This window comes from Ostrinia nubilalis, chromosome 2 (assembly GCF_963855985.1).
Source record: "Ostrinia nubilalis chromosome 2, ilOstNubi1.1, whole genome shotgun sequence".
Classification (NCBI taxonomy): domain Eukaryota; kingdom Metazoa; phylum Arthropoda; class Insecta; order Lepidoptera; family Crambidae; genus Ostrinia; species Ostrinia nubilalis.
The window spans coordinates 12,503,434-12,618,633 of record NC_087089.1 but is presented as its reverse complement, the minus strand read 5'-3'; the positions used below and the strand labels follow the sequence as shown (position 1 = coordinate 12,618,633).

Below are 115,200 nucleotides of genomic sequence, written 5' to 3'. Positions count from 1 at the left end.
TAGTCTGACCTTTCTAAACTTCGTAAGAAACGCATAAACCACTTTATAAATTAGTTTGCAGTGGTATTTGTGTCCAATCCAATAAAATAACTTGAACGTTTCTCGTTCGTTTCAAAAGACAACCGAAAACGATATAAAATCGCAAGTTCTTCTAAATTCGCTTCGTTTGAGCTCAATGCAATGCAGTGAAGCGAGCTCACGTGTAGCGTAGCTATGTTTTGGAATCTTGCTGGACCAATGGATTTGGATTGTATTTTGAAAACATTACAAATAATCATCATCTTCATAAATGGCATATGGTTGTAAATGGCATGTGGATAATCACAAAAATTATGTCAGGACTTTATATGGTTCGTATTTTAAAACTACACACTTAAAAATCTAAACTCAAGAAAACCTACTTACCGTATATAGGTATCCTATTTATTTATTAATTTAAGGTTCAGCCAAACCAACGCGATCAGCCGGCGTGCAGCGATGGCGATCAATGCTTTTAAGTCTGATCGCCATCGCTGCACGCCGGCTGATCGCGTTGGTTTGGCTAACCTTTACTGAAAATTAAGCTTTACCTACCCACAACAATAGTTTATGTATCACAGACTTGAGTTTATACTTGAGTTTGAGACTTCGTTATAATACGAGCTTAGATCTCCATCATGGGATTCATGGGCACCCTAGCGTCGCGTTATCACGTACCATGCATTTATAACCTCTGATATTAATATCGCGCGACCGACGCTCCTTGGGAATGGAAGCTAAGCTTAAGTACATGTTTACATAGAAAACTACACACTTAGACACTCTACATAAAGGATTTTCCTTTATTTTCAAAGCTGGGAGAGCTTTCGTGGAAATCCTTTGACTTTGACCCGCTCTTAATTTCTGGAATACTTGTCCCGGCTAAATAGGATTAGTAGACTTAAGTAGTCTAAATTGTAACGTGGGTTGGATCGATTATGTCTGAGCTCTTTTTACTTTACGTAAATAGACAAATTGATCGTACTGCTTATTAATTAGATACCTTCTAGAAGCGATATGTGGTAGTACGAGTATATCCTACCGGATATATATTTACCCGACTGCGCCAGAAGGGTTATGTTTTTGAATGATACGTCAGTTCACTGATCAGTGATCGTAGATGTCCAGCTTAATAATGTTTACGAATAACATGTATAATGTTCACCGAAAAGTACACGACAGCAACTGTCAAACACTGACGCCCGCCACGGCCACGCGTGTCCACGTTAGTTGAAAGTTGAAATATTTAATTTAAATTACTTTAGGAACATGAAATTGAAATTGCGGCACGTGTCAGTTGCGGGCAAACGGTCGTTATTTATTTAACACGTTCTCGGCCGCGGCGACAATTAGCAACCACAGACCACACGTCACGTAGACCTCCGGCTGGGATGCGAAGATAAGGTTTACTCGTAGAAATTCTACTGCATACATAGGTGAACTATGTAGGTAAGAGAAACCCCTGAAAAATATGATGATCCCTTATATATCAACCGGCAGACAGTGGTGACTAAGTTTGTTGCGGCGCTTTCTCAGCACTTGCCAAATGTCTCGAAGCGCTGGTAGGGTAAAAAGATTATGAGACATGTAGGTATTTGACGATTTTTGACTTTGACCCTAGACCTAAACTCTACATTCAACAATACTTTTTAAAAAACGCCTAATCCAAACACAGACTGAGTCTGAATCGACTTCTAAGGTTCGTTTCAACTTGTCATCTTGCATATTCATGAAGCTTCTAATTTAAGGTGCGTCTATCGCGTGGCCCGCGCGCGACACTGGCCATGGCCGACGTGTGTTCGTCATTTTTCATCTAAAACTTGAGCTTCCGCTGCCCACGCGCACCGGACTCGTTACTGCAGCCCAGCCACCACATTAATAGTAAAACAAGATCTCCAAACTGATTTTAGTTACGCAATGACCATAAATATTGTATTTAATTTAATACTATTTGTTAATGGACCCATGTACCTGTTTCGTCATCTATATTTCATTTTCTATTATCTGTCCGTAACCAACCCACGTACTCACAATACTGCCATATTTGGGTATCTAGTTGCACATCCATGCCCTACCCATTTCACAATCTAGCACCTAATGACCGTTTTCACCATCAATCCCTAATTTTTAAGTGCCCCCTATGGTAACACATAACAAGAACGTTGTTTTCATAGGGGTCACTTAAAAATTAGGGATTAATGGTGAAAACGGGCATAAGTCTTTAGTCTCTCTTGATAAATAGATATTCTCTAAAATATAAAATGTAGGTACGTAAATAGAAAGTCCCTAAGTCATTGTACAGTATACGTTGTATAATAGCTGTATAAAGGCTATATAGTAGCTGTACAGCAGCAGCGTGGATGCAAATCTCTGTGATTAACCAGCTGCCGGTCCCGTAGCTCAGGAAGAAGGATCGCGCGCCCCTTCGTTCCCGTTATTTACTGTTTCAGGACACCGGCACTGGATTCAAATTAGTGTAGGTAACATGTTTAACTGTTATAATCTACAGTCATTAATAAACGTATACAATAAGTCTTGGATGGAATGGACAGGTTGACATAATCTTACAGTGAGTTCGGACTAAGTATGTACAAAAATAGCGAAATCGAAAGCAATGAATGCTCCTTTTAGGTATTCTGAGATTTTTCTATAAATAAACGAGTCTGACTCTGAAAATCATTAAGAAAGAGAGATTTATAAATAGCTATTTACCTTTAAAAGTACTTAAGTACCTAAGTAATTATGTAACATAAACACATATTCAGCAGCAAAGGTGTCTACGTAACGTTCCAGCACCACGCTACGTCACACTGGTCAGTCACATATCCGCTGTTTGTCAAATGCTTACATCTGTCACGGAATATATCCGCTCGATTTTCCAATTCGGTCATCCCAATCAACCAACTGATGCAGCTAACGCGCCTAATCCGCATCGATTTATGTATGTGACGGAGTCAGCAGTTCAGGTCAAAAGGTTTTGTAAATTCAACTGTTTTCGTTTCTCTCACAAACACTGAAATGGAGAGAAGACAGATGAATCGAAATCTTTTGACAGATTTTCAGTTTATCTTACAAAAATGTTCAGAAAATGATCTATCATAAAAGAAGTGAGCGCTTATACATTAGACAAAACTTCTAAGATAAGGTTTGTTAGTCCTGGAGTGGAGTCCTGAGTCTGGAACATCCCAAAACACGATGTCACCTACTAATATGACAGGTGAACGTTACGCACACTACGTAATGTGACTGAAGTTAAAATATTTCCCAATATGAAAGAGCTACAAACTTGTCTCATGCCCATAAAAGGGTGACAGCGTCTATCAACGCGAATAGTATACATATTTCGCCAGTTTTACAGCAGGTACCAACATTATGTGATAATGAAATACATGAGTGACAGAACAGTGCCGAACTGCGCCCGCAGACGTGACTGGCGTGTGTGAATAAGACCCGCCACACTAGGTCACAACTAGACCGACACAAACGAGACCACAAGTGGTTAAGCTAGATGAGTGATCATCAAATGACTCTTAGTAGCATTTGCACTATATCCGTCGTGAAATAAGGGCCCTCGGACACGACACGTGCCACTTGTGATAGACAAAGTGGTCGGTCAAAGCCATTCGCGGTTTCAACTTCAAAGCGACAACCGCGCTACATTCCTGATAGATGGTACTTGGTTCAAATATCTATGTCAGTTTTGAGAAACTGGTGATCGCGAATAATATTAAAGAAGAAGAAGAAGTAACTGCCCGCGACCACTTATGCTCAGCGAGCGTTGATCAATCTTAGAAAAATCTAGACTTGCATCCAATAGCCACGAGTTGTTATGCTGTGGCCACCGCCCAGTGTACGCCGAAGCAAACCAGACTGAGTTAATTAAACGTTGTGGAGGCAATTTCACGGGCCGTCCGAATAGATTGCGAATAAATCGACCTCCCAAACAATCAATGAGACACTTATTAATCCCATCCGGCAAACAATTCTTTAATCAACTTTAAACCAGCAGTGATTACTGTAAGTTTAAATTGATGACTGATGTTGCTGAGTTTCCATTAATCTCGCCCTGAATTCTACAATTACGGGCAAAAACAGCTGGAAGTAAATACCTTACCTTACCTAGCCGTAAATACATGACTCAAACGTCTACGGAAGTGACGGAAGTCTTTACATTGACACTGTACAGTGCAATTTACCTAAGTAGGGTAGACTGCAAATATTTGGCTAAACGCAAACCATGCAATACATTCTCTCAACTTACTTTAATAGGTATAAAGTAGAGATGAAACGGATAGTTGTTTGGCCGGATACCGGATACCGGATATCCGGCGAGCTGCTAGGCCGGATAGCCGGATATCCGGCGGCCGGATAGTTGTCCCATTGTCATGTTGCATGTCGTAACGAGTTTAGCGCTGCACAGGTGCTTCGAACGCGATCAGTAGGTCTAGTAGACTAAACAAGTCACACTTTTCGAAAATCGAATTCGTTCGAATAGAATGTCAGATTTTGCCACTCGTCTAAGGGGCAAATCAATTCGGGCGATTTCGGTTGCCATCGTGAGTATGTGATTGAATAGCGAAAATTCAATTAGTTTACTTGCTGCGTAATCTGAATGAACTGCATTATACAGGGTGACTTTGAAATAGTTGGCATTCTTTTTAAAATAAGACTACTCAAGTCATGATTCCCCAAATATGAATCATATCAAATGAATTAAAATTTCAATATTTGAAATCTTGTACAGACGACAGCACATCAATCTCCATATCAGGGTTCGAAAATATCCGATATTTATTATAAATATCAAAATATCGGATATTTATGATATATATCCGATATATATCAACTTTGATATATATCAAATTTGTATGAAAGCTATACTATTATTTTATTGTATTATTTATGAATACCATTGCAAATGTGTCACATAAACATGTTTTTAATGTTTTTAAAACCTAAAATCAGACAAATAAAGCAAAAACATAAAATCTTCTTGTAAAATCGGCAAAATCAACTAAAAACCAAAAATCTTATGTGAAAAAGTACAAATACAGTTACAAATTTTAAAAATTGATATATATCATCAAAACCGGCTGGATATATATCGGATATATATCCGATATATATCAAGACTAGCTTTCCACCCGCGGCTTCGCCCGCGTGGAATTTTGTCTGTCACAGAAAAACTTTATCGCGCGCGTCCCTGTTTCAAAAACCGGGATAAAAACTATCCTATGTTCTTTCCCGGGACTCAAACTATCTCTATGCCAAATTTCATCAAAATCGGTTGCGAGGTTTAAGCGGGAAAGCGTAACAGACAGACAGACAGACAGACAGACAGACAGAGTTACTTTCGCATTTATAATATTAGTTGGGATTAGTTGGGATATATATCCCTTGATATATATCCTCGAACCCTGCTCCATATTGTGGCATCTTATTTCAATGTATTATGTGTTATTTTGCAACAAAATGTATAGGATGATGTGCTGTTGACTGTACAATAGTTTTAAACTCTTTTTAAGAGCACCATGTATCATGAGTAGTCTTATATTAAAAGGATGCCAACGATTTCAAAGTCATCCTGTATGTCATCAGACCATCAGTCAAAAAAAAGATCGCATATTTTACGAGTATTTGGCAATATTTCGACATTAAAATATATTTACTATTTATGTATTCGTCATTAGAGTGAATAGCCCAGAAAAGAAATTAGTTTTTTGAAAGGCCTTAATATGGCTTTTTTGTAACTTTTTGGACTTTACATAAAAACCGTCATTATTTTAAGCCATTTTATTGATATTTGACTCAAAGATTATTGTTTCATTTTATTATAGGAAATTTTCGTAGTTTTTTTAATATCCGGTATCCGGCCGGATAGTGAGCTACTATCCGGTATCCGGCCGGATAGTAAATTTAGGCCGGATATCCGGCCTACCGGATAGTTGCCGGATATCCGTTTCATCTCTAGTATAAAGTGATTGTGACAACAGATTATGTTAATATAGGTAGGTTGTGAAATCTTCGATATCAAAAGCATTATTCTCATCTGACCTTGGATAAAACATGGCCATGATATTTACTGCCGAACCCCGAAGCGGTGAAAAACTTTTTCTCACCGGCTACAGCAACACAACAATGCCGACAAAACGATAAAACATCCTTCAAGATGCGCAAACGTCGAAATTGTTTCCCACTTTTATAATACAAAAGTGCGAAGGTAATTTTCGTTGGGCCATAAAACCGTATTGACGGAGAGTTGCCGCTCTGGGGCTGTTACTTGCTTTTTTATGGCGACCCTGCAACGTTTGAGTCTTCGTTAGAGGACAAAACTTTGGCGAGATAGGTATAAAACCGGCTGGTGATTTTTGTTATCTGCTAGAATGTGTTCTTTGACCTTTTATAACGACTTAAGCAGCCTTTTGCACTGATTGCTTTGATTTCTGAGATTTTTGTTACGGATATTTCTTTAAAGCCCAGCAGGTAGTAACTTGAATAAAACCAAGATTCCAGGGGCAAGTCTCATTCCGAAACAAGATTGTCTATATTATGTAGGTATGTATGGGCCGTCAAAAACTTACACATCGCGATTCAACCTACACACAGCGCCATCTATAGGTAACTCAAAACATTACATATTATGAAGTTTAACACTGGACATTAGTTAAGTAATCCCAAAAAGCTCTACTACTATGAACTCTACTTTCTTTCTGAGACGATCTGTCTCAAAAAACATTGAATAGTATATCGTATGTGAACTGCGCAGCCCTATATTGTATACCGCAGCGTACCACACATCAATTTAACTAATGCAAGTTTGAGCAGGCATCTGGATTGCTCTTAATCTAAGTTCGGGAGGTGGATTGCATTCGTGCCGATGCGGAAACTCGAATGCCGATGCGGGCGACTTTATCGGCGCTTCGTTCGCAATAACAGATTTCCGGCCCACGATGTGAACGACGGCACATCAAGCTCACACTGAGGCATCTTAATGTAATTGTAATAGATGCTAGTTTGCATCAAAATGTAAGCTACGATTTGCTGTCGATTACAAATGTGTGAACTTTGCGGTTCGCACAACTTCGCAATTGCAAATTGGTACTCAACTTGTACAGGCCGGGGAAACTACTTCAAACGGCTCTTTAAACGAAAATGATTCATCATTTAAATAAACCTAGGTATCTCTGTGATCTTCTAGTAAATTAGAATTGAGCCTCTCAACTTCATTGGCAAAAACACTTCCAATGGTGTTTTCAATTTAATTTCGGGATTAAGGATGTTTTTCTTTTACTCAGACATTAATATCTTTCAAAATTCAACAACAGAGAGACAAGAATTATGAATTTTATTATTTTAATTTAATACCATCTGAAAGATAACTTATTTCGTAACTCTGAAAGCATTTGCTAATCAAATTCCAAGTCTTTTACATTCATTTGAATGTCTGCAACGCTAAACCGAACCTAAGGTCAAAGGGGAGAAAGTAAGGTCGTAGACACTTTTCGTATCGGAGAAACGAAGTTAAGATTAGGGGATTAAGATGTTTATCATTTTAAATAATATAAATTGGTTCATCTAATTATTTTAGGTCTGGGAAAATACATATTTGTAATTATCATAATATTTGCCAAGCTCAAAGTAGTTAATTTTATGGGCAAATTTTGTAAAAGATAGTAGGTAGGTACCTATATTAGTCCTATCTACTGTGTACACATAAGTTTTCACCGCATGCCTTTAGTAAATCGATTGTAAACTTAGTAATAAACAAACCGCAGTGATTTTATAATGGCCGAACATTCAATCGCGATTCACACGCATTCCAATTTGTAAGGAAATATCCCGGTTCAGGAAGCTTAATCACTCAGCCTAGATCTACATCCATTGGGCGGCTCCGCCACGGGGATGGATCGAGAGGATTTACAGTGTCCCAGGGGTGCGGAGTAGATTAAAGATCAAACAAGCTGGGGAACTATTCTGCATTTAGACTTCAGACAGATTATAAAATAAATCTCTACCTATTACTTCACTTCAATGAACTACGAACTACGAGTACCTATGTAGGTAGAGTCATTTAATGCTTATGTTGAATTCTTGAATCCGAACTAATTACTAAGTATTAATTAATTAAAGCTTAGCCTAAGTGTGATAAAAGCATAACAACTACAATTTAATCAAATCTAACTTGTGAGCTACTAACTACGTACTATGATCGAGTTTCCTGACGGAAATTAATAAATAGGATCGACCAACTAAGTCGCGGCCTTAGATTTTGTATTAAACATTGACAATGAGGATCCTCTGCATGACGATTTCATGCTTCAATTAAAATGGATTGTGTACCTACCGATACACATTTAATTTTCCGGTGGAAAACTGCAAATGACAGCGCGTGTGCGGATTGGCGCTGGCAGGATTAAAGCGTCTGTCACGCAGCAGCCTATTATCTACTGAAGCAATGGCGCTTATAATCGCATACAGCTTAAATTTTGGATAGTCTACCTAACTACTTACTACACACAATGATTATTATTTATTAATTAAATTAAATTGTTTCAAAAGATATAATTACAGTGATTTCGTGCGCTGAAAATATTTTTGAGCCGTTTCAGACGCCATAACGACTCATTAAGGTTGTACTTGTAACCCACAAGAAAGTCTGAAAATATGACTATAACTTGCCTTTGACTTGTTAAACACATCTGAATTTATTTTAGCAATCCCATTGCAGCTCACTGAAAGGTCCCAAATCCAAGATACCCAACGCCTTATTTTCACTCGACTCGGCTTGCGATTTATCAAAGGTTTAGTTTGACAGCGAGCGAGTTTATATCACGGTTGAATAATTCGTAATGCCTTGGTGGCTTGACTACGCGAAATGTTATCGAGATAATTGATAAAGCGTTTATTCACCATGTTTAACATCTCAGGGTGAGAAGTGTACCTAATAGATAACTAAGATCTGAACGAACTTTTTCAACTATAGATAGTGTTTTTCAGTCTTCGATGAATTGATGTTTTTCATCGGCATGAGCTTAAAATTATTTTTAATAATAAAACTGAAAGAAATAGTTTCAGAGAAAAACTGAAATTTCAGTTTCAGTTGAATCCTTGCTAGTTATTACATCGAAATTATTTTACAGACGAGTCCCCTGTAATGTAATGAGTTGGAGCGCAGAGATCGCAGATCCAGCTCAAAATCCGCATCGACCGCCCCAGATCTACGTTTGTAATTTAAGTAATGTAATTTATTAAATTAGCTTTACTGTCACAGAATACTGAAATAATATTTATACGTCGCCGAGCAGCCAAACGCCATTAATCCAATCAGAATTATGAAAAGAATTCCTGAAACTTTCTAGGGAATTTAACTTAATTTTATAGAAATCAACCTAGGTATTTAAAGTTTTAAACAGAATGCTATTCTCGTAGAACTAGGTACGTACTTAGTTAGGGTACCTACTCAAACTAAGCACTACGAAGTAATCACAAGACGAATCAAAGTGAGGGCGGTCGCGGCGATATTTACCCATTGAAACTTACATCAGCCGACAGCGCCTGGCAATTAAGACCGCAGATGGTACTTTAACTAGTCTTGTGCATTAACATCTCATCTTACAAACTAGCGACTGCACGCAGGCGTGGTGCTAATGGCGTCAACTTTAAACAAACTTTCAAATTACTTATCGTTTGTTGAGTAAACCTTTGCATTTTCTAATCGGGTATTAAGTTTAGTAATATGTAGTTGGAATGCGCAATGAAACATGTAAGGATATAAAACTAAGATTCGATCTCAGGATTCCCAAGTTCAGATTCATAGCATGACTTATTAATTCGACGAGTTCAAGCAACAAAGACGGGGATTAAGACCTATGGGGCTGTGGGTAAGGCAATACCAAAACTATGAAATGAAACTGTAAAATTAAACGTTGAGTCCAGTTCAAACATTCCCCGAGTAGCTAAATACAAAAAATCCTATTTCGCCAAGAGGATTCAGTCCATCAAAGACGAAACTATGGTCCGATACCGAACCGACAAAATTGTTCGGCTTCTAATTGCAAATTGTAGGAAAGCCTCTTTGTAAACTGAAACTTTATTGGGTCTGTAGCTCCGTAGGTAGTGTAGCGTTGCAGTTTTGGCTGTTTTTTCACAAATTAATATTTCTTCTCGATATTCTGATTTTGGATGCCACTAGCGACATCTATTGGCGTGATTTGGAATTAATTTGCAATAGATGGCGCTTTTTGCTCAGTTAATTGAAATATATTTTGATGAAACATTTCCCAGTGTTTTTATATTGATTATTCTATTTTTCAAATAGAATATTTTCAGTGTTCTGGAGATTGTTTTCATCATGGTTTTATTAGTACAGTATTTACTTTTTCAAGCGGCGAAACGAAACGTATCGCGTTGTCTATGACTAGCGGCTGTCAGTGGAGCTGTCAAATCACTTAGGAATTTGTCGATCGTGCGCAACCGCAATTTGATTATTTTCGGGAATGTATATTCCTTATGTTTCAAATCGTGTGATGCAGAATGCATCCACGATAATTTATTAATATAATTTAAAAATATTCACACATGAGGTAAGTTCCCGTCGGAGAATTTATTTATTTTTCGTGATTGATATTTTTCGTATTCCAGTACGTGGTATTTCATGTGATCGTTTCTTTCAGAAGTTCCCTAAATCCTGTTCGGATGAGGGTGGGTTGCTGAAGGCTGCGAGTGAGTTTCAAATTAGCGAGCAGTTCTTCGTAAGTGTTATTTGTTTCCCATCCCCTTGGAAGCCATGCGGTTATAAGCCGTTACCCTGAACGTTCCTCTCTTCTTCCGGGGTCCAACGGGTCTCGCACACTTTTAGGCTCCAAGCAGCGTCCTCCACGGCCTCAAGCGCGCAGTGCCAGATGAAGCTCTTGCATCTCTTCGACAGGTAAGCGTTCAAACTCTTGCAGAGACAGAGGTTTGATGACAAGGAGGAAATGCGAAGAGATCAGCAGTTTAGAAAGGAGAAACAATTCATACGAAATGAAGAGAAATTAAGATATATGAAATATCATCAAAACATTATGTTTAAATTATAAAATCAATGTAAAATATGAAATTGTAAAATCTGAAATCCCGCATCTGAAACGAAAAATACGAGTGTCAGCATCACATGTGGAACGTGGCATTAGGTTATGAAAAAACCCGCAATGGGAAACAAATAACACTTACGAAGAACTGCTCGCTAATTTGAAACTCACTCGCAGCCTTCAGCAACCCACCCTCATCCGAACAGGATTTAGGGAACTTCTGAAAGAAACGATCACATGAAATACCACGTACTGGAATACGAAAAATATCAATCACGAAAAATAAATAAATTCTCCGACGGGAACTTACCTCATGTGTGAATATTTTTAAATTATATTAATAAATTATCGTGGATGCATTCTGCATCACACGATTTGAAACATAAGGAATATACATTCCCGAAAATAATCAAATTGCGGTTGCGCACGATCGACAAATTCCTAAGTGATTTGACAGCTCCACTGACAGCCGCTAGTCATAGACAACGCGATACGTTTCGTTTCGCCGCTTGAAAAAGTAAATACTGTACTAATAAAACCATGATGAAAACAATCTCCAGAACACTGAAAATATTCTATTTGAAAAATAGAATAATCAATATAAAAACACTGGGAAATGTTTCATCAAAATATATTTCAATTAACTGAGCAAAAAGCGCCATCTATTGCAAATTAATTCCAAATCACGCCAATAGATGTCGCTAGTGGCATCCAAAATCAGAATATCGAGAAGAAATATTAATTTGTGAAAAAACAGCCAAAACTGCAACGCTACAATAGATTGATGTGAGTATGGTGAGCCATCATGCCTCCGAATGTCAGCTTAGCGTGTCTGGTTCTTGAGTCCAAATTGCTGTGAAACGTAAGCGGCTTATTGCCTTACAATAATCAGATTATGCGGTCAGGCAGCGACCTGTGCCCAACGCCCTCGGCCAATTAGTACTTGTCCTGCTTTGTTGCCTTAATTAATCAACATTGTGCGACCAAGAGGTTCTCGAGATTCGCTCGCGCCGAGATCTCTTCACAGAACTTGTTAGCTCACGCGACATTGTATTACGTCAAGAGCCACAAACTAAGTTATCAAAACGCCTTGCAACTTTTACCGTGGTTTGATTAGTGATAAGGAAACTAATCATTACCTTATCCACTTCTACAATATCGCCAACAGTAGTTAATTGGGGAAAATCGATTGATTCAGTGGTTTGCAATTTGGAAGAACCTTTGCCACAAAATAGAAATAGGTAGGTACTTAAAGCTATCCATAACCTTAGTTTTCTATAAACATAAAAAACTAAGTACCTACTTTGGTAGGCACCGATTACGTAATTCGGGATTATCCAGAACATAAAACCTGAAATACTTGCCTTTTCAGACATTTCAGATGAATGATGGTGTGTAATAAAATTCTGGCAAATAAGTAGGTAAATAGCTACGAGTTGCTAGTCGTAAATTGATTTAATGTTAAAGCTACAGTGGTCGTTCATTACCTACTCGATTACGTAACTTGGGACCAAAAAATGTTAACTATTCGTACTACTAAGACAAAATACCCAAGCTGTTAAGGACTTCGTAAAATTATGGCCGAGTTGAACCTTGCGGATTAATTTCGGTCGCTTCGCTTTTGAAAGAGCAGTGTTCTAAGTAAATTTTCCGTTCATTAGATGACTCAACGAAGTGGAAATGTGGGCCCCGAAACCTTTTTAGTAGAAATTCCTCATTAATTATAAGAAGGTTTACGTGCTTGTTGTAGACATATTCTATGTAACTAATAATAGATCTTCTGTGAATTTTCAGCTCAACTTCAAAAAATATTTATATTTTTTCTTCCTAGTTAACACAATTGGTTTACGATTCAAATACAAACTCCATTGCTGTTCGATAAATTAGTGATGAAGCTAACAAAGCCATTGAATCGAATCGACTAAGTATTCACGTACTGTGCTACGAGCTTCTAATTTGGGGCTACTGTTTCGCCGGAGTGGGTTCGTTTGAGTGGCATTATCACCAGCCATAGGCCGCTGCCGACTCGACACTGATTTATTCACACCCTCTGTTCGTTACGTTTTGCTTTCAAACTGCGAATTTTCATCGCCTCCACATTTAAAAGCTTTGAATCCAAGTGCTCCCAAGGAGAATTTCTTTCACAACAAGCGACGCGCACAAATGAAGGGCAGCCCAATTTAAGCTACCTACGTAAAAGGGTGAATACATAATAGATTTCTACTTGCCTTGCAAATGTATCTTTTGGAAATGCTAGAAAAACCATTGGCTACACAACTGTCCTGTTTAATATTTCATGACCAGAAGTGGTAAATTCCCTGATTTCTAAAGAGATCCAAACCTCACAATCTAAGTTACATGGAAAGTCTGCAGACAAGTAGGTCATGTCAGTAAATAGGTCTCGATGAACGGCGGAGTAGTTTAGAACAAAGTGGTCGCCGACCTCCGGCGACTGGGAGGGACAACGCGAACACCACTCCCAACTAAGTAGGTAATAAGCTATTTACTGGTAAATCTCTGTAGGATATTGTAAAGCTCAAACGACATAGTTCTAAAAGAAATTAAGAAAGTTAAAACTGTGACTTAATAAAAACTACTGCACGTGCTCAAATATTGGATTCAGTTGGATGAAAGAGAAAATCGACACTTTCGATACTCATTGCTGGAAGCCTCCCAAAAGGCGTTATGTAACGCAAAGTTCCTCTGTCTGCGCCTACCGCTTTGCAACTGTTGAGTTATAAACAACTTCCAAAACACTTTAAAGGCTACAACTTTTAATTAACGGAAGTTCTACAATCCACAAAAGCATTAGCGTAATGAATTATCTTCCCTTTGAAATCGAAAACTCGAGTTTGAAATCGGGCCTCTTACAAATAAATTGATGGTGAGGAAAAAATCGACGAGCTAATGGAAATCGATAAGCGAGAATTGAAAAGTGGAAGGTTAGAGAGAAGTAATTCAGCAAGCAAGCCGTACGCCTGTTGGGAAATGGGTAGGAAATTAAATTTCACGAGGGCGGCCGGCCGACCGCGCCAACACTTGATTCGCGTTATGTCATTGCGGACTGTTGACATTGTGGATCGGAAACAAATAAGTAAATTCTTTTCCTTGCGAACTCCAGAGGCCTAATTTCAGTTTATTTAACAAGACTGTGTCTGTGTGGAACTATTCCTCCACATCATTTACACTTCGATTAACAACCATGTCGTTCTGTCAGATCTTTTGTAATATGTATTTTAGGAAATTCTGAGGGTTGAGCTTTAGCCACCATAAACTCGTAGGAAGACACAATTAGCACATTAAACCACAATTTTGGAATAAAGTGAGTGGATTTATATCGATGATATTTTCTTTCATGCAACTTATGAGGATGAGCTAGTAGTAGCCAAGCCAGCCGATACTGAGCAGACTTGATTGCGATGAGCGTGAAACGTAACGAGCTGTCGTCGGCATGCTGCTCCTGCTTATCTAAATTGAATCGCCTGGTCCTAGTGCGGAAAACTGCATCAACAGTATATTCGCGGATTTTGTAATTACCTACTTTATTTATAGTCATGAGAAGTAATCTCTGTAATTAATAAGTGGACTTGATTTTAACTTGAAAATTTAATTGATTTAAAATTAAATCGGTGCCGACTTTTACGGTACGGTGTACGGTTTCTATAGATGCGACGATTTAAACAAGTTTCTAAAGGGAAATGAAATGGGATGTGTTGTATATTTTTAACAATAACAATCAAGTAACTGTGATAAGAACTTTTATTTGTTATAAATAAATTGACGATTATAATAAATCTGTTAATAGCATGACACCTACATTAAGTATTTTCATTAGATAGCATTTGCATTGTGCAGTTGTCTTACAGCAAGGCAACTTTATTAGGGCTTATAATTTGATATTTTGATATCACAGCACAGCCAGCACAGTCTAACCTTTATTGTTTCAAGAGTTGTAAATATCAGTAACAAGTCCAGCTGCAATCGTAACTCCAGAAACTCTCAACATTACTCGTCCAAGTTCTTTCACGTCTTTGTAACGCTCTACACATATCGGTCGACAAACTTCGATATCTACGACAGCTACAGAGTTATTCCCTAAACATCTAGGTTTTTTCTTCAGCAGCTCTCCAGTGCTCTTATTTAGCAATGCCTTCAATTTGACTATGTTTGCAGACTCTACTAAGGATTGATGGTGTATCAAAACTGGATAACCCTTTGTAATAGGAACCTTTACATTAAATACCACAAGTCTAGCTTCAAATCGCGATGTTACTGGTACTGGCTGAATGGGGTCACTAAGAATAAATCCAACTGATATATTTTGCATGTCCACTCCTGATAATGTTACACTCACTTGGTCTCCAGCAAAAGCCACATTACTGGACATTTCATTGATGCTTATACCTCGAACTTCTGCCATTTCCTTCATTGGACATACTAACACCTTGTCTCCTTTATTGAGTACTCCATTCTCAATACGCCCAGCAACACAAAATCCGGAGCCAGTGCCTTTAAAAACGTCATTGATGGACATCCTCAGAGGCTTTGACACTGGCCTTTCTGGCACATTAAATTTGTCAACTACATCTAGAAGGTAAGGCCCATTGTACCACTTTACCAGTTCAGGTTCAGTTGCTGGCTTAATTAGGTTCTCTCCTGTTAATCCAGAGCAAGGCACAAATGTGACATCAGAATCCTTATATCCAGCTTGTTTCAAAAATGCTTTGAGCTTTTTGGTGATTTCATTGAACCTCTCTTGAGACCAGTTTGTGGTATCTAATTTGTTCACAGCAACAGCCAGTTGATTGACTCCAAGGGAACGGACAAGAAGCGCATGTTCCCTTGTCTGACCACCGAGTTCAAATCCCGATTCAAACTCACCTCTAGTAGCATCCACCACCAACAAGGCTACATCTGCCTGGCCCGCTCCAGTTATCATGTTTGGGATAAAATCAGCATGCCCAGGGGCATCAAGGATAATGACTTTCTTTGTTTTTGTCTCAAACTGTGCTCTTCCAACATCCATGGTGATCCCCCTAACTCTCTCTTCTCCGGTTTCATCCAAAACCCAAGCATACATGAAACTTTGTTTGCCAATCTTCTTGCTTTCTTGTTCATACTTGTGCAATGTCCTCTGGCTCACCTCACCCAGATCACAAAGCAAGCGCCCCATGAGTGTTGACTTGCCAGCGTCAACATGGCCTATCACTACAATGTACAGATGATCTTTGTCAGAGCCACGTTCTTCTGTGTACTGCTTATTTGGATCAATTTTGTTTTCCTTTACTTTAATATTGGGAGTTTTGTACTCATCGTCCAACTTTGGAGTGGCCACTCTCTCAGGTATTGGTGACTGATCTCTCGGGGACTGGGAACTACTTGAACTTCCATCCTTAGATGAGACCTTAAATCCTTTAACAACACCTATGGCTTTAGGTTCTAAATTAGTTGCAATCACTTTAGGAGCTTTCTGTGCTGTTGATACTATGTCTTTTGCTGCGTCAATAAGAACAGTCGGTATTTGCTTCGCGGGTTCTTCTTTTGGTCGATCGCAGTCTTTACTCTGCTTATTGTTGAGTATTTCATCTAAAGCTTTATTGAAATCGAACTTGTGATTGAGTACAGATTGTATGAGGGTATTATCAGGTATGCTGTCACCTAGAACATTTCGAAGCTCATCTAAGCACGACATCAAGCGAGCCTCGTCTTCCTCGCTAAGGTTGAGACTGCGAAGATCCACCGAGTCGCGGCGCTCCAGCCCCGGGTGTGCTGCATCGAACACCTCGTCCTCGGCCTCCTCTTGAATATCATTGTGGCTGTCTAAGAAAGCAGATATGGCTTGTTGATTCCTAGAACGGTCGTACATCCACTGTTCAGTATCGCTCGGAGACAAACAGCTTTCATCCTCTACGGAATGCCCGTAGAGATCGTCATAATCGTAATCGTCGGAATAACTTCTATTACGCACATTGCGATGGCGTGCCATTTTTGTTAGTTACTTTAACCACTATTTAATCGGACGCATTTTTTCAGTAGTAATCACACGTTTTACGTTTTCCAAATTTCGTCGTACGTTTTTGACGTTTTTAATGACAAACAACACGATGACAGTTATTTACTTAATTCGTTTAGGAACAAAACAGCGGACCGGTTTGTTTTGTAACTCTATCAGATTTTTAAAAGCTGTTTTAATTAAATAATTAGCAAATAAAAGAAAGCGTGAAAATTATGTGAAGATAAAAGTAAAAATAGTAACGAATTTGGTTTTCTCAATTCAATTACTTTTTTTTTTCTAAACGATTTTGAGCTGACATTTCCAAAGATATTACAAACATAGATTATGCAACATATCAAAATAAAAAATAAAAGTTTACAAGCATTTTTGAATGTTGAGATCTTTTTTTGTGTAGAGCAAATCACGTGCTGGAGACCCGGCTTTAGCTTATCAAGAACATCAGTGCAGGCAGCGTATACAGACATACAATTCTTTGCTTGTGCTCTTCAATCTCGTTGCGCGACACAATCTGATTTCTATTGTTAACATGCGCTGCGCTATCTCCTAAGTTTAATATCTCGGCTACACTGAGAGCCAAACGTCAAAATCAGTGAAATGTCAAAATATCTTTGTGTGAGGTGAGGTGAGACATGGATTTACGCCTACATTTCTCTTTTATTTTGAATTTAATACTACGAACAACTTTTAAAGTGTTACAAGTTACCTACTATTGTTACAGATTAATAAGTGCTCTGCAAGTACCTTTAAAAACTGTGCCAATAAATCTAAACAAAGTGAAACATCTTGAAGTTATAAACCCTTGACCCAGTACAACTTTGTCAACATGAAGAAGAAGGTACGTATTTTAGATAAACAGGCATTTGCAATATGTTTTGTCATTATTTAATTGTATTAAATTAAAGAAAAACAGAAGAAAAGATATGAAAGAAGCTCAAACATTTTGTGTATTTTAGGTGCTGTTGATGGGGAAAAGTGGGTCTGGAAAAACCAGTATGAGGTCCATAATATTTGCAAATTATATTGCAAGAGATACCAGACGATTGGGAGCGACAAGTGAGTATATTCAGGTTATTATTGGCCTCCATTTTGGCTGCAATTGTTTTTCAAAATGTCTTTCAACCAATCTTATTATTTGCAGTTGATGTAGAGCATTCACATGTGAGGTTCCTTGGAAACCTTGTCCTGAACCTTTGGGACTGCGGAGGGCAAGAGGCATTCATGGAGAACTACTTTGCGTCACAAAGAGACAACATCTTCCGAAATGTAGAAGTATTAATATATGTATTTGATGTTGAAAGTAGGGAGATGGAGAAAGATATGCACTATTACCAGTCATGTTTAGAAGCTATACTACAGGTATGTTATGTTCTAGCTATATGAAAAAGTTTTTTGTGTATTATGAAATATGTTGTAAAATCTAAGTAATGAAAATACCTACTTTCCTTTTTTTTACTTCCTAACTCAATTCAATATATTTCTTCCCAATGTAAGTTCTATTGCTTGATTTTTCAGAACTCCCCAGAAGCCAGAATATTCTGTCTGGTGCACAAAATGGATTTGGTGTCTGAGGAGCAACGAGATGAGATATTCAGAGAGAGGGAAGAGGAACTTAAGATGCTGTCCAAGCCTTTAGAGTGCACATGCTTTAGAACTAGTATATGGGATGAGACTTTATACAAGTGAGTAGTCTAAGTTAGTCAAGTTAAGCGCTAACTAAGTTCATCATTTCAGCCATAGGACGTCCACTGCTGAACATAGGCCTCCCCCAATGCTTTCCATGTTGATCGATTGGCAGCGGTCTGCGTCCAGCGCTTCCCTGCTACCTTTACGATGTCGTCGGTCCACCTTGTAGGTGGACGTCCCACGCTGCTAAGTTAACTGAGTCTAATACTAAGTCTGAAGTGTCTGAGGTATAGGAGCGGCATGGGAGCATGGTTTTTTGTTACATCAAATGTCAGTAACACTTCAGATGCTCTGTCACGTCATAATATGTCATAATCGCCCCACCCGTGGCGCTCCCATACCTGTCATTGACTCAGTAAGGTGCAAGACCTTTAGTTAATATTGTTATACAATAAAAAGATGCACTATCTACAGACAGACACTGGCACATCAAACTATAGACTGGCATGTTATGTAGATAAAATAGATGCTATGTTGCAACAAAAAAAAAATCAAAAAATATTTATTACCCTTCTCAATTCAGGTACACAAATACAATAGATATTAAGCCAAAGATTTCTAACCTAAAGTGCGAGGGGCTAGTGCCTGAAATAGGTTTCAAAAGAGAAACCTGTGCTAGGGGTCAAAAGTGTATACTCTGATGCACTTTTAACTGTATGAAGTTTCATTCATTCTCTGACATTCATTATCAAAGTATTCCATGATTCAAACATGACTCACATCTGTTGTGTCTGCTCTCTGAACAGGAAAGTTATAAGTGCAAACAGTTTTGAATAACAATAACACAATCAGCTACATTCAACTTACTCTCTTTTATTATACTGTACAATGTTCATGAATATGTCCATTCAACATTTAAACTTGGTAAATAAGTCTTGCAACTAGACAGTGACTTGCATTTTCTGATTTATTTTCAAAAAGACCAGTATTATGCAGATAACAAAACTCAAGCAACCATTAACCATCCAATCTTGAAGTATTTTAATTAAAGAAAGTTAATTATCATAATGAGCTGCAAGCTATCAGTTTATTTACTGTTAGATGAAACGGTTGCATACATTGTATACTCAAGTTCACATTCCAGTGAGTGATTCCACAAACCTATTTATAAATATGGTCCGATAGTCTCTTTATATCACTGTGCATACAATAAACTATATTATGTCATTTTAATATTTAAATTATTGTTTCCAGGGCGTGGTCGAGTATAGTGTATAAGTTAATACCTAATGTTAAGGCTCTAGAATCTTCACTGAAACAGTTTGCTGCAATTGTGGATGCAGATGAGGTTAGTTATATTATGTACATATTAATTGATTATTTGCTGTTAGTTTAAATAGTCTAATACATTACTGTCATTACAAGACTGACAAATTAAAGCTATATTATTTCTGAGCGTCATGTAATAATTATTTTCATTAAATTCTCAAACAATAATTCTTGAGACTAATGAGTGATTCGTCAAATTATTGTGAATGCACATTGCACACACGTTAGTTAATGAAATAGTCATATTAACACTTAGCAATGATATGAAAGAACAACCAGTAGCCAAGCATTTGTAATAATAAAGCAATAAAATTAGTTATGAATATTCTTATTGGAATAATAGCGCTGATTTACAGCCTTATGCAGGAATAATTCTCAAAAATGGTTCTGATAACTCCAATACCAAAGCAGTCATAGATTGATAATTTTATTCCAATTTACTATGAGTAGGCAGCATGTTTTTTGACCTTAGCCTGTACAGTATGAACGAATAAAAAAAATACGTTCCAAATTCAAATCATATCATTGGCCACATTTGAAAAAGAAAAAAATTACGTTCGAAATTCAAATACTTTATCATTGGCCTCATAGAAAAGAAAAAAATTATCGTTCCAAATTCAAATCACATTCCAATCTGACAGGTGCTGCTGTTCGAGCGCGCGACTTTCCTCGTGGTGTCGCACTGCCAGCGGCGGCCGCACCGCGACGCGCACCGCTTCGAGAAGGTGTCCAACATCGTCAAACAGTTCAAGCTGTCCTGCTCCAAGCTCGCCGCGCAGTTCCAGAGCATGGAGGTGACGTCACGATCTAATAAACTTATTAAACTCCCGAATGAAAGTTGACTTGAGTTGGCCCATTTCAATGATTCTACAATGTGTGTGACAGAAAAAAAGAGCAGAGATTCTTGAAGAAATAATACGAACTAACATACTTGAACTGTATGTATTAATGCTAGGTGATAGGTTTTTGTTTTTGGTCATAAATGTAGGTAGGTATACACCCTGATGAATGGAAATTAGACTGAAACTACGCACGACGATGTTCTAATTCAGATGGGATTTAAGCCTGTGATTGGTCTAAATATCTAAATGTGTTTTGAATAGTTCTAATTACGTATCAAACTGTGCTTCAGAAGGCATTGTATATCATCCAATCATAAGTATATTGCATACGTCTTTGGCGATTATTCTTATGAACTACATATCTGAATATCAGTCTAATGTGGACGTTTTGTAAAACTGTGTTCAACGCGTAAAAAAACTGTGTAACTATTTATATGTAGAGGCATAATATTTGTATATTATGCCTGAAATATTCGAAAAAAAACATGTTTTACTCATTTATAGAGATAGGCAACATAATAGGCTCTGATAACAGAGGCAGATAAGTGCGGCGTATCACGCCCCCGATCTATTTTTTACTATCGTTGCGTCAATACCAAAAGTCGAAAACGACGTAATGATTATTTAATGCCTTTGCTGTAGGTAGTTAAAATAGATAACGTTAAGTATGATTTACGCATTGGAATTAATTAAAAATGGACCACCCTCCGGGTTGTAGAATTTACAAAGAATGCCAGAAGCGAAATATTTCAATAAGTCTGCATTAAACTAAGGAAAAACGCCTTTGTAAGACGGCATTCTCATTAGGGCGTCAGAAGCGCGGCAGCAGCGTTTTTATAATGTAAAGCTGACGAAAATGTAATGCTGTCATATAGTATGAAATTATCGACAGTGCAACTGTCTAGTGTTTGTCGCGCTGCTGAAGTCGCCTAAATGTGAAAGCGCTCTAAAGAATCGCTCCGGCTTTGTATATGTTTTTCAAAACTAAACCGGTCACTTATATCACTTTGTCTAAGCCCACTGGACCTAAAGAAAGCTATATCTCTTCCAGGTCCGCAACAGCGTGTTCGCAGCGTTCATAGACGGGTTCACGAGCAACACCTACGTCATGGTGGAGATGTCTGACCCCAAGATCCCATCCGAAGCCACACTCATCAACATCAGAAACGCGCGCAAACACTTCGAGAAACTCGAGAAGGTATCCAGCGCGCCGCAGTATCAATGAAGCAATAGCAACTACTTCGGAATAGCTAATGGTACTCGCTATAATCGTTAGGCCACTTGCATTTTGAGTTCTGCCTGTATACCATTATAAAAGGACTTGATACTTGTTGGCGACAAATCAGTGCCCTGATTGCTAATTTTTAACGTCTCCAATTCATTGGCGCTTCTACACTAGTTGCGCTCCGTTTTTCATTCCAGCTGAGGTGCAAATTCGGTATCGCGGTAAAGTTCACACTTCACGCGCAAACAAAGACGAAAACGGATTTTATCACTTTCCAATAAAAGTCCAAACATCTTATTTTTTCACTAAAACACAGCGAATATTCGTGAAGGCGTTTGACTTGAATTTGAGAAAAAGTAGCTTTCTTTTAGCTTTTACACAAAGAAGCAGTTGCGTTTTGTTTTCGTTTGAACTAGCTGTCATAGTGACACTTCGATACGAATTTGTGATTTTCGTTCGTCGTCTAGTCACGTTGTAGTTGAAAATATTTAGCACAATCGGGGCCCTGGTAACACCGGTTCTAGGACTAACCTAGCGCCGGTGATACCAGATTTGTCGCCAAAAATACTATATCCAAAACACATTTAGGTACAAAATTAGGTATGTAACTATGTACCAAAAAGTGAATTACAGGTTCTGATTTAACCTGTTAGTTGTTGGACCATGTGACTGTATGAAACAACTGTAATATATGTATTTTAAACTTGTGAGATATCTAATTTATGTTGTTCATTATATGGAAATAAAATGCATATTTTACAGTCCCTTTCATATAGACTCAGTGGCTCAGTCTCTTTGTTTTTATAAACCATAGATATGAAGATATATCAACCGAAAGTTATTTTTAATTTAACGATTTGTAATTTTAATTCGTTTCATGTTATAGAGTAAGAAACGGCATAAAATTCACGAATAATAGAGACAGATCAATTTACTGTTTTTAACTTAAAAATCAGAGGAATAAACATAATATAAATAACTCCATCATAAAAGGTGGCATAACGATTAAAAGCGACGATGTTACATCGGAACGTGCTAAGCACAATACTTGCCAAAGCAAGACTTTTGAGCCCACTTGAATACAGATTAACGGATCATGCGCAGACACGCACAACACAAGGTGAACTGTTTCGGCATATTCTTCAAAGTCAAAATCAAAACACTAACCTTACCTAAATCTTGTAAAATTGTTTCATTTAGAAATAACAAAACATAATCACAAACTAAGCAATACTTGTACAAAAAGAAAAATAACAACATGCTTAATAAATAATGCTATAAAAGATGAACACATCAACTAGTGGATTTTAATGTGGCTGAGAATATAATTACAGTGATATAACCACATTATTCAACTGATTATGATTGTACACGTAAATATGTGATTGTTAAGCTAATAAATGTTTTATTTATTTCTACATGTACGCTTAGAATGCCGAATATTGTTAGAAAATCATGGATATGCAGGAGATTCTAAGCAATAAATACCACAGTTGCCTTAATCATCCTTTTCACATTCCAAGTACTTATTTCACGTTTCAATCGAAACTTTCGAATCTGTATTCAATGTCGTGGTTATTCTTAAATTTACGCTCATAGTAGTTAAAGTCTATTATTTGTTCATTAAAATAAAAAAAAGTTTTCTTATGTTTTCTGTTGGTTTGATTATTTCTAAATTTTATAGAGTTTATACTACTATGACATAATAATAGTTAATGACAATTTATGCGGGCTTTAATATAAATAATATGTATATGTCACCGGTTAAATCCGATCTTTGGATTACTTTAACTACTAAAGTAAATTCAAAATTAATTGCTGTAATCCTGAAAATGTCTACTACTCTTAGCTTGCTACTCGCTGGTTGATCCAATTACAAATTCTAGTTACTTAAACAAAACTTCCTTTTGTCCTGAAATCGGGTATAGCCGGTATTTTATGTACCTATAGACGATATCACAGGTGATGTTATAAAATAAGTGTCATCTTTTTATTTACTCAAGGCTCTTAACTCTCAGAGTTACATATTTGTTTCAATATAATCGCAATAACCCTCCTTCTGGCGCAGTCGGGTAAAAATACGCCTTTTGTTGTTAATGTCCATAATACTCCTAATATTTATATTCATTATTGTATTTCACAATTCAAATTTGTTTATGCTGAAACATATTTCTCACGAATTCTTTCTCAGAAAATAAATGTTTTAATTTTAGTTAATGGTGATTATTTATTTCGGATTATTGTTTTGGAGTGGGACCCAGAGTTACTTTTCATAATATTATCTTATCTTGTTAATAAGTAAGTTCATAGGAACTCTAGACTTCGATCGTAGTCGGGTGCTCTTAATTTAAGCAGTTAAAAATATTCAGGTTTATTAGTTTGTCACATCTATAAATATGATCGCTGAGCAATGTCACGGGTTGCTCAATCTTCTACGTAATAGCAGTCTGCCGCACGTGATAATGAGTTCAAGGACCAACATTATTTTGAAGTCGATTAGCATTAGACTTATTTACCGAAAGTAGGTACATATTATACATTTCACAATAAATAATGTCTGTATTTTGAACTTTAAAAAAAAAATATTAGCAATTTGTATTGCCCAAATTACTAATAGTCCCGTTAGCCCCTCGTGTTAAGCTAAATGAGCTTGTGTTACGAGTGGGCTCACCACAATAGTCGAGCGGCGGTGTGATTCGAACCCGCGTTCCTCGGACCTCGAGTCGGCTACTCCGACCCCTTCACCGTTCGGCTATGGTGGCTATTGTCTATGTGGAACTGTCTATCGTACTCGCATGCTGAGAGATAGGTAGGTACTTACTCAGCGTTAGCAACAGGTAGATGCACAGTCTCTATGGTTTACTAAATAGAACGTTTATGTGTACGACCTGCGAACATTCCGTGCTAGGGACGAGTATGGTATGCCTCGTAAATAGAAAATGCCCTTGCAGTTCCATTCAGGGGAGTGGTCACATTCGAGTAGGTACTAAACTACGTCATGTCATCAATGTAAAGCACTATCAATTTTATTATACTGTATTGTTGATTGTTATGAGTGACGGTGACGAATAACTGCGAGGAATGGTGCAACACGTTGATTTATCTATCACTCGGACAGACTTGATACTTGCCCACTTCATAAGCGGTAAATCCTGGCGTTTCTTTGCACACGTCCACACAGAGCACGTAATAATAGCACACGTTTTATAGTGCTTGTATAAAATAGTTTGGTACGACGAGATCAGTGCTTTGAGTTAATTGAGCAGTAAGCAAGATCCATATCTACCGGAGACTAACAAAATTGGTGAGTTAATAACTAACTAAAATTATTTGATTGTATTTTGCTGCGCGTTGGTAGCTAATATCATAGAAGTAATTGATTTATTGTTCGATAATAACTTACAAGAGATTGTTGTGATACAAAGTGCAAAATATTAGCTACTTTGGTAGGGACGTTCTCATCTTATAAAATGTGCGGTTGTATTATTTACTTATGTAGTAAAATACCTATACTAGATTTGTATTTTTATTAAGCATATCATCGAATTAACCAGCACTGCAGTACAGGCGCGTATCTGTTAATGGCGAGGCTAAGTTGCAACGTCCGAATTGAATTTAAGTAACCTATGGTTACTCAGGTTACTGATAGCATTCAATTTAGATATCTCTGTCTGATGATAACGGATGAAACTCGATGTATGTTGATAATATTAGTCAGTAGTTACTGATAAACCACTGAAACAGTTTGAACGTGATAATTTACAGAACTCGAAGATGGCCGGTGAAAAACCCACATTTGACTACCATGAAGAATCTCATTCTGAAAAATTGGCACGGAAAACAAAGGAATCTCCATTCATGGTCATCGGTAAGTTTGATTTCTTATCTATTACGATAATGTATAACTATATAGCACTCATACCAATCCGAAAGGAATCTTTAGACTTATTTATAAGGCAAATATCTCAGAAACTATAACACCTACAACTTGAAATTTGGCAGGTACATAGGTCCCTATAGGGTGTAAGCATCCGCTTAGAACTAATTTTACGAAAATTCACCCCTAAGGGGGTAAAACGGCGTCCACGCGTCTACCTACGAAGTTGCGGGCGGCGCCGCGGCGGGCGGCCGCTATTTGATAAAATTAAATAATGTTAAATAATACCTAGACTAGTCTGTGGGCTAGACTCAAGCCTCTAGAGCCTATCATAATTACCTACCTATACGGAATTTCACTGTAAAACCAGTCCCTAAATAACTGATCGAACCCAAAACCTGCATTTAATTTTGTGGTCTAAGTAAATCTAACCACTAATCCATGGAGGTAAAAATATTTGAACTTGGAACAAAAAGGAAATGACAACGCAATTATTTACAGAATCATCGGCGATAGACAAATTATCTATACTAGCCGATAATGATTACGTTAAAATTCACAATAAGCGTGATTTTTACAGGAATAGCTGGCCTTGCTACATCCGTCGGATACGGCATCTACAAGTTCAAGCACCGGGGTCAAATGAGCACAAGCGTTTTCCTCATGCAGTTCAGAGTGATCGCTCAGGGGACGGCCGTTGGCGCCCTCACAGCAGGCATGATATACACGCTCTACAATAACCACTTCAATAAGAAGCCAGCCATCTCGGATAAAGTATTACCTACGGCAAATTAATTCTTCTGTGCCTCTGATAGCAAATGCTTCCTAATAATGATAATGTAATATCAAATGAAAATGGTTCCTTGCTGTGCTGCTCTCTACTCCCTACAGCTGTGGTTGTATGCAGGTAGTGACGACAGCACATCGAGTAAAATGTGGGTTGTGTGCGTCCAAGTGTACAAAAACGTAGTTACGAGTAAATAGTAACCGCTATATTCTAGGAAGCATTTGGCACGTTCTGTAAACCCCACACATTTGGGGTCTCTTGAGTACTGCCTACCAATTATGTATTCTGACATTCTGTGGTACTAACTAGTACCTAAGTATTATTATTATTTTTAATTAACGAGACGAGGGAAGAGATCTTCTATGATGATAAATGATATATGTGTATTAAGCCAATTAAAACAATGATGTGTCAATTACTTATTTTTATTTTATTGCACTTTCTTTGAAAGCTTAAATTAAAAATGCTAACATTAAATGAAATAATTCTCAATAAATTGCATGTTTGTGATAAAATGTATATCTTCATAGACATTAGGATATCATATCATGGTGTTAAAATACTATAGTGCTAGGTATAGCGAAGTGACTAAAGTAAATAAGTACTTCAAACTTTTTTATTCAATAATTTAAGTTTTCTTTGTTCAAACCTTTAATAATTTATAAATTTTTAGTATCACAATATTTGGGCAATATATAAATCAGTTCATAATGAAATATATTTATTCATTCATATTGCCTTACAGCCTTTTGCGACATTATGGCGCGTGTAGTCATTCATTGTAACTGTGACTTTAATAACATCTATCTTAGCTATTTTTCTAATGGCTATGACATAGACGCGCTATAAGACGCAACATGGGCTGTGATATTACAACGCTACTGCAATTCCTTTACAAATTGCACATTTAATACTGGTTTATACAGATTCATGTTAATACACACTTGTAAAATTATGAGACAATATACAGGATGTGTGTGAATAAACACAACAAAAATTCAATTTCTTAGTGACTGATGGGGAATCTACGGATTGGCAGTAAGGACCCAAAAAGGACATGCTGAATGACTGGAAACTTTGCCAATACTTCTTTTTTGTACATTTTAATAAGGCCCTGATTTATTTTCAGCCATGAACCAACTGCACTTATGCTCCATAACTGATTAGAATGCTCAGCAAATGGACCAGTTTTAACTTCTTTTATATACTTGATGCATGACAGGAACATATACTCATCAGCATATTTGTCAATAATATCTTCCTCAAGGAACTTCACAGGTGGATAAATTTTTGGCTGGTCGACTAGTTGTGAACTACCCCAAATAAAAGGTATAAATTGATAATCATCCAAACTCCAAACACCATGGCTCCCAGCAGGCTCCATTCTGTATGTTTTCTGTAGTTTCCTTGCTATCTTTATGTATTTGTTGAAAATCATAAAGACTGTTGCTACATTATCATCAGCTTGCAGAGCCCCAATCTTGTACAGACAACATAAAAACATAACAAATGACATCTCATGTCCTGTTCCATAGTCAATTCTAGTTGCATTACCGAAACTTTCTTCTAAGTACACTTTAATTTCTGGGATTGCTAAATGAAGTTTGAGATCTAACATTTCTTGAAGGATCATAGTTGTGTTGCTTTTTATTTTTGCAAGCCATTCTCTAAATGCTGTGTTGCCAAACCTCTGAGGCTGCTCTACAGGAGGAAACTCCGCTATCATCTGTTCAATTTTGTCAAGCATGTCCATAACTTTGTTCACATTTTCAGATACTTTACAATCTACTGATAGGGGTTTTCCTTTTACAGCTTCATTGAGAGTGGCAATAAAGCCAGTATACTCCATGTAAGCTTCGGACTTTTCCCAAATGGCCATGTCTGTGATGGTCTTGACAGCCTTCTCTGGCTCCACGAAGCGGTGGTTGACTGGGAGCGTGGTGGGCACCGGGCCCGCCTCTCTCTGTGTCCCATCTCCTATTACACTCTCAGCATTCATCTAAAACAAAGTGCAAATGTTAATGATTTAATAAGTCTTCTTACAAGTATTTATGATAGTTTTTTGACTTTGTATTCATAGAAATGCATGCAGAAACTAGTAAAAATTTTATTCATAAATTGACAATACTTATTTTTACATTAATTAGGTAGTAGGTAACGTAATTAACGCAAGAATTTTATCATAAACGCTGGTATTTCTAATCCATATCAAATTTTATGATAAATTATTTTATCATTATCTTGTTCCTTGCGCGTTATTTACGTACGATGACCCTATTCTTTCGTCCGCACTAAGGTAGTCGTGCTTACGATAAGCTTTGCTAACTGAAGGTCAGAGATGTCAATCTCGAGCCGAGTGCCCTACTATAGACGTGTTTTTCAGTCTTTAGAATCGTGATACCAAAATTGTATTTTATTGATGAAAACATAACTTTTAATCAAATATGGAAAAGATACTACGAGGAATCATGAGATATCGAGTTTTAGACCGAGCAAGCATGGTGAAACAATTTCAAGAAGTTAAAGATAACCCGACGGTAAGAAGATTGTGTTCGGCCTTCCTTGCTTTTATTTTCCTTGGATACTGAGTGTGTTTAGCTTTCGGTCAAGAAATATTCTTTCGACTGATTCTTCTACAATTTATAAATTTCTCACCATTTATCAGTAGGTAGTTATATAAACGTTTTAATTAATTTGAACGTAATTTGAAACGCAAAAACACAAAATTATTATTTGGATTGACGATGACACTTCGTATTTTTGACAACTGGCATTTTTTTTTTTAAACAGATTTAACGGCTTCGGATAGTATCCTTACGGCCAAATCTTTAGTGAGATATTTCTTTCTTTGTATTTTCATTCATGAGTAGGTACTTTCTGAGTGTTTTCAATGGATTTCTGTTCTTCTGTATCTTAGTTGAAATGTCTTCATAAATTTATATGTGTATTTACAATGTACTGGTAAATATGTGGGTACGTCTTTTCATTCGCTAGTATGGATGGCAAGAGGCGGGGAATATTTTCATCTTCTTGATAGATCTTCAGTAAGCCATCCACTAGCAGAAGCCTTTCCAAATTAAAGGCTGGGCACTGAAGAATAAGATGGTCTAAGTCTGCCGCATCTGCCTGGCAAAATTCACATTTATCTGTAGTGACCATTTTAATCCGTTTAAGGTGGGTTGGAAATTTTGCGTGTCCAAGTCGTAAGCGATTCATTGTAGTGATGAAACTTCTTGAGGTAGAACTTTGCGACTTGCAGTACCATGGTTTTCTTGGAAGTTTCTGTTGTATTTGTCCATACCATTTTCCTTTGGTTAATTTAGTGATATTCCACTCTTCGTGCCAATTATCGAACATACGGGTTTTCAAGATGGAGTCATAGTCTGAGATGGGTACAGGGGGCGCTGGATACCGTGAATCGCCACTATATGGACTTTCTATCTTCATCAATCTGTCCACTATTTCATTGCCAGTAATCCCAGAATGCGAGGGGACCCACATAAACTCTATTTGCTTGCAATCATTATTCAATAATATTTCTCTTATTTTCGTTATGTAGATGTTGGTCTTGTAATGAATATGAGTGTTTTGAAGACAAGTGAGGACACTCAAGGAGTCGGTAACAATCAAGAAAATATTCTCATCTCTTATTCCTCCAATATATTGCAATGCAGTATATATTGCATAGGCTTCCGCTGTGAAAATTGATGCGTTCTTATCAAGTATAAAACATCTCCCAAACTTAACTCTTGAATCATAATACGCTGCTTTAGTGTTTTCCTCAGTTTTAGAACCGTCTGTGTATATCTTCCGATGCCGAACCTTTTCGCTATTTACAAATTGGACAAACTCATAGTTGTTATTAACTTTCTTCAAGCAAACCATTGGTATCTTAGTCTGAATTTCTAATGTACTTAGATCCCAATTTACCCTATGGTCTATGCATTTACAAATTTCTTTTAGTTCATTTAAATGCTCACATTGCAAAAGACAATTGTTGTAATACAAATTAAAGTACATTTTTTTACTTAAAATCTTAACATAAAACTTTTCTGTTAAATATCTAAGTCTAACTAAGATTGGTGGAATCCCGGACTCTATTTCTAAGGAATTTATTGGAGTTGAACAAAAAGCTCCAGTTATAATTCTTAATCCCTTGTTTTGAATGACTTCTAGCTTACGATACAAAAAATTACTTAGATATCTCCCATAAACAATAAGTCCATAGTCATAATGAGATCTAACTATTGCCTTAAAGACCATATTGACAACTGGCATTATCGTATTAGTGACAATATTTTTTTTAATAAGAGGGAGGTTGCACCGATTTGGCTGTTATCAGCAACTGTTTGCCGTTTCATAATTAACGACTCGTTAGTTTTCATTTAACCAACTGTCTGCGCCTAGTTCCCAAAATTCACCTTGAGATGATTATTACATTACGTATTTTCAGTTGATTAATATAATCATTTTCTTCTGTTAACATGTTTCATTTAGCCAAAAGCTGTCTTCTACACATGCATGGATAGCCGAATGATACCAACACGATTTACAGAAACTAGTGTGGGAGATATGTTCGTTGGTTCGTGTAATTTTATATTAATTTAATTACTTATGTATTAGTTAGTTACTTCAATAACAATCTTTTAAATATCGTTTTTTGTTATTTCAGTTCGAAATGCGGGAAATGTTATACCCCATTCCCAATATTTTGTCGATGAAATGACTAGTTGCGAACCTGCAGCATTGGAACTTGGTTGTATAGTAAATAATATAAGACATATAATTGTATGTGGACATAGTGACTGTAAGGCTATGAATCTATTATACAAATTAAAGAGTAGAGAAGAATCGAGCAAGGCAAGTGTCAATCTCACAAAAACTTTTTTGTTGGGTATACTTAGTTAATCTACCTACGCGGCTTGCCTACCTACAACATTTATTTTATGTAAGTTAATATCATTTTCAGGAACAACGAAGGATATCTCCGCTAAAGTCATGGCTATGTTCACATGCAGAATCCAGTCTAAAAAAGTTTCTGGATATGAAAGGTGACTTCTCCAAACCCATGTTATTCACTTCCGAAACCCCTCAGAGGAAGTTTGTTGCATATATTGACCCTGATAACAAATTCAATATAGAAGATAAACTATCTCAGGTAATTTTGTGTGCTATAAATAATATGAAGTACCTACCTACCTATAGCAAGTCCATAATGACTTAGCTACTATTATTTTCTGTTTTGCTCTATTAGTCAAAATCATGTCGGCAATTTATTCCAGGTTAACACACTGCAACAACTACAAAATGTGGCTTCGTATGGGATGCTGAAGAAACGTTTAGAAAAACACGATTTACACATACATGCGTTATGGTTTGATATTTATACTGGCGATATTTACTATTTCAGCAGACGCGCAAAACGCTTTATAATAATCGATGAAAGTTCATACGAATCTATACTAGCTGAAGTAAGGCGATATTATTCCTAGACATAAATCTACTATAGGCGTACGTAACTTTTTATATTTGTTTTCGATTTTTTTACTTTTATAATCGTACCTATAAATAGTCAAAATGTGAGTTCGTAACATAGCTTCTTGTCATAATAATACCATTATTAACTGCTTCATGTGGTTGAAATGAATCTCATCGACCAAAGCTGTTAAAATTGAGGCAGGCCGTTAGTTTTTGCTAAGGAACTCGGAAACCAGGGAAATGTACATAAAATTAATCAAATATCAATGATTATCAATATTATATTTAATCTCAAGAACAAAAAAAGTTTACCAAACTTAAAAGTCAGTAGAAATCAGTTAGTTAAGTAAGTAGGTAGGTAGTTTTTATCATTTTACATACAGTAAATAAGTTATGAACTTCGAATAGTTATAGCCATAGGTATATTATTGGTACTTAAAGTATTCATTTACGTAATTTATCTAAATATTTGTACAATACAATAAATAAATCCAGAGACGATAGATAGATAGCTAAATACATTTGGATTCAGAATTTTCTTCGGATATCAATTAAGTACTAAATCATTGTCTTAACGCACTGACTTTTGTAGGTACCTACAAGCACACTTTTAAGCTCAACTCTAATTTTAAGGCCATGCTTTATTGTTTTTTTATGTATCCTACCCTCAATATTGTATAAAATTGGGTTGAATGAATGTCATAAAGCCATGAAGTGGCTCTATCTATCTCTCTCGAGAGTTTCTATTGGGTGAAGCGAGAAATGTTATTTGTTGAGAAATATTATTACGGTAATTATGGGACCAATAAATATTAATCATCATGCTATTTTTTTTTTTATTTATTCTGTAGATAGGTACCAAACCACTATTAATGATCTGGATATTTATATTTTATATATATTTTTTTTAACATAATTGTAAATAAATAATTCACTGTGGAAAACCTTGGGGGAGGCCTTTGTCCAGCTGTGGACGTCATTTGGCTGAAACTAAGGCTGAAACGAACGAAATAAATAATTCATGAAAACTCTTCTTTGTTATAAATTACACTGGTCAACAAAATTTTAACTTTATCGTGCCACACGGACTTTTGTGATATTTTTTACTTTAATTGGTGATTGTAAGAAAAAATAAACAGTTAAAAAAAATTTGCTAGACAAGGATTTTATTATATTGAATAATTTAAAATATTAAGAAAAAACACAGATCTCGTATATCAAAAGCTTATTTTTTTATAAATGACTTAATAATCTAAGATTTTCTTGATATATTTAGCTTCTGGTTGGTCCCTTTTAATTGTCCAGCAGTAATCTGCGAACATAATTGGGCTCCATATGCCCTGGTACCGCTTTTCCATATTAGAAATGACCTGATGAACCTCTCACCGTGCTCGTCGCTGACAGCCCCTAAATTGTCAGAAAAATATCCAGGTGCGAGTCTAAAAAATGGATCTGAAGTGACATGTTGCAATCCAACGCTTGATATGACAATACTAGCTCGCTAACCAACTCTCTGTAGCTGTCACTCTTGTGGTTACCCAAAAAATTTACAACAACATTTTTAAAAGCCTTCCCTATGCAGATTTTTCTAAATCTCTTAATTTTTCTTCAAATCTTGAATCATTCATATTAACTCCCTAATTTGAGGGCCAACAAAATTACCCTCTTTTATCTTTGCATCAATTTTTAGGGACAACAGATTGACCTGAAGTGGACGGTTGTGAATTGTCGTTCTCAACAGAGACGTAGTTGCAACTGGTATTAGTTCAGGCAATTTTTTACAATGAGAGACTGGTCTTAAAGCCGAAGATAAGTTAGGGTAAATAACTGTGTTTTTTTCCTTGTAATTTATACCTTTTATGTCAGTGAGACAAAAATAGCAATCAGAAACGTGATCTCGCTGTTCAGTCCATATCATAAGTCAGCAAACGGCATAGATCGTGCACCTTTGTTCAAGACATCATGAGGGGATATTATGCAACAGACATTATGAGGGGCCCAGGATTTGTCTTGATAACTACAGAAAAACCAAAACATTGGTGATAACACTCCAAGACAAGATTCGTAAAATTTCGTCTTTGTTTTTTGAATGTAAGTTCTCCGCAAACATAACAAAAAGAGTTAGGATCATTATTACACTTCCTCGACATGTTCACAGGGTTAATAAATCCAAAAAAGTGTTCAAATTCAACGACAATTTTTTTTATAACGATTTACTTGTATAGATGACCCACGCTGAACTGTCCCGCCAAACTCAATGACAGGGGGGCGCTACCATCGTTCAACTATATGGTTTCCAACATGGCAAAAATCTGAACCAGCGATCCGGTATTGACAGTGGCGCCCCACTGTCAATGTCATCGACAGGACAGTCCAGTATTTTGGAACTATGTATAAGCGTTTCTGTTAATTTACTGCCGTAGTGCTAGTTATAGTTCCAAAATACTGAACTGTCCTATCGATGACATTGACAGCGGGGCGCCACCGTCAATACCGAATCGCTGGTTCCGATTTTTGCCATGTTGGAAACCATATAGTTGAACGATGGTAGCGCCCCCCTGTCATTGAGTTTGGTGTGACAGTTCAGCGTGGGTCATCTATATGAGTATTACCGTATCACAACAAAGATGAGGCTAATTGACATATGACAACTGTGTTTTAATAATGAGGGTAGATTGATAAAACAAAATTAGCTATCAAAGTTCGTGTGGCAAAACCAGTGTTGACCAGTGTTATTTTTGAAAACCCAAATATTTCTTTGGTATTTTTTTTTAAACTAAAGTCCCAGTTTTTTTTAACCGTTATTACATTAACAAATTGTCGAATTATGCAACCAACAATTTGAATTACACATCAAACACTGGGCCTATGTTAAAAAAAACTAATCTATACGTTAACTATGCCTTAACAACCTGTTAAGTGGTATACCACCTAACCGGCTATCAAGCGTATTGTATATTATAGCCGTTGCATTAATTCTAGTATTTTTGAACGAAACGTTTTCAAGGTTATGTCAATACTGTCAATTTGACGTTTTCATCCAAGGTTAAGTGATGAAGGTTGAGGTTAGGAAAAACTTCCATTTGTGATGCAATGTTATAAAAATTATTTCTTACATAATTTTATGAGTTTACCAATCGAAATATTTAATACAGTAAGTAATTAATCACATTAAATTAAATATAGTGTTTAAGATGTTAGCAGCCTTGAGATCTAATTTTGTTCTTGAAAAGCCTAGCAAAGTAATTTAAAATATTTTTGTGCCTTGGTAAATTACTTTAAGCCAATTTACACTTGGAGAAGGGTTTCAGATTGCACTTAAAGGCTCAAAGAACTTAATAAAATTTCATCATTATAACAGGAGCAATGGCGAACTCTCAACCAATCTACGAATACAAGGATGAATCTCAAGCTGACAGATTAGCAAGGAAATCTAAGGATTCACCATTTATGATAATGGGTAAGTAATTGTTTTTTACTATTATAGTAAACTGTAATCCTGGAGAATGTACAGGTGACAACAACACATCAAGTGACTGAGCATCCTAAGTACAAAGTTCTAATAAATGTGATTTCACATTACAAAAGAATATGATGATGTGCTTGCTTATTGTAATTAATTGTAGTATATTTTTTTTTATGTAAAATATATTTATGTCCTGAATTCATACATTGCATAACATTTAGATTTTTTTCTTATGAATTTTGGAAATAACATATCATCAAAAGTTACGGTTTAATCTAATATAATTGTACATCCAACCCATTATATATCCCATATGGGCATGGTAAGAAGTCACGTCGATTCATAATCACGGCGTGCATGCGTCAGACGCGGCGATCACGCGGCGTTCACGTAGCGAGCATGCGGCGCTCACGTAGGGATCACGCGGTATACACGTCAAGAAAACGCAGAAAAAATGATGATGTTACAGCACTAATCAAACATTTTTTTTTCAGGCATAATGGGGTTAATTGGTGTGTGCGGCTGGGGAGCTTACTCATTCAAGAAAAAAGGGAAAATGAGCACCAGTGTCTTTCTAATGCAGTTGAGAGTAGCTGCTCAAGGCACAGTGGTGTCCTGCCTCACAATTGGGCTCGCTTACACTCTGGCCAAAAATCATCTTTTTAAAGATGATAAAAAAGAATAATGACCATACCACCACACCTTTAGGCAAATTTTATGAAAGCAAGTGTAAAGGGTACATGTTTAACATCTTACTGTGTTAAATGTACTGTTTAATAACTTGTACTGAACATAGGACTTGTTTAAAAACATTCTGTCAATGTTATCTTGTGCATTGTCTTTGTATATTATAGTTGTTATTAACACTGAAATGGTAAATATTTCACAGGTAGATAGATAGATAGATAGATATTTATTTGCATAAAATGTAGAAATTATTTCTCACTCATGTTGGAGTCTATGTTATGAAGGATGTTATTTACAATGATTTCATGGTATTTTATAAGCTTAAAATTATTAGGTAGGTATTTATTTTATTTTCTGTGATGTTCATTTATTTCATGAATCAATTTTCCATGCCATGAGTAGGTAAAATTTTAAAACAAGAATCTATTCAAATCTCAAGCTAGATTTAAAAACCTGCCCATTGTTTAAACATTTTAAACAACCCATTTTTATAAAAATAGTAATTAAAAATCTCATAATATATCAATATTACAAAAGATAAGCACAAGATCTGAATATCATTAACAAGTAGACTATAAGTTGATGTCTTGTATTATGTTGTGATAATGTGTACATTCATTTGTATTTAAGTTATAGCTAATTTATTGTTTTTAAAAAGAAAAATAATAAATGTTGAAAGAGAAAAGAAAATTTAATTTGACTCATATCATACTTCTATTTATTTATATTTTAAGATTTACGATTATTAGGAGCTTCTTCAGCAATCCACTATGATAAATCCCTTAAGTCGACTCTCTACCTACATGAACCATAGGTTGATTGGTGGATAATGCTTTTATTTAGCAGTGAGATACTCTGCATACTCTCTTTTATGTAATTTATTTAAAACTATTGAACAAATAAAATACAAAGGATGGACATAACGCTCAAAGCATTCTCCACCAGTCGACCCAAGGGCCGTGCATCTCTATTCTATTTAAATAATGTCAGTGCAAGCCTCTTGACGGTACCTACCGAATACCGATGCAAACCAGGTACGATCTAATCAGCAGAATCGGTACATTCAGCAGGACCTATCACAACAGGAGAGTAACTTTTAATAGGAGAGCTTCTTTCCATCTGAAGTATGGTACACTTACTCATATAACGAAAAAAGTGACGCATCACTGAGGAAGGTGACATTGTACACGTGTTCCTCTGCTCCCGTGATTAATTTTACCTGAGCGGACCATCTGTTCTATCCTACTAATAATATTAAAAATACGAAAGCTTGTCTGGATGTTTGTTACTCTTTCACGCAAAAACTACTGAACGGATTTTGATGATACGACAAACTAAATTTCACGCGTGTGAAGCCGCGGGCAAAAGCAAGTTATAAATATTTATGAAAGTTGGAAAATAAAAGAATTTAAATAAAAAGGACATTGATTTTATTAAACACAAATATACAAAAAAAAAGTCAACTTCTCAATCTTCACAAATATAAAAATAAATAATTTGACAAAAACAAATCACTCGCTTTTGCTACAATCCGAGGCACCTTTCCTCTTTAGACTACAATTAGGAATGGTCAAGTCGTCCTTATCTGAAGTGGAATGATTACGTATGGAGTTGGAAGTTACTTTCACCGAAGACAGGTCGTCTGCGTTACTGAATAGACCATTCGACATGTTAGAGCTGGAGCTCGAATGGTAAGTCATAGATTTAAATAGCTGCACTGGCGTGGAAGTTCGCGCGCGGTTATGCCCACTTGGCAAACTATCCATTGAACGCTCTTCGCGTATAGTTTGAGACAAATGCTTCATTTCTTCAGGCATCTTTGTCTCGAACAGAGACACAAATTCCTCCTCAGTGTCGTTTCTGTGCGACTTATTTGTAAACGTAATTTTTTTGGCAAGTTCATTCGTCAAGAATTCTTTGACGGTCATCGAATTCATGAAGGATGTTTGCTGTTCAGCATTCTTAGAAATTTCAGATGTATGCTTATCTTGCTGTGGCCTTTTTGAGATTTTAGTCGCCGATGACATGGAATCAGTAACCAATGCTGGAATGTCTTGATTGTTCAACCCTTTCAATTTGAACTGCGATAAACTCGAGCTTGACGTATTTGAAGAAGAGGACAAAGCTAAACGCTCCTTGGTTTTCTTTAGCGTCGAAGACGCCCAGCCCATACCCAGTTTTTTAAAAGCATTTTCCAGATCGGGATTCGAAGATATACTTAACGAATCAGATGTTTCAGATACATTTTCTTTATTTTGAAATACTACACTCGATTTTTTTTTTTCTTTTCGGACTTTTGACAGTGCCAAGACCGACAGTGTAGACTCTGAAGAAACAGTAGTTGAGTTTACAGTATCAAATTTAAATGGTTCAGTAATTATATTTCGTTTTAACAACTCTGCAATTACATCTGGCAAACTTCCATCAGAATGCAATGAACTCATTTCGTCATTTATCAAATCATCTTTTGGATTGTCTTCCAGATTGGACCCGTCATCTAACGCCCCGATATCACATTGTTTTGCAAATTCTTGAATACTTATAAATGGCTTAAGCATTAATTCATTAAACTGTTTCAAATCCATCATTTGTGCCTTGGAATCATCCGAAGAATCAGTCGATGATATTCTTTTGATGGATTGTTTAGGAACATTTACGTTCATGTTATTGCTTTGTAATAAATCAGGATTAACTTGATATTCTGTATCAATGGGAATCGTCACCAGTTCCTCATTTTCCTTCTGGCTCTTGCTGACATTGTTATTAAATGACGAATCTGGCACGTCATAATTAGTATTATTACGTGATGATTGGTTCTTCAGTTTTACACTCATAGGAGAATCAACTTCGACCACTGTCGAAAGCTCATGAGGAACGATGTCTTGTCCGTTTTTTAAATGAATTCGAGATAGTGCAGGAGGCGGCTTTCCTCTATTTTTCCCAACCAAATTATCTATTTTCGAATTTCCCAACGGCTTAGGTTTTATATTGGTATGGTTTTCAGGGATTGGTTGAGCAGGGTATTTAAATTCAGTAGGTTTAGGAATATTTGTCAAAAAAGGTATATATTCAGATGTGTCTGACAGATCTTTGCTATCATGGTTCTCAGAGGATAGACTCGAAAACTTCGGATCAATTTTATCAGGCAATTCAGGTTTTGAATCAAATTGTTTGGAATCGTAACTACTTTTGGCGGGTTTTTGTTCAGAGTCAGATGCAGTATCCGATGTTGATATTTGACTGTAAGCTAATGATTTGTTTCTTCGGACTTCTTCCAATACTTTGGCAAGGTTGGATAATCTTTTTGTGCATTTTTCCGTCAAATCAGCAATTTTTTCCATATTTTGTAACTTGTCTTCTGCTAATTTCATAAGATTTATTTCTCCATCAAGATCTTGACTGGTTTGTGTGGATATATTTGCAGCAACTTCATCTGATTTAGGGCGTTTCCGCATATTCGTCTCCGATTCTGGAGAAGTGGTGGAAGATTTGTTAAAAGGCAAAATTAATTCGCTTGATTTTGACTGATTTCGATTAATATGCTGCACTTTATTTCTATTGCCGCTACGATTCGTTTCAACAGCGATATCAGTTGGCGTCGAATCCTGCGAGTCTACTTTAGAACTTTTCTGTGGAAATTCAAAATTTGGATACTGCCTAGGAGTAGGTGAACTTTTGCTGCGTGACTTCGTTTTATTAGGTAAAGAGTCCGGTTTTTTAAACACTTCTCTAGCAGATGACGGAGACGAAGTGCTAGGATTTGATTTCATATTTCTGGTTGCAGAGCACTTAGTCTTGCTTTCATTCGATTTTTTTGTGTTTATAAGTCTTTTCGATATATTTAAGGACTTCACTTTATGAACTGATCTCTTTTTTGGCAATTTATACAAACTCGACCTCGGCTTCAGGTTACTGCCTAAAGTTTGTACAGAATTGTTACATGTACTTTCTTTAACATATTCCTCCAATATTTTCTGTTTCAGATCATTCTTTATCTGTTCTAAAGATATTTTATGTTGTATATCTAATTTTTTATCGTTGATATTGGTTGGCACTTCTACAATGGAACTTCCTGGAGTAGTCACTGAACTACATTCTTGATTGGCGACTTCAATTGCTTTAATTCCATCTCTATTTAGTTCTAGTAATCTGTTGATATATTTTTTTATGACAGGATTCAAATCAGATTTATGGATTTTGCTATTTTTGTTTCTGAATGTCGATGCAGTGCTTGAGGTAACACGCATTACTACATTGTGTGATGAATGTTTGGGTATAGGCACATTAATCTTAGTTTTACTATGACCCTGACGGTTATTTGTGTCGAACTTATGGCATTTCCTGCTATGGATTCTTTGCACTGGGGGGTCAAGTTCATGGACCCATATATCACTGCTATCGTCTTCGTATCTAGCGGTGTTAGGAGGAGTGGTCAAGATCTTATGAGCGCTTCCCGTTTTTCTGCATGGAGCTGATGTTTTATGACATTTGCATCGTTTACTCCTACAATTTTCGTTCTTGCAATTTTCATTCTTTCCTTGCAATTTTTCAGCGCGGGTATTGTAGCCTTGCTTCAGGTATTTCGGCAAGATCATCTCAGGGGGACTCATATACGCTGTCGAAGTAGAAGAACTCATGTGCATGAACACCGGCCTCTGATTTGGAGACTCAATCGAAGTTTGCGTGTACGTTGACGTAGCAGGTCTAGAGATAGGATCTGTTTTAGGCACATGACTAGGGATAGCATATGAAAGTTGAGATGTTGTGTAGACACCTTTATCTACATACTTTTTAGAATTGGCTGTTTTATCAACAGGCTCACTAGTTGATTCTGAAGAAACGTGTTCATTGTCATTTACATCTACTTGAGTTACTGTATTTTTGGGGGCACCATCATTGGTTTTTTTGCTAGAAGGAGTTGGTAAGGGTGATATTTTATCAGTCTGTTTGCCTTGACCTATAATTTCATCATTTGGATTTATTTCTATCAATTCTGGTATTTCATTTACTGAACAAGTTTCTTTACTTTGTGAAGATACTAGATCTTGATCTTTTGTTTCTTCAACCTTCTCTAGAACGTCTTGTGGATTTTTGCTGGTTTCTTTTTCATTATCTTTTTTTGCTGACTCCTTTTTCCGAAGTTGTATTATGACTTCATACGCGTCATCCCTGAGGAAGCCACTGGCTCCAATGTAGAACTTTCCAGCTTCTTGGCCGTCGTCGTCAACAAGTTTAATGTAACCGCCATCGGGCAGAGCACCTAGTGCTTTGTCATTTTTAGCTGTCTTGAACGAGGAAGTCGAGGTAGCAGCCGAAGGTTGGATCTCTGAAGTGTTGTGGTCTCTTGGCTTAACACCAGCGTTGTCAGCATTACAGCCGCATTTGCAGCCCAGGCAATTTGGGTTTCTGAATGTGAAAGAAAATAACCATTTTAATATCTTACTTTTACGTGGGAAAACTGCCGCAGAATCAACGCATTGGAAATGCCTTACTTATTCTGATCTTACGTAAGATACATAGGTTCCAATCTATATACAGGGTGTCCCGTAATGTAACGTCAAGCCGGAACTGGGTGTTGAGGCAAGTTGTGCTGGTTATCAGAAAAATATAAAAAAAAATCTATGTGGCATATTTTAAAAATAATAGGCATTTAAAAAAAATCAAAAAATTCTACTCCAGGTGACGGTCCTTTTACTCGTGTTGCCACAAATCTTCACTTTTTCCAAATTTTTTTTTTGTTATGTAACCCTGAATAATGCTTCTCTAAATTGTTATCAAAATTACAAAACCAGCTGCTCCAACTTGGATGAAAAAAATACATTATTCCCAAAAAAAATATCAAAATAAAAATTTTGCTTAGTTTAATAAACTGACTGTACTGAAAAAAAATTGTACTACGCGAGTGTGGCAAGTGACGTCATAATTTGGCGCATTTAGTAAGGATTCCAAAATGGTATAACACTTTGTAAAATCTTGCTGTAATTGTCGACAATTTTTGTTTATTGGAAATAATCCCGTTTTTAACCTTTATCTACCTTGGTTAAAAATATTATTCTAATGTGCCCAAAATTCAAGTTTCTGGCTTAAGTGAGGTGGAGAAGCCATTTTAAAAGGTATGAGCGGGACGGAGAGGGCCATCTTACCAAGCAGGGATGTTATGGATATCCGTAACCGTAACCGAAACTATCGGATATCCGAAATAAAAAAATGTCCATAACCGTAACCGAAACTGATTCAAAAGTTACGGATAGTTTCGGATAAAGGCCAAACTGCAAAACTCTATGAAATCTGCAGTATACACGCCGCAGCTGCAATGCCGCGCAGCCGATTTCATAGTTTTGCAGTTTGCGGTTGCAGTTTGCGGTCTGCGGCCCGTCTTGGAATTGTACCTTAAATCTTAATATTTGTTACCAACTTGTCTGGCATTCGCTGGCACCATCTAATATGCCAGCCTGTTTTACCTTTATCATGCATAGGTGTCGTCTTAGTTGGTACATAAAGTAGCTATGTGGGTCACGCTCACGCAGCATCTTGCTATTTGTATTATACCTACATTTTTGAAATTCTAATAATTCCGTAACCGAAATTATCCGAGACTTTCGGATAATCTGAAATGATTTCATATCCGTGACCGTAACCGAAACCGGTATAATATTATTCTAATATCCGTAACCGTATCCATAACCGAAACTTCATATCCTTATTATCCCTGTTACCAAGTACAAGTGCAGGCAGAGCAGGTAGTAAAGGCGCGCGCGCACGGGTGACTTTTGTCACAGTATGTCAACTACTAATTACTGTCATGGTGAAAAAAGTTTCTGTGACTGACTGTACGGTAGTCAGTCACAGAAACTTGAATTTTGGGCACATTAGAATAATAATTTTTAACCAAGGTAGATAAAGTTAAAAACGGGACTATTTCGAAAAAACCAAAAATTGTCGACAATTACAGCAAAAATTTACCAAGTGTTATACCATTTTGGAATCCTTACTAAATGCGCCAAATTATGACGTCACTTGCCACACTCGCGTAGTACATTTTTTTTTCAGTACAGTCAGTTTAAACTAGGCAAAATTTTTATTTTGAAATTTTTTTTGGGAATAATGTATTTTTTTCATCCAAGCTGGAGCAGCTGGTTTTGTAATTTTGATAACAATTTAGAGAAGCATTATTCAGGGTTACATAACAAAAAAAAAATTTGGAAAAAGTGAAGATTTGTGGCAACACGAGCAAAAGGACCGTCACCTGGAGTAAAATTTTTTGATTTTTTTTAAATGCCTATTATTTTTAAAATATGCCACATAGATTTTTTTTTATATTTTTCTGATAACCAGCACAACTTGCCTCAACACCCAGTTCCGGCTTGACGTTACATTACGGGACACCCTGTATATAAAAGAAAGTCGTGTTAGTTACTCCACTTATAACTCAAGAACGGCTGAACCGATTTAGCTGAAAATTGTCAGGGAGGTAGTTTAGAGCCAGGAGAAGGACATAGGATACTTTTTATCCCGTTCGAAATTAAAAAAAGTCTGCTTATTTATTGCCATTAAGGCGGAACAAAGTTCGCCGGGTCAGCTAGTAAATAAATAAAATTAAGTTGTGCATACCTTTTTGCCGTTAAATCGCCATTCCCGCAGTGAAGATTTGTACCTGAAAAAAAAAGCGCTGCTATAATATGGGTACTGTTTTAGCCGAGTTTGTAGCCCGTATCATATGTAGAGTAGTAATTATAATATTCATGTTATTCAAAATAATAAATTAAAATAAACATACCCTTGTCACTCTGCTGGTCGGTTCTGACTTTTTTGCAGCAGCAAGGCCGGCCGTGCTTGAGGTCATCGTCAGTCAACAGTAATTTGCGAGTCTGCTGCGGTTTATCCGAGAAGTATAATGATGTTATGTTGTCCCTGTAAAATTAATTTACAATAAATATTGGGGAGCTTACAAATTGTTGCTTTTTGCAGCGATACAACGTGTGTTTTAGAGCCGCGCGACTGCATCGCGATTGGAGCGCTGCATTAAGTAAGTATCGCGTGTGTACAGGTATGCCGCATCGCGACTGAATCGCGTTTGTATCGCTACAAAAAGTCGCAATTCAAAGGGCCCTTGCGGATATTTACTACATTTATCACAGTACTAACTATAATATACATCCTAACAAACAGGAGGAAATGACAATTTGGAATTGCGGTCTCATAGCTGGGAAGCATTTATAATACTACTACATTTCACAAGAAAGGAAGCTAAACTAATTAACACAAACATCTCTGTGATCCCTACATCAGCAACAAGATTAATGAACGAAGATATGGTCATCGATAGGGTTTCACGGCGGAGGCAAACTACCTGTCAGTACTTAATAAAAACAATAGTCACCACCACGGCTTGTGCTCGGCTGTAGATTGCCACATCTCTACATTTGCGGTATAACAGCTCGTGACGTTATAAGACAGTCTGCGGGCCGACATGGAATTAGGATTAAGGAAGGGCAAGGAATTGGTTTTTGTTTACTAAAAACATAAACACTTACCCTTTTTCATTAACCACCTTATAGACACCTGAAATTATGAAAAAAGTCTATTAATTGACTATTCATTCGTACATACTGAAGTTTTCACTATAATTGAAATATCCTGCCTACCTTCATTAACTTGCTCAAGGGAAACAGTGTTTTGAACACCTATTTCCACCTGTCTGTCATCACAATTGCTAAGTTTTTCTTCTTCATTGTTATTATCATCATTTTCGGTTTTCTTTAATTTATCTTTATTCATTGACCTTAAAACTTTAGATACATCATTTATTAATTTTTGCTTCTTCTTCTTTTTCTCGCTCTTGTCTAATTTCGATTCCAAAATTTTGTAAATAATTATTCTATCTGCTTCCGACATTGTTTCGTCTGGCTGTTTCTCTCTCTTTCTCTCGAGATTTAAATTTTGTACAGAGCTAGTGTCCGATGAAATGGATGAGCAATCTGTGGAATCATCGTCATCTTTTTGAATCAAAACAGTTTCAACAACCCTCTTGGATGGTCTTTCTGGGTTTGTATCTTTAGTAGGAGGAGTGTGTTTGTGCCGAGATCTATATTCGTGGTAACTGTCTACTTTGCTGAATTTAACTGTATTGCCAGATTTGGCTTCCTTCAATGAAGTGGGTATTGTATGAATGGCCAGATTCCCGTCGCTCTCTGGGACAGGCATCCAGGAGTACTGTAGATCTCTGGAGTCAAAGTCGTCATCAAAATCGTTTTTTGCCGGAGATTTTGACTTGTGTCTTGACTTTTCTGGTGTAGTCTGTCTAGCTTTTGCATTCTGAAAAAAAGAAGATTATAATTTTTATCCACATCTAGTACAAAAAAAGAGCTGAGAAATAATGCCATCAATGTATTTACCTGTGCACAATTCCTTCTGCACTCTTTCTCTATTTTGTTGAACTCATGTTGAAGTTTTTGTTGGCGGCTCACTTTCAAAATATGCTGACGCCTTTCATCCATATGAGCATTGTTCTAAAACAAAAATCTGTTTCAAAACGCGGTTCAGTTACAATCCAACAAACTACAGGCACTGTTCAACAGTCCATAACCATATCCAGTTTAAAATGTAATAAATTACTAAATCTTTTGACTAACTCATCATCTCTAAAGTCTACCATAAGTCTAATCTAAGTCATACCACATGCTTGCTGCACTTTTCTTTAGGCAAAGTCTTCAAAAACGACATTGTGTCATTGTATTCTTTTTCAACAGTTTGTTTGGTCATGGCCACTTTGCTTCTCATTTCTTGTAATTTCTTTTGATGTTCCTTCTCTTTAGAATTGTCAATTTTTGTTTCCTTGAGAGCTTGTGAGTAGGCATCGTCATAATGTTGGTCATCTCTTACTACAAGCCCAGGATCTTCGCAAGGCATCTCTCTGGAGTCTCTAGTGGAGTGGTTGTACATTGTGACTGAATTCTTCTTAGTTAAAATACTGTCAACACCACTTGATGCAGTAGATTTCTCAGTATTTCCTTTTCCTGGAATTATAAATACATGACACTTTCAAAATTTGTTATTGAAGTAGGAATATGGTAAAACAAAGTTATTGAAGTATGTACATATATGGTAAGCAGGTATGCATGTATACTGAACTATAAAAAGGTGAAATCATAAGTACACATTTCTAATCTGTATGGAACAAAAAATCTATTTTATCTCAAAAATAACCATGGTTTCCTAATTTCCTTCCATGGCAATAAGAGAAATAGTTCTATCCACCAAAGCTTACATACAATAAATGGAAAATAATATCTTAGCAAAAGAATGATGAAGTTTTGAAGAGCTAAAGTAATCTAGTATGTTAGTTAGCATGGAAATAAATGTTATCTTATCATGATTACAATATTTATGTAATGTTATGCAAATTAATAACTATGAATGTTCCAAAGCAGTGATTGTAAAAGTTTACATAGTACTTTGACACCAATGAGGAATGTTTGATTTTACATTACACAGTCACCTGTATGTTTACAATTTCTCAGGCAAACTTTATTTCTTCTAAATGGGCTACTGCCACGTAATACTGGGCTGGGCTGTAGCTCACGACGGACAGGTCTAATGGAGCTAAAAATCTCATTAATTTGGGAGTTAGTGACTGTAAATTGGCTACACTTATGAGGTGGTTTATGGTGCACAATGCTATGAGAGCAAAATTCACAATTGTCCTCAGCTTGCCAAGCTGGCACAGGGATCACTTGCTCATCCAAAACATGGCAAATATTACTACAAGGCAAAGTACCTTCAATCTTCGAAGATCTGGAACGTAATATTGTTTGCTTCAAGTTCTGTAAGTCATCAGGCTGCTTTTTGCTGGAGCCTGTTGTATCAGTTTCTCGCAGTCTCAGGGCCCTGCTTTGCAAATATTCAGAGACCAAAGTTAGAGAAGGTCTAACTGAAGGTCTTTCTGCTGCTACATGAGTGGCACCACCTCGTAAGCTCGATGGCATTTCTGCACTCAAAGCGAAGAGATCAAGCTTTTTACTTTTATCAGACTTGCTTTCGGCTGCATTCGCCGAATCTTTTAGGCTTTCTTTGTCATCTTTTGGCAAGGAAAGGGCTGGAATTATGGGCTCCCACTCGTTGGGCATTTCTTCGAAGTCCCATTGAGTTGCCATGTCATTCTTGGTCACTTCAGAGTGCTCTGCAATCACACTTTCTTTTGCATTACTTTCTACATCAGCATGGTTAGTTTCTCCTGTAACTTTGCTTGTAGACGGTTTTGACAACAATTTGTTTGCTACACTGGTTGATTTTTCCCTACTAATTTCATTAGCAGCTTCTCTGAAAATTAATTTTTTTTATGTAAATATGCAAAATAAGACGTTTTTTAATAAATAAATAATATTTTTAGAGGTAGGTAAATATTTACTAATTGTGCATACCTTGCCAATAGTTTCCTGTCTAGCAGTTTCTTTTGTTCATCTAGTTTGTCCTGCCTCCTTTTCCTTAATTCTGCTGCTGCTTCTTTGCCTCGTACCCTTGACAAGTCTCTTTTGTCTGGTGAAACTTCTACAAAAATAAAAATAAAGCGAAATTAAGACAACTTTAAAAGTGGAAATTAGGTTCTTACAAACATTTTTTATTCTCCAATAAAATTAAACATATTTTTAATACACACAACCTAATATTACTTAGTAATTTTATCTATTTTGACGATAATTTATTCTACATTTAGCTACATACAGGATATTATCTTAACTCACCATTTTTGTTGACTTCTGAAGCTTTTTTGTGACCTTCTCCCACACTTTTCACACCTTGTGCATACAAGTGCTCTAATCGTTTTACCAACTTTTCTTGATGTAGTAAATATTCCTTCTCCTTTTTTGAGTCAAGCTCTTGCCGGAATTTGTCTACTTTAGCGCGCTGTCTAAGTTTCTTTGCTATATCTTTCGATTGTTCTCGGACCTAAAAAACACTCAATAGAGCTTTATATAACTCGTGAAATTTTATTTGTCTCTATTTATTTTAAAATAAAACCAAACCTGCTGAAGTCTGAGTTTACGTCGGCGTAAAAATTCATTTGTTTTCAAAGACTCAATTTCAGAAGTCATGATGACATGTACACAACACGAACAAAGAGTTTATAACTGTAAATTTCATAGAGATATTTTTTCTACTTATCAATTATATTAAATAACTATGAATATACTATAAAATACAACTTATTTAATAAAAACAATAAACTAAAAATGCATTGCGATACGACAAACAATTTCAAGTTCTCAACGACTTTTGTTGTCATGTCTCACTCACGACATTGACAGCAGCTGTCAAAGAACATGCGTCATCGTTTTTTTATGCAAGGGAATTAAGACCATTCCTGACTGCGGCGCTGGGGGTGAAGTATTTTTTATTTTGTAAATAGTTTTTATCATTAGTAATTTTTAAATAGTTTTTAAGTCATTTTAAGTTAATGTAATAAAAAAAAAATAAAAAAAAAAAATATACAGTTTATTGTTTGTTTTTTATTAATACCTTCTAATTATTGAAAAAAAATTGAAATAACATTCAAGTAGGAAAAAAATAGTGGCCATGACCATAAGAATCGTATCAAACATCAGTCGTCAATAATTCGTCATTGCATAAATTGCATTGCCTAGTTATAAGTCTAACCAAATCTTATTCTAACCATATTTTTAATCCTTTTTTATTTTGAATCCTTTTTTGCATGAGGGTCATGAGGACATGCATGGAGCATGACGTGATGTGAACCCGGTGACATGCCTATTGTATTGTGCCTCAGTAGGTAATAACTAAAAGGCGAAAATAAAACCACGCATCTTCATATGACCATTTATTAATATAGATCTTTTACTTTACCTATAGTAAGTCATCCACTAATTGAGTGACAGCGCCACCTCCTTGACCCACATCCAAATTCAGCAATTTCTGGCCAGCAATAATTAGGCTGAGCAAGTCATCACCGGTCAGTAAACCTAAATCAATCAAAGCGGGTTCTTGGTTGGGATTAGGTGTAGGCCTTGGATTAGGTTTGGGAATGGTAATTACTCCACCACTTCCACCAGAACCCCCGGCTCCACCCGCTCCTCCCGAGCCGCCAGCCCCGCCAGCCCCGCCAGACCCGCCGGCACCAGCATTCGCCGTCGCCGCCAGCGCATTAGCTAAAGTTTTAATTGTGTCCGCCGAAGTGGAATCGTCGCAAGGAGCGACTGCCCTCGCGAGAAGTAGCAAGGCACTCAGGTCGTCAGGCCCGTAGCAAGGCGCAGTCAATGGATAAGGCGGAACTCCTCTGATGGGAGCGACGCGCCCGTAGTATTGAGCTTGGGATACCTAAGAAAATAAACATTTTGTTCAAATATTTCAACTATGTTTGTCTTTTGTGTCGCATTACTCGTATATTACTTAGATCTTTGAACTGAACCTCTACTGTTTTCTGTTCCTTGCTTATATTTAATAAAATACATAAATAGATTCTTTCTTATCAGATTCACTTACCCCAAGAAGGGCTAAAACAGCAAAAGAAATCAGTTGTAGCGCAGACATCTTTATGAAAGCGACAATAGTATTCGCGTTTATTTATAGGGTATAGGGTGGAAGATAGAACCCATTGCATCACAGCAGTACAGTAAGTACTTAGTTTGTTGATATTTTGTAAAACCCCTGTATCTTTTAAGGTACAATCACGTACAAACGGTCTCATAGAATTTTAATGGAAGAGATAGGTAATATTATCAGGAAAAAGGTAAGTTGTACCTAATATTATACTACCTACTCTGTTAAATTCAGGCATTAATTAATAGGTGATTAACCTTAACGTATTTAATAGTTTATTGGAGAACTTGCTCCATATTTTCCTTGACTTCGAAAAATATTGTAGGCGTTCTACTTTTCTAAGCGATTGTACGTGAGAAAAGAAGTCACGTACTTATTTAGAAGCACATGGCTGAATGTGTGTCAATGTGTTTAATTGCGACACAAAAACTATCTATCATTTAATGCATTGTTTATTGAAAATAGTTTATCTTTAAATGCTCGATAACCACTAGTTCATGTTTCCTTGTTTTAAAGAGTCGTACTAACTAGGCACTCAGGTAGGTTTAATAAAATAAAAGTCATGGCTGTATGGATTTCCAATTCAAGTCCTCACAAGAGAAAAGTTAAAGTTCAAAATGGATACTGGACCAAAACAAACGCGTCAGTTGAATCCACGCTATAAAGCAAACATCTTTTCCATCCTAACATTTGGGTAGGCATACTTTTTCTTCGATTTAATTGACCAAAGTCCTCATTTCTACAATGATGCTTGTTGTACGCAGATGGACATTGGAAACATTCAAACTCGGTTACACTCGCGACATCAAGGATGCTGATCTATATGGCCCTTTGCCGGAACATCGCTCTGATGTTCTAGGTACTACTTTTTATCTTTTCTGATGGGGTTGTGAGGTACGTGATGTCTCATAGATATAGGTATCTTTAGGTGATGCTGTACAAAAGGCGTGGGACTATGAGGTTGAAAACGTCAATGATAGCGATGGAAATGCCAAGCCAAGTTTATGGAAGGCGCTTATCAAAGTATTTGGACCGGAGCTCTTATTGTACGGGCTTATTCTGGCTGCAATGGAGTTCGTCATAAGGTTACGTTTTCAACCGATTTCAAAAAATACGAAGCTCTTTTGTTTCTCTTAAATACTTTAACTACGATTTTTGTTTCAAAAAGGCTGCAACAACCACTATTTTTGGGCTTGATGTTGCGATACTTCAGTCCTATTCAGGAGCTGCGTAATACAACGTAAGTTTTTAAAATCACGAGACATTTGACTGCATTTCTTGTACCCAAATAATTATCCAATTTATTGTAGAGCAAACTTAACATACGTTGATCGGCTGTTCAACTATTACAACTCAGATGGCAGCGTCTCTTGGGGTGAAGCAGTATTCTTCGCTTTTGGTATTGTTTTCTGCAGCGCTGTCAATGTCATGGTTCAACACCCTTTCATGATGGGGGTGATGCACATTGGTATGAAGATGCGAGTAGGAGTGTGTAGTCTCATTTACAGAAAGGTAAACATACCTACTTATTTCATTCAATAAATGACTCATTACACCATGAAGTTAATGAATGATTGTTAAAACTTTCTCCAGGCTCTAAAGGTCAGCTTGCAAGCGCTTTCCGAAAGCAGTGCCGGCTTGGTGGTAAACCTAATGGCAAATGACGTTAACCGGTTTGATACAGGACCTTTATTTGCCCATTATCTCTGGATTGGGCCTCTGGAAACCATGGCAAGTCGTTAAGTCCATACTATGTTCCCTTAATTATCATAACAGCTACGAGTAGGAATTTATTAATATCTGCGATTTTCAGCTTATGACCGCTTACCTGTATCGTGAAATGGGCATGCCCGCAGTGTATGGTAGTTTGACGATCATTGCTGTTGTACCTTTTCAAAGTAAGCAAATGCAGATAGATTTTAAATTACATCCATGGACAATGGACATGTTGCTTAATTAATTTAATTGATTTAGTTTTCTTGGGGACAAGAACTGCACACTACAGGAAAGGCACAGCCATTAAATCAGACGAGCGAGTCAGGTTAATGAAGGAAATAGTAATGGGAATAGAAGTGATCAAAATGTACACTTGGGAGCAACCATTTCGAAAAATTATTGATTCTGTGCGAAGGTATAACGCTATTGTTAAGTATTTTATTTAACGCTAGATGTGTTTGAACACTTTCATTTGTTTCTTATTGCATTTCAGAAGTGAAATATACAATATCAAGATGACGTCTTACATCCGCGGAGTCATCATGTCCTTCATAATGTTCTCATCGCGGTTTGGCATCTTCATCACCGTCCTCTTTTACGTTACCTACATAAACCGCATCACCGTGGAAAATGTCTTTTTCCTCACTTGCTACTATAACATCATGAAGCAAACCATGACTTTATACTTTCCCCAGGCCGTTGGACAAGTAAGTAGATTGTAGATGAACCTCCATTTCTAGGCATCCGAGTGACTCGATTTCGCAAATTAATTACACCTGTAAAGCTTTTAGATTACCTATAATAAGTAACGTAAGTGCGCCTATTAACGACCCCCCAAAATTTGTATTCTATTACCGCCCTATTTTTCTTTCTTTCATAAAAGACATAATAACAGGTTCCAGAAAACACGTTACCTAAAAAATATCTAGATATGTTTATTGACTATCAAAACGATTAAAGCTTGTGTTCGTAAATAACCAGTAAACGGAGTATTTTGACTTTAAATGGGACGCGCCCGCAACGGACGCACTTTTCATACTGACGCGCTCCCAGCTACTTAAGGTGCACCTTGTTATTAATTAGCGATTTTAACACATTTAAAATGAGTATACCAACATGTTTTTGCATAAAAATATTAATTCGTACTTTAGTTTCCTTAATAAACCCTCAATATAGCCCTCTCGCTGTATTTTGTGGCTTAAATACAATTTTAAATAAGGGCGGTAATAGAAACACTTTTCATAATTTGGTGCCTAATAACGACCCATGGCGTTGTTAGAATTTTGATAAAGTTTTTTATTTTGGTATTTATATCTTTAATTACGCATTTAAACTCAATTTTGTTGTCTTGATCGATTCATAAGAATATTTCACATAGTTAAATCAATTAACGCCATACGTTAATTGTCATAGGTTTGGCATAAAACTGCAATTAAAATTAAAGAATATCTCTAATAATGTATGACAATAGATTTTATAAAAACCTGTTAAATTCTAATTAGTACCTATTTGATATAAAATAAAACCTAATAAAAATGATACTTCACTGATCACGTCTTCATTTAAGTAGATATTTTAGCTGGTTGCTGTTTTTTTTTACGGTCGGTAATAGAATAAAGTAATATTCATACTTAATTCTATTACCGCCTCATAACTGTAACGCCACCTGTGAAGACTTATAAGCCTGTATTTTGTAAATAACTAACATTTATGACATGACACCAAACCAATCATGCGTTATCACAACTACTATGTAACTTTTTAAGATTTTTTGAATAATAAAAAAATAATTAAAAATAATATTTAATACAGACAGTGTCCAATTGTCCATAGTTTAAATTAAAATACACAGTCACACACAATTAAAATCAAAAACATAAGTCAAAAACTAATTAAAAAGTATAGTCAAATTAAAAATAAAATTAAAATTATTTTTTATTAAAACTTAAATATCATTTAAATAATGACCCCCATTACTCACTAGAACACCGGGTACCGCGTAATCAAGTATAATAGAGGAATTTATTATTCTACTATTTCTGCTTGATTATTTATTTATTTTCGAGAAGCGTGCCTTTTCTCTTTTAATAATAAAAAAAATACTTGAAAAAAAAAAACAAATTTAACTAAAACTAAAAGCAAAACAAATTTAACTTGAAAAAATCAAGTGGTTCCCGAGTCTCTGAGTGGAATCGAACCCGTCCCTCTTGGAATATACCCAATTGAAGAGCAATATTCTTAGCGGTCGGTAATAGAAACAGAAAAAACGTTAATAGAAACACACCTCGTCTATAGGTCGGTAATAGAAACAACTGCTTTTTCAGATTAAATTGCTATTTATTAATTATTGTGTGATTGAATACTCATTGTTACTACTTGATTTCAAAGATTACTTCATCATTGTTATAAATAAATTAAAGTGTCTTTTCTATCACCACGTCTTATATCTAATTTTCTAACGTTTATCCGAAGTCAGCGTAAACTGGCGGTAATAGGCGCATTTACGTTAATAATAACACGATCTAATATTTTAGATCGCAGAAATGAATGTAGCTATTCAAAGAATACGGGACTATTTATTGACTGAGGAGTGTCAGTTATCTCCTCGAGAACTAATGGAACCCGGACAAAATGCTTTTAATATTCCTAAAAAACGGGTGACTATTCGAGGTAGCAATCATTTAATATTATTGAAGTAGGTACAATATGATGTTTAAGATTTACGTAGAAAAATCTATTTTCCAGTTGATCCGGTCGAAACTCTGACACCTCGATCTGAAATAGCCGTACCAGCAACCTCCAAGGGCAAAGCAAAAGGTAAAGAAGCTTTTTAAGCATTTTGTACTCCACGTATGGAATTGAAGATTAAAATGTCTGTTTTGTATTAGAACCCCGCAAAAACGAGATCGCAATCCAATTTGAAGAGGCCTGCAGTCGCTGGATTAAATCTTCTAGCAAAAACGACGTCGAAGACATAACTCTAAAGGTAATTTCAATAATTTCGAGAAAGGGAACAACTTCTTCTTTTAGGTCAACAACAATATTAATGTAAAATATATTTAGATCAAATCTGGTTCATTAACTACGATAATTGGAGCGGTTGGGTCTGGGAAATCGACCATACTCCACATGATCCTTGGTGAATTGCCGTGCTCGAGAGGAACGATGGAAGTTAAGGGAAGTATTAGTTACGCAAGTCAGGATCCATGGCTCTTTGTTGGTAAGCTATGTTTTTAATTTTGAAGAAGTATTAGTAACCTAAGAATTGCCATCAACCATCAAGTGCTTACACTGCCTTATTGCAGGTTCCGTTCGCCAGAATATTCTTTTTGGGCAGCCTTTCATAAGATCTCGGTACATAGAAGTATGTAAAGTGTGCGCCTTGGAACGAGATATATCTCTGTTTCCTCATGGAGACAAAACAGTAGTTGGTGAAAGAGGAGTGTCTCTTAGCGGAGGACAACGCGCAAGAATCAACTTGGCGAGAGCCGTTTATAAAGAAGTAACTTAACGTAAAATTATGAGTTGAATAAGGCATAGCTTTTTTAGTTGAGGATTTTGCTGAGTACGGCAGGTTTATGTTACAGGCAGACATCTACTTGTTGGACGACCCACTTTCAGCAGTTGACACGCAAGTGGCTAAACACATATTCGAAAGATGTATCAAAAGGTATTTAAAAGCAAATCTATTTTAAAGGATTATAAAATAATTAGTCAGCGAACAATGATATTTATTCAGCTCATTGTTTGAATAGATATTTGGAAGATAAAACAGTGGTATTGGTTACACACCAGTTACAATTCATCAAATCCGTTGAGCACATTGTTATAATGGACAAAGGCAAAATACTCGCCGAAGGTGGATTCCAGGAATTGAATGTAATAATTTCTACTATTACCTACTTGCGATAAGTTCGAATGTGAAACAAAATATAGACTTTGCGGTTACACAATCAATGCTATTGCCTATTACAATGGAAGGTTGATTTGCCTCTAGGAAAAACAGTTGAAGATAATACAACTAATGGTGAGCAACATCCGAGAAGTGCACGAAGATGATGCTACGCCCGGATTGCAAAGCACGTCAATGGTGCAGCCAAGCACAGTCAGCTTGCATCGACGACATTTCTCCTTGGTGTTCAACACCAGTTTTACCGTAAGTCTTTTTAAATTTGATATCCGTTAAAAATGCAATAAGATCAGAGTAGCCTGCTTATGGTACTTATAATGGAAGATGAGTAAACAGATCGAAATTCCACCAAACCAAATCTTACGAGCTTACGACCACTACATCTGTTTTTTTGCTCATCATTCTTCTAGGTTACTCCCAATAGCTTTGTATTCCTCCACAAAGTAAAATTCCAACTTTCTTCAGGATCAAAAGCCAGAAGCAGAAATGCAAACGATTGGTCGCGTGGACAGCACGGTATACCGCGACTATTTCATGGCGGGAGCAGCCTGCCCCTACGTCAGTTTGGTGGGCTTCTTGTTCCTGCTGGCACAGTTCTGTGCTAGCGCTTGCGATTATTGGATAAGTCGCTGGTAAAGTATGAAGAAAAGTTCTTTGACTACGTCATGATGAACAAGGATAAAGGAAAATAAACTTCCGTTATCCAAAGTTAATCGGTTGGTGTGGCTCGATAACTCGAATTCACGACCACAAGCAACAATACCAGAATTACTCTTAGGTCTTTTGGTCGCATAGTTTGGCCCAAATATACTGCTATCCCCGCTAAAACTAGTCGACGAACTCGCAAATATGCTCGGTACGCCCCAGCGTCGAACAACTCAATGTTTGAATGTTTTTCAAACATACCCGCATTTAAAATGGCACATATAAATGTATTTAACCATAAATATGAGATTCTGACTAACTTCCTGGTCATAATTGCATTTCCAGCAATTAAATTGAAGATGCGTACACCAAAGCAGAGAACAAGAGATTCTTGTAATTGATATGAGTTCTGTAAAATATCTTTGTACTTTTTGCAGGAGTCACGCCGAAGACCGGCTGACAGGAGATCCCACTATGGACAACATCCTCTGGCAAGAACAAGGCTTGTACCGCGAGGACTTTGTGCTCATCTTCGGACTCATCACACTGGCCACGATCATCGTTGCTCTTATAAGAGCTTTTTCCTTTTTCTCTTTGTGCATGAAGTCATCAATAAAGTAAGAATTTGGATTTGCTGTTTTAGCTAAACGTTTTAAAAATAATATATGCAAAGATACACTACATGCTGGTATTGCTGTCATGGGCAATGTTTGCTGTCGCTAGGTACCAGCCAGCATTTGCTAACCCGATAAGGACATCCGATCAATATTTACCTACTTGACTTCCGAATGAAGCACTTGACCTTTGCTCGCAAAACGCTACATACATTTCATTATTGGATTGTATATTGTTCTCAGATTACACGACAAAATGTTCGAATACGTATCTGGATCTCCAATGAGTTTCTTCCATACTAATCCTTCTGGTAGAATTCTTAACCGATTCAGCAAAGACATGGGCTCCGTGGATGAATTACTACCCCAGGCCATGATTGACTGTTTCCAGGTACACAGATCGTTGATTGGCGTTAAATATTGTTCATATCGACAAATCTAATTGAATGGTTATTTCAGATTTTGTTGAATTTACTTGGAGTCATCATTGTAATTTTAATGACGGACATCACTTTACTGATTCCGATAGCTGCAGCACTTATAATTTTCTACATCTTCCGCGTTGTTTACATAAGAACAACGGGTGCTGTGAAACGTTTGGAAGGAATCAGTAAGTTCCACAAAATAACATTAAAGAGCTCTTGAAAATTGGGAACTAGGACACTTCAATGGAATTAACAAATAATTCCATTGAAGGCAGCGTGAGAAATGTAGGCCAATTTGATTCTGGTAAATTAGAGACGATTATAGTCAGGGCCGGATTAACCATCTCGGGGCCCCTAGGCACAGCTCGTTTCGGGCCCCCCCTCTTTCATACCACAAAATCGCCTTAGGAAATTTTTACCGTCTACATTACGAAATAGAATGAAGGTCATTAACATCAACAACAGACGATGAGTGCCATATCTGTGATAGTACTAAATGTATGGAAGATGGAAACATTGATTTTTTAGATAAATTCCGTTTAATCTGTAACCTGTTATTGGTACCGTTTGAAAGAGCTCGTGAAGCACTTTCAGGATCAGTAATTAGTTTTTTGATATCTTGTATCGTTTCGAAATAATCGAGTGAGATCACTTATCGTTTCCACCCTATACAGGGTGACAGGAAAAGCGATACATTCCTTGATAGGGGTTAAAGTAGAGCTTATTTGCAGTCATTTAAGTCATATGACACCATGTCCGAAACTTGTTCATTTCCAAGTTATTCAAGATTTAAATATTTTTAAAAAGAACTCCAGTTTTTATGTTAAAATGTACCCTTGTAATGAAGAATACGGAATAATGTTAACTTTTTTGTTGTATTCGTATAGCTAAATAATAAGATTGACATTTTAAATTAAAATTTGCAAGAAAGAATCGTCATTACTCAAGTAAAAGCTAAAAAACCATGTATCATTTTGCAAAAAAATTATGTTTTAGGTAATTAAACGAAGAATTTCCAAGAAAAAATGTATGGAATGTTGTGTACAAATTACAGAATTTAGTTCCTTGATTCATTAGCTACTTATTCAAAAAGGTACAGGTGTTTAACAAACACTACATAATTATTTTTTTTATTTGAATTTAAACGTTTAGTAAGATACTTTCATAAAAAAATAAATAAATAAAAAAGTCACACTAACAACCATTCTTGGGTCTCAATAAATGAAAAACTTAGTATTTTAATAATAATTGTATCACCTAATTTTATCTAGGTACATTATTTTAAGTCCTGCTCAAACTGTGAGCCCCGTCTTCTAATACAAGCTCGTAGTCTGTTTCTCACTTCTGTTTTTGTGACTCTTGTTGTCTTGGCTTCATTTGTTGCTCTTTAAGACTATCCTTGGTTTTCGACTTCGACGGAGTTGTGCTTAAGTGATGTAGCCCCCCGAAAGGGGCATTTCTGCGGTTTTACGGTTATACCGTGTAAAGGACTTGCACTATCGAAAACTGATCCTCATGACGATTGAAGGGCATTTAATCCTGCATTGAATAAGACCAAATTCATATATTTTGGACAAACCGTTCTCGTGCCTATCTTCGACAAAGTAGAAAATATAGGTACGTATAATTAATGACCCTCTCTACGTACGTAATGGCTCGTCACCCGCAAGCTCCAAAGCCTTGAAAAGGGCCACCTTAACCAGCATATTCCTGTTAAGCCTCGCGGGTTGGATTCATCTATCCTTATTCATCCCAGCCGTTCCTTTACTACGGTTGCTGCACCTCTTCCTTGCACTCTCTTGAACGACTCTGTGTTATCTACTGTGGCTGCCCCTCTTCCTTGCACCCTCCTGCACGACTGCGTTGCCAAGTCTTACAGCTGGTCCAAGGTTCGACTCAAAAATCAACAACAACAGGTTCATATTAAAACGCTGAAGAGTTTGTTTGAACGCGCTAATCACAGAAACTACTGGTTTGATTTAAATAATTATTTTTGTGTGGGATAGCTCGTAAATTGAGGAAGGCTATAGATTAATAGGGACGAAGCAGTAAAGAAAAATGTTGCAAGCACGGGAAATACACTGGTCATCACAAAAATCGACCCTCCCGCGACAAGCACTTTCAAACGTATGCATCCCCACTTCCCACCAATATTGGCACCATTTAAAAGCCTAGTTCTAAACTTCATTTCATTAAAGGAAAGGTTTTTACCCCAAAAATGTGTCTGTAGAAGAATCCAAAGTCACTTCTTAAAAAAATAGGTAGTTACGCTTGAGCCAACTTTTATGGCTTTAAAACTGTTAAGTTGGGATTAATCGCTATCCATCTGTTAAAGAGGACACGTGAGATAATTATTTGGTTTTATAACCATAAAAATTGGTCTAATTGATCCCAGAGGTGAGCCCAAAGTGAGGTCTTTTTTCAAGTCACATTTATTGTACATCGCGTTTATGTTAATCGTTTATTATGAAATTAAATGTGTTTTTCTTTAAGGATATTTATTGGGTTTTCAAATAACACCAATATTGTTGGGGCACCATGATTGTGTCAGTAGAAACGAGTTTTCCTGTAAAACGTAGGTGGGCCGATTTTTGTGATGACCAGTATAGTATTCAAACTATTTTCACGCGTACGAAGTTGATTTTGTGGCGTCGAACCTTGGACCAGGCGTACGGCTAGGCAACGCAGTCGTGCAGTAGGGTACAAGGAAGAGGGGCAGCCATAGTAGATAACACAGAGTCGTTCAGGAGAGTGCAGAGAAGAGGTGCAGCAACCGTAGTTAAGGATGAAGAAGGAGGAACAAGGAGGTAAATCCAACTCGTGAGGCTTGACAGGGATACGCTGGTTAAGGCGGCCCTTTTCAAGGTTTGGGATCCTGCGGGTGACGAGCCATTGGACGTAGAGAGGGTCATTAATTATACGTACATTTTCTACTTTGTCGAAGATAAGCACGAGAACGGTTTGTCCAAAACATATGAATTTGGTCTTATTAAATGCAGGATTGAATGTCCTTCAACCGTCATAAAGATCAGTTTTCGATGCAGTAAGTCCTTTACGCGGTATAACAGTAAAACCGCAAAAATGGCCCTTTCGGGGGGCCCCACCACTTAAGCATAACTCCGCCGACGTCGAAAACCTAGGATAGTATTCATGGGCAACAAATGAAGCCATTAAAACAATAAAATGTTTTGTAGGAATTATTTCCGATTTAAAATCTAATTCTACTGACCTAAACGTTACGAAAATGAATTAAGTTCCACAATATCGAAATGACGTTTAAATGTGTAAATCAAAATAAGGCGAAGTTTTGAGGTGGTTTGAGTTTTGTTGCATAAAAATAATATAATAACATAATATTATCTTTTTTTTTTCATTTTTTAATCGGGAGTGCTGGGCCCCTGGTCATAGTGGGCCCCTAGGCACTGGCCTAAAGTGCCTTATGGATAATACGGCACTGATTATAGTAACTAGAAAATGATGACTCACTTGTTCATGTGCTAGTAGGTAGGTCACCTGAACGCGAGCATACGCTTGTATAAGGCAGCCCTATTAGGGCAAATTCACGCAACGAAACTGCAGGAAGAATAAAAATAAAAATGTTCTTAGCTTTGAAATCAAACTCACTCATCCACCTTCACAGCGCGCAGTCCAGTGTTCGGTCACCTAAACGCGAGCGTTCTCGGTCTGGCCACGGTGCGCTCATTCGGTGCCGAGCTTCTCCTGGCTGCGGAGTTCGACCGGCACCAGGACCTGCACAGCGCGGCCTGGTACCTCTTCATCACGTGCAGCCGCGCCTTCGGCTACTTCCTCGACGTCATCTGCCTGCTGTTCATCGTCTGCGTCACTTTCAGCTGCCTTATGAAGACTGGTTAGACATTTTGGGATTAAAGGAATAAGCTAATAAGGATCACCAACCCCGTTTGGTTTGGAAACTGGGGAATGTTAGCACAATTCTCCATTTCAATCTTCATTTCAAAAACCTATTAATACTTAAATTAGACAGGGTCGTTATCCTCCAGTAAAGACTAAATGACCTAATGACGAAGAGCAATCGATAAAGTTGGTTTTAATGCGGGTATTGTAAACTATACGTTGTCTAGAAATAACCAATATTAAACCACAGGTTAAACTCTCTTCGTTGTATCTCAATACGTTAGATATAGGCATCAGCTGCTGTTTTGAGAACAAGAGATGGAAATACTTAATTGTTAGGAATACTATGTTCATCAGATATGGACGGCAGCCACGTAGGCCTGGCTATTACCCAGTCGATATCGTTGACCGGCATCTTCCAATGGGGCATGCGGCAGTCGGCCGAGATGGAGAATCAGATGACCAGCGTGGAACGAGTTCTAGAATACACCAAACTGAAGCAAGAGCCTGCGATGAGGGGTGTAAGTAGTAAAGGTGCAATTACAGTTTAACTTTCCCCCGGGACAAACTTGGCCTTCACTGGTTGGGTTTTTATTGGCGGCCATGCTGTAGATCTTGGCTACACAAGAGTTGCAGCGGTGGGTACTGGTCCCGTAGTGAAGTGTCTAGAATTCTCTTACAATGTTTTCCGTTATTTTGTTTCAGTCACCAGAGAATCGACCACCACCTGAATGGCCAACAGAAGGCGCTATAATGTTCGATAATATGAGTCTGAAGTACTCACCAGAGGGAAATTATGTATTGCACAAACTGCAGCTAAATATTAGGCCGCAAGAGAAGGTACACTACCACCGTACTGTAATCGCACATTGAAAAACTACTTTAATTTTATTACTCTAAAATATATATAATTTTTTAGATTGGTATCGTAGGCAGAACTGGGGCTGGAAAATCATCAGTCATACAAGCTCTGTTTAGATTGGCGTATATCGAAGGCACGATATTGATCGACGGCATCGACATTTCAATTATTGGGTTGCAAGATTTGAGAGAAAAGATCTCTATTATTCCACAGGTAACTGTAAATAACTAAAGTTTAGTCAAAATAGTATGCAGTTTGTCAAGACTTTTTTATAAGTTTATGCGGTTTAAAGAACCGAAATTGTATTGAATATGGGATGGTTCTAGGAACCGGTATTGTTCAGCGGCACGATGAGAAAGAACTTGGACCCTTTCGATGAGTACCCTGACGAAACGCTTCTACGAGCTTTACAAAACGTAGAACTACAATCTGATGATGGAAGCGCAGGTAATTATGTCAAAAATGTTATAATAAATAACACATTTGGAGTTTTGAAAGATACTGAATGTATTGTGGAATTTGATGAAGATGACAGCAAAAGGGTACAGCCGTAAATTTTTTCTCGAAGCTATTCAGGGCATATTCTTGTATTGAGTGCATTACCGCAGCAAAATTTTTATAAATGTTGTGCTTTAGAGAGTCGAGAGTATAGCAGATAATTAGTCCATCGTGAGCAGAAATTTGTCCACTAATAGCAAAATTCGTTCAAATTATACTTTTAAAGTTATTAGGAAAAAACAGATTTTGCTGGGGTAATGTTTGAAACGTTACCCCAGCAAAATTTTTTTTTGAAAGTCGTTCTATCCCGGAACCAAATACATGGATAGATAGCTTTTGTTGCGTAGGTAAACCTGTATGCCTGAATTTACAATCATCAAGAGTGCATAACTCAACTTAATTCGTGAATCGGTATCAATTTGGACCTATAGTTTGAGAAGAGTTCTACAACAAAGTGGATCAGAGTTCCTAAGATTGTTGGTGCTAAATATTCCAGATGACTTGTACAAGATAGTGTCCGAAGGCGGTTCAAACTTTAGTGTCGGCGAGCGACAGCTAGTGTGCCTAGCGCGGGCCATCGTCCACAACAATCGTATCCTGGTCCTGGACGAAGCTACCGCTAATGTGGATGCAGAGACCGACGCGCTCATTCAGACGGCCATCAGGGAACACTTTAGCAACTGTACTGTGCTTACTATTGCGCATCGGTTGAACACTGTTATTGACTCGGATAAGGTAATCAAATAATATATTAGGTTAGATTCTAGCTAGATGCCCTAATAATAAAATAATGAAACCGTAACTAAAGCGACTAGCTATGAAACGAAAACAGAAAACTATTACAATACAAAATTACTAAAGTACTCGTACAGTATGAAGATCAAAATAACTTCCCCTTCTATAACGGATCATTGCTCCACCAAGCTTCAGAGGCCTTTTACCTCTGGTTCTGTTCCTGCAGTGGAGGCTAAATTATCTGATAATGAGATAATCACTATTCAAATAAGGACCGACAAAATAGAGTAGGGATACATTTGCCCCTGTGAATACGAGGCTTAACAATCTTATTTTTCTGGCAGATCCTTGTGCTAGATGCAGGAAGACTGATGGAGTTCGCTCACCCTCACATCCTACTCCAAAACAAGAAGGGCTACTTCCGCAAGATGGTGGCCGAGACCGGGCCCGCCATGGCTCCTATACTGCACAAAATGGCCGCTGATGTACTTACCTCTTTATACTACAGAAATTATTTTAATGTTATAACTAAGCCATAGCCGTACAACCTATGGTATAACCGAGAAGGTTGAATGTGGTTAAGCAATAAACGATTGAGTATTGAGGCTCCTGCTTTAGTAAAGTGGTGCTAGAGGGGTAACATGAGTGACGTGTGAAATTTCGCAGTATGTATTATGTAACAAAATACCTCTCCTTTGCCGTAGGAACCTACTTCGCAGTAATAATGCACTATGCCTGTAATCCATAATACCTAACTGACCCTCCATTTACATAAATTCAAATTCAAATGTAGTACATTGGATGTTAAATTGTATGATATAATTTACGTTTCTGTGACACTAAGGTTACATTTTTAATTCTTATGTTTTTTTATTTTCAGAGCTACAAGAACTTACAAGAAAGTTAATGAAAACCAGCGAGTTATTTAAAATATTTTATATTGAGTATATTTTTATAAATAGATTTCTTAAATATAATACTTTCAACAATAATAATAAGTTTTTTAACTTAAAGTATCGAATATACAAAATAAGCAATTTCCCGATTGCCAGCACCATTTTACGCCTTAAATTAAAACCGTTTTAATTTATACCGTTTCCATGTTGCAGTTCAAACTGGCTAGCTGTAGTTCCATCCTCTTTTTGAATCCGTGTATCAGTTCGTCCATCCGCCTAATAAACAATAATCAACATGTGAGACGTCATGAATTTAATAGCTTAATAATTTTTTTATACGAAAACGTAAATAAAATACTCACTTTTTATCCTCTTCAGTCTCTAAGGGCGGGATTCCAGCCAACGCCTCCATCAGATAATTTCTGAAACAAAATTAAAGAGATATAATTAATTATGTGTAGATTCATACATTATCTACATCCATGCAAAACCGGTGGCAAAATATTATGCCAATAGCCACCGCGCAATCACGTATGCGCTCTAGCATTGATTAGATATTAATAAATTACCCCATCGCGTTTCCCAGTCAGAGAGTGCTGGCCACTAACAAAAATAAAATAAAAACCTCCTTCCTTGCTCATAGCAAGAATAATGCTATAAAAACAACTTGTTTTGCTTTTGATTTCATAGTCTGGATTTTACAAAATGAGTGTAGTTAAAATCAGTCTGGCAAACAGTAGTGTCCCGCTATAGGCAAAGGTAGAGTCCCGCTATGGGTACACGGTTGTCTACTGTGCTGTGTGCATATTTTATGGTAGTGTCCCGCCGTGCGCATACGATAGTGTCCCAATGTGAGCACACAGTAGCGTCCCGTTGTGCACGTGCTAGTTTTACTACAGTAGTTGTTGCATTTCACGAAGGCGAGTGAGTTTTACATGTGTGGTGACTCGCTACTAGGCATGGAAATGATTGCTATTTTTCATTCATTTTCATTATATGAAATGATGATTCTTTTTCATATGATTTCACATGCGAACTTTCACAGGCAATGATTTTTATTCGCAGTGTTATAATGTAGCTCTTTCATATAATGTGCTACTTTTAATTAAGTATGAATTATGATGAACGATTGCTAATTAGCTAAAATATGAAATGTAACAATATCTGTTTCATTTTATGTCACACAACAAAAAACAAACAGTTTCACAGAACAGTATGTATGCAACAATCAATAACCGCGCGACTAGTGAAAAATCATTCATTTCATCTGTCTGCTATCTAATGAAATCATACGAACCACGACAAGGAAATCTAAACCTTACACCTTTGAGTTTAAAGTTCATATTTAAAATGCTCAGTTTCGTCCGTCATCACATCTCTTGTCCTTTTCTAACACGCACATGATCAAATCATTTTTCCTTCTTACTCGCTCGGTCGCTTCGCAGAGCTGCGCTCACGGACTTCGCTCGAATGAATGAATGAAATTCATTTCACATGATTTTTCACCTGCTATTCATGAAATGTTCCATGCCTACTCGCTACTGTTCGTTTTTCAAAAGTTTTGATAGACACTATCGTTATGTGCATGTACACGTACACACACAAGTAAAGCTCACTCGCCTTCGTGAGTTGCAAGAACTATACTCACTCGGCCTTCCGCGTGAGGTGCTCGGCGGCGGCGGCCTGCAGCAGCGAGTACTCGAGGCGCGCCTGGAAGGCGGCGGCGCGGGACAGCGGCGCGGGCGCGCACGCCGCCAGCCGCGCCAGCTCCTCGCACACCGTCTCGCAGATGTCCCGCACGTAGCGGGACGACGCAGCTCCACAGACGCTGTCCACCTGCGAAAATGTTGCTTTGTCATCATCAATTCATTTAAGTTTCCGAACACGACTTTTCATGTTACCAGCATATCTGTGTCTAAGGCCACCTCTTACGATATGTACAGGATTAAATAAAGCCTTCTCGATCCTAAATAAGCCGTCACGATGCCATGGGTTGGGACATGGTGGGACCAAGTTCTGTGGTAGTGACGGCTTTGTCCAGGATCCCACAGTTCCTTCCCACTTAAATGACGGAGCACCGGTCTTTTTAGTGGCTTTGCCTTGTCCTTCTGTTCGGACTTGGTGAGCCCCACATAACCTACTCTGTCCCCGCATAAGTATTCAATTTAATTCATTTTTCACAAAAAAAATGGTGGGACCAAGTTTATGAAATGAAACTTACCATTCGTTTTCCTTCCTTGACAAAGATTTTTTATTTTCAAGTTTCTTAGGCCTTTACGGCCGTTCAAAAATTGCCATAGCGGACGGTATTTCACGTCCACACGGCGGGGTATTGGTAAAGTTTTCAACTAGCAATAATCGCACCTCGGATTAACCTCATTGGTTACGATATTGCCTCTGCGCAAAGTTAACTATCAAAATCATACCGGGGATCTTAAAGAATCGGAAAAAAACAAATCAAACCGCGATCTAAAGTCGTACAGCGCCATCTGTTGACATTTTGGCAAATTAAAAAACGAAGTGTCAACAGATGGCGCTGTACGATAGTTCCCCGCATTTAGGTATTGTAGCAAAGATGATAACCTCGTAAATATTTATTTTTAAATTAATTTGAATTAAATCGTATATAAATAAATATGCACTTATATAAAACTTTCTTTTTTTTTTTCAGATGTATCAATGCATTTTAAAAAAGTTCTCAATAATGGTCAAATAAAAAGTAGTGTAAGTGGCTCTGTTGACAAACTGATTTGAATTTAGAATGTTCTTAAAATACTTCAGCCTGCACAGCAATACCAGTGCGTCGGAGTGCATTTTATGGCGGTCCATTGTTCCAAATGTCAAATTGATTTGAATTTCGAATGTATTCATTTAAATGAGGAATAAAACATAAGCAAAACATACCTCAGCGTGCACAGCAATGAGGTTGTTGATGATCTCGTAGACGTAGGGCCTTGCGTCGTCAACCATTGCATCAGGGTCCAGCTTGTGGCGGCCCATATACATGCTGGGCTCGATGGTGCCCACTAGTGGGTCGCCCTTGTGCTCGAGGTACGTCTCTGCGATGTTCGCTTCCAGACTGGTGAGCGCGTCCTTGGTAGCCTGTATCGCTTGCACTGGTTTCGGGAAGCCGTAGCTGTGGAATAAGTTATTTTTATTAGAAAATGTACATTTATTTAATTTTTAGCGTTAAGATTCGCATCTCAAACTAATTTGAAAATTATAAATAACTTGAAAAAATCATTTGTTATTTATAATGTTCAAAATGTACATTTTAAAAAAAATCATGTATGTTCAATTTTGTGATCTGTTTTGTGACCAACAGGACAAATGAGGCTATTGATTACAATGTGGTATTTTTTTAGTAGAATTTGTGTGTTCTATTTTTAGGCATAAATGCTAAACATTTTATGTCTACGAAATATTAAGTAAAGTCAAGCAGGCCAGTGCCGTTTATGTATTTTATCAATCAATAAATGCTCGAGCTGGCCGTTTAAGTTGGCCAATCACTAAGCTCGTGTGCTCTGTGTAAATTGACAAATTACAAAATTTCCAAGTTTTCCATGTTCACTGTCAGTTGTAAGCGTCACTGTCCACGGCGGCGTTATTATTGTACGGTTGGTGTAAACAGCAGCTAACAAAACAAAATTTTGTTTTGTAATTATGTTGCTGTCGCGCTTGCACACTCACTGCGGGCGCCCGTCCCACAGTCGCGACAGCAATATAATTACGCGCGAGCAATAAGGATGGGTAGCTTGGGGTCATTGGACAAAATTCTACGTGCTCCCGGACCAGACTATAGTTGTGTACTCACTCCACGAAGGCCTGCGCGAGGCGCGGCAGCTGGGCGCGGCGCGTGTAGTGCGCGTTGGCGCCGGCGATGAGCAGGCGCTGCTGCCACGTGCGCCCGCCCGCCGTCGCCGTCGCGCCCGCCGCTGCTCGGCTTTCATCCAATGGCTGGTCTAGTGCCACAGACAGGCTCGTGTTGTTGAAGTCCTGGAATGGGGACACAGTTGGTTAGCCTCAGGCTGGTTTTAGTGTCACGCGGGCTGTCAGTGCGGATCGCTCCGCACAGCCGATCTGTATGAACTGCTAGGGAGCGGAGCGGTTCCTCCGGACCGCATTACTCTAAAACGCTCCCTAGAAGTTCATACTGATTGGCCGTGCGGAGCGGGTCCGCACCGGACGGTCCGCGTGACACTAAAACCAGCCTAAGACAAGTGCAGTACCGGACGAGCTGTAAAAGCTACCGGAAAAAAAAGAGCGCAGGCGTGCGCCAGTTACTTAAAATAAAATCAAATCTAGGTCAAACGAATAAGCTGCTAATCTTATCGGAGTAGTGGTTCAGGGCTTAATAGCAGAGCAATTATTCTCGGAGTAGTGGCTCAATTTCTCAGAGTAGTGGCTCAATGTTTATTTTAGCTGAGCGTCTGTTCTAATTTGTGGTCTTCTACTCGTACCTGGTCGGCGTCGTGGTTGAGCGCCAGTTCGCGCAGCACGGCCACGAAGGCCAGCAGTATGTTCTGCGCGTGTCGCTGCGCCAGCGCCGCCGGTTCAGCGCTCAGCAGCGCCGCCTCGCGCCGTCCGCTGGTCAACACGCACTTGTTGATCGACGCCAGCGCCTCTGTCATATAGGTTTCGAGTAGGTGAGGCTGCAAGGAAGGTCATTAAACTTTTAACCCACCCTCTCATGTTGCCACCTTATTCACATGTGTAAAAGCGCTTTTGAAAACAATTGTTATTACATAAATTTATTTTTATGACTTATTTATCGACAACCATGATTTTTAACATGTTGTACTGATTTCCTGTTATTTTCACTAATCATTACTTTGTATGAATTTTGACTAATTGGTAAATTTTTAAATCAAGTGAAACTGTTACAGACTTTTGCAGTCAAAAGTGGATTTGACCGATTATGAGTTTTGACTGCATCATATTTAACGCAAACCTTTAAAATATAGACCAATAATAATGTACGTTAACTAATTAAATTTAAAAAAATAATGTGTAACGCCACTCCATTGTTTCCTTGTTCGTTTGCATGGACCCTGCGATGAACCCAAACGCGTGTATGGCGCGAATTTCATTTTTTACGGAGCGCGTGACTCGTCGCGACGATTGACGCTTTGGGGGTGCGGAGGGAATGGGCGGAGCTTGTTTAAAACTTTCACGAGGTAGCGCTTTAAGAGTCGTTTTTTCTGGAATTAAAAACTTGTCCGAACATTGCAAATCATACTTACAAGGTTGGTGATAGCGCCATAATCGGAGAACTCCTCGATCTTCCAGGTTTCTTTCTCCGCCAGCCCCTTGACGCGCTTGTGCGCGCGGGTCAGGAACACCGTCATGCCGTGCACGCGGTAGTCGAAGATCACCTTCTCCACAATGCTGAGCGGCTGGAAGTACAGTTTAGGCTTGATTTCCTCCTACGCTGACGTCGGTCGCGTACATCGGTCGAGCGTACGAATAAACACAATGTTCTATGAAGCACCACACTGCAACGCCGTCGCCAGCGGCAAATGATTATATAAAAATAGTGTGTAATCGTGCGCGCCGCTGACATCGGTCACCGATGTCAGCCTAAAAGGAAATCAAGCCTTAAGGCTTAGGCCGTTTGTACATGCTAAGAAAAGTCGCCGCGACTGCGCAAGAGTTACACACGAACCATGTATAGTTCTTGCAACTCACGAAGGCGAGTGAGCTTTACTTGTGTGTGCGCGTACGTGCACATTACGGTAGTGTTATGTCTATCATAATTAAAAACCAACAGTAGTAAGCCACCACACATGTAAAGCTCACTCGCCTTCGTAAATTGCAAACTATACATATATTTCGCTTGCCGGGCGACTGCTCTTCCAACTGAGCTACTTAGACATTGGATGAACCCGTCGAAATTTTCAAGTGTAATAAATACGTTGTTATGGCCGAGTTTTATTTCATCAATGTTGAGTAGTACTACCTTTAAACATCCAACAGAAAAATTGTTACAAATGTTACTTTGACGGTCAATTAACACGAAAAATACATTGCTCCGGCGCTGACCAGGAAATAATTCTTGTCTGCGCTAGATATGACACGCGGCGGACGCGGTTCTTTCTGTAGTGTTCATTGAAGACTGTCACTTCTTGGCAGAAAACTGCGCAGCCAACTAGGCCGCCGATGACGAAAAGACAAAATGGTAAGAGGCTTTTCGTCATATCGGTGGCAGAGTTAACAGGCACGATTTTTACTCCAATACACCGGTAACATTTTCATACGTGTCCTTCCTGTCGTGTTCATTGAAGACTGTCACTTCTTGGCAGAAAACTGCGCAGCCAACTAGGCCGCCGATGACGAAAAGACAAAATGGTAAGAGGCTTTTCGTCATATCGGTGGCAGAGTTAACAGGCACGATTTTTACTCCAATACACCGGTAACATTTTCATACGTGTCCTTCCTGTCGTGTTCATTGAAGACTGTCACTTCTTGGCAGAAAACTGCGCAGCCAACTAGGCCGCCGATGACGAAAAGACAAAATGGTAAGAGGCTTTTCGTCATATCGGTGGCAGAGTTAACAGGCACGATTTTTACTCCAATACACCGGTAACATTTTCATACGTGTCCTTCCTGTCGTGTTCATTGAAGACTGTCACTTCTTGGCAGAAAACTGCGCAGCCAACTAGGCCGCCGATGACGGGAGGACAAAATGGATGTGCATGTGGATTGAGTGATCCTTGCTTCAATCTTAACAAAAATCGAGGAAGTTTTACTTAAAATATGTTAAAACATTGCGATGAAGTTTAAAAATTTGTTAAACCTAAGATAAAAATGTTATGGCCAATAAATAGGAGCACTCATACCGCACGCTTTAAGAAAACGTCAACATGTTTATTTCAGAAAATAAAGCCTTTACACTTCTTTTTATAGTATTGAAAAATTGTTAAGAATATGTTAAAACTATTAACAAATTCAGAAATTCCTTGCACGTCCCGTTCCAAAGTTATGACGATTATTTAGGATCACTCACACCGCACACGGGCCGTATGAGTGCTCTTCAAAATAATGACTTTTTATTAATAAATACGTTTTATTTCTGTTGGGAAATTTGTGCAAACTGACGAGCAAATTTGTTAAAGAATAAGTGTGACAAAACTTAAAAGCTGAAGGAAGAAATTAACCTTTATTCTTTCCTCCAATATGCCGTGTGAGTGATCCTTACTTTTACCTCTATCTGCTCATATGTAGTTCGTAGGCAGACTGAGATAGTATCTAAAATTGTTAATTGTTTTTAACAATTATTTGGCATATATTTTGCTTTTATTAAGGTCATAATTTAAGAAATATCAGGCTTAGATGATTCCTAAAGGAAAATGTTGATTAGGGTACATATGATTTTTTATTTTGTGAGACTGTTCCGATTCGTCAGACGTGACAATGCAAAACCAATGCAATCTAATATGTAGTAGGTTTAGGGGCCTCCGCTAAAACTCGCGGGGGGCGTCCGTCGCCGCGGTCGGCAGTAGCGCGAGTTTTAGTGGTTTACCCCTACATCTTGAATGATAGAAATAAAGAAACATTACAATTGTTTATAGGATTGAATTAAAATTTGACTTGTAATATGAATTGAGAAAGATACCTACTCACGGTTTTATTTAAATAAATTACAAATTTCTCAACAAAACTGTTTTTTTTTGGTTGGACTATAAAATACGATAAAATAATATTATTAAATCTCACATGTAAACTTCTGATGAATCGAAACAGTCTCTCAAAATAAAAAATCATACGTACCCTAATCAACATTTTCCTTTAGGAATCATCTAAGCCTGATATTTCTTAAATTATGACCTTAATAAAAGCAAAATATATGCCAAATAATTGTTAAAAACAATTAACAATTTTAGATACTATCTCAGTCTGCCTACGAACTACATATGAGCAGATAGAGGTAAAAGTAAGGATCACTCACACGGCATATTGGAGGAAAGAATAAAGGTTAATTTCTTCCTTCAGCTTTTAAGTTTTGTCACACTTATTCTTTAACAAATTCGCTCGTCAGTTTGCACACATTTCCCAACAGAAATAAAACGTATTTATTAATAAAAAGTCATTATTTTGAAGAGCACTCATACGGCCCGTGTGCGGTGTGAGTGATCCTAAATAATCGTCATAACTTTGGAACGGGACGTGCAAGGAATTTCTGAATTTGTTAATAGTTTTAACATATTCTTAACAATTTTTCAATACTATAAAAAGAAGTGGAAAGGCTTTATTTTCTGAAATAAACATGTTGACGTTTTCTTAAAGCGTGCGGTATGAGTGCTCCTATTTATTGGCCATAACATTTTTATCTTAGGTTTAACAAATTTTTAAACTTCATCGCAATGTTTTAACATATTTTAAGTAAAACTTCCTCGATTTTTGTTAAGATTGAAGCAAGGATCACTCAATCCACATGCACATCAAAATGGTAAGAGGCTTCCCGTCATATCGGTGGCAGAGTTAACTGGCACGATTTTTACTCCAACACACCGGTAACATATACGTGTCCTTCCTGTCGTGTTCATTGCAGACTGTCACTTCTTGGCAGAAAACTGCGCAGCCGACTGGGCCACCATGTTTAAATTTAAACCAGCATATTACGTGACTGTAACAAAGCAAAAAAAAAAACCGTATATTCACCTGGGAAGGCAGGTCAAGCTTGAGCAGCGAGTCGTAAGTCTCTCTCAGGTGTCGCAAGTTGGCCGTGAGACGCGCGTCGGGCGCCGCCCCGCTCCCGCCGCCGCTCAGCAGACAGGCCCGCATATGCTCCGAAAACAACTCCACCGCCGCTATTATCATCTCCTGCAATAAAAAGAGACATGTTGTAAGTCATAATGACTATTGTCACCACTCGTGCAACACACGATTTATTACGTTGTAACTTTTGTAAAAACTTAAAGCAATAAAGAACATTTGACGTGAAACACATTCAAACGAATTAGCTTTGGCAGAATACACACAATAAGATACAGAACACAGTAAATAATTCCATTGGTACATAAGAGAGCAATAAATTGTACAAGTTAATCTGAAAAACACATACAATAAGATACAAAACACAGTATACAGTTCCATTGATACATAAGAGAGCAATAAATTGTACAAGTAAATCTGGAAAACATATACAATAAGATACAGAACACAGTATACAATTACATTTATACATAAGAGAGCAATAAATTGTACAAGTAATTCTGGAAAACACATACAATAAGATACAAAACACAATTCCATTGATACATAAGAGTGCAATAAATTGTACAAGTAAAAATCTGGAAAACACATACAATAAGATACAGAACACAGTATACAATTCCATTTATACATAAGAAAGCAATAAATTGTACAAGTAAATCTGGAAAACACATACAATAAGATACAAAACACAATTGCATTGATACATAAGAGGGTACAAGTAAGTAAATCTAGAAAACACATACATTAAGATACGGAACACAGTATACAATTCAATTGATACATAAGAGAGCAATAAATTATATTAATTGTAAATAGCTTTGGAAGAACACATACAATAGATACAAGACACAAGATAATTTATTCTTTAGAGTCATTAAAGAGCGTTAAATATCTTGGCAGAAAGCTGCGCAGACTAGGCCACCATGTACCGGGAAGACAAAATGAGAGAGCCTTAGCAGACTTTTTTAAACTCCAAATCACCACAAGTGTTCCTTCTGTGTACCCCGTAAGGGCTACCTAATATTTTTGACGTTCACAAGTACCAAAATACTGCTCAAAACTGAATAAAATATTCTTGATTTTTTGCTGGTGTTGCCGTCGTGCTCATTGAACACGGTCACTGCGAATGTAACTTCTTGACCGCTCAGCCATCAGCTGCTCAGCCGACTATGCGGCCATGTACCGCCAAGACAAAATAGTAATAGCCTTCGAGGTACATGGCCGCAGAGTTAACTGGCACAAGTTGTACTCCAATGCACCGGTTACATTTTCATACATGTCCTTTCTCGCCGTGCTCGTTGAAGACTGTCACTTCTTGGCAGAAAACTGCGCAGCTGACTCACCCACCATGTGTCGGGAGGACAAAGTGGTAACAGTCTTCCCGACACATGGTGGCAGAGTTAACTGGCATGATTTTTACTCCAATACAGCGGTTACATTTTCATACGTAAGTAAGTAAACATTGTTTTTCTGCACACAGTTACATACACTTTAAACGAAATTACATTTTACAATATTTGGCATGCACCTTCAATATAACGATAATAATTAGAAACAGAAATAATGCGAGCAGAGTTGCGGCAGCAAAAGGTCTCCGTCTCAGCATGTATCATCACAAGCAAGCATGTATCATGACAGGCATTAAGAATAAGAATAAATTTCTTATTCTTATTCTTAATGCCTGTACGCTGATTTTCAGACGGCAGCCGACGAAAGTGGAGCGCGGCGGTGATATACGTGTCCTTTCTGTGGTGTTCATTGAAGACTGTCACTTCTTGGCAGAAACTGCGCAGCCGACTGGCCTACCATGTGTCGGGAGGACAAAGTGGTAACAGTCTTCCCGACACATGGTGGCAGAGTTAACTGGCACGATTTTTACTCCAATACACCGGCTATATTTTCATACGTCTCTTTTCTGTCGTTTTCTTTGTAGACTGTCACTTCTTGGCAGAAAACTGAAAGAGTTAACTGGCACGATTTTTACTCCAATACACCGGTTACATTTTCATACGTGTCCTTTCTGTCGTGTTCATTGAAGACTGTCACTTCTTGGCAGAAAACTGCGCAGCCGACTCACCCACCATGTGTCGGGAGGACAAAGTGGTAACAGTCTTCCCGACACATGGTGGCAGAGTCAACTGGCACGATTTTTACTCCAATACACCGGTTACATTTTCATACGTAAGTAAATAAACATTGTTTTTCTGCACAAAGTTACATACACTTTAAACGAAATTACATTATACAATATTTTTCATGCACATTCAATATAATAATAATAATTAGAAACAAAAATAATGCGAGCAGAGTTGCGGCAGCAAAAGGTCTCCGTCTCAGCATGTATCACAAGCTAATGCACGAATAAATTTCTTATTCTTATTCTTAATGCCTGTACGCTGATTTTCAGACGGCAGCCGACGAAAGTGGAGCGCGGCGGTGATATACGTGTCCTTTCTGTCGTGTTCATTGAAGACTGTCACTTCTTGGCAGAAACTGCGCAGCCGACTGGCCTACCATGTGTCGGGAGGACAAAGTGGTAACAGTCTTCCCGACACATGGTGGCAGAGTTAACTGGCACGATTTTTACTCCAATACACCGGCTATATTTTCATACGTCTCTTTTCTGTCGTTTTCTTTGTAGACTGTCACTTCTTGGCAGAAAACTGCGCAGCCAACTAGGCCGCCGATGACGGGAAGACAAAATGGTAAGAGGCTTCCCGTCATATCGGTGGCAGAGTTAACTGGCACGATTTTTACTCCAATACACCGGTTACATTTTCATACGTGACCTTTCTGTCGTGTTCATTGAAGACTGTCACTTCTTGGTAGAAAACTGCGCAGCCAACTAGGCCGCCGATGACGGGAAGACAAAATGGTAAGAGGCTTCCCGTCATATCGGTGGCAGAGTTAACTGGCACGATTTTTACTCCAATACACCGGTTACATTTTCATACGTGTCCTTTCTGTCGTGTTCATTGAAGACTGTCACTTCTTGGCAGAAAACTGGGCAGCCGACTCACCCACCATGTGTCGGGAGGACAAAGTGGTAACAGTCTTCCCGACACATGGTGGCAGAGTAAACTGGCACGATTTTTACTCCAATACACTGGTTACATTTTCATACGTAAGTAAGTAAACATTGTTTTTCTGCACACAGTTACATACTTTAAACGAAATTACATTATACAACATTCATGCACATTATTGCACATTCAATATAACGATAATAATTAGAAACAGAAATAATGCGAGCAGAGTTGCGGCAGCAAAAGGTCTCCGTCTCAGCATGTATGCACCGGTTACATTTTCATACGTATCTTTTCTGTAATGCGCATTGCGCATTATTGAAGACTGTTACCGCGAATGTCACTCCTTGGCAAAAAGCTACTCAGCCGTGCCATGCCATGTGCCTCGAAGAGAAAATGGTAAGTAACAGAATTCGAGATACATGGCCGCAGAGTTGACTAAGACAAAAAAGCTCGCTCTAAAACTCAGCTAGAGTGAACGTGTCTATCTGTAGTGTCCACGATCATCTTGAATCTGAAACACTTGATTTATGGTGGGAACAATGATGGTTGTCGCTTACCTTGAGGCTGTCGTGTCGCTCGGTGGCCGAGGGCTGGCCGGCGAGCTCCCCGGCGAAGTAGCGGCGCGCCAGCGGCCACAGCGCGTTGAGCTCCGAGCTCAGGGCGCCGCACGCCGCAGCGCACCACTCCGCGCGAGTGTTGCTCCATGATCCTTCGCTTTCACCGTCTTTAGATTTGCGCTTGCCTGTTAAAAAAAAAGGTATTGTTGTAACACTTGTAACACGCTATTCTGAATTCAGATTAGTTCATCCTAAAGATACCACATATCAAGCCGTGAGTACATCGTTAGTTTCAGCCGAAAGACGTCCACTGCTGGACAAAGGCCTCCCCCAAGGATTTCCACAAAGACCGGTCCTGCGCCGCTCGCATCCAGGCACCTCCCGCGACCTTCACCATATCGTCGGTCGGCAACTGCACCTGAGCAAGTCTACGTCTGCGCGGGGAGTGGCTGATTTCATATTGATTATTAAATTCATTGGTTCCCAAAGTGGGAGGCGCGCCCCCCAGGGGAGGCGCAGAAACATTTAAAGGGGAGCGCGGGCCATCTATGTACATAAGTATAAAAAACCAGCGCCCGCTGAGAGAATGCATTCCAGACTGCTCGATACAACCAATAAATAATCTTATCTGGAGGAGGGGGGCGCGCGTTTCAAATAAGTTTGGGAACCAACGGATTATTTGAAAATAAAATATTCACTGGTGACTTACATGGGACACTAAAGTACCTACGTTCGCACAGCCTCTAACAACGTTTATTATTCTTTCAAAGATTCACAATCACTTACAATATAATATATTCCACCGACTTAATGGCGTTTATTGAGGGTTTTCGCGATTGAAAAATCCGCCAGATGGCAATACGTAGACGCGAGGTCCAAATGCTGCATTATTGGTGGATTTTGACATATCTGTCAATGTCATGTCAAAAATAATGGCGGATTTTTCAATCGCGAAAACCCTCATAGCTAACTACGCAGCCAGACGACGTTACTGTTCGGCCGATCGATCGGGACTGACCCACCCCACTAACTGTCGCATCGATCGGCCGCCCAGACACCCCCACTCTTCTCCGCTTCAGTGTTGCCAGCAAATAGTTTAAAATTTGTACACTCAAAAGAAAAGATTTATTGCCATATTTAAAAAAAATCGTAATAACTAGCAGTAATCCTTAGAGTATTTGTGTTGCCTCTCTGTCTTTGAAGATCCTCATTTTAATTACTTCATCCTGAAGATACCACATATTAAGCCGTAAGTACATCGTTCGTTTCAGCAGAAAGATGTCCACTGCTTGACAAAGGCCTCCCCCAAGGATTTCCACAAAGACCGGTCCTGCGCCGCTCGTATCCAGGCACCTCCCGCGACCTTCACCATATTGTCGGTCCACCTAGTGGGAGGCCTGCCCACGCTGTCTTTCGGCGCGTGGTCGCCACTCAAGAACTTTCCTGCCCCAGCAGCCATCATATAGTGCCCCGCCCATAATGTAACTCAATCATAAATGTCGCGTTAAGACCCGTGTCTATTTTAGTCGAAATGGAACGCGAAAGTTTAAAATCTTATAAGATACCACATATTTCACGACACATAATCTCAGGCAATCGAATCTTTGTGTTCAGCAATAGCGACCAAACCCTTTGTTCCCGACACAGTACCTATACCGAGCAGGAGTTCCCGGCAGGCTATGCGCAGCGCTGTACAACTGTGAGAAAATTATTCTGAATTCTAAGGACGACTTTTAGTTTCTGGTTGCGAGTTAACAAGAGACAAATATGTACAAGTGAACTGCACAAAACTGCAACTGCACCTGAGCAAGTCTACGTCTGCGCGGGGAGTGGCTGATTTCATATTGATTTATTAAATTCATTGGTTCCCAAAGTGGGGGCGCGCCCCCCAGGGGAGGCGCAAAAACATTTAAAGGGGAGCGCGGGCCATCTATGTACTTAAGTATAAAAAACAAGCGTCCGCTGAGAGAACGCATTCCAGACTGCTCGATACAACCAATAAATAATCTTATCTGGAGGAGGGGGGAGCGGATTTTTTTTGTATGGTAGTAAGGGTGCGCGTCTCAAATAAGTTTGGGAACCAATGGAATATGCATTGGTTTCCAAAGTGGGGGGCGCGCCCCCCAGGGGAGGCGCAGACATTTAAAGGGGGGCGCGGGCCATCTATGTACTTAAGTATAAAAAATCAGCACCTGCTGAGAGAACGCATTCCAGACTGCTCGATACAACCAATAAATAATCTTATCTGTCGCGTTAAGACCCGTGTCTATTTTAGTCGAAATGAATTTTAGTTTAAAATCTTATAAGATACCACATATTTCACAACACAAAACCACAGGCAGGCAATCGAATCTTTCGTGTTCGGTAATGGCGATCAAACCCTTTGTTCCCGACACAGTACCTATACCGAGCAAGAGTTCCCGGCAGGCTATGCGCAGCGGTGTACAACTGTGAGAAAATTATTCTGAATTCTAATGACGACTATTCTTTTAGTTTCTGGTTGCGAGTTAATCAGTGACGAGTATAGACTTTTAGTTCCTGGTTACGAGTTAACAAGAGACAAATTATGTACAAGTGGACTACACAAAACTGCACCTACACCTGAGCAAGTCTACGTCTGCGCGGGGAGTGGCTGATATCATATTGATTATTAAATGCATTGGTTCCCAAAGTGGGGGGCGCGCCCCCCAGGGGAGGCGCAAAGACATTTAAAGGGGGGCGCGGGCCATCTATGTACTCAAGTATAAAAAATCAGCGCCCGCTGAGAGAACGCATTCCAGACTGCTCGATACAACCAATAAATAATCTTGTTTGGAGGAGGGGGGCGCAGAATTTTTTTTATGGTCGAAAGGGGACGCGTCTCAAATAAGTTGGGAACCAATGGATTATTTGAAAATAAAATATTCACTGGTGACTTACATGGGACACTGAATATCTACGTTCGCACAGCCTCAAACACCGTTTATTATTCTTTCAAAGATTCACAATCACTTGCAATATATTCCACCGACTTCATGGCGTTTAATTGCTAACTACGCAGCCTGACGACTTTACTGTTCGGCCGATCGATCGGGACTGACCCACCCCACTAACTGTCGCATCGATCGGTCGCCCAGACACCCCCACTCTTCTCCGCTTCAGTGTTGCCAGCAAATAGTTTAAAATTTGTACACTCAAAAGAAAAGATTTATTGCCATATTTAAAAAAAGTCGTAATAACTAGCAGTAGTCCTTAGAGTATTTGTGTTGCCTCTATGTCTTTGAAGATCCTCATTTTAATTACTTCATCCTGAAGATACCACATATCAAGCCGTAAGTACATCGTTCGTTTCAGCAGAAAGATGTCCACTGCTTGACAAAGGCCTCCCCCAAGGATTTCCACAAAGACCGGTCCTGCGCCGCTCGTATCCAGGCACCTCCTGCGACCTTCACCATATCGTCGGTCCACCTAGTGGGAGGCCTGCCCACGCTGTCTTTCGGCGCGTGGTCGCCACTCAAGAACTTTCCTGCCCCAGCAGCCATCATATAGTGCCCCGCCCATGATGTAACTCAATCATAAATGTCGCGTTAAGACCCGTGTCTATTTTAGTCGAAATGGAACGCGAAAGTTTAAAATCTTATAAGATACCACATATTTCACGACATATAATCACAGGCAATCGAATCTTTGTGTTCGGCAATAGCGACCAAACCCTTTGTTCCCGACACAGTACCTATACCGGGCAGAGGCAGGCTATGCGCAGCGCTGTACAACTGTGAGAAAATTATTCTGAATTCTAATGACGACTTTTAGTTTCTGGTTGCGAGTTAACAAGAGACAAATATGTGCAAGTGAACTGCACAAAACTGCAACTGCACCTGAGCAAGTCTACGTCTGCGCGGGGAGTGGCTGATTTCATACTGATTTATTAAATTCATTGGTTCCCAAAGTGGGGGCGCGCCCCCCAGGGAAGGCGCAAAAACATTTAAAGGGGAGCGCGGGCCATCTATGTACTCGAGTATAAAAAACCAGCGCCCGCTGAGAGAATGCATTCCAGACTGCTCGATTCAACCAATAAATAATCTTGTTTGGAGGAGAGGGGTGCGCAATTTTTTGTATGGTCGAAAGGGGGCGCGTCTCAAATAAGTTTGGGAACCAATGGATTATTTGAAAACAAAATATCCACTGGTGACTTACATGGGACACTGAATATCTACGTTCGCACAGCCTCTAACACCGTTTATTGTTCTTTAAAAGATTCACAATCACTTACACTATATTCCACCGACTTAATGGCGCTTAATTGCTAACTACGCAGCCAGACGATGTTCACTATTCGGCCGATCGATCGGAACTGACTGTCACAACGATCGGCCGCCCAGACACCCCCACTATTCTCCGCTTCAGTGTTGCCAGCATATAGTTTTGTTATAACACGCTATTCTGAAGAGAATGCGCAACACAAAACCGCAGGTAATCGAATCTTTCGTGTTCGGTAATGGCGATCAAACCCTTTGTTCCCGACACAGTACCTATACCGAGCAGGAGTTCCCGGCAGGCTATGCGCAGCGGTGTACAACTGTGAGAAAATTATTCTGAATTCTAATGACGACTATTCTTTTAGTTTCTGGTTGCGAGTTAATCAGAGACGAGTATAGACTTTTAGTTCCTGGTTACGAGTTAACAAGAGACAAATATGTACAAGTGGACTGCACAAAACTGCAACTGCACCTGAGCAAGTCTACGTCTGCGCGGGGAGTGGCTGATGTAGTATGTGCGTCACTAAGCACACACTCGCGTCCCATAGGTAGTATATAAGGTTATACACTCATAATAAACGAGCTCTTAATACGCAGTCAGTCTACTTATTTAATCGTCCCAACGCCCAACGTTACATGGCGACCCTGCCAGTGCTGCTCACGCAGCGCTGAGCATATGGTTTAGGAAAATAAAGTACTCGTATTAATTTATAATACAATGTGAAACTTATAGTGTAAAATGAAGTGAGCTATCATAAATGGACTAAGTAGTTAAATCAGGACTTAAAACAAATCTTCAATAAAAATAACGAACTACAAATATGTACGCAAAATAGTAATATCAAGTGCCAAAAATCAAGAAATTCCTGATGAAGACGTTAGAAGACAACGGACCGAGGTGATGAAGAACTGAATGAGCTGGGTGCCGGGCGATGATGGAGCCAGATGAGGTCAACAGCAGTTAGCAGGGTGCCGGGAGTGTTCGAGTCGGAAGTGGTTGCAGCCGGGAGAACCCTACACTCGACGCATACCACTTATTACAAATCAGCAAAACGTGATTTAACATCACACACGTTATGACAAGGTATTTTCTAGCGTATCGACACAATACTTCGTTGTAATTAAGATCTTTACATTTTAAACAATAATTGTATTTGGTATGCAAGTAAATATTTTAAATTTGTGTCATATTTGTAGACTTTAAAGACCACCAAGATCACATCTCTAATATGGGTCTTAAACAAAATCATTAATTAGCATTAACATAACACAACTAATTAAAATATTTATGTAATGACGAAATAATAAAGTAATTTATATCATTTAAAACGTAATACTTATAGATTTTGATGATTGATATGATGAAAAATATTTTGCAGTGTAGGTAAAATATCACTTGGCTGACTTATAGATTGCTGATTTATTTGGGTCAACAAACAATAGATATTGCACAATGATTAACTGTAATTGAAAGTTTTTGACTATGAACGTAAATTATTTTACACAAATTCTATTTGTTTTGTTTTAATTATGATTTTATTACAGTATATTCAGTACTTATGTAACTTTAGAAATTATTTAGAAAAATGACTTTGAAATTATGTAGGTATATTATGAAAAATATGATTACACGGATAAGACGATAATAGGAATAATTTTGATTTTATGACAGAATATAATTTATACATTGTATAAGTAAAGAAAATTATAAGGAGGAATATTGTGAGTTAGAAAACTGTAGGCATAGGAATGTACGTTAATGTTATTAAATGATGAAGGCTATGAGATAAACGTTTGTTGTAATAAGGCAGGTTTTGGTTTGAAATTCAGATAGGGAAAGTTATAAATAGGTTGATATTGTCTGGAAAGATGAGTTAAAAGTTAGGCATGCATTAATTACACAGGATACTTTTAATTATTTTGGACTGATCACCCAAAAGTTTTAAGATATTCTTGTGCATTGATTGCGTAGGTTTGTGAGATTGTAAAGTATTTTGTTAGATATTGAATGAATATTGAAATATTATATGAATATTACGTAAACATGGTACTAAAATAAATAATATTAAGGGGAATTATCCTTCGTTCGATCATGGTGCATACTAGATATCTCTGTGAGAATAGTTGGAGAAATTATAAGTCTTAAAATTATCCCTTAATTTAAATGATTATTATAAATAAATAAATATTATTATAAGTGCGCGCACATTTTATAAAAGTACCATGATGAAATGATAAAATGTATTAAGTCGACTATAAATAAATAAATAATGACTTGTAAGTGTAGTAGATCTACTAACTATTAAAACATGAGGGTGGCCACCTCATAAGAATTGTTGATGTACTTATCTCGGAAATGGAAACTTTAATGGATATGACTTGTGTACTAGTACGAAATACTTGGATGTGACTTTATTTGTATTACATAAAATTTATATTTTTAAAACATATTAAGTACTTAGTCGTCAACAACACGTTTAGATTAAGATTTTTTTTTTCAATTCTTATTGTTATGGTTATTTGACACCACAAATTTACATCTTTTTGTTTGTCGTATTTTACTCGATCTTACGAATTATTGGAGAATGGTGTCAAGTACCCAATTTTGTAGTCTTATTTTTTTTTTCATTATATTTCTCGTATGTAAAAAAAAAAACAAAAAAAACGGGGGAGGTGTAGTATGTGCGTCACTAAGCACACACTCGCGTCCCATAGGTAGTATATAAGGTTATACACTCATAATAAACGAGCTCTTAATACGCAGTCAGTCTACTTATTTAATCGTCCCAACGCCCAACGTTGCACTGATTTTATATTGATTATTAAATTCATTGGTTCCCAAAGCGCGCCCCCCAGGGGAGGCTCAAAGACATTTAAAGGGGGGCGCGGGCCATCTATGTACTTAAGTATAAAAAATCAGCGCCCACTGAGAGAACGCATTCCAGACTGCTCGATACAACCAATAAATAATCTTGTTTGGAGGAGGGGGGGCGCAGAATTTTTTGTATGGTCGAAAGGGGGCGCGTCTCAAATAAGTTTGGGAACCAATGGATTATTTGAGAATAAAATATTCACTGGTGACTTACATGGGACACTGAATATCTACGTTCGCACAGCCTCTAACACCGTTTATTATTCTTTCAAAGATTCACAATCACTTGCAATATATTCCACCGACTTCATGGCGTTTAATTGCTAACTACGCAGCCAGACGACTTTACTGTTCGGCCGATCGATCGGGACTGACCCACCCCACTAACTGTCGCATCGATCGGTCGCCCAGACACCCCCACTCTTCTCCGCTTCAGTGTTGCCAGCAAATAGTTTAAAATTTGTACACTCAAAAGAAAAGATTTATTGCCATATTTAAAAAAAATCGTAATAACTAGCAGTAATCCTTACAGTAGTAGAGAAAACGAACTGAACTTTTATGCCCGTATTCTCAAACGATGCTTGCTAAGTGAAGCAGCAAATCGAACGCACAGCGTTGAATAAAACTCTGTCACCCTCACCCTCTGTGAGACCTCATAGTAATGTTTGTGAATATGAGCGTACAACTCTTTTGGTATACAGGGTGGAATTTTGTAATGCCACCTGAAAGGAAAGTACTCTTAATACTGTAGATGGTAAATTTTACTCAAAGAAAACATTCCCTTACTCAAAAGAAAGAGAACTGCAATCAAAGATATCCGAAAATTCGCTTGCCACATCCGGGAATCGAAACGACTAAAATCTGTTAAAAATAAGATCCTGTATTTTTATTGCATCTATTATTAGGGTTAAATATAAGGATGAAATCTCTCTAACAAACTTGATAAATGAAATGAAATCATGAAATATTAAATGATTTACAAAAAATGGTATGGTATGGTAGTGAATTATCAGTTTTAGGAAATCTTTGATTGCAGTTCTCTTTATATTAAGAAATAAAGGAATGTTCTCTTTGAGTGAAATTTTCTAAATACAGTATTAAGAGTACTTTCCCTTCAGGTGGCATTACAAAATTCCATCCTGTTTATCTACAATTGACAAAAAAGAACACTTTTTAAGCATCAAATTCGTTTAAATTTTCATCTATTATAAAAGAAAAGATTTGATCGATGGTTCATTTGTAGGCTCTGAAACTATATTGGGCCGATTTGAAAGAATATTTCACCGTTAGAATCCTACATTATTTCTGATGAACATAGACGGTACGAAATTCGCCAGGGCAGCTTGTGCAGACAACAGTACACTGTGGTATCTCATGTAATCGTTATTGGTTCCTTGATGTGCTATCCACTATTCATTCATAATCATAAAAAGTAAAATTATATGGGGAATCAAAGTCAAGCCTCAGATATATTTTTTGGCCACGGTGTCTAACCTCTGATTTTATAACTATAAGCCACGTGAATATTAAAAGGCTTCCAATATACTAATTAGCCTTCTATTATATGCCAGCTAAATATTCCAAAGAAAGCGTCAAATAAAGAGTAACAATTATTCTGACTTGTCCAACTCAACATTTTTCGTTTTACAGCTTCAACATATTATGTTCCTCAAAAAATACAATTCAAGCTTGAATTAGAGAACATAAAATCTTATAATTCAGCTTCCAAAATAATAAAATATAGAACGTGTCATTGATTTTGGTGTTTCACTAATTTTTAAAGATGCTGAGTTGCAAAACAAGATGGCGATACAGTTATTTAATTGGTGCGATATATTTTAGAAGTTTACTGCTTTCAGTTCAAATTTTAGGTTCGAGTCTTTGGTCGTGTTTTATACTTTTGTAAAACTTTAGGATCTACATTTTTTTCCATTAGACCAAAGACATATTCGAGACTAAAGAGAGAGAAAAAAATTGAAGCAGTTTTTAGGTCAAATTTGGGAAAAAAAAACAAAACAAAAAACCAATTAAAAAAAAAACTGCTGACTTAGGGTCAAATGGGTGAATTTGTATTCTCAAAATGACCCACGAAGTTTGTCTAACCTTCCCCCAAACACCCTGTATAATGGCTGAGATAGTATTTTTTAGATGCGCATTGATGGAGGCTGACTTAGTAATTCAGAGGACAACATAAAAATTATATTAGTAGTAAAACATTATGCGAATGAAAGGGATCTCCATTACAGGTACATGGCTTACCTTTCTCATTATTCTCTTGCTCTTCTTTTTGTTTGAAATGGTCTTTAACTTTATTCATAAGCGTCATCAGATAGTCCTTGCGGCTGGTGATCGCGGTCCACGCTGCGTCACCTTCCCAGTTGAGACTTATCAACAACCTGGAAAAAAATATAATTATAAAAAATAAAATAAAATTTATTTATTTCAAGGCCAGGGCCCATAAAATTTCAATAATAATTAGATTAAATCAATTAAATAATTAAAATCATACGAAATCAAACAAAATAAGAAGATACAGAAATAGATTAAATTAAATTAAAACATCCAATCAATCAATATCAAATTAAGAAATTAAATTAAATAAAAAAAAATTATGAATATTACGAGGCTTTAAAAATGTATCGTACCTTATGTAATTGGTTTGTTCTTGAACATTTATGGGCATAGTCTTCATTCTGGTATGAAGTTTTTCTTTTAAGTCTTCTATTTTCTTGTCGATTTCAGCAAGGATTTTCTGGAACAGCTGTGGGGAAAAATAAACAAGTTTTAATTACATTACGACATAAACAACTAGACGGTTGAAAGGACAGTAATTAGGCATTTTCTGGGCAGGTATGTACCACAACGCGTTTATTGGCTTTATTGGGAGCCCGTAACATGATAAATAAATATAAGTTAGATTAAAAGACAATTTGAGTTAAATAATTATTTATTGAATTTATAGCGAGAGATCCCAGGTGTAGGTAATTGCTAAATATCGTAACGCACGCGCTTATTACGTCACCAGCGATGGTATAGTCAAACCACTGTCCTCGCTGGCGGTGATGTAGTTGTTTCTTGAACGTAGTCGTCCTGTAGAGGAGGAGCAGGCCATGCATGGCGGCTATGAAATAAAATAATGGTGGTAGAAACCCGGTGGTCGCAACCCACGGTAGAAGACCGAAGGTAGAACCCTGCGAATCAAACGGGACATTCTTGCCTCAGTTGCCTGGCCTTGTTCTGAATAAAAACCCACCTGAATCTCAGTGTTCCCGAACAAGTTCTTGACCCTGGTGTAGTCATTGACGACCAAGTCGTACTCTTTCTTGCGTATGTTCCTGTCTATCGAGGAGGGCAGCTGAAAGAGGAACTTGTGTCGTGTGAGCAGGGATAGTGCTTCCCGCGTCTTATCCGCGTTCTCTTTGCGCGAGAGAATCTCCGAGAATAAGGAGTCGGCGAGGGTAATCGAGTCTGGAATCAGAATGCAACTTTTATAATCTATTTAAACACAACAAAACTGTCAATCTAGACTAGATGTATGTTGAATGAATAATTAATTCAACAAACAGACAATAAGTTACATAATGAATTTTATCATACATCAGCATTTTCAGTGTATCCCTTTTTTGTACCCAGTATTTTTAAATTATGTTTTCATGTCTTTTAGGAGATTCCATGTCTAGGTTTATATTTTTTATTTCTTTATTAAGTCTGCAAAACTGATTTTACAATTTACAAATTAAAATACAAGTTTGTAAGTATGTTCATAGATTTGAAGGAAATCAAAGTAAGAGATTTTCTTACATAGGTTTAGTGGTAGAATACTGCAAATGCCTACCACTAAATAAATGTACCTTCAATAGCAGCCTGTAGGCTAGGCAATGGTTCCTTGCCGCTTTTCCTTTGGTCCTCCTCATACATGTTCTTGAGCAGAACAAGGCGATCCAACTGGTCCATCACAGCTCCAGTGTTTGCTTTTAGGAAGCTGAGTTGCCCTTCTTTTTGGCCTTCAACCTGTAACAAAATACAAAATTGGCACATATATTACAAGTAAAGCCAGTTAGGCTTATTTCAACTTAGTTATTTTAACTTTCCCAGAAAAGACAATTGGCGGACTATATTTTTAGATGTTTTTATTATTATTAGATTAGAAAACTGGATTACTTATTTATTTAGATCTTATATGCAGGTAAATCATAGTACATAAGTCGAACTTAATGCCATTCGGTATTCTCCTCTAGTCAACCTTAGGGCCAAACTGAGAATAAAGTAGGTGGTACAAAATTTCATCAATTTAGATTACCTTTCTCTGCAAGAACACCATGCCAGCTTTCAAATCTTCATAGGAAGTGTTGCTGTGATGTTCCAAGAGGTACCATCCTGGTTGAAAGTTTTCATCAGAGAGCTTGCCTGACCTGAAATGTATGGTTTTCATTAAATATTGATTTCATTCATTGTTTTATTAGTAACACAGCTTGTTTTATTAGTAACCAGGCTTTAGTGGTTTACCCAGTTATTTCAGATTTTTCTTATTTTACTTCTATTAAATGATATTTGCCTTTAGCAGAAGGTAAAATCTGATAAGTTTAGGAGCTAGGACTGAAATAAATGTAGAATATAACTGATTTTATTCTGTGATGATCTGTACTAAATAAAAAAAGTTTTAACCTAAAGCTGTTAATAGTTTTAAAAGTAGTTTTTAAGCAAGATCTAAATCAAATTTGAATTTGACCTATCTTAGGAAAAATACTTGTTTTATTATTACCCATCAGGAAACAGCTCATGCAGTTCTTCTTCAGGAAACTTGCAGTCATCGCCCTCAGTGGAGAGCCCTAACGGGTCCGGGGGCGTGTAGGTGGTGGGCGACATGGGCCGGCGGCCCCACGGCAGCGACGGAGGCACCGACTCCTCAACCCATACTGCACTCTCCTTTACGGGACCGATGGATTCATGGTACCCTAGAAAAACAAAGATTTTTTTTTCTTATCGTGTCAACAACAAACCTACAGTGTAAGCCCAAAACTCCGCCACAAGAGTGGCATTGTCAGTAGCCTTAATTAAATCTTCCTGTGTGCAGTTGTTTGGGAGCGCAGGTCATGACATCATGTGCTTATTTATTTATTTTTATTGGTGTTTTATTAAAAGGAGAGACTTTTGCAGATGGAAAAGTCATGTAAACAATCTCATTATTTTCTCTGTACTTTTAATATGCAACTGTTTAAAGCCAATAGAAATATTACAGAAGCTTCTCTTTAGTTTTGTTATGCCTGTTGGTGGGCTTCAGTAAACATACATTTGTATTAGTTTTGTGGTTAATGGTTAAAGATATTTATTTTCTCAAAACGATTTAAGTGAAATCACTTAAATCGTTTTGAGAAAATAAATATCTTAAAATAAACTTACAATAATGAGTAACAGTTGTATTATGATTGATTTGATATTTTACCTCGGAATTGAACAGTAGAAGTTCCTTCTCCACCAGACTTAGTGGTGACTATGATGTCACCACGCCCTTTGCATGGACCAGATCGAGCAACTATTTTGTTTTTACTTTTCCACTCAGCTGAGAGTAAGCAATCACACCCACATATTTTCAAACCTGAAAATTGAAATATTAATAGTACAAAGACCCATGCAAAATTAGATGATAAATATTTTTATTGATGTAAGTATCACAAACATACCAATCAAATCTATTGCACTTGTTCCTAGAAATTCTCCTCTAATAGTGACTCTAGTTCCCGGTGGTCCCTCTTTGGGTGAAATACCAGTTACAACTGGGGGTGGACCCATATTCTTGGACTTCTCCTAAAATATTGGTAAAATGTGACTAACTGCACAAGTATCTATTATATATTTTACACCCTATCTCCTGTTGCCTTGAAATTCTTGAAATAAGTAGGTAATACTGAAAAACTACACTGAAAAACTGAAGATGTGAGTATGATCGCAAACACAGATGAGATTCGCGATTTATTGACTTTTTGATTTGACATTTCATTTTTTTTTCACATAAACTTCTATAAAAATACAGCTATGGGTAAAATAAAATCGGCCAAATCATCCGTGGTTTTTATTCTTTGAAAAACCGGACAAAGCTTACCGATTCGATTATGTTCAAATTACTTCACTACCTATAGATAAACTCTATGGTTTTGCTATCATTCATTCATTCATTTCACACACAGATATAGATAGATGCAGCATGTGTCAAAAATTGTATGAAGCCGAGCGTGCCACTTTTTAAACGTCATTAGTGTCATTTTAGCGAAAGTTAGTGATTGCCGCAACGTAAAAGTAATCGTATCATCGTACTGCATTCGCAAAGTCATCGAAAGATATCGTGTGACTCGGTTCGAAAATTAATTAATTCCGATAAAACTGATAATTTGTTAAATACAAAACCAAAAACATCTTTATTTACCTTTTTAAAATAAAGTAATTCTTACAATTCGTCAAATCTCGTTATTTTTTTTACCCTACCAGCGTTTCAAGACATAAATTTGTCAAGTGCATGAATACATGGATCAGTGTGTGTCTTATTGTTATGAGTAAGTACGGTTCCTTGGGATCGGTATGAGTGCACCACATAATTACAGGGACCATGGTTTTAACTCTTAAGAGTACATAGCAGGATATGTATTAAAAACAATGCTACTTTATACTTCTTCTACTGCTACTTTATTCTAATTAATTATTTGCTACTTGTGCTGTTAATTACAATTCTCAATCCGTAAATAATATCTTCATTCTACCGTGTTCGTACTACTGTTCTCGTAAAATCATCGTAACCGATTGTTGTAATCGGATTACATGAACATCACTCGACCATGTATGTCCATTTGGACATATCGGAATGGCACGCTTTGACGATCAACTTGCTGTATCTACTCTAATCCATATCTGTGATTTCACAGATCAATCATTCGTCGATCTTTAACTCATTAATTGATCATTCACTCATTTTACTGTCAAAGTGGGGATGACCAAAATTTGGGAGACAGGGTTTATTTTGGGGGCGTAAAAATAAATTTAAACACATATTTTATGAGATTATGTATGCAATTGAATAATTATTGCATATTTACACATTTTTCGACATGGCGCAGTCCCAATTCAGGTATGTTATTATCAAGCTTTGATCAAAATAATGGTAGCATGTCGTGGTATTATTTTGATTTTATTTAATTTTAAAACTTTTAGCTCTGTTGATGAATATGGTTTTGAGCGGCACGATGATTTCGACTTCGAAACCTACGAAGATTTCATGTCAGTGTACCTGAAAGTTCTCGCTACGCGAGCACAAAAATGGGCTGTGCTGCTTGGGGAAGGAAAGTCGGTCAAACGCACAAACACCGTCAAAAGATATGTTCGCAAAGGTGTTCCCAGTAAGTACATAGAGCCATATCAAATTTATAGTTATTAGTCATCACAGTTAATTGAATTTGGTGTCAATTTCTTACATTCAATAGTGACTGATGTAATGTTTCAATGTTTTGTAGGTGAACATCGTCCTTCAGTGTGGATGGCCATATCAGAGGCTGAAAAGATGAGGGAACAACACCCTGACTTATACCAAAAGATATTGGATGGCCCATTCGAGAAAGAGCTGGTAGACCTGGTTAAAACTGATTTGCCACGCACTTTCCCTGATAACATTTTTTTTACAAAGGAAGCTAACCACCAAACACATCTATTCAATGTTTTGATTGCATATGCACACAATAACAGAGTGGTCGGTTATTGTCAAGGGCTGAATTACATTGCAGGTAATAAATTAATTAAAACATAAGATTTTTGTTAAGAAATCTAAGTTCTTAATATCTTTTTAATTACAATTAAGTTTAATGTATTGTATTAATGTTTATTGAGCTTAATGACACACCTAACTACACAAAGTAATTAATTTTAAGTTTGTCCATGTGTGTGTGAATGTTCAACATCAATCTTTTTTCTTCCCATTTAGGTTTACTTCTGCTGTCTACAAAAAGCGAGGAGATTTCATTCTGGCTTCTCAAAGTGCTAGTTGAAAAAATTCTGCCTGACTATTACACCAAAACTATGGATGGGCTTATTGTGGACATTGAAGTGTTATCAGAGCTAGTCAAATCTAAAGTACCTGATGTTCACCAGCATGTGATAAACCTAGGTATGTTCACTTTGATAAACACAGCCAACTTGATAACACTAGATTGTTTTGATTAATGGCTCAATTAGTTCAATTTATTTTTAATCATACATTGTGCTAACATGCCAGTGCTATTCTTTTGTATAATTTTTAATGTACTTATATTTCAGGTTTACCTTGGGCTGTCATTACCACAAAATGGTTCGTGTGTTTATTTGCCGAGGTCCTGCCCATAGAAACAGTTCTAAGAATATGGGATTGCCTCTTCTACGAAGGATCAAAAATCCTATTCCGAGTTTGCATAACTCTGATCAAAGCAAACCGAGCTGAGATTATGGCTTGCAATGATTTTACATCACTGGCAGAATGCTTCAAAGCTATTGTTAAGAATGCCAGTGCCCTGCACTGCCATGAATTTATGCAGGTAAGACACAAATGATTATATTTAATTCAATTTTAAAATGCCCTCCTTATAGTGTCTGTACTGACTTGGTTGAACCACTCATAATTAAATGTCAATTTAATTGACCCTTGTTTCTTTGCTCCCAATTAGAGTGAATCTGTATAATGCATCTATACTAATATATTTTTAATTTCTTTTTTAGTCAATTTTCAAAGTACCTGGGACCTTGTCCAACACTACAATTACTAAGTTGAGAGCGCGCTTCGCGAAGCAGCGCCGCGAACAGCAACAGAAAGAGCCTCCTCGATGAACTAACTAAAGCATTTTGAAGATTTGATCTCATTCTTACTACCAAACAAGCATAATTATTACTACTTATTTTGTTACACTCTGTTAAAACTCCATCTTGCAAACATTAATACAAATTTACTGAAAAGAACAAAATATGAACAAAATGAAACCAAATATAAATAAAAGTTCTCAACACAACCACTACTAGTTTTAACATTCCTTTCGCAGGGATTTGATTGACTAATAGTAGAGTCAATAATTTGTAAAGATAATAGTTTTAATATTAATCTTATTGAAAAATACCTACCTTGTATTTGGATTTTTTCTGTGAGCTTATATTAGAAAAAATACTATAATGAAAATCTTCAATGTTTGATTTAGTGAAAAAGTGTTCAAGTCTAATATAGACCTTGATTTTTCATAACATCTTTTTGAAACTATGTACGTACTTTCTACTACTATATTTATATACTATCTAAAGTAGGTATACAAAGAGTGCTGAGCTTGCATGTCTATACAGATTTTATGAAAATTTGTGTAACAATTTGTTATTTTTTTAAAAATAATATACCTACACAAAAATAAAACAATCATCAAATCATAAAATGTTGTTAGTTATTAATATTATTATTGAATTATTTAGGGATCAGTATACGTTAGTTTCTGCGTAGCATTCAAGTATTAATTTAATGTATTAATTAGATTTTTATTTTTCGATTTACAATAATAGTTTATTATTTCTATGCAAATTGAGATAAACAGTTTTCCTGTAAAATTCAATTACTTATAGAGAAGGGTAATGTTTATTGTTACATTGATCTATCTTTTTAAATCATAATCTTATAGGTACTTGCATGTTTGTTAAAAAATGACATTAATTTTAATAAAATCCTCACAGTATCTAATTGTAATAAGTATGTAATTTTAGCAGAGACTAATATTATGTGGCAAGTGAGAAAAAAATAGTACATATATTTTCCTTTTTTCTGTGACCTAGCCTTTGACAATAAACCTTGCATATCTGTATGTTAGCATCATAGCATGGTCCTAAGATACATATTTATTGTTAGGCATAGTTATTAATTGTTGCTCAATGTAATTTTTTGCTATATAAAATTTGTTATTTTTACTATTTAAAATATTTTTCGCTTCTTGTTGGCCAGGTAGGAGAAACTATGTCTGGTTGGTCAATGTGTAGGTTTAGGGACTTCATGTGTAAGGTCTGTCTGTTACTCTACAATAGCCCTCAGCACATTAAAACTTTAAGATAGCTTTACATTATGTAATATTATTTTTGTAATTTTCATTCTTTGAAGTTGGTGTGTATAAGATTAAGAATTTTGTATGCTGCTGCCCAAGTTGATTCACTGTGCTAAGAGTAATGTAATGCCATAATATCTGTTTAAATGTGCGTAAATGAAAATAGACTATTGAGATGTTAATGAATTTTATTTATTCTACCTTTTTTGTATTTACAGATGATTGCTGGGGATCTATTCAATCACTAAATTAACAGCTACAAATTATGTCTATGCAATATGTTTTATGATTTTCCACTTTCTAGAACATCCTTGGCCTCATTGATTTTTGCAGCAATTAAGGGTGATCCCCCTCTATCTGGATGATTCAATAACATAACTTTTCTGTGGGCATCTCTTATCTGCAACAAACATCAAATAAGTTTAAAACAAGGTATTTAAAACTAATATGCACATAAAACAATACTAAAACTGCCACTGAATAAAAATGTAATTTTGTTTTTTACTCCAAAATCCATAATAATTATTACAAACCTTTGCTTTGTTTGCAGTAGGACTAACTCCTAATATTAACGCAGCTTCTCTTTTAGTCATTTTGGATTCGAAACCACCTTTGTAGTATTTAGAGGTAGCTAATGATTCAGCATCAAATTTTGGTAAATTTTTGACGGCTTCTGCAAACTTTGTTGAAGCATTGGGCACCTGCCTGATTATGTATCGACCGGCAAATCCGACTGCAGCCATTCCCAGACCGGCTAAAATGATTGAGCTAGCCTGTAATCAGCAACATTTTATGAGTAAAATTTAAATAAAGTGGTGTAAGAATAAATAAGGTTATGAGTGGTACAAACCATGTTTACTTATTTTTTTAATATTGTATCAGATGTGCATTAAATCTGAATAAATAAATCCTTCATATTTTTAATAAAAACCAATTGAAGACGTAACTTATTTGGATAAAATTAGTTTTACTGTGTTCCAAAATTTCACTGACAACTATTGCGCCATGGTGTTGTTTTTGATTTTGACAGATAGTTGACAGGTTTACGCAGTATAGCCATTGTATTTAAAATTAGTTCCCAAAAAAAAAATTACGTCGAATTCACTTCCATTCCACTCTACCACATTACACGTGGTAAAAGCTAGCTGATTCTAGCCAAAGTTTATGTTACTTTGCATATTAAGGACTTACATTGACTGTCGTTAAACTACACAACAATCCTTACATTACGTTACATTTTTTAACACCAGACTGCTTTTCAATAAAAGAAAGATCCGAAATTATGTAGATTCATACTGAGTAGTTATTGTAGCACTCAATTAAAGAGAAGACCAAAATAATATCTAGAAAAATTATATTCAATCAGTTCAATTACATTTAAGAAAAATTCTCCACGTTAATTAATTTCTCCCCGCTTCACGGGGAATTTCCTTAACAGGTCAACCCTAAGTTTTTTTTTTAATAAAAATAAACTTTGGGTAAATGGAATTTGGTCCTTTCAAAAAACCGGTACTGTAGTTTATTATCAACTAAATCGATTATATCTAGAACATCACTATGGCCGTTACGCACAAAATGATACTGGCAACCCGTAAAATGCAAGCAGCCAACCAAATAAAGTTACGAGAAAAAAAATTATGCCTTTTCGAAGTGGTTCAACATGGCAGGAGATCAGGCGCAATTTTACCAGTTACTAAATAGCTTATTATCGGCAGATAATGACATCCGATCGCAAGCAGAAGTGAGTACTAATATATTATAATTAAATTCCTAAATTTTTGTTGTAAAAATTGTCTTCAGAGTAGTATTATTTGACAAAAACTTTTGTGGTGGCCTCGTGTCAAAACGTGGTCATGGAGGAGGCGCTCCGATTTATGTATTTAGAAGTAATAGTAAAGTAGTATCCCATAAAAATACCAGATGCAACCTTTTTTATTTCTATTTTTGTTAAAATTAACTGATAAAAGTATATAGAGTGAAGGTTCCCACAGATTGCTCAGTTCTGTTGGTACGAGGTTTGCATGTGGTTCGCCGGGATTTCAGTACATATTTCAAATTGTAATATCTAGTAGCATTTTTTATCTTAGTAATATGTACTAAAATGATTATAATTTTAGACCTAGGTATCAGAAAGGTACTTATCAATCTAGAGATAGAGATGACAATCACGATAATATCGAACAAGTACATACCAACCTCGATTTGTATTTAGCATTCAAGGTCAAGTTCATCATTACTGACTGATTTATAAATATGTGCTATGTATGTGGTCGAATTTAAAAAAAAAGACATAATTATGCTAAGTTATTTGTTAATATCCAATGAATGTACCTAATAACCTATAGCATCTCATCTCATCATCAGTTTCTAATTTATAAATCCTTAGGGGGTTATATTACAGGACTGATTTATACCTTACAACTGAGGAATTATGATTAGCTTTCACAGTACCTCTGTCCCATACAGTGTTGTGCATTCAACATAGTGGCACAATTTAAAATTTATAAATAATATCTCATGCACTATTTTAAATTAGAATAATAGTGCACTCAAAGTACAATGTGTTGCACTAGTTACACAAGGTTCTAAGTAAATATGTAACTTAGAATGGTTTTACCCTTTGACCATTTGATTAAATAAAATCACTTGCGGTACCATACTTAAACTACCTTGTGGTTGCAGTTGAAGGTTAGGCACTAGGCTAGTCCAATTAACTATTCAATCAATATAAACTCTATTTTGAACTTGTAATTTTATGTATAAGAAATGTGAACAATGTGTATTTTTTAATAGTGGTATACATGTACTGTTGGTGTACCTTTCTAAATAAATAAATAATTTGTTGTCCAGGAAACATACAACAACATCCCCACCGAGACAAAGGTGTTGCACCTAGTGGGAGCAATCCAGAATGTGGAGCTCGGCGATGATGGCCGCCAGTCGGCCGCGGTGTTCCTGCGACGGCTGCTCAGCACAGAGTTCTTCGAGTTCTTCCCGAAGCTGCCGGTGGAACAGCAGGCCATGCTGCGGGAACAGCTCCTGCTCACACTGCAAATGGATGTCAGCCAGCAGTTGAGACGCAAGGTTTGTATTTTAATTCAGAAACTAAAATAGAGCATTGAGTAGTCACTGGTGGCTGGTCCAATACCCTCATATTATGTTCAGTTGGTATTCTCAGATTCTTATAAATATTTTGATTAATTCTGCTTGCAAATTGACCTAACTTCATGTACTTGTTTTCATTAAACATCAACTGTCATAATCATAAACTGCATGCTTTCACAACATTTTTGTTTAGTGGTTAAAAAGGTGATGGGCTTTTGGAAAGTATAAATGGTTTTCTAGTCGGCCCGTGTGTTCCTACGGCGGCTTATGCTGCACAGCGCGAAGACGTTAGGGTTGTTCCCAAAATTACCGCTTGTGCAGCAGAAAATGATCACTGAACGAATGCTCCATACAATGCAGACTGATGTCAGCCAGAACCTTAGAATTGAGGTTTGTCGGTTGTCTGTGTGTGCATGAAGATGATTGCAGTTTTATTGCACAATATACTAATACAATTTTGCATTATTGTGTAACAGCTGGGTTTTTTAACATGTGTGTTTATTCTTTAACTCGAATCAAATTATACAATTGTATTAAGCCAAATGATTCAGTAATAAATTGTTTATGATAGAGTTCAACCCTGTAAAAAGTTTAGTTGAAACTAGTAATATAAATAAACACAGTAGCACTAGTGATTCTAATTTGGTATTCTGACTCACAGAGTGATTCAGGCAAAGGCTCTCAAATTTTGTTAGATTGTGAGATAATTACATGATTCATCCATTATGAATGTGAATAATCCAGTACAACTAGGCAATGTTTGTACAAGGCAATCCAGTAAAAAACTGGCTGAATGTTTTTTCTTTTTTTTATCTTTATAGGTCAATATTTTTTTTCCCATCTTTTGCACCATACCCATGTGCTAAGCTAATAAAAAAACGCACTCAATAGGAGCAGAAAGTAAAACCTTGGGGTTGTTTCTTACAATTTACGAATCTATTGTTAAATTCTTAGGGAGTCACATCCATTGTAAAGTTCTTTAGAAAGAAGATGAATAACTTATACAATATTGTGTGTTGGAGCTACTGGCAGCTGAAGGATGTCCTCATAAAAATAATCAATATTGTTGAATAGTTTAATGGTCTCTTCTATTAATACATTGTCTGTGCCTCTACTGATCAATAAGCTAACTAACCTTGATTGAAAGCTTTTAAACTAACTATAGGAGTTAATAACATCATTGTTCCTAATAAAACGTTTTTTTCTTGTTTTAGATTTCTGATGTAGTATCAGAGTTAGCCAGAAACCACATTGACGACGATGGTGTCAACCAATGGCCCGAATTTCTACAGTTCATGTTCAACTGCGCTGCTTCACAAGACTCCAACATGAAAGAGGCTGGCATTCGGATGTTTACGTAAGTTAATATAGGTTTAAATGCTCAAGCCAATTTATTATCTGAATGTTTATACATGATAGCTACTAATCACTCAAAAGTGTCATGGTACTGGCTATCAATTTACTCATTTTAATTGCACATGAACTGTGATAGACTAGATAAACTCATGATGTCAGATCAACATTGGGTGTTTATTTTGGGAATGCTGAAATAGTTACAATCAGTAAGCCGCTTCTCCATAGATTAAATAATTATCACTGTATTCTCAATTTTTTTCTGACATGAAACCCAAAAACGAACTTATAAAATGTCAAATAGAAATCATTCTTATACCTTAATAACCCAGCCGCTTCTCCATAGATTAAATAATTATCACTGTATTCTCAATTTTTTTCTGACATGAAACCCAAAAACGAACTTATAAAATGTCAAATAGAAATCATTCTTATACCTTAATAACCCAATTACATAATTATTCTTGTTTCCAAGTTACAAGAAACGTTTTATTTCCATAGGTCTGTGCCAGGTGTGTTTGGAAACCGTCAAAATGAGAACTTGGACGTTATCAAGCGTATGTTGCTCTCGGCGCTGCAGCCGACCGAATCCGACGCTCTGCGCATCCAGGCCGTCAAAGCCGTGGGCGCGTTCATCCTGCTACACGACAAAGAACCCGCCATCCAGAAACACTTTAGCGATATCCTGCTGCCATTGATGCAGGTGTGTCTCAAATTTAAACTTTAGTTCATGCAAATAGCACACAAATTACGTGCGCATCTGTCTATGAGATGTGTTACTGCCAGATTGTGCAATAGTAACTTGAGATTTTCGCTAACACCACTCTTTTTATAAGATGGAGTTTGATAGTACCTCTCAATACACTGTTTCAAAAGTTACTAATGTAATTCATTACTTACAACAAAGTATTACAATGCATTTGTTTTCATACCAGGTCGTGGTGCAGTCCATTGAGAAGTGTGAAGATGACTCAGCCCTCAAGGTGCTCATTGAATTGGCAGAATCTGCACCAAAGTTCTTGAGGCCACAGCTCGAAACCATTTTCCAAGTCTGCATAAAGGTAAATATTTTGAACATCTATGTATAGCCTAGCTTACCAGTATCAAGACAGAATATTGGTCATGTTCAATCAAATGTGGAGCAGTATTTTTCGGCAGCGATCTTGAGCGCCAAAAACGTTCATGTTATTTTAACAAAAATGTATTCTGTAAACCTTTATCGCGGAAAATATCCAAATATTGCAGAAACGACGTGTGAATTATTCAATAGCTCGTGCATGCGCCAGCCGCCTCTGTAAATGTAAACTATGTTATTCAATAACGTTTATCCAGTCGAAAAAATGTGTGATATACTGCCATGTGAGCAGAACCTAATACCTAGAGTGCTCTGATCTTTACCAGCTATTTTAGGCTTCTATGTTATAACTACGCTCTTTTACAGGTTGTTGGCGAGACCGACGCCGAGGACACATGGCGGCAGCTGGCCCTAGAAGCGATGGTGACGTTGTGCGAGACAGCACCGGCGATGGTGCGCAAGCAAGTACCCAACGCGGTGTGCCTGCTCACGCCGCTCGTGTTAGAGATGATGTGCGAGCTGGACGACGAGCCCGACTGGGCGCTGCAGGATGACGTCGCAGATGACGACAACGAGAAGTGAATACTTTTGTTTTTATGGCTAGTCGTCTTTTATTTTTAGGCAGGTTGCAGGTTCTTCTTGCTATTAGTCTTTTGATTATCTCGCCGTGGCGCAGCAGGATCACGTCGCCGATGACGACAACGAAAAGTAAATACCTACTAACGAAAAGTCTTTTGCTTACGATTTATTTTTTTAATAAATTGGTGGTCGTCTTTTGTTTACGGATCTGGGACGCGTTTGAAGTAGTTTTTAGCTATATTCCAGATTTTAGTTTTGTATTTAATTAGAAAAACAAGTTATTTAAAATGTGTATGATGAATGAGTTTTGTTAGAAATATTTTGACTGTGCGTACATGCACTGCTAAGTTACGTCATAGTCATTGGCCTTTTTAAGGCAGGAAGTACGTGTTTAGAATTCGCAAATAATTTATAATGGTTTGATTAACTAAACGCCGATATTCGATATTAAAATTACATTCCATTTGAGTTGCACTGTTTAAAATGTTTGTAATATTAGTGAAATAAACAATGGCCATCCATTTCCGTCTTAAGTTTATGCAAATGCAATCATTAGCCGCCTTGTAGTAAGGTTCTGTTTTTTGGCTTCATTTACCATAGTGAAGGCGTAGAGAATCTTACAAAATTAATAACGAGTTAATTAACATCCTTGCTGTTCTATACATAAGGATGTCAGTCCCTCGCTAACATTAACTTTGTTTACAAGTCCCTATTGTTTTATACCGTGAGAGCTATTTTTAACGTCGGGTCTTATTTCAGCAACTACGTAGCAGCGGAGTCGGCGCTTGACCGTATGTGCTGCGGACTAGGCGGCAAGATCATGTTGGGGCTCATCGTAGGCCAAGTTCCCGAGATGCTGAACTCCGAGGACTGGCGACGGCGCCACGCCGCACTCATGGCTGTCTCCTCAGCCGGCGAGGGGTGCCACAAGCAGATGGAACAGATGCTCGACCAAGTCGTCTCTGCTGTGCTGAAGTACCTGGGCGACCCTGTAAGTAGACTTGATAAAATGCTAAACTAGTAATGGTATAGTGGTTGTGCAGGACGACTACTAATCGGCCGAGCGGAACCCTAAAAATATCAATAGAAACCGCAGGAAATAAATATACGTACCTATAGGTATGTAATAAATCATTGGCGCTCGGCAAGTACCAATAAAGACAGAGACAGCGCGAGCGCGCAAAGGACAGCGATAGTACGCGCGCCCGCGACAACCGCCCTTACGATCTACGAAATAAGGCTCATATCCGGACGCCTTATAGCTTGTTTACGACTCCCGCGAGTTCGAGTAAGTACTTGCGTATTCCTGAATACGGGCGGACCGCGGGATATTCTAGAATATAGGCGGAGTTAATCGGTATTTTAGCAGGCTGCCGGGCCACACCAAGTATAGTCTTCTGAAGTAAACCGAAGAGAATAGTCTCCGATAGTACAGCGAAGAACAGTCTACGCAAGAGTCTCAAGAGCGCATAGTGAAGATAGTAAATAGAAGAACGACTACAGCATAGACCTCGGACACCGTTATAGCATAGCGACTTCGGATACCGTATTGACCGGACTCCTACAGCGTGTGACATCGACCGCACCGTGTTCACCGTATAGAACGTCACACCGCACATAGTATAGAAGCCACGAGGTACGAAGACGTGGCAACGATCCACCACCGATTATAGTATAGTAGTGCAGCGATTGGAGACACCGTCAGCGGAGCTTCTACAGTCTACAGTCCACCGCTCTCCGTTCACCGCATTCGACAGCCCACTCCGCTCATTCACTCCAGTCATCAGTTATCTGGCCTCCGACAGTTCCGTACAGTTTTTAGCCGGATAATAAACAGTCCTGCACAGTGGTACTTGGTATAGTGCTGGAAACTAGGAAAAACTAACTTTTGATTGGCAAAATTTAAAAAAGCTTCATCACCATTTAGGTCTATTATACATTTTTTTGTCTCTGAACTACACGAATTCAAAAATAGTATGTTTAACAGATTTCTTTTTGTCCCTAGCATCCCCGAGTTCGCTACGCAGCGTGTAACGCGATCGGACAGATGTCGACCGACTTCGCTCCCATTTTTGAGAAGAAATTCCACGACAAAGTTGTGCCTGGGCTTCTTATGGTGCTCGACGACAATGCTAACCCGCGTGTGCAGGTAATTAACGGCTTTTATCCTTTAGTATGACAACGATATAATATCTTTTCTGCATATTTATAAATACTTGTCTGTCGTCACAGGCGCACGCGGCTGCTGCTTTAGTAAACTTCAGTGAAGACTGTCCAAAGCCAATTTTGACCCAGTACCTTGACCCACTGATGAACAAGCTGGAAGTTATCCTTACTGCCAAATTCAAAGAGGTGAGTTCGAAACATAAGTTCAGTAAGTTTCCCCAATGTTCGTTAGTGATACTACTTTATTATGGTTATGTCACTTCCATAACATTGGAATAGCGAGTGTGTCATTTGCTCCCTTACTTTCCCTTTTTATGGAAAGTCAGGGATCTCAGATCACGCACATATTATTATGTTTAAAACTAATTGATTTTAGCTTTTCAAAGTAAAAGATGGTAGAGAAGTTAAATAATACGCACCTATATTACAGCTTCAAATAAAATGCATGAAAACACACTAACACCCCTATTCTATGAGGTCTCACGGTGCGCGTTGACGCACAGGTTGATACATGAACCTATTACAGAGCTCTATTCAACGCTGTGCGTTCGATTTGCTGCTTCACTTAAGCAAGCATTGTGAATACGGGCGTTATTTCATAGTTGAAACGAATTAGATTCAAAGTAGCGTGTCATGTTGTAATATAAAGGTGAGGATTATTTTGTAGAGCGATATACATGAGTATACTCGTTGTGCAGCTGGTGGAGCGCGGCACCAAGCTGGTGCTGGAGCAAATCGTGACCACCATCGCGTCGGTGGCCGACACCGTGGAGAAGGACTTCGTCGTGTACTACGACCGCCTCATGCCCTGCCTCAAGTACATCATCGCCAACGCCACTACGGACGAGCTGAAGCTGCTGCGAGGGAAGACCATCGAGTGCGTCAGTCTTATTGGTGAGTTGCTTGTAGTAGTGGCCATGTGGTTTCAATGTAACAATGAAAATACATGTGTGTCTCTTGAATCGATCCTTTGCGCCTTAAGAGTACTTTCACATTTAGCAACTGACGCGCTGCCGAAAATTTCAGACTATGTGACAGCGGATGCATGCCTTCACATAATAAAAACGCCGCTGCCGCGCTGCAGTCGCGCTACTAACACCCTAATGTGAAAGCGCTCTAAGTTATTCACATATCCAAACATCTATTGCCTTTTTAAAAAGTTTTGTGAGTAATTTTTGTAAGTTGTCTATTCATGTTTTCTTTTCCCAATGTTCGTTAGCGATGAACTTTTCCTATGGGTACATCACTTCCATAACATTGGAATAATAAATGTGGCATTTGCTCCCTTTCTTGCCTAGCTATGGGAAGTCAGGGATCTCAGTTCACATACAAAAGCATATTTTATCTAATAAATCTGATGCTTCTTTTTACATACAGTTGAAATTGCATCTATGATTGTAAATGTTTCCTAATCGCTCAATAAATCACAGTCGACGATGTTAAAACTGCTAAAAATACCGGCGAATCTATAAACATGATTACACGTGTCGAATTGCGATGTTCCTATTGTGACACGTGAATGTTATCATTACTGCAGCAAACTTGATATTTCCATCCATTCCATTCCATCCACTCTACATTGTTGGATGTAGGCTCAGAATACGGAACAAACCAGAAACCGTCAACGGGCGTAAATGTGTATTCATATAAAGTACTCCAAATCGCACTACTTTGACTTTAGAGCAATCAGTCAATGGCCGGCGCGCGCATTGTTTACATATCCGTCAGATTGACACTTTATAATTAAATTATGCCGTCTTGTGCCGTTCCAACATGTAAGAATGCTACTGGAATTACGAAGAAAGTGCATGGGATCATGTTTTATCCGTAAGTAGCACATTTCCAATTCATTTTAATTAAATAATAATTTTCAAAAAAAATCACGGTTGTATTTTGTAAGTGTTGCCACAGGTCAACGGAATATTTTACCCTACTTTTTTATATTGAATTACATTTGTCTACTTATAAAAAATTCACGCGTTAATTTTGTTAGCGTTACCACAGAATAATGGAATATTTTCCCCATCCTTTTTGTTTTAATTAGTTTTTAGTGTAATTTCATCCATGACATGACAACCTGATTAATTAAATTATAAGTGCCACTTGTGGTCTAAACTGAATAAATATTTTTGATTTTGATTTGATTTCAATATATTGAATTAATTTATAATATTACTCCCTAATAATGAGGAGATAATAAATTACTATCGTGAATTTCATACTTTCCCATTTATTCAAAAGTAAGGCATTGGTATCAACAGATCAGCAGCAGCAATATTTGTATATTTAATAATAATTTTAAGTAATTAATTATTGCTTACATACTTACTCTGATTTTTTTTCAGGATACACAGCCAGAGTTGCCTCGCAATCAAATTTAAGTATTGGTGATGTTTTTGATTTGGATTCTGTTTTTGACTCCAAGAAAAGTTAAACTAAAAGCACTACTGCGCCGTAAACAAATGTTTTGTTGTCGATATGTTTACATAATAAAGAACCTTAAGTTTCTTTTTTGTTTTACTTGGCATTCTAAAATTTATATTCGACTTTTGTAATTGACTTTTAAATAACATATTATACCTACATAAAATATAGTACATATATTACACTATTTAATAGAAATAAATAATCATCTTACACTTAGTTACTTCGGAGTAAAAATTAAATTCATAGGTAGGTAGGTACTATCTATGCCTATGGCCAGTCATGTCGTCTCGTTCTATCGCAAAGAATCACCATTTGATAAGAGCGAGAGCAAAAACGGAAATGGATAGTTAACACTGGCCGTGTGTACTTATTTCACTTACTTATTTTTTACTTGTTTAACATCTCTTTAAAAAATTACATAATTTTACCCCAAAAATGGGGGTGTCACACGGCGCTAGTAACACTAAAGGGGGTAGAGGGGCGCGGGAGGGGAAGTATTTTGGACACAAGTTGCCGCGTAGAAATGTTATCGAACACTCCTTCTGGTTTGTTCTGTATTCTGAGGATGTAGGTAAAATTATACTGGGTCATCAGTATTGACATTTCTGACGCATTAACGCATATGAGTATGACGCCCGGTTGGTATAGTGGTTCTCGTACGGAACTACTAAGCCAGAACTCGCGGGTGCGATTCCCGCACAATGTAAACATGAACCTGTTTGGGTCAAAATCACTTGACTGCAAAAATCAGTCAAGAGGTTTTGACTGATGCCCTTGGTCAATATCACTTTTGACTGATTTTTCCAATCAGAAGTGGTTTTGATCAAGAGCATCAGTCAAAACCACTTAACTGCAAAAAAAAACAGATTGTGAGTTTTGACTGCAACATATTATGTATTTGCAAAAAAAAGTACTAATTAGTTATTTATATCTTTTACTTTGCAGGCTTGGCCGTGGGCGAAGAGAAATTCATGTCCGACGCGTCCGAAGTTATGGACTTGCTGCTGAAGACTCACACGGAAGGCGAACAACTGCCCGTGGAGGACCCACAGACCTCATACCTCATCTCGGCGTGGTCTCGCATCTGCCGCATCATGGGCAAGAAGTTCGCGCAATACTTGCCGATGGTGATGGAGCCGGTTATGCGAACGGCCGCCATGAAGCCCGAGGTGGCGCTGCTCGATAATGAGGACCTGGAGTCCATCGAGGGCGACCTCGACTGGCACTTCGTCACGCTCGGCGAACAACAGAACTTCGGCATCAAGACTGCCGGTAATTTTCTCTTTTATATTGCAGTCTTATGTTATTTTAGTAGTCGCATACTAAATCATTATTATACTTTAGGCCCGGTTTCACCAAGGCGGTGTGTAGCGGTGAAAACATGGAAACCGGACCTTAACCTTTTTAACGCTTGGTTTGTCGTCACTGTTGCTAATAGCACACAAATTACGTGCACATCTGTCTATGAGATGTGTTACTGCCAGATTGTGCAATAGCAACTTGAGATTTTCGCTAACACCACCTTTTTATAAGATGGAGTTTGATAGTACCTCTCAATACAAATTTTATGCCAATTAACCTTTTTAGAGAGCAAATTCCAAAGCCACATATCAAGTGCGAATGAATTGGAATTGCTTCTCACATCACACAACCATCGCCTCCTAGCGATGAGAATGAGATTGTGAAAATTGTGATTTTTCGATTATGTATTGCTCATCAGTAAACTTATTTTGTGTGGTGTGCAATAAACAATCTTCTATCTTTCTCCCCCAGGCTTGGAAGACAAAGCATCCGCCTGCGACATGCTGGTATGCTACGCTCGCGAACTCAAAGAAGCATTCGCGGAATACGCCGAAGACGTAGTACGACTAATGGTGCCGATGCTGAAGTTTTACTTCCACGACAACGTGCGCACCGCCGCCGCCGAGTCGCTGCCCTACTTACTAGAATGCGCGCGCATCCGCGGCCCGCAGTACATCCAGGGCATGTGGGCCTACATCCTGCCCGAGCTGCTCAAGGCTATCGACGCGGAGCCCGAGCAGGACGTGCAGGTGGAGCTGCTGAACAGCCTCGCCAAGGTAACTTGATCTCTATGGCTCACGTGTTAACGTGCGCCCGCGCCGCGAGTCGCTGCCCTACTTACTGGAATGCGCGCGCATCCGCGGCCCGCAGTACATCCAGGGCATGTGGGCCTACATCCTGCCCGAGCTGCTCAAGGCCATCGACGCGGAGCCCGAGCAGGACGTGCAGGTGGAGCTGCTGAACAGCCTGGCCAAGGTAACTTGATCTCTATGGCTCACGTGTTAAGGTGCGCACGCGCCGCGAGTCGCTGCCCTACTTACTGGAGTGCGCGCGCATCCGCGGCCCGCAGTACATCCAGGGCATGTGGGCCTACATCCTGCCCGAGCTGCTCAAGGCCATCGACGCGGAGCCCGAGCAGGACGTGCAGGTGGAGCTGCTGAACAGCCTGGCCAAGGTAACTTGATCTCTATGGCTCACGTGTTAAGGTGCGCACGCGCCGCGAGTCGCTGCCCTACTTACTGGAGTGCGCGCGCATCCGCGGCCCGCAGTACATCCAGGGCATGTGGGCCTACATCCTGCCCGAGCTGCTCAAGGCCATCGACGCGGAGCCCGAGCAGGACGTGCAGGTGGAGCTGCTGAACAGCCTCGCCAAGGTAACTTGATCTTAAGGCTCACGTGTTAACGTGCGCCCGCGCCGCGAGTCGCTGCCCTACTTACTGGAGTGCGCGCGCATCCGCGGCCCGCAGTACATCCAGGGCATGTGGGCCTACATCCTGCCCGAGCTGCTCAAGGCCATCGACGCGGAGCCCGAGCAGGACGTGCAGGTGGAGCTGCTGAACAGCCTGGCCAAGGTAACTTGATCTTAAGGCTCACGTGTTAACGTGCGCCCGCGCCGCGAGTCGCTGCCCTACTTACTGGAGTGCGCGCGCATCCGCGGCCCGCAGTACATCCAGGGCATGTGGGCCTACATCCTGCCCGAGCTGCTCAAGGCCATCGACGCGGAGCCCGAGCAGGACGTGCAGGTGGAGCTGCTGAACAGCCTCGCCAAGGTTCGTTTGGAATCGCTCTTCTTTTGTCTTATAATCGTATCGTTCGTTCGTTTCAGCCGAAAGACGTCCACTGCTGAACAACGGCCTCTCAAGGATTTCCACAAAGACCGGTCCTGCGCCGCTCGCATCCAGGCACCTCCCGCGACCCTCACCAAATCCTCGGTCCACCTAGTGGGAGGCCTGCCCACGCTACGTCTTCCGGCTCGTGATCGCCACTTAAGAACTTTCCTGCCCCAGCGGCCATCAGCTCTAAGAGCTATGTGCCCCGCCCACTACCACTTGATTTTAGCGATTCTGCGGGCTATGTCAGTCACTCTGGTTCTCCTACGTATAATCGTATGATTGAAGCAATTTTTCACGCGTAATCACTGAACAGATTTTAATGGAATTCGGTGTAGATATCTTCAGACCCAGGCAAAACAGAAGGGGGACACGCTCTTCTTTCTGTGACAAGGAAATTCACACGAGTGAAGCTGGGATCAAAGACTAGATGTGTCGCTCTTCTCTCTGTTCCTGCTGCTGTGATATAAAAATAAGACACGTTTTGTTTTATTGTTAAAGATGATAAAGCGAAAACGTCCTGATCGTTGTTTATTTGCAGTGCATCGAGCTGCTGGGCGCGGGCTGCCTGTCGGAGGAGATGATGGCGGAGGTGCTGCGCATCCTCAACAAGCTGCTCACCGAGCACTTCGAGCGCGCCACCGAGCGCCGCCAGAAGCGCGCCGACGAGGACTACGACGAGGTAACATACTTCTCAACTCATACCCATAGCCATCGGCATAAGAGTAAGCGCACGCCGTTTTCGTCGGCAGATAGTTTAGTCGGGCAGTTGATCAGTATGGGCATGTATGGGAGTGCGCACACTACGCCGATTCTTCATACAATTTAAAATCGGGCACAACTATCGGTCAACTAAAAATCAACGGTGTGCGCCTACTCTAAGGTGTATAGCATAGTGAGACTGAGTTTGGATTATCTAGAATGGAGTTATCTTCGATAAACGAATTTTCACGTCATTTGTTCGTACCTTATCCAGTGTTTGCTCTACTCTACTTAGCTTACAAGGATATTCATTACAACTGTATTTTGATTATTTGATTTATTTGAAACTGTACACCTTTTTTTTTTTTTTTTTTTTTATCCACAATGAGGAAGCTCTTGGCCTGTATCTCACCTGATGGTAAGTGATGATCAGGCCGAAGGTGGAAGCGAGCTTCACCCGAAATCCTCAACCACGGAGGAACTGGCTATCTTACCTCTAACTGCCGGAACACAACAATGCTGTTAACATTGTTGTTATGGCGACAGACTTAGGTAAGATGGTGGTAGCTAGCCAGGCGGACTTAGAACAAGCCCTACCACCAACCAAACCGAACAGAAAAATCTGCCCCCACTGGGAATCGAACCCGGGACCTCTGCGTCTGAAGCAGGTGGTCTTACCACTAGACCACAGAGGCGGTTAAACCTGCTTTGTGTACAGTTTCAAATAAGTGAAGTTTCCGACTAGTTGTCCATTGTCTAGTATTCTTACTGCATTACAATCTGGACCATAATTAAATATTAATTTTTGTTCTTGAATAAAAAGCAGTTGTGGACAATAGACGCGTGCAATATTCATTGTCGCGTGCAAATATGTCGTCACAGACATTCATAAATGCGTAATGTATGCACTGCACGTTTGTTGTATTAATTCTGAACTAAGGACTTGTACAGACGTCACAAGCAATTGGAATAAGAGCGATTTTGTTACAAAAATGTATGATTTGCTGTCGTTGTTTCCAAGGTCTACGTTTCTCAGACTGCTTCCATTATGGACTTGAAAACAAACACATTATGGGCCATGTAGACTAGACCTCGGCAATCGAGTAAGCAAGGATCATTTTGAATTTGCGGAAAGACCCAACTGTTTTCGTCGAAGAATATATTCACAAATGGACAATTTGACACCATTCTCGAATAATTTGAAATCACAACTTTTCTAAAAAGACACTTAATTCTGGTCTTAAAAATTTAATTAATTTTAAATTACCTGTAAATTACGATTTTTGGTCGCATCGTAATTGAAAAAAGTAATTTATTTGAGTTGACAAAATAGTGACGTCACTTGCTTGTAGTGCCATACAAAATCTATGGGAGTTTCGTTTTGACAGTTTTAAAAAGTATAGATGACCCACGCTGACCTGTCCCACCTAACTCAATGATCAACCATCGTTCAACTATAAGGTTTCCAACATGGCAAAAATCGGAACCAGCGATCCGGTGTTGATGGTGGCGCCACGCTGTCAATGTATAGATAGGACAGTTCAGTATTTAGGAACTATACGTCAGTTGATTGGTGGTGTCAACACTTCTATTGTAATGTTTCCCAGGTGGTAGAAGAGCAACTAGCCGACGAGGACAACGAAGACGTGTACGGGCTGTCGCGCGTGGCGGACGTGCTGCACGCGCTGCTGTCGGCGTACCGCGAGGCCTTCTTCCCGCACCTGGACGCGCTGCTGCCGCACCTCGTGCAGCTGCTGGCGCCCGGCCGGCCCTACGCCGACCGCCAGTGGGCCATCTGCATCTTCGACGACGTCATCGAGTTCGGAGGTGGGTGCACGTGGCTCGCGTCATGCACGCGTGCTGTCGGCGTACCGCGAGGCCTTCTTCCCGCACCTGGACGCGCTGCTGCCGCACCTCGTGCAGCTGCTGGCGCCCGGCCGGCCCTACGCCGACCGCCAGTGGGCCATCTGCATCTTCGACGACGTCATCGAGTTCGGAGGTGGGTGCACGTGGCTCGCGTCATGCACGCGTGCTGTCGGCGTACCGCGAGGCCTTCTTCCCGCACCTGGACGCGCTGCTGCCGCACCTCGTGCAGCTGCTGGCGCCCGGCCGGCCCTACGCCGACCGCCAGTGGGCCATCTGCATCTTCGACGACGTCATCGAGTTCGGAGGTGGGTGCACGTGGCTCGCGTCATGCACGCGTGCTGTCGGCGTACCGCGAGGCCTTCTTCCCGCACCTGGACGCGCTGCTGCCGCACCTCGTGCAGCTGCTGGCGCCCGGCCGGCCCTACGCCGACCGCCAGTGGGCCATCTGCATCTTCGACGACGTCATCGAGTTCGGAGGTGGGTGCACGTGGCTCGCGTCATGCACGCGTGCTGTCGGCGTACCGCGAGGCCTTCTTCCCGCACCTGGACGCGCTGCTGCCGCACCTCGTGCAGCTGCTGGCGCCCGGCCGGCCCTACGCCGACCGCCAGTGGGCCATCTGCATCTTCGACGACGTCATCGAGTTCGGAGGTGCTTAAACTGACTACCAGGCTACTGCTGGATATGCCATCCTAACGTTTAGCGTCACTCCATCTAACTGGAGTGCTATTCTATTGCTCAAGTTGTGGTCTGCACAATTCAATTTCTCGTGTAGCCTTAGCAAGCTAGCTTCTTTCCTATATTTGTTACAGTCAAAACTCATAATCAGCCTGGAAAAATCAGTCAAAGGTAGTTTTGATTGATGCTCTTGGTGCAATCTCCAAGGTCAATCTAGTCGCATTATGCTCGAATAGTATCAAGTTCTCAAGTTTATCCCTCATTTTAATTACAGTTCTTATAAACATATGACTATCGTGTTAATAACGCGCACCCGTTTGCGTTCCCAGGACCCGCATGCGTGAAATACCAAGACATATTCCTCGAGCCGATGCTGGCGGGGCTGTCGAGCCCCGAGGTGGAGGTGCAGCAGGCGGCGGCGTACGGCTGCGGCGTGCTCGCGCAGTTCGGCGGCGGCGCCTTCGCGGCCGCCTGCGCGCGCGCCGTGCCGCTGCTCGCCGCGCTCGTGCAGGCGCCCGCCGCGCGCTCCGTCGAGAACCTCAACGCGACTGAGAACGCCATCTCTGCTGTCTCCAAGATCATCAAATACAACCACTCGCAGATCAACAGGGACGAGATCATAAGGCATTGGTGAGTTTCTGTTGTTAGCGACTCCGAGTACAGTAGAATCCCGATTATCGCGGCCGCCTGCGCGCGCGCCGTGCCGCTGCTCGCCGCGCTCGTGCAGGCGCCCGGCGCGCGCTCCGTCAAGAACCTCAAAGCCACCGAGAACGCCATCTCCGCCGTCTCCAAGATCATCAAATACAACCACTCGTAGATCAACAGGGACGAGATCATAAGGCATTGGTGAGTGTCTGTTGTTAGCGACTCCGAGTACAGTAGGATCCCGATTATCGCGGCCGCCTGCTCACGCGCCGTGCCGCTGCTCGCCGCGCTCGTGCAGGCGCCCGCCGCGCGCTCCGTCGAGAACCTCAACGCCACCGAGAACGCCGTCTCCGCCGTCTCCAAGATCATCAAGTACAACCACTCGCAGATCAACAGGGACGAGATCATAAGGCATTGGTGAGTGTCTGTTGTTGGCAACTCCGAGTACAGTAGAATCCTGCGCGCGCGCCGTGCCGCTGCTCGCCGCGCTCGTGCAGGCGCCCGGCGCGCGCTCCGTCGAGAACCTCAACGCCACCGAGAACGCCGTCTCCGCCGTCTCCAAGATCATCAAGTACAACCACTCGCAGATCAACAGGGACGAGATCATAAGGCATTGGTGAGTTTCTGTTGTTAGCGACTCCGAGTACAGTAATACTGCGCGCGCGCCGTGCCGCTGCTCGCCGCGCTCGTGCAGGCGCCCGGCGCGCGCTCCGTCGAGAACCTCAACGCCACCGAGAACGCCGTCTCCGCCGTCTCCAAGATCATCAAGTACAACCACTCGCAGATCAACAGGGACGAGATCATAAGGCATTGGTGAGTTTCTGTTGTTAGCGACTCCGAGTACAGTAATACTGCGCGCGCGCCGTGCCGCTGCTCGCCGCGCTCGTGCAGGCGCCCGGCGCGCGCTCCGTCGAGAACCTCAACGCCACCGAGAACGCCGTCTCCGCCGTCTCCAAGATCATCAAGTACAACCACTCGCAGATCAACAGGGACGAGATCATAAGGCATTGGTGAGTTTCTGTTGTTAGCAAATCCGAGTACAGTAGGATCCCGATTATCGCGGCCGCCTGCGCGCGCGCCGTGCCGCTGCTCGTTGCAATATTCAGCAATTTTCTGTACTGTGTTTTTTGCTTTTTATGAAGTCTGACGTCAAGGCACAAGTCTACTTTATAAATTTTAGTACTACAAGGAACTGATTGAAGAAAGTCTTCATGTAAACGTTTTTTCTTCACACAGCATCATCCAGCTAGTCCTAAAATAAACATAGCTTCTATGGGTATCAGACAGAATAAAAAATGAGACCTACACCAAATTGGTCATCTAACAGCGTCATTGTAGTATGAGACTCCTTATTTACCGTCGGGAAATGCTTTACGCACCCACTGACCTAGGGTGCGATCAGTGAGTGATGGAATCCAGAAGGGCGGGACTAATTTACCAAAAAAAGGACTGAGGCCTTCCTGCTCCTACATGGCCATACTCTTGTACCCTATTTATTCATCATTACGTTCCTTCCAGGCTGACATGGCTGCCGGTGGTGGAGGACACGGAGGAGGCGCCGCACGTGTACGGGCTGCTGTGCGAGCTGGCGGCGGGCGCGCACGCGGCGCTGGCCACGCCCGACGCGCCCGCGCACGTCATCGCCGTGCTGGCCGAGGCCTTCCTGCGCGACGCCGTGCCGCCCGACCACGCCGTCTACGCGCAGATGGTGCAGCTGGTGCGCCAGATACAGGTGCGTGGACACTGTTTACATTGCTATTGTGTTGTCGTGACGGGCTGCACGCGGCGCTGGCCACGCCCGACGCGCCCGCGCACGTCATCGCCGTGCTGGCCGAGGCCTTCCTGCGCGACGCCGTGCCGCCCGACCACGCCGTCTACGCGCAGATGGTGCAGCTCGTGCGCCAGATACAGGTGCGTGGAGTTTCTGTTGTATTGTCAAGAACTTTTTCGGCATCACGTGTTTTTAGGCTCGGTTTTCAACAAGGCGGAGCGGAGAAATGTTTTGAACAGCCAATCAAATGTCATTCAGATTGAATAAAATATGATTGGTGATTCAAAACATTTCTTCGCTCTGCTTCGCCTTGGTGGAAGCCTGGCGTTACGTTTTGATGTCTAAATTAAACTCTTGTATAGCTCGCGCAACGAATTTTGAGGCAAACACATACAAAAGTTAGACAAAATACGCAAGACGTCAACGCGACTAGCACAAGACTGATACCGCTTGATCGTTTCAAATATTGCTGCACGACCAATAAAATGAATTGATTTTATCTGATCACAAGTCCTTGAATTCAGACCGATTTTCCGACGTCACTTGTTATAGATTGTGTCATGTGACGTCGCGCTACGTCATCATCAAACTTATACGACTCCCAATCACTGAGTGGCATCATCAACCTTCAAAAAAATTAATCGTTACTTTTTCTTTACAGGGCAATGCAGAACTCTTCAACTCGTGCCTCATGCAGCTAAGCAACGAACACAAAGAGGCGCTACAGTTGGCCCTGTCCACATAGTGGCCGCGCCGCGCTCCTCGTATTTATTGTCGCCACCCGACACTGCACCGCCTCACCCGCACCCACCACCCGTCGCCCTCCGCCCCGGCCGCCCCCCGACATCGCTCGCCTCAGGCCCCGCCGACGCCGCGACGAGTCTCCGTAGTGACATACAACACTACGCTTGCTGGATAGCATTGAAGATTCGCCACGAACGCGGAACGGAAGCCGTTAACGTCGCGTATCGCCACAAATCACTCACGCCTCCGGCCTTCGACTTCACTTCTAATTGTGTGCATTAAGTTTGACACAGTGTATCGCGTTGTAATGATATTATTGCTCTATTTAAATGTTTCTATGTGGTTGGTAGATACCCGACTGATATATCTATCCGATTAAATTGTTGTAATTGTAATGGACTGAAGGCATTTTCTCCTTATCTTGGATTTATTTGATCTCCTCTTGTAATGATGTAACTGTTGGGCTAATTAAAATTGCTGTGATATATTTTTATAATGATTTATGAGATCATTTCATTCAAGCTTCAGCCTACGTATGGCGCCTCTTCGACCACATTTGAAGGTTTCGAAACGTTTTGATGTTTTTCCTTACAAACAAAGTTTTATAAGGAAATGCGATTATGATGGTCCAATTTTTACTTTCAAACATGATTATATTTCGGTTGCTGCATGCTCTATACTTCTCCGCCTATTCATTGTCTGTTCACAGGCCAATATAGAAGGTTTTGAACATTAAAGGCTAGTAGATAATACAAAATTATGCAAATTGGGCCATCCGCATTCTTTTTTGTTATAATTTGCCATATTTCAGCTACGATGGGAACTTGGTGGCTGTCTCTCGCTATGATCGAGATGTCTGTTTATAAGAAATAATTTTATTCAATTATAAATATATATAATATTATATTATATATACATTTCTTTGTTTAACTAAAATAAAAGTTATTGACATTTAATTGATTCCTTTTTTTTTCCAACTCCTACCACCGAGAAAGTATTTTTTGGTGTAGGGGATAACTTATCCTTTTCAGAATTGTTATCTAGGTGGCAGCCTAGGCATCCTACAACGTGCAAATCTATACTTATATTATAAATGCGAAAGTAACCTTGTCTTGCTTTTACACCTAAATCACTGAACCGATTTTGATGAAATTTAGCGAAAGGGAAAGGACAGGACAGTTTTGAAATATAGGAACGCGCGCGTGAAAGCTAGTTATAATGGTGCGTCCAGACTGGGCGAATGGGCTCGCGCGGCAAACTCAAGAGCAGGAGGAGCAGGACGACCAACGTGCCGCGCGAGCACGTTCGCCCAGTGTGGAGTG

At 38.7% G+C, this 115,200-nt stretch overlaps 13 protein-coding genes, 1 long non-coding RNA gene and 1 other non-coding gene across 18 annotated transcripts; 8 read left to right on the top strand and 7 right to left on the bottom strand.

Moving 5' to 3' along the window:
* Window positions 1–14,828: 14,828 nt before the first annotated feature.
* LOC135084261 (protein HBS1) lies at window positions 14,829–17,186 on the bottom strand. The gene has a single exon (XM_063979047.1). It carries the CDS (start codon window positions 17,071–17,073, stop codon window positions 15,031–15,033), a length of 2,043 nt encoding a protein of 680 aa, XP_063835117.1. The 5' UTR covers window positions 17,074–17,186; the 3' UTR covers window positions 14,829–15,030.
* A 457-nt stretch (window positions 17,187–17,643) lies between these two features.
* Window positions 17,644–24,339, top strand: LOC135084269 (ras-related GTP-binding protein A). Of its 2 annotated transcripts, XM_063979067.1 has the most exons (8): window positions 17,644–17,720; window positions 17,822–17,938; window positions 18,057–18,156; window positions 18,242–18,459; window positions 18,616–18,782; window positions 19,981–20,074; window positions 20,697–20,849; window positions 21,949–24,339. In XM_063979067.1, the coding sequence occupies exons 2-8, from the start codon at window positions 17,927–17,929 to the stop codon at window positions 22,120–22,122; spliced, it is 918 nt and encodes a 305-aa protein (XP_063835137.1). In that variant the 5' UTR covers window positions 17,644–17,720; window positions 17,822–17,926; the 3' UTR covers window positions 22,123–24,339. The 2 variants fall into 2 exon arrangements, with proteins under 2 accessions (XP_063835137.1, XP_063835128.1); XM_063979058.1 differs by lacking the exon at window positions 17,644–17,720 and having other exon boundaries at window positions 17,749–17,938.
* An 876-nt stretch (window positions 24,340–25,215) lies between these two features.
* LOC135084298 (HIG1 domain family member 1A, mitochondrial-like) lies at window positions 25,216–27,201 on the top strand. The gene is made up of 3 exons (XM_063979109.1): window positions 25,216–25,426; window positions 25,888–25,990; window positions 26,580–27,201. The coding sequence occupies exons 2-3, from the start codon at window positions 25,897–25,899 to the stop codon at window positions 26,792–26,794; spliced, it is 309 nt and encodes a 102-aa protein (XP_063835179.1). The 5' UTR covers window positions 25,216–25,426; window positions 25,888–25,896; the 3' UTR covers window positions 26,795–27,201.
* LOC135084283 (serine/threonine-protein phosphatase 2A activator-like) lies at window positions 27,196–29,571 on the bottom strand. 2 transcript variants are annotated; one of them, XM_063979078.1, is made up of 2 exons: window positions 29,442–29,571; window positions 27,196–28,785 (listed from the first exon to the last, which is right to left on the bottom strand). In XM_063979078.1, the coding sequence occupies exons 1-2, from the start codon at window positions 29,442–29,444 to the stop codon at window positions 27,793–27,795; spliced, it is 996 nt and encodes a 331-aa protein (XP_063835148.1). In that variant the 5' UTR covers window positions 29,445–29,571; the 3' UTR covers window positions 27,196–27,792. The 2 variants fall into 2 exon arrangements, with proteins under 2 accessions (XP_063835148.1, XP_063835158.1); XM_063979088.1 differs by lacking the exon at window positions 29,442–29,571 and adding an exon at window positions 29,039–29,124.
* LOC135084290 (beta carbonic anhydrase 1) lies at window positions 29,231–33,091 on the top strand. The gene is made up of 5 exons (XM_063979100.1): window positions 29,231–29,323; window positions 31,284–31,368; window positions 31,459–31,646; window positions 31,756–31,944; window positions 32,069–33,091. The coding sequence occupies exons 1-5, from the start codon at window positions 29,231–29,233 to the stop codon at window positions 32,276–32,278; spliced, it is 765 nt and encodes a 254-aa protein (XP_063835170.1). The 3' UTR covers window positions 32,279–33,091.
* A 2,210-nt stretch (window positions 33,092–35,301) lies between these two features.
* LOC135086791 (HIG1 domain family member 1A, mitochondrial-like) lies at window positions 35,302–37,121 on the top strand. Its single transcript, XM_063981586.1, has 3 exons — window positions 35,302–35,418; window positions 35,626–35,724; window positions 36,225–37,121. Exons 2-3 carry the CDS (start codon window positions 35,631–35,633, stop codon window positions 36,413–36,415), a joined length of 285 nt encoding a protein of 94 aa, XP_063837656.1. The 5' UTR covers window positions 35,302–35,418; window positions 35,626–35,630; the 3' UTR covers window positions 36,416–37,121.
* Window positions 37,122–37,830: 709 nt separating this feature from the next.
* On the bottom strand, window positions 37,831–45,730 carry LOC135084250 (uncharacterized). Of its 2 annotated transcripts, XM_063979026.1 has the most exons (6): window positions 45,063–45,730; window positions 44,952–44,979; window positions 44,798–44,875; window positions 44,195–44,328; window positions 44,029–44,071; window positions 37,831–41,823 (listed from the first exon to the last, which is right to left on the bottom strand). In XM_063979026.1, the coding sequence occupies exons 1-6, from the start codon at window positions 45,619–45,621 to the stop codon at window positions 37,929–37,931; spliced, it is 4,737 nt and encodes a 1,578-aa protein (XP_063835096.1). In that variant the 5' UTR covers window positions 45,622–45,730; the 3' UTR covers window positions 37,831–37,928. The 2 variants fall into 2 exon arrangements, with proteins under 2 accessions (XP_063835096.1, XP_063835104.1); XM_063979034.1 differs by lacking the exon at window positions 44,798–44,875.
* LOC135078780 (titin homolog) lies at window positions 45,719–48,668 on the bottom strand. The gene is made up of 7 exons (XM_063973335.1): window positions 48,441–48,668; window positions 48,159–48,363; window positions 47,838–47,964; window positions 47,195–47,736; window positions 46,093–46,433; window positions 45,813–45,926; window positions 45,719–45,766 (listed from the first exon to the last, which is right to left on the bottom strand). The coding sequence occupies exons 1-7, from the start codon at window positions 48,507–48,509 to the stop codon at window positions 45,719–45,721; spliced, it is 1,446 nt and encodes a 481-aa protein (XP_063829405.1). The 5' UTR covers window positions 48,510–48,668.
* A 1,916-nt stretch (window positions 48,669–50,584) lies between these two features.
* On the top strand, window positions 50,585–64,222 carry LOC135078769 (probable multidrug resistance-associated protein lethal(2)03659). The gene is made up of 28 exons (XM_063973328.1): window positions 50,585–50,665; window positions 50,736–50,830; window positions 50,900–51,056; window positions 51,140–51,211; window positions 51,282–51,483; window positions 51,565–51,702; window positions 51,785–51,869; window positions 51,946–52,102; window positions 52,181–52,394; window positions 54,222–54,357; window positions 54,576–54,673; window positions 54,751–54,907; window positions 54,993–55,189; window positions 55,275–55,357; window positions 55,443–55,566; window positions 55,685–55,843; window positions 56,063–56,229; window positions 56,680–56,859; window positions 57,100–57,247; window positions 57,316–57,466; window positions 60,922–61,149; window positions 61,512–61,675; window positions 61,860–61,994; window positions 62,074–62,229; window positions 62,343–62,463; window positions 63,011–63,249; window positions 63,594–63,734; window positions 64,130–64,222. Exons 1-28 carry the CDS (start codon window positions 50,589–50,591, stop codon window positions 64,154–64,156), a joined length of 4,008 nt encoding a protein of 1,335 aa, XP_063829398.1. The 5' UTR covers window positions 50,585–50,588; the 3' UTR covers window positions 64,157–64,222.
* On the bottom strand, window positions 64,171–89,495 carry LOC135084227 (exocyst complex component 2). The gene is made up of 17 exons (XM_063978969.1): window positions 89,241–89,495; window positions 89,003–89,155; window positions 88,322–88,514; window positions 87,860–87,971; window positions 87,411–87,570; window positions 86,813–87,027; window positions 86,205–86,320; window positions 85,819–85,955; window positions 76,450–76,634; window positions 72,807–72,968; window positions 69,389–69,541; window positions 68,606–68,797; window positions 67,960–68,141; window positions 67,050–67,281; window positions 65,794–65,981; window positions 64,508–64,567; window positions 64,171–64,421 (listed from the first exon to the last, which is right to left on the bottom strand). Exons 1-17 carry the CDS (start codon window positions 89,347–89,349, stop codon window positions 64,337–64,339), a joined length of 2,634 nt encoding a protein of 877 aa, XP_063835039.1. The 5' UTR covers window positions 89,350–89,495; the 3' UTR covers window positions 64,171–64,336.
* On the bottom strand, window positions 66,416–66,554 carry LOC135087194 (U4 spliceosomal RNA). The gene has a single exon (XR_010260708.1). It is a non-coding gene; the product is annotated as a U4 spliceosomal RNA (small nuclear RNA).
* Window positions 89,496–90,514: 1,019 nt separating the features above from the next.
* On the top strand, window positions 90,515–93,820 carry LOC135084208 (growth hormone-regulated TBC protein 1-A). Its single transcript, XM_063978947.1, has 6 exons — window positions 90,515–90,676; window positions 90,760–90,944; window positions 91,059–91,325; window positions 91,523–91,705; window positions 91,855–92,108; window positions 92,290–93,820. The coding sequence occupies exons 1-6, from the start codon at window positions 90,657–90,659 to the stop codon at window positions 92,395–92,397; spliced, it is 1,017 nt and encodes a 338-aa protein (XP_063835017.1). The 5' UTR covers window positions 90,515–90,656; the 3' UTR covers window positions 92,398–93,820.
* Window positions 93,809–94,681, bottom strand: LOC135084218 (mitochondrial import inner membrane translocase subunit TIM14). The gene is made up of 3 exons (XM_063978957.1): window positions 94,489–94,681; window positions 94,172–94,411; window positions 93,809–94,038 (listed from the first exon to the last, which is right to left on the bottom strand). Exons 1-3 carry the CDS (start codon window positions 94,489–94,491, stop codon window positions 93,922–93,924), a joined length of 360 nt encoding a protein of 119 aa, XP_063835027.1. The 5' UTR covers window positions 94,492–94,681; the 3' UTR covers window positions 93,809–93,921.
* Window positions 94,682–95,243: 562 nt separating this feature from the next.
* LOC135084197 (importin-5) lies at window positions 95,244–114,834 on the top strand. The gene is made up of 17 exons (XM_063978937.1): window positions 95,244–95,379; window positions 96,489–96,722; window positions 97,958–98,100; window positions 98,598–98,799; window positions 99,032–99,157; window positions 99,538–99,749; window positions 100,510–100,741; window positions 101,756–101,899; window positions 101,983–102,102; window positions 102,615–102,810; window positions 105,289–105,615; window positions 106,117–106,421; window positions 108,016–108,156; window positions 109,784–110,003; window positions 111,048–111,348; window positions 112,882–113,095; window positions 113,796–114,834. The coding sequence occupies exons 1-17, from the start codon at window positions 95,299–95,301 to the stop codon at window positions 113,877–113,879; spliced, it is 3,282 nt and encodes a 1,093-aa protein (XP_063835007.1). The 5' UTR covers window positions 95,244–95,298; the 3' UTR covers window positions 113,880–114,834.
* On the top strand, window positions 102,892–104,424 carry LOC135086783 (uncharacterized). The gene is made up of 2 exons (XR_010260601.1): window positions 102,892–103,743; window positions 104,262–104,424. It is a non-coding gene; the product is annotated as an uncharacterized LOC135086783 (long non-coding RNA).
* Window positions 114,835–115,200: the final 366 nt, after the last annotated feature.

What these genes read in the sequence shown, in the direction of transcription:
- LOC135084261 (XM_063979047.1), bottom strand. Translation starts at nt 17,073, where the DNA reads ATGGCACGCCATCGCAATGTGCGTAATAGAAGTTATTCCGACGATTAC.
- LOC135084269 (XM_063979067.1), top strand. An exon ending in TGGGATGAGACTTTATACAA is followed by an intron (nt 18,783 to 19,980) that starts GTGAGTAGTCTA and finishes TATTGTTTCCAG; the next exon opens with GGCGTGGTCGAGTATAGTGT. An exon ending in CGCAGTTCCAGAGCATGGAG is followed by an intron (nt 20,850 to 21,948) that starts GTGACGTCACGA and finishes TATCTCTTCCAG; the next exon opens with GTCCGCAACAGCGTGTTCGC.
- LOC135084298 (XM_063979109.1), top strand. Translation starts at nt 25,897, where the DNA reads ATGGCCGGTGAAAAACCCACATTTGACTACCATGAAGAATCTCATTCT. An exon ending in ATCTCCATTCATGGTCATCG is followed by an intron (nt 25,991 to 26,579) that starts GTAAGTTTGATT and finishes TGATTTTTACAG; the next exon opens with GAATAGCTGGCCTTGCTACA.
- LOC135084290 (XM_063979100.1), top strand. Translation starts at nt 29,231, where the DNA reads ATGGAAAAGATACTACGAGGAATCATGAGATATCGAGTTTTAGACCGA. An exon ending in GTAGAGAAGAATCGAGCAAG is followed by an intron (nt 31,647 to 31,755) that starts GCAAGTGTCAAT and finishes TATCATTTTCAG; the next exon opens with GAACAACGAAGGATATCTCC. An exon ending in TAGAAGATAAACTATCTCAG is followed by an intron (nt 31,945 to 32,068) that starts GTAATTTTGTGT and finishes AATTTATTCCAG; the next exon opens with GTTAACACACTGCAACAACT.
- LOC135086791 (XM_063981586.1), top strand. Translation starts at nt 35,631, where the DNA reads ATGGCGAACTCTCAACCAATCTACGAATACAAGGATGAATCTCAAGCT. An exon ending in TTCACCATTTATGATAATGG is followed by an intron (nt 35,725 to 36,224) that starts GTAAGTAATTGT and finishes TTTTTTTTTCAG; the next exon opens with GCATAATGGGGTTAATTGGT.
- LOC135084250 (XM_063979026.1), bottom strand. Translation starts at nt 45,621, where the DNA reads ATGCCTGTCCCAGAGAGCGACGGGAATCTGGCCATTCATACAATACCC. An exon ending in CGACCAGCAGAGTGACAAGG is followed by an intron (nt 44,072 to 44,194) that starts GTATGTTTATTT and finishes TTTTTTTTTCAG; the next exon opens with GTACAAATCTTCACTGCGGG. An exon ending in GGCGATTTAACGGCAAAAAG is followed by an intron (nt 41,824 to 44,028) that starts GTATGCACAACT and finishes TTTCACATTCAG; the next exon opens with AAACCCAAATTGCCTGGGCT.
- LOC135078780 (XM_063973335.1), bottom strand. Translation starts at nt 48,509, where the DNA reads ATGACTTCTGAAATTGAGTCTTTGAAAACAAATGAATTTTTACGCCGA. An exon ending in GACAGGAAACTATTGGCAAG is followed by an intron (nt 47,737 to 47,837) that starts GTATGCACAATT and finishes ATTAATTTTCAG; the next exon opens with AGAAGCTGCTAATGAAATTA. An exon ending in CAGATCTTCGAAGATTGAAG is followed by an intron (nt 46,434 to 47,194) that starts GTACTTTGCCTT and finishes TTATAATTCCAG; the next exon opens with GAAAAGGAAATACTGAGAAA.
- LOC135078769 (XM_063973328.1), top strand. Translation starts at nt 50,589, where the DNA reads ATGGATACTGGACCAAAACAAACGCGTCAGTTGAATCCACGCTATAAA. An exon ending in TTGGGCCTCTGGAAACCATG is followed by an intron (nt 51,703 to 51,784) that starts GCAAGTCGTTAA and finishes TGCGATTTTCAG; the next exon opens with CTTATGACCGCTTACCTGTA. An exon ending in AAGAGCCTGCGATGAGGGGT is followed by an intron (nt 61,676 to 61,859) that starts GTAAGTAGTAAA and finishes ATTTTGTTTCAG; the next exon opens with TCACCAGAGAATCGACCACC.
- LOC135084227 (XM_063978969.1), bottom strand. Translation starts at nt 89,349, where the DNA reads ATGGGTCCACCCCCAGTTGTAACTGGTATTTCACCCAAAGAGGGACCA. An exon ending in AAGTGCAATAGATTTGATTG is followed by an intron (nt 89,156 to 89,240) that starts GTATGTTTGTGA and finishes TTCAATTTTCAG; the next exon opens with GTTTGAAAATATGTGGGTGT. An exon ending in CATGAGCTGTTTCCTGATGG is followed by an intron (nt 87,972 to 88,321) that starts GTAATAATAAAA and finishes CATACATTTCAG; the next exon opens with GTCAGGCAAGCTCTCTGATG.
- LOC135084208 (XM_063978947.1), top strand. Translation starts at nt 90,657, where the DNA reads ATGGCGCAGTCCCAATTCAG. An exon ending in AGGGCTGAATTACATTGCAG is followed by an intron (nt 91,326 to 91,522) that starts GTAATAAATTAA and finishes CTTCCCATTTAG; the next exon opens with GTTTACTTCTGCTGTCTACA. An exon ending in ACTGCCATGAATTTATGCAG is followed by an intron (nt 92,109 to 92,289) that starts GTAAGACACAAA and finishes TTTCTTTTTTAG; the next exon opens with TCAATTTTCAAAGTACCTGG.
- LOC135084218 (XM_063978957.1), bottom strand. An exon ending in CTACTGCAAACAAAGCAAAG is followed by an intron (nt 94,039 to 94,171) that starts GTTTGTAATAAT and finishes TGTTTGTTGCAG; the next exon opens with ATAAGAGATGCCCACAGAAA.
- LOC135084197 (XM_063978937.1), top strand. Translation starts at nt 95,299, where the DNA reads ATGGCAGGAGATCAGGCGCAATTTTACCAGTTACTAAATAGCTTATTA. An exon ending in TCCTGCTGCCATTGATGCAG is followed by an intron (nt 98,800 to 99,031) that starts GTGTGTCTCAAA and finishes TTTTCATACCAG; the next exon opens with GTCGTGGTGCAGTCCATTGA. An exon ending in TGAAGTACCTGGGCGACCCT is followed by an intron (nt 100,742 to 101,755) that starts GTAAGTAGACTT and finishes TTTTGTCCCTAG; the next exon opens with CATCCCCGAGTTCGCTACGC.